General features: G+C 44.2%; 2 protein-coding genes across 8 annotated transcripts; both read right to left on the bottom strand.

The window, feature by feature from the left end:
* Window positions 1-454: 454 nt before the first annotated feature.
* On the bottom strand, window positions 455-20,030 carry LOC121558230 (tsukushi). 6 transcript variants are annotated; one of them, XR_005998502.2, is made up of 4 exons: window positions 19,736-20,030; window positions 11,490-13,016; window positions 5,457-5,850; window positions 455-1,072 (listed from the first exon to the last, which is right to left on the bottom strand). XR_005998502.2 is itself a non-coding variant. In XM_041871709.2 (2 exons), exons 1-2 carry the CDS (start codon window positions 19,742-19,744, stop codon window positions 11,955-11,957), a joined length of 1,071 nt encoding a protein of 356 aa, XP_041727643.1. In that variant the 5' UTR covers window positions 19,745-20,030; the 3' UTR covers window positions 10,792-11,954. The 6 variants fall into 6 exon arrangements, 4 of the variants coding, with proteins under 4 accessions (XP_041727643.1, XP_041727644.1, XP_041727646.1 ...); XR_005998503.2 differs by lacking the exon at window positions 5,457-5,850; XM_041871709.2 differs by lacking the exons at window positions 455-1,072; window positions 5,457-5,850 and having other exon boundaries at window positions 10,792-13,016.
* A 1,186-nt stretch (window positions 20,031-21,216) lies between these two features.
* Window positions 21,217-83,527, bottom strand: LOC121558212 (serine/threonine-protein kinase ULK2). 2 transcript variants are annotated; one of them, XM_041871700.2, is made up of 26 exons: window positions 82,234-83,527; window positions 67,317-67,409; window positions 67,066-67,107; window positions 51,891-51,923; window positions 49,992-50,028; window positions 46,325-46,498; window positions 42,635-42,708; window positions 42,359-42,460; window positions 42,130-42,188; window positions 41,936-42,018; window positions 41,768-41,818; window positions 41,544-41,632; window positions 40,991-41,159; window positions 40,655-40,709; window positions 30,328-30,474; window positions 28,371-28,519; window positions 28,154-28,237; window positions 27,134-27,405; window positions 26,836-27,017; window positions 26,621-26,730; window positions 26,168-26,311; window positions 25,381-25,595; window positions 25,108-25,286; window positions 24,819-24,937; window positions 24,349-24,642; window positions 21,217-23,893 (listed from the first exon to the last, which is right to left on the bottom strand). In XM_041871700.2, the coding sequence occupies exons 1-26, from the start codon at window positions 82,321-82,323 to the stop codon at window positions 23,829-23,831; spliced, it is 3,111 nt and encodes a 1,036-aa protein (XP_041727634.1). In that variant the 5' UTR covers window positions 82,324-83,527; the 3' UTR covers window positions 21,217-23,828. The 2 variants fall into 2 exon arrangements, with proteins under 2 accessions (XP_041727634.1, XP_041727641.1); XM_041871707.2 differs by lacking the exon at window positions 26,168-26,311.
* Between the last annotated feature and the right edge of the window lie 38,369 nt (window positions 83,528-121,896).

Genomic DNA, 121,896 nt, shown 5'->3' with positions numbered 1-121,896 from the left:
TGTTTCTGTCTTCTATGTAATGATGTGTTTTGTATGTACCAATCTGTCACCACACATCAAGTTCCCTATCAGGAAATAAAATAGATTTGAATAAAGCCTGCCGGATTACAAGTACAAACACTTATGCACTCACCACTTTAAGTCGCTCTGGATAAGATCCTCTGCTAGATGACTAAAATGTAAATGTGAATGTAAATTTAATGAGACTATAATCTGCTGTATTCTGCAATACACATATCTGACATGTACTGTATACAATGCCATTCTAAAAAAATATCCTTTCACACAAAGTGAATTCTAATATGATGCTGACAGAGCCAATAGCTCTCTTTTCCATCAGGCCCATCCCAGCCAGCTGGACAGTTCATGCTCCAGTTGGAGGGAAATTCTAACAGCAATTTTAAACACTGTCCCTGAGTAAGACCCATAGAGAAGAGCCAGAAATGAGACATTGTGAGTTGTACATTACATTTATTTCCCAAAAATAGGGCTTTGACTTTTGACTTGAACTGAAGAGGGTATTACAGAGGCCTTAGTCACAGAGGCAAAGTGGATTATCTTAATACATTTACATTAACATTATCAGCTCTGCTTTATCATGCACAAATACATTATTATTTGATCACAGGCAGCAATGAGTCACCTGTGTAACAAACTCATAGGGTCATGAATAACATTTTTATTTGCCACTTTGCCTATGTTCAAAGTCATAACACTACTGACATCGTCATGCAAATAGAACATTCCGGATGATTACTTTTTTCAGAGAGTCAGTTGAGACCATAAAAAGGGTTTTTATAGTTATATTTAGAGAACAGTAGGTCAGAACAGGTTTGTCACCATACCCAAACAGTCTACATTTACGTCATTTAGCAGACGCTCTTATCCAGAGCGACTTACAAATCGACTACATACCAGTCTGTTGTTCATTCCCATTTGAAGGCTAGAGCTTGGTTTAGGCTGCTGATAGTGACTCTGCTTTTGTGTTGATGAAGAAAACCTTCAGTGAAGGGAGAATCGTTGGCCTTGGTTCTTTGCATGTTCGCTGCAGACACATCAATCAGAGATGATCCTGAACAGAAGGTTAACAAAGTGGTGAGTCTCATTGGCTCAGTTTCTCAAATCAGAGGGATCTTCATAGGCTATTGTACAATAGTTATTGTAGCACTTTTACTATAATGGAAAATCGAGTTTAAAATATACAAAGGAAGTCTCTTGCATGGGTATTTGTGGTTGAAATCCCTGTGAACTGCTCTTCGGCAAATTCTCATCTGCATACTCTTATGCAAAACTATGTATAAAGGCCATACAAAAAAAATCAAAGATTGGATTGGAGGTATCTACCAATGTGAGCTGCATTCCAACATGTAGCATTGATCTTGTGGTGGAAATTCTAACCAATAATACTTCAAACAATCATACTTTAATAACGATTAATTATTGCAATAATGGAGCTGGTCAACGACCACCCATAGGTGATCACCGAGAGCCCAATGACACAAGGAATACTAAAGCCTTATATAGCCAAGCTGTCTTATGCAAGCATGTACAAAAAAACACGTGATCTTGGTATGTGTATGTGTGTGGAGGACGAGACGAAACTGGGGTATGGTACAGACTAACTGTGAAAAAGGTCGTCTCATTCTGTAGCAACTGCTGGTTATTCTAGTCTTCTAGTGAGGACAATAGGTGTCAAAGCAACAGGAAATCTCTCCAGACACAGTTCCTCAAAAGTAGATTAACCTCTACGGGATCGGTGTCCCATATACGGGACGGTTGAGCTAACGTGCGCTAATGTGATTAGCATGACTGTCGAAAGTAACAGCAAACTTTCCAGGACAAAGACATGTCTTATATGAGCAGAAAGCTTAAATTATTGTTAATCTAACGGCACTGTCCAATTTATAGTAGCAATTTATAGTACAGTGAAAAGATAACATGCTATTATCACGGCAACTGGTTTGATACATTTCATTTTACATTTACATTTTAGTCATTTAGCAGACGCTCTTATCCAGAGCGACTTACAGGAGCAATTAGGGTTAAGTGCCTTGCTCAAGGGCACAGACAGATTTTTCACCTAGTCGGCTCGGGGATTAGAACCAGAGAACTTTCAGTTACTGGCACAACGCTCTTAACCACTAAGCTACCTGCCGCCCAAATTCACAACATTCACCTCTGAAGGTAAATCATGTACTTACATTTAGTAATCTTGGTCTGATTTGTCATCCTGAGGGTCCCAGAGATAAAATGTAGCATAGTTTTGCTTGATAAAATCTGTTGTCTCTGGCTCCACACCCACCCCGCCATCTAGATGTGTGAAAGTTATTGTATAAGCTAATGATCCATCATGTACAGTGAGGGAAAAAAGTATTTGATCCCCTGCTGATTTTGTACGTTTGCCCACTGACAAAGAAATGATCCGTCTATAATTTTAATGGGAGGTTTATTTGAACAGTGAGAGACAGAATAACAACCAAAAAATCCAGAAAAACGCATGTCAAAAATGTGATAAATTGAGTTGCATTTTAATGAGGGAAATAAGTATTTGACCCCCTCTCAATCAGAAAGATTTCGGGCTCCTAATCTCAGTTTGTTACCTGTATAAAAGACACCTGTCCACAGAAGCAATCAATCAATCAGATTCCAAACTCTCCACCATGGCCAAGACCAAAGAGCACTCCAAGGATGTCAGGGACAATATTGTAGACCTACAGAAGGCTGGAATGGGCTACAAGACCATCGGCAAGCAGCTTGGTGAGAAGGTGACGACAGTTGGTGTGATTATTCGCAAATGGAAGAAACACAAAATAACTGTCAATCTCCCTCGGCCTGGGGCTCCATGCAAGATCTCACCTCGTGGAGTTACAATGATCATGAGAACGGTGAGGAATCAGCCCAGAACTACACGGGAGGATCTTGTCAATGATCTCAAGGCAGCTGGGACCATAGTCACCAAGAAAACAATTGGTAACACACTACGCCATGAAGGACTGAATTCCTGCAGCACCCGCAAGGTCCCCCTGCTCAAGAAAGCACATATACATGCCCGTCTGAAGTTTGCCAATGAACATCTGAATGATTCAGAGGAGAACTGGGTGAAAGTGTTGTGGTCAGATGAGACCAAAATGGAGCTCTTTGGCATCAACTCAACTCGCCGTGTTTGGAGGAGGAGGAATGCTGCCTATGACCCCAAGAACACCATCCCCACCGTCAAACATGGAGGTGGAAATATTATGCTTTTCTGCTAAGTGGACAGGACAACTTCACCGCATCAAAGGGACGATGGACATGTACTGTCAAATCTCAGCCAGGTCATTGAAAATGGGTCGTGGATGGGTATTCCAGCATTACAATGACCCAAAACACACGGCCAAGGCAACAAAGGAGTGGCTCAAGAAGAAGCACATTAAGGTCCTGGAGTGGCCTAGCCAGTGTCCAGACCTTAATCCCATAGAAAATCTGTGGAGGGAGCTGAAGGTTCGAGTTGCCAAACGTCAGCCTCGAAACCTTAATGACTTGGAGAAGATCTGCAAAGAGGAGTGGGAAAAAATCCCTCCTGAGATGTGTGCAAACCTGGTGGCCAACTACAAGAAACGTCTGACCTCTGTGATTGCCAACAAGGGTTTTGCCACCAAGTACTAAGTCATGTTTTGCAGAGGGGTCAAATACCTATTTCCCTCATTAAAATGCAAATCAATTTATAACATTTTTGACATGCGTTTTTCTGGATTTTTTTGTTGTTATTCTGTATCTCACTGTTCAAATAAACCTACCATTAAAATTATAGACTGATAATTTTTTTGTCAGTGGGCAAACGTACAAAATCAGCAGGGGATCAAATACTTTTTTCCCTCACTGTATGACATTCCTGGGAGTGTGTAAACTTACATTTTGTATTACCATATTATTTTTGTATGTTCTCTATAGTTATGTACTTGAAAATATATCAATTGACCAATTCTGCACATTTGGGCAGACTTGATACAAAATAGTCCAGTATTCCAATGATTCACTGGATCAATCTGAAACTTTGCACACACACTGCTCCCATCTAGTGGCCAAAATCTAAATTGCGTCTAAACTGCAATATTACATTGTGGCCTTTCTCTTGCATTTCAAATATGATAAAACAAAAAAAATAGAAAACACGTTTTTTTGTTTGTATTATCTTTTACCATATCTAATGTGTTATATGCTCCTATATTAATTTCACATTTCCACAAACTTCAAAGACTTTCCTTTCTAATGGTATCAAGAATATGCATATCCTTGCTTCAGGTCCTGAGCTACAGGCAGTTAGATTTGCGTAAGTCATTTTAGGCGAAAATTGAAAAAAGGGTCCGATCCTTAAGAGGTTAATGGTTCCCCGAACCGGGCAAGCAAGCGCCTTTCGCTGTCTGCCTAGATGATGTGGGGTTTCACACCGACACACATACAAGCATGAACCTTTCGCCCAGCAACAGGCTCGGGCCAGGACAATAGCTTTATCACTGGTGCGCAGGATACAACACTTTGTTCTATGTCACTATATTAAGAGGAACCAGTTCGTTCCTTTCTGACTATAAGGAACTCACAACTCTGTGCGCCAAGAACATCATGGGACATGCTTCCCTAATTAGGTTCTTATGCTACACACACAAAACAGTTAAAACAGGCGTCCACCAATGCACGCACAATTCCATCTCATATGATTCTAGTTTCTTTAACAATATCAACCTTAATGTCTAAACAGCTAGGCTTAAGGAAATATCTTTTAGTACACAAGCATTAGTAAGGTTTAACAGAAATTGCCCTCTCAAGCTCCAGCCAATTTGAGTTTGGAATAAAATATGATCAACATAATGTACATGTAACGGCAGGTAGACCAGCGGTTAAAAGCAACTGAAAGGTTGCTGGTTCAAATCCCAGAGCCGACTTGGTGAAAAATCTGCCGATGTGCCCTTGAGCAAGGCACCTAACCATGATTACCGCCAGGCAGCAAACAATATCAGGTTGGCCTGTGCTGTCTAAACAAACTTGTAAACAAACCCCAGCTTTTTGAGGAAAGAAATATCCCGAGGCTATACAAATCCTGTAGTTTTCAGAAAACTATGGAGCAATAAGCTATGTGAGCTAAATGAATTAGCTGCTTCAATAACTCTCTGCTCTAGAGGATCTGTCTGTTTTAAGGTCAGATTGCATCTGTCTGATAGCGGGTCAAGCGAGCGTGGAGAAGTTAATAAAGACCCTGGTCTTGCATGCCTGAACTAACTACACACTCCAAAAGCTCCCTCCCTTTGTAGTAAGTACATCTCAGAGCCAAACCACCGTGGCAAAGGAGCCTGTGGAGAACAAAAGTATTACCTCTCTGGCTTATTTCAATCAACCCAAATAACCAATAAGGATAATAACAACCCTGACCCTATAATTAAGTCTTATGGGCAGGTCAGAGGTGGATGAAGTTGTGCACACACCTGCTCGGGTGCTGTATCATTCCCACAGTCCGTGTGAGTGAGAAGAAGGGTTTGCCAATCCTCCTCCCCTCTATTCATCCTTCCCTCCCTCGTTGTAGCTGTATTATTGTGCAAAAGGTGATAAACAATCCTACATGAAATAGGGCAGTGTAGCCAATTTCCCCTCAGGACCTGCTACAGTGGGTCGTTTACTGACTGTTTAGAGTCATGTCTGACGTCTTGAGATGGCTGATTGTGTTTCTGATCGTATCGCTCTAGCTCTCTCACTGGAAACAGAAAACAACCCTTCAGGTCTTCCATGCCCCAATTTTCAACTCCAGCAGAGGTAACCGTAAAAGGGCAAATTTATTCTTGTGGTTTCTTCGCTTCACCTGAGCACAGTGGAAATGCTCTCCTGTAAAACAGAGTAAGATTAAGACTGGGGTTACTTCATGGTTTCATGCAGTGAAAAGCTGTGTTTTTGATGAGGTAAACCTCTTTGTATTATCTCTGTTGACAGAGATTTGAGAATATGAACAAAGTTCCACCACCATACTGTACTGTATGTGTCATTATAGTAGGGCTAAGAGGAGATTAAAAAAGTGGGTCATCAACACATGGGCTAAAGCGGAACAAAGAAGGCACTTCATGTGTGATTATTAATAGGCCAGCTCCTTGGATCTGATCTACCCCTGGGTTTAACATCACATGACATTAGAGACGGAAGAGGAAGCGAGATCTCAATCGCTCCTTTTTTTTCTGGTTTGTATACAGTCAATGAACTAAGCAGACCAGACCCAGCTGCTAATACATTGGTGCCTATGGGAGAGCCACCCCTTAAGCAGACCGGAATTGTGACAAAAAAAATTTCAATGGTAAACGGCCTGAGTTATCCACCATCTTTGTGGAATGCTTCTCTGTCTCTCTTGCTGAGATTCCCTAAAAACACACCACTTCGATACAGCTACCACCAGTATTGACATTTTCGCAGCAGGTTATGAGAATTAGGTTAAGGTTAGGAAAAGGGTTAAGAAAATGCTCTCCTAACCTGCTAGGAAAAGTAACTTCCAGTCGTAGCTGTATCGAAGTGGTATGTTTTTAAGGAGTCCCCTCTCTTGTTGGCAATAGAGGTATAACTTCCTCCTCTCAGGTGACTAGCCAATCAAAATCCTCATCAAGCCAGATCCTGAGGCAAAGGGATTCTGTAGATAACTGGGCTATTGATAAGGGTGCTGCTGTGGTCTTTAAAATATATTTTTGCCAAAACATGACACTAGTTCAGTGCATACAAATGCTGATACGATATATTGTATGTATGCAGATAGCTACTGTACATTAGCTACCACTCTTAGACATCCAGGTTACAGTATGATCATTTTCTGTGAATTCCAGATTATGTTACTCTTTTTGTCAGATGAAGACACATTGTCATAGAAAGTGTAATGAAAATCTTCACATTTACTGGGAAGCATAGACGATTCTCAGCCAGTGAATCCATATTGCATGGAGCAAATGGCCAGCTGTTTGTGTGTGTATCTTATATATTATAATCCATTATGAAGTGGCCTGGGGATGTTGAACATGTCTCCACAGGGTTCAGTAAGCAAATCACTGCTGTATTAAAACACCTCAGGAGAGTTGAGCCTTTGGCTCACTGATCTGTGTTCTACTGGGATACCCTGATCCAGTAGCTCTGAGAGTGTCATGAACCTGAACCTTTTCTATTGCCCTGGAGCGATATCATTCTATTCCAAAACCACAGATAAAGTAACAACCAAGGTACTCAGCAGATTGAGTCACTGGATTACAAACAGGTAAATAAGTAGTAAAGAAAAGTGCAAGACTCCTTTGTGACTCTCTTATGACTCATTGATGTTATTAAGCTGATTAGAATGTATTTGGATTGCAAATGTTTTTTGTAATTTAACACCATTCAGGTTGATCCTGACAGGCTGACCTGAGGGAGGTAGCTGTGATTGACAGCCCTCCAACCTCCCCGCCTCCAAATTCCTACTCTCCAGGAGATGTACAAATGGCCCAGACATCTGGAACTGGTTTACTAATGGGGCTATCTGCAGAGGGCCAAACTCTCCGAAAATCACTTTCGCTCTTCTCTCTCTTTATCGCCCTCGCTCTCCCTCTCTCTCCTTGGTTGGCTAAAATATATCTAAAAGAGTATAAACTGAAGCAAAATAATAGCAAGCTTTTCCTACAAAGCTGTACTTTTCCAGAGCAGGATGTTGTAATATAGGAGATATAATCTGGAGTAAACCTTTTGTGGAGTCAGACTACTTTTGGCTCTGTCTTTGGCACACAGGTCTCTTAGAATATCAAAGAACTGTGCTTTGGCAACCACTGCAAGGGACTATCTGAATGCTCTCTGTGTCTCTGAGGAGGAGCACACAATGGAACACTCTCAGAGCACAGAGATCTGTGGAGTTACAGCCAGCCGCCATTACACAAAGTCAGGCCGCTCTCCTCCTTCTCCCTCGTCCCTTCTCTTTCCCTCTCACAGGCTTCAGACGTCAGTCCACAGTCACATGGTTCCCTGCCTGGAACTAGTGTCTCTGACTGCTTCTGTTTAAGGACCTCTCGAGACCACTAGTGTGTGTCTGTGTGTTTACAGGGAGAGTTTCAAGTAAATAAAGGAAGGATGTTAGGCAGCATGTGAAAGTAAATAAAGTGCTGCGCTAGCCACTGAGGAAGACATAAGTGCTATTGTTACAGGACACACCCTGTGGGTTGGTACAGCAGACAAAATTAAATCACATGAATCCAGCACTATGAAATACATGGAATTCTGTGAAATTGTGAAACCCTGTTGGAGTGACGACAGTGTGGTGTGCGTTGAAACCCAGACAATTTATATATTGTCATATACAGACACACCTAGCAATTGTGGAATGCCACAGGGTGTTGGGGACAGGGTAGTAAACAAAGTTAAAATTAATTTCTGAGAAAGTTAATAAATGTATGTAAAGTACACAGACATTACAAAACCATTTGGACAGCTGTTCAGTGTGAGAATAATCCATGTATTTTACATTTATACGAAGTTATACACTGAGTGTACAAAACATTAAGAACACCTGCGTTTTCCATGACATAGACTGACCAGGTGAATCCAGGTGAAAGCTATTATCCCTTATTGATCTCACTTGCTAAATCCACCTCAATCAGTGTAGATGAAGGTGGGGGAAGTTAGGTTAAAGAAGGATTGAGACATGGATTGTGTACATGTGCCATTTAGAGGGTGATTGGGCAGAACAAAAGATGTAAGTGTCTTTGAACAGGGTATGGTAGTAGGTGCCAGGCGCAACGGCTTGTGTCAAGAACTGCAATGCTGCTGGGTTTTTCACGCTCAACAGTTTCCCGTGTGTATCAAGAATGGTCCACCACCCAAAGGACATCCGGCCAACTTGACACAACTGTGGGAAGCATTGGAGTCATCATGGCCCAGCATGCCTGTGGAACGCTTGACACCTTGTAGAGTCCATGACCCAACGAATTGAGGCTGTTCTCAGGGGTGCAACTGAATATTAGGAAGGTGTTCTTAATGTTTTGTACACTAAGTGTAAACACTATTGATAAAGAAATATAAAACATCTTTACGCAGATGTTTAACATTCAAAACAGCTCATGTGCAGTTATGTCTCTTTCGGTCCATATTATACCACAGGGATAGCAACCAAGGCAGGTGTTTAAACATGCAGTTGTTGTTGCACAGAATATCTGAAGGATTTTGGCCAATGTAGATCCAAAGTTGATGTTGTAGAATAGCTGCGACATTTACAGTTGAAGTCAGAAGTTTACATACATCTTAGCCAAATACATTTAAACTCAGTTTTTCACAATTACTTACATTTAATCCTAGTAACAATTCCCTGTCTTAGGTCAGTTAGGATCACCACTTTATTTTAAGAATGTGAAATGTCAGAATATTAGTAGAGAGAATGATTTATTTCAGCTTTTATTTCTTTCATCACATTCCCAGTGGGTCAGACGTTTACATACACTCAATTAGTATTTGGTAGCATTGCCTTTAAATTGTTTAACTTGGGTCAAACGTTTCGGGTAGCCTTCCACAAGCTTCCCACAATAAGTTGGGTGAATTTTGGCCCATTCCTCCTGACAGAGCTGGTGTAACTGAGTCAGGTTTATAGGCCTCCTTGCTCGCACACGATTTTTCAGTTCTGCCCACACATTTTCTATAGGATTGAGGTCAGGGCTTTGTGATGGCCACTCCAATACCTTGACTTTGTTGTACTTAAGCCATTTTGCCACAACTTTGGAAGTATGCTTGGGGTCATTGTCCATTTGGAAGACCCATTTGCGACCAAGCTTTCACTTCCTGACTGATGTCTTGAGATGTTGCTTCAATATATCCACATAATTTTCCTTCCTCATGATGCCATCTATTTTGTGAAGTGCATCAGTCCCTCCTGCAGCAAAGCACCCCCACAGCATGATGCTGCCAACCCCGTGCTTCACAGTTGGGATGGTGTTCTTCGGCTTGCAAGCAACCCCCTTTTTCCTCCAAACATAACAATGGTCATTATGGCCAAACAGTTCTAATTTTGTTTCATCAGACCAGAAGACATTTCTCCAAAAAGTACGATCTTTGTCCCCATGTACAGTTGCAAACCGTAGTCTGGCTTTTTTATGGTGGTTTTAGAGCAGTGGCTTCTTCCTTGCTGAGCGGCCTTTCAGGTTATGTCGATATAGGACTCGTTTTACTGTGGATATAGATACTTTTGTACCTGTTTCCTCCAGCATCTTCACAAGGTCCTTTGCTGTTGTTCTGGGATTGATTTGCACTTTTCGCACCAAAGTATGTTCATCTCTAGGAGACAGAACGCATCTCCTTCCTGAGCGGTATGATGGCTACGTGGTCCTAAGGTGTTTATACTTACGTACTATTGTTTGAACAGCTGAACGTGGTACCTTCAGGCGTTTGGAAATTGTTCCCAAGGATGAACCAGACTTGTGGAGGTCTACACATTTTTTTCTGAGGTCTTGGCTGATTTCTTTTGATTTTCCCATCATATCAAGCAAAGAGGCACTGCGTTTGAAGGTAGGCCTTGAAATACATCCACAGGTACACCTCCAATTGACTCAAATGATGTGAATTAGCCTATCAGAAGCTTCTAAAGCCATTACATCATTTTCTGGAATTTTCCAAGCTGTTTAAAGGCACAGTCAACTTAGTGTATGTACATTTCTGACCCACTGGAATTGTGATACAGTGAATTAGAGGTGAAATAATCTGTCTGTAAACAATTGTTGGAAAAATTACTTGTGTCATGCACAAAGTCCTAACAGACTATAGTTTTGGCAAGTCGGTTAACAAGACATTTGTGGAGTGGTTGAAAAACAAGTATTAATGACTCCAACCTAAATGTATGTAAACTTCCGACTTCAACTGTATAACGTTTCAAAGTAGGGTGAATAATACAATGCATCAAATTACATGGCGTATAGTGTTTCAGTTAAAACACACACTCACTTCTCTGTCAGAAGAGATGAAAATACAGGACGAAACATGTCTGTGTCTAATACAACTGCAGGAAGCCAATTTTATGTTTAGAAATGGTCACGGTCATGGGAAACTGACTCAATAACGGAGCAGCGAAAAACCCCTGGGTGACATTCAAGAATTTGTTTCTGCATTGATTTGTTCAGATCACATTTCAACCCGTTGTGTAACTGCTCTTTGAAACAGAACAGGCAATGTTGGCTTCCTGGTCTTAGGCCATGTAAACATGACTGAGGAAGATAGCAGGAGAATTTGTCCACAATAATATCTGATTGAAATGATAACTAGACATCAGGAGGAGGCTGGTGGAAGGAGCTATAGGAGGACGGGCTCATTGTAATAGCTGGAATGGTAATAAATGGAACAGTCAAATATGTGGTTTCCATATGTTTGATGTGTTTGATAACGTTCCATATATTAGACTCCAGCCATTACAATGATCCCGTCCTCCTATAGCGCCTCCCACCAGCCTCCTATGCTAGACATACGTAACTCCATACTCTACATAAGATGTTTACCTTTTGGTCTGACATAAGAGTGGTCCTTCCACAGTAATGTGTATACTTCAACGATCTGATGATTGTTATGGAATATAACAATATGTTTCCTAGTGGCTGAGGTATCTTTTTTTAGTTCCAGATCATAAAAACTCCTTCAAAATTGAAAGAGGAAAAGCTAAATGGTTTTAAGATAATATCCATCAATGCTATTGCTAGCTTGTTACTGTAGTTGAAAGACATGCTTTATGCATAGCAAGCATGACGTGATAGTGTATCAACAGTGGGTTAATTTAAATACCTCAGGCCTTTGGAATAAAAGCAAAATACAAAATAATAATTATATTTTTTACAAAATAATCATAGTAATTATCATGTTTAGCGGCAATAACAAAACGTGTTCTTTGCATATAGTGATATAAGGCACAGTTTTAGCACTAATGTGCTAGCTAAATGTCCATACTGAAGGCAACGATCCCAACACAATCACGACATAATGCCTTTAACATCACAGGTTAGCACCTCGTCATGTTTCTGTTCCTGTCCAAGCTGCCTGTGAAACTGCCCATGCTTTTGAGCCCTCCAACAATGGATATTCTGGCCCAGGGTAATACTTTTGATGCTTAGCAAGTGACTTAGCATATTATTTGGAAATGACGTTACTCCAGAGTTGGACAGATTGAGCTCCTGTAGAGACACAAGTCCACTGAACACAGCTGGGTTCAGTGTCTTTAGCTTGGCGTTGTTGGACAGGTCCAAGACCTGAAGGCTCTGTAGGCCACTGAAACTGTAAGGCTGGATGTCAGAGAGCTCAGGAAGCCCACTGAGGGACAGGTGAACCAGGTCCTTGAGGTCCTCAAAGGCCCCCTCCTCAATGCGGGAGATAATGTTCCCATCCAGGCTTAGGTTCCTCAGCGGGATGCCTTTTAGTTTGGGCACGGCCCTCAGCTGGTTGGCTGCTAGAGTCAGGCTCTGGACATGTAGCAAGGGGCTCCTAGAGGAACTCCTGGAGATCACAGTCAGCTGGTTGTGGGACAGATCCACGCTGATTGGCTCTCCGTGACCTTTAGTGAGGAACATGTCCAGGTCAAACTCCCGGAAGTGGTTGTGGCTGAGGTCTACCTTGGCCAGGGGGAGGCCAGAGAAGCAGCCCTCGTCCAGGCCCTCCAGGGAGTTGTGGCTGAGGTCCAGAGACTCCAGGTAGCGCAGCCTGGACAGGGCCTTGGGGCTGACCATGGAGATGTGGTTGTTGCTGAGGTCCAGGCTGACCAAGGTGGTATAGCCAGGCCCAGAGAGCATGGTGTCAGTCAGCAGAGACATGGAGTTGGAGGACAGGTCCAGGTGGGCAGTGTCCAGGGGGATGGGGATGGGGCTGGTGCTGGGGCCCACTCCCCTGCAGTCCACCCTGGTCAGGCTGAAGCTGTCGAACAGGCCAAAGCTCTCCACCTCACAGTGGCAGCTTGGGTGGCAGTTCTTCACAGCTCCAGCCTGGCCATGAACAGCCAGGAGCATCCACAGGCTAACACACAGGAGGAACACCATCATGCTCTGAGGGGACACAAATACAAAACAAATATGTTACTTCAAATGTATGTTTGGGCTATAAACATATTATATATTGTAGTGACTAGCAGATATCAGAGAAAAGGTAAATGGAGAGATACATGGAATACGTGACTAATAACCTAATTTCTTCCCTTTTTTCAAATGAAAAGGAACAGATAATTGGATATCATTCTCAGTGACCCAAAATAAACATATACATTATATGAGCCATTAACAGCAAGCTAAAGGAGCTCCATAGACACTACAGGGAGTAAATAAGCTCTGAGTCACAATGATATGCACTCCATTACAGCGACACATTATGGAGCTATAAATACATACAGCTAGCGTTAAACACATCATGCATAAACATAATCTCTACACACACATTAAATACAAAATAAATATGACAAATGTGGTAATGGCCATAATTGACTTTTTATTAAAAAAATTATTTAGCAGACGCATGTTAGCAGTATTCCTTCCCTCAAGCCAGCCGCCTGCCGCCTATCTGAACAAAGTAACAAAGATTACTCTCAGAACAGAGAGTAAATGTAGTTTTAGAACTCAAATGAAGAGTTTTTCCTTTCAAAATGCCACCTTAGCTGTCTTTGTTACCCTTGTTTCTGGATACACTTCAAGGTTTCCTTGCAACACACACCAACAGCCCTCATTTCTTGATCAAAGAGTTCATTCCCATTTCTTTTTTCTTAGTTTACAACACAAACTATTCATGGTTGTGAGGATGCAAGCGGAGACATCATCACTCAAGGTCCTTACAAAGTGTCTCATCTCTAAAAGTGCTTACACTGGGTAGAAGGAAATGTGCCTTCGGGAGAGTCCTCATCAGTCTCATCCAAGCAGACAGTTCTATATTAAGATGTCTGAGACACCAGTAGCTACTCATTAGAAAGTTCACATTTACACATTAAGTACTGTGTGGCAAATGGCACGCATTGATGACTACCGTATCAAAAATAACAATGGAATGCCATTGACAAAACAGTTAAATGATTTTTTCTTCAATTCATTCAGAAACCTTGAAAACATTTAAATAAGTTTAATAACCAAGCAATAACTAAAAACAGAACATGCACTTCATACCTCTATTTTCTGTTGTTGTCGCTAGTTTCCTGTTCACTGCACAGTGCTAGATATCTGACTGAGAACAAGGCTGGTGGTTCACAGGACTTTTGTTTGCGAACCCATATAACTCGCGTCCTTTGTGGAGGTAAATGATCTGCTCCTAAACCTCTTAGTGCACTTGGCAGCAACACTGTCATAATGAGCAGAGCAGAGTACCCACACACGCAACACATGGAAATTGGGCAAACGTTAAAGGGGCAATCAGCAGTTGATACATCCATTTTTTTTAACTTAGAAATGAATGATATTTACCCATTGAGTACTTAAAAGAATATAACTTAGAAATGCCTCATGAGCTATGTTCAATTGTCGTACCCTATCAGAATCCAAAATATAAGCTTGTTTTACTCCAATGTTTGTAAACAAAGTAAATGTAAATAAACACTGCATTGCCTAAAAACATGGTTAAAACTATCATTTTGATATCATGGATGGTCTGTCCTAGCATCTATAGCTCAGTCTTAGAATTTGAGAGTGGTAACATTTCTCTAGCCCCAGCCCAAAAGCTTTTTACCGAAACAGGGGTGGGGAGTACGCTTTGATATTGTTTAAACTGCTCATTGCTGCTTTAACAATTGTAGTTGTATAACCACTGGATAAACGTTCACCGGTCAGGAGGTGTATACCCAAGCATGACCCAGCAGAAAAGCCATTGAAGGATTGATCATTAATTTGTGCAGTGGGCCAAGTTTAGGTATAGTCTGTGGAAGGTTATCACATCAAGCCTTCTTGCAGTCAAATTACCCTCTAATGGCCTCATGGGTGGAATGTTATTACTATTTTTCATAATTAATAAACATTCTTTAAAAATGCAGGAGGGACTGGTGCACTTCACAAAATAGATGGCATCATGAGGAAGGAAAATTATGTGGATATATTGAAGCAACATCTCAAGACATCAGTCAGGAAGTGAAAGCTTGGTCGCAAATGGGTCTTCCAAATGGACAATGACCCCAAGCATCCTTCCAAAGTTGTGGCAAAATGGCTTAATAATAATATGCCATTTAGCAGACGCTTTTATCCAAAGCGACTTACAGTCATGCGTGCATACATTTTTGTGTATGAGTGGTCCCGGGGATCGAACCCACTACCTTAGCGTTACAAGCGCCGTGCTCTACCAGCTGAGCTACAGAGGACAACAAAGTCAAGGTATTGGAGTGGCCATCACAAAGCCCTGACCTCAATCCTATAGAAAATGTGTGGGCAGAACTGAAAAAGCGTGTGCGAGCAAGGAGGCCTACAAACCTGACTCAGTTACACCAGCTCTGTCAGGAGGAATGGGCCAAAATTCACCCAACATATTGTGGGAAGCTTGTGGAAGGCTACCCGAAACGTTTGACCCAAGTTAAACAATTTAAAGGCAATGCTACAAAATACTAATTGAGTGTTTGTAAACTTTTGACCCACTGGGAATGTGATGAAATAAATAAAAGCTGAAATAAATCATTCTCTCTACTATTATTCTGACATTTCACATTCTTAAAATAAAGTGGTTGATCCTAACTGACCTAAGACAGGTAATTTTTACTAGGATTAAATGTCAGGAATTGTGAAAAACTGAGTTTAAAATGTATTTGGCTAAGGTGCATGTAAACTTCCGACTTCAACTGTATATCTGACATGGTACAGGTGTCTTCTTTTTTTTTTAAGACTATAACCATATGTGTGAGGTGTATACTTTATTTCAAATTAGATATGTTTAAGACTACCAAGAAACACTCTGTGTGACCCTGATTTAGCCCACTGCAGTAAAAGGTTTGAAGAGTTATCAGGTATGTTAATCCTAGATGGCCTGCGAAGGCTACATAATGTTCTTATGTAACAGGGATGTTGCATAAATAAAAAGGAAATCTGGAATACTTGAGATTCAACATGAAGGCTGATTATGTGGCAAGCTGCACATAAACTTATATACTCAGCTGGAGTTGTTGTTCATTTTGTGTGGCAGTTGAGACTGTTTATTCTATTAATCTAAAAGTTTAAAAAAAACATTGTCCAGTAGGACTGGTTCTGATGTTTATTCAGGCATATTTGTACAGAATTTGAGTACTGTAGCAAAATGTTGGTTAAAATGCAAAATATCATTCCCCAAAGATCTATCTTGGATTTGCATATATACTGAACAAAAATAAACGCAAGATGCGATAATTTAAACGATTTTACTGAGTTACAGTTCTTATAAGGAAATCAGTCAATTGAAATGAATTCATTAGGTCCTAATCTATGGATTTCACATGACTGGGCAGGGGTGCAGCCATGGGTGGGCCTGGGAGGGCATAGGCCCACCCACTTGGGAGCCAGGTCCAGCCAATCAGAATGAGTTTATCCCACAAAAAGGGCTTTATTACAGACAGAAATACTCCTCAGTTTCATCAGCTGTCCGGGTGGCTGGTCTCAGACCATTCCGCAGATGAAGAAGCCTGATGTGGAGGTCCTGGGCTGGAGTGGATAAACGTGGTCTGCGGTTGTGAGGCCGGTTGGACGTACTGCCAAATTCTCTAAAATTATGTTGGAGGCGGCTTATGGTAAGGAAATTAACATTCAAATCTCTGGCAACAGCTCTGGTGGTAATTCCTGCAGTCAGCAGGCCAATTGCACGGTCCCCCAAAACTTGAGACATCTGTGGCATTGTGTTGTGTGACAAAACTACACATTTTACAGTGGCATTTTATTGTCCCCAGCACAAGGTGCACCTGTGTAATGATCATGCTGTTTAATCCGTTTCTTGATATGCCACACCTGTCAGGTGGATGGATTGTTTTGACAAAGGAGAAATGCTCACTAACAGGGATGTAAACAAATTTGTGCACAAAATTTGAGAGAAATAAGCTTTTTGTGCTTATGGAACATTTCTTGGATCTTTTATTTCTGCTCATTAAACATGAGACCAACACTTTACATGTTGCGCTTACATTTTTGTTCAGTATAAATAGGTCCCAGTTTCCCTGTCTTCAGTTGGGCCACTCTGTCCTCTGCGTGTGTGTATTTGTGTATTTGTGTGTGTGTGTGTGTGTGTGTGTGTGTGTATGTGTGTGTGTGTGTGAGAAAGAGCTAGAGAATGTGTTTTCTTTGGATTTGTTGACTCAAAGTCTGAGTCCACCCTACCATCCAAGATAGGGCAGATAACCAAAATAAGTAGAAGATATCAAATGACGGTGAATAAATATTTCCCTATTAAACAAGATCAGTAGATTTATTCTACTGCTGCTTCACACAAACCAAGATAAGGTATGTATCTTTCATGAGGTTTTGTTTTCACAATACTGGGTTAACTTTTACTACCCATTTATTTCCATTTTAATAAAAACAATTACTTCAACAGGGAATCATCCTCCGCCATCCTCCCATCCCACGTTTACAAGCCTGCATCCTCCCCAGACACTGACTACACCCTGAGTGACTGGCTTTATTAGAACACAGATCAGGGAGCAGTCTAAAGCCATGCAGTGGGAATCTGTGGCTAAAACTAAGTGCTCATTTAGTTTATAAGTCTAGTCTACTACATTGGCGCTAGCTAGTCTTTCCCTCTCTCTTCATTGTATGTTGTCCATGAATACATCTGCTGCCCTTTTACTGGGGACCGTGAACTTCTCCACACCAGGTGTTCCTCTCATCCTTTCACCAATAAATTACAGCAAACATCAAATTGGCTGTTAGCCAAGACTTACAATCAGCCCACTATAATTACTTGACAACTACGGCTGTCAGCGCTTCAACTCTCAGAGGAAATTGTAGGCCACAAACACATCTCACTTTTAGGATCTTGTCTTTCAACACGCTTATATACACCATATACATTTAATCTGACTTTCCGTATTCTTTAACTCTCAACATGTGAGTAATACAAAGCTAAGCTATGTGGGAACTGGGCATTTTCTGCTCTTTTTCAGTGTAATTTGATGTCCCGGCATCTGAGGATGGTTTGAGTCTCATTAGTATAGGCCTACGTAGGCCTTTGCAATGTAGCTCATACCTGATCTCTGCAGCTCAGACAGCAGGTCTATCACAGTTCAGAAGCATTCTCCATGTGATAGAGCGTACACTCCTAGAGAAAAGGGTTCCAAAAGGGTTATTCAGATTTTTGGTTCCAGGTAGAACCCTTTTTGATTTTAGATAGAACCCTCTGTGGAAAGAGTTCTACCTTGAACCAAAAGGGTTCTACCTGGATTCCTTCAAAGGGTTCTCCTATGGAGACAGCCGAAGAACCCTTTTAGGTTCTAGATAGCACCGTTTATTTCTAAGAGTGTATTTTTCCAACTTAATCCCAAAGTCAAAGCCTACAAACAATTTAATTAGGAGATAGATTGTGCAGGCACGCTAATCCATTTAAGCCAAATTAATGCATGACATTAAGAAGAGCCAGGTTTAATGTGAGCTTGTAGTGCAGAAAACAGTATAGGCTAGGCTCATCAGGACAACAACAAGTAAGTCCTCAGTTGCCATGATTAATAGGGTTGAACTATTACACTGATGGCACAGACTATCTGTCAGTGCTGTCACTGTAGGGTTAAAGTTTACAAAGCCTTTAAAGACTTCAAAAGTGGTCTTATCTCAAGATGAGTTCCACACCATCTGTTGTGAAGATCCAGCTACATGACTCAATCCCAAATGAATGGAAACGATGGGCACTCATTTTATCATTTCAGACACTATTTTCATAATTTCAGATGGTGCCTATCTTTTCCATTCATTTGGTATTGAGGAATACACAGTATTGTGCATAATTGGCATTGGGTGTGTCCCCCGTGGATGGTGGTCTCATAGCCCTCTAGCTATGTCACAATGGGACGCCGGACTATCGCGTCCTAGCATCTGGACTATGATTTAGCTTTAAACATATTCTATAGACATGATGGCATGAGATTATCTCAACATTAAACCTCTTTTGAGGCATGAACATTTAGATTTTTGAGTGAATTCTTTAAAAAGAAAACGTTTCTCATGTTTACCATAATAATTGTAAAGCCATGGCAATGTCTTGCTTGCAATCTTTAAAGTCTGACTCAAAGCCCTTCCATATAGGATGCCTACACGCCCCTTTCAAGAAGAAAAAAAGCTGTATTTAAGCGCAATATGAACTGGCCTCCGTGAGTAATACAAGGCTAGCAAATTGACTTCGTTTGCCGCTAAAGATCACATTTCCTGTAGCCGTGGCATACCTCGCCTTACCTTGCAGCCTACCGACTTTTCTGAGACTGTCAAACTCATCCGTGTGGTACCTGAGAAATTAATCAAATCTCATATCTACCAGACTACTCCCAAGTCCCGCCACCTTCCTCTGTCAGTTGTCACTCTCTCTGAAGCACATCACTCAACCAAGTTTTACGGATTTGGCCTGTGAATAAGTAGTCTTCAGGGTTTTAAAATATAAAGTATATTACTATAATTGTAATTAACTAATAGGTACAATTTGAACCAAATAGCCTATCAGAGGAGGGGCGCAGTTTTTGAGAAATCTGAAATCTGATCTGACCTCCGTCGTTCCGAGGCTTAGAAACCTTGAAATCCAATGAAAACTCTAAAATACCGTTGATAATAAGGACTATTCTAACTTGCTCACACATTTTCAGACATACCTTTACCATCAAATAGGAATTTAGACAGTTGGCTCGCCTGGACAATCCAGTTCACTTCACCACGCCAAGGAATCTTGCATGAGGCGCAACCTCCGCTCCCATTTTTGTAAATCCCATATCATTGTGCGGTTCAGGCAAATTAGAGAGATTTCTTGCGGTTTTATATTAACTGTCAGTGCTGCGACTAGCTATCCTGACTTGAGGTCGAGACGAGACTCCCCCAACTTCTTCGTAGAGTACTGGAGTCCCGACAGGTTTCACCTAGCACCCCTCTCCTTTTTCCAATCGCTTTTGAAGTTGGACACGAACCGTGCGCACTCTAGTGGCGAGACTGTTGCTTCGGGGACGGACATGAAATTATTCCATTGTTACGGATACTGTATGAAGAATGTTATGCAATAGAGCCCCACAGTGGAGGTGTCATAATACCCATAAAACGTAGCGGTCTACCAGGGAAATGGTTCCAATCGTTTTTCCACCATTCATTTTTCCCAAAGGGGATTTTTTAGAAACACTTAAAATAAGGGTGAGAGAGGGATGGGAAGGCCAAGTGGGAGAAATTATTATCAACATCTGCTGCAGCACAATACTGGGCTCCCCACGTCCATCTGTCGGTTCTGGGCTACATTCATTGTTTTCACAATATGATGACAGAGAGTGGGCCCCAACACGCACACACACACCTACAGACAGATGAAGAGGCAGGTATGAAAAACACTGAAGTGGAGAGAGAAAACATAGCAATGTCTATTCAACTGTGGGCTTACCTGCTCCTTTGTTTTGTTGCAGAAGTGGTCCTGTTGTCAGCAGAATTTGGGAACCTGGCCGCATCTCTCCTCTAACTGGACTTGTTCAGGTCTGTAAAAATAAACAGCTGAAGTTGAGATTAGAAAGTTGCCACAAACAGTTTCTATGCAGAATTTGTTTCAAGGAAAAATAATTTGCTGTGTCCTCAGAAAACATACTCAGTAACACAGTCCTAAAATATCCCTCCCTCCCTATCTGTCACTTTCTATTTGGCAGTAAATGGTGAAGTGGCTGGAAGAGTTAGATTAGTTCCATAGAGAACCATTTATTAGGTGATGTTCAGAGAATGAGCCCCTTGTGTAGCTTATTATGTCATCTGTTGTGAAAGTTTTGCTATCAGAATCTGTAGGGATGGGGATGCTTGCTTGTTAGACAGATGATAAAGTTACTCCAGCTGAGGGATGGGGCTGGAGAAATGTAACCACTCTGAAACTGTATGTAACCACCATCATAACTATGGACTGACTGTCCATGAGATTGACATGATGGTTTGAAACATACAGTACTTTGAAGCAGTATTTTGGCTCAATCTAGTGAATGTTAGAATGTTTGAGTAAAAATGACTGCTCATTGGCTCAAATGGGGGTCCCTCGAGGCCCAGCTTTTCTAGTGTTAATAAGGGACCCACAAATGTTATATTAGTATTTTCTATGAAGTAAGACAGACCATGCATGTAGTTTCAACTTTTCTTTTTAATTAACAAAGGCTGCATTTGCAGAGTTCCATAAAGAAAGATGCCCTTTAACTCACATCAAGTAACACATCAACATTTCTCATTGAAAAATAGGTGCGTGGAAATTCAGTTGCATTGTCATGGTCGGTTCAGGAGGGGGAGCTTAACCATCACGAGGGTTGGTATGCATTCAGCTCGAGCTTGAGGTGCAAATGACAGGGAGGGCAAATACATTCACTCTACGGGATATAACATGTGTTTGGTACCAATGGTTTGTCTCTGAAACAGTCCATCATTAGTACTCCATTCTTCATAAACTAATGCTAGTGAGGGAGTGTGGCCTAAAACTACAGCGCTATAAATAGATGCATGGATTTGGTAAGTTCAGACAGTTTCTGACTATTGTTTAAATATTTTTCTCCCTCAACTCAGTGTGCAGAAAAGGCTTTTTGTGGTGCGGAGTGCTCACGAGCAAGGGAGAGAGGGCACAAGTAGAACAAAAACTAAATAAATCACAGAAACTTGGATATGTCTATAAAAAAGGAACATTACATCATAAAAAGAGCTAGTGGCCAACAGTTGCAAGTCTATGCATTTACACACTATTCACACTTGTACAATAGGAAATCAAAGGAGTCTGCCCACTTTTTAAACAGGCTTATGAGGCAGCTCTTCTTCTTCTGTAATGGACTTTCTATGATCACTGGCCTTTTGCATACCTGACGTGTGTAGACTCACTAACACTATTGTATTGCGAGCACAGTGAATGCTTGGGGAGAGAGCGGAGCAGACTTGAATGGATGCTAAGCAGTACCTTTCTTTACTTCCAATACACAGTAGATTTGATCTCTCCACACAGAATCCCCATCCGGTATAGTATATGAACAGTCCTAGTATAAAGAGGAAGTTGTGTGGAGATGTTTGGAGCAGCTGCCTTGTGGTTGGCACATTCCTCTGTGCCAGGGACCTCTAGTGGGGGTAGGATGACTGAACCCGTGGCAGGCGTGGGTAAAAGGACGTATCAAATCTCTATGTACATAAAAATGTTTGTGCTCTTTGATTAATAGGCAGGGCATCCAATGGCGTCGTCTCGCTCACTGACCGCCTCACTCTCACTGTGCTCTCACACACACACTCACTCAGGAAAACAAAATAACATGCACAACATACAAATATTTACACTTTTGCAAACATCAATTTACTTGGAAATTAGCTACAGTTATTCATGTATGAACATAAAAAAGCTTGTTTCTGTATTATTTAGCGAAAATGAAACTTAAGGTAACTACTCAAGTAATTTAACTGTTTTGTCTTGATTCACCCTGGAGAGGGGGCGTTCCCCCTTGGTTAACTGATCAGGAACCCCTCCTCCCCAAATGCCTAGGGGCCTGTGCTGGTCACTGCTAAAAGTTCCAGGGGCAAAGAAAACGTACGTTCTAGTCCGATTCTCTGTCACCCACAGGCTTCTTCTTGCCATAGTATTCTAAAAGCCTACCAGTGGTGTGGAGATGTGTAGAGACTGGACGTTTCTTACGACCCCTCACCCCGTTTCCACAGCAACACTTAAGAGTCAGAGAGCGTGCGAGCAGGTTGCCCAGCAATGAGAGGGAGAGCTGTGGTAGGGCAAGTGGTGTTGTGGGCTGAGGAGGGTAAGAGAGAGAGAACCCCCCCATCCCTTTAACCAACCTGAGCTACCGCTGGCAGCCTTCACATTTCTCTTTCCTAACCTGTCAGGGCAAAGTGTCCCCCCCTACTTTTCACAATAAAGTGCTTCAGCTAACAAATGAACAAAACAAAAAGATCTAATCATAAATCTACAGGTTCCTTTGCTCTTCAGGCTTCCTTCCATTTGTGTAACAACTGTGTGTGTTATTGTATGTACATGCATTGTAAAGTGTGTGTATTTGTTACAGTGTTGGCTAGACTGCCTGCCTTTAAGTTTACTAATCTCATATACTCCTTCCTTACACTTCAATACTAAAGACGATGTCAGTCAGGCATCACAACATCCTCCTTCACAACCTCCTCCTCCTATCCCAAACCAAGAAATAATCACAACAGCAATACTAACACAGAGTAAAAACCTTTACATTATAATAACAACTGTGATTTGCATGGGTGTATAAGTCTCTGGGCCCACAATAGATTGTCATAGTCCTCATGTCAATGTCTTTCTTCTGGTACAAAATAAAAAAATCCTGCAAGTCGGAAACAAAAAGCTGGGTATAGTTTGTTTGACCTGGTGGTGTGTGTCCTCCTCCCACTCTCTTCAAGGAGTCGGTTGACAGACAGCATGCGAGAAGATGCCTGCGTCTTGTTCATGTCCTGTGAATGTCTCAGTTCCAGGATCATTGGATCATCTTTGGTTGTGAAAGTGTGCATCATCTCTCGCGCACTTCAGCGTTCAGTCTGTGATGCCAAAGAAGGTGTAATACTATCTGTCGTGTTGTTGTTTCCTTAAACTCAGAAAAAGATAAAAACGGAAAGGTGCTTGGACTGCTACGTTAGGGAACTTTAGGGTTCCGTGCTTGTCCTCAAGGTTCTATTGTCAGGGTAGATAGTGGTCCCTCTGGGCAGAGAGGTCACAACTGCCCCTGATGTGTGTGTGGTCTGCTACTCGTACAGTGTGACAGTGCAGTAGCAGAGGGCAGAGATTCTCCGGTCCACACTGGCCTTGTCTGTTGAGGAGACAAACACACGGTCAGATCACAGTGACTGGAGCTGCTGTTCTATGTCACAATGCCCTGGCTGCCATGCCACACTCTTTCAGAGAAGCATAGTGCACTCTTAACCTCATCTGATTGAAGCCTCATCTGAAAGCATCTCAGAGCTGGACTAAGTGGTTGAAGTAAGCCTGTGAGTGCTGGTTAAAGATAAGAGGTTAAAAGGGATTTTTCTCAAGAGAAACTAGTTAACATACTTGACTTTCCATATTAATATCCATGTCCACTACACCAGAGTCTCTGATACACTACAATGTGACGAGCTGGTCTGGTCTCTGACAGAGCCTGTTGGGGGGGTCTAGTCTGGTTGTCAGATGGATTTGTGCTTTGGCCATACATGACATAACAGTGGTGTAGCAGAAACAGACTGGTATCCAGTCTACAGTTGAGGACAGCGGGTGGATACTTACACTTGGCCACATTTTCGATGTCTGCAGGGTCCTGGAGGATGTTGGACAGGCCATCTAGCAGCATGGCAGCCTTGTTGTAGCGGTAGGCTATGTCCTCCGTCTGCTGAAACATCTCATCCAGAGCTGCAGACTGCACCGTTTCCACAGCGTGGTTGTAGATGAGTTTCTCTGCGGTCACGCTGTTGATCTCGTCTACGAAGCGCTGCTTGTCTGAGAAGAAGTGGTTCAGCTTGTCTGTGAGCCGCCGACACAGGGAGATGCAATTCTTGTAACGCTCGTTCAGACTCTTCACCACTGAGGAAGGGGGAGAGAAAGTTAGTTATGCTCAAAATAAACTAAAATAATGATAATTATGTTTATGGATAGTATTGATATTTAAAGTGTTTTAAGTTAGTATGCAGATAAAACATTTTCTTCCACAAATACTATAGTGTTTTGCCACTGTGCCGGTCTGGGGTCTTTTGTCTTACCCTGCTTGACGGCGCTGGAGGGATTGAGCTTGGCAGATTTGATCTGGGCCTTGGCCAGGTGGAGCGAGGAGGCCAGGAGCTGGGCAGCCTTCATGTATAGCACCAGCTGCTCTACCTGCCTGTAGAGGACACCACAGCACAGCACAGCACACATTACTAACCTATATGGCTTCCATGGCTTTTCTTTCTTAAAAACGTCAGAATTGTCTTTCACAACAGTCCGAACTAAAACTAGAATACTTTCAGTTAAACTGTGAACCCCATCCCCCATTTTTGGTCTCTCCCTTACCCCCACTCCTTGCTGAGCTGGCTGATCTGGTCCACTACCACACTCTCCTGAGGGGGGTAGAGGGAGGCAGCCGATACGCCCAGGTCTGTCCCTCCTGCTCGCACCGCTGCGATCTCCAGCACACAGTCAGTGAAGGACAGCATCATCCGCAGGTGCATCAGAGTGTCTGTGTGCTCTCGCTGTAGTCACAAACACACGATACAGGTCAGATATCACATAAAGACGTGTGCAAATAGAAATGCCACACACACAAAAAACCAAGGGTCCCCTCACCTCCATGAGTGTCTCCTCAGGCAGCTCTGGGGCCTCGAAGGTGATGAATCCGTCCAGGCTGGGGGGAGAGGTACCGTAGGGGACGTAGCGTAGGCTGCTGGGACCTGCCTCTGCACCCCCTGGGGGAGGGGTCCCGATTGCCATGCCCGGAGGAGAGCCCACGTACACCCGCCCACTGGTGGAGCACAGGGAGCCTGCCGAACTGTTGGAGCCCACTGAGACACAGAGAGAGAGAGAGAGAGAGAGATGGGGAGAGAGAGAGAGAGATGGAGAGAGAGAGAGAGAGAGAGAGAGAGAGAGAGAGAGAGAGAGAGAGAGAGAGAGAGAGAGAGAGAGAGAGAGAGAGAGAGAGAGAGAGAGAGAGAGAGGATAACTTTATTGTTAATGTGTGTCATTATGTAGGCCTATCACTTTGGCATAATTTGATTGCTCCTTTCATTGGTTGAATTTGAATTCTAGAGAATTTACAATAACCGATTTTTGGGGGATTTTCCAGAACAAAGTTCAGTCCATTGAGACACAGACTATTATTGATAGTACCTACTAAGATGAACAGCACAAGGAGAGGGCGAGAGATTGCCCACTAAATAGCAGTTATGTACCTCATGGCATTGGAAGGACTACCACAGAGTCTCTTCACTCCAGGTAGGCAACATTGAGAGGAGTCGTAGTAATTAGCGTTAGCAGGTTAGCTAGGAGGGTGTAGCTTTGGGAAGAGGGGTTTAGCAAGCGGTTAGCCTAGCAGGTTAGCCTAACAGTTAGCCGCTGACGCAGTGAGCGGTCTCACCTGAGGTGGTGCGCGGCCGGGTGCCCAGGTGGCTGCAGGTAGGGGGGGTGCTGCTGTTGGGGGGCGAGCCCACGGTGAAGAGAACGGTCCGGGGACTCGCCGCCCCACCCTGAGGCTGAGCCAGCCCAAATGGTCCTGCCGGGGCTAGGGGTGAGGGAGGGGGCGGTCATTCACACTAAGCCAATCAAGCTCTCTGTTACACAGGAAGGTCCTGTCAGAGCAGCCAATCCAAGCAGTTCATGCAGGGCGAGAAGCCATGAAGCAGAGACTGGTGCGTGTTTGTAATTGTGTTGTTCTTTGTCCAGGTCAGTTTACTAGCTAGGTTATTTCTTACTACGTTCACTTATTTCACAACTCATTTTCTGTCTCCAGTTCTTTTCTAATTAACGGTAAAAACATCTGTACCATTAATTAAACCAGGGAGGACAAAACTAGGTGTGTGTGTTTATTTACCTGTATCCATGGGCCGCTCTGTGTTGAGGCTGTCTGTGCTTCCCTGGTAGGGCTGTCCCCCTAGAGTGATTCTGATTGGCTGTTCAGACAGACGGCCAGTACTGACAGACCTGGGGAGAGAAACACATTGAGAACACATTGAGATGAGCAAGAGAAACATTACCCACACAAAGAGAGAATGAGGAGAGAGCGAAAGACTACAGTGCACCCTTTACCTGCCAAAGGTGGTCCTGCTGGCCTCTGGGGCAGACTGGCGGCCACTGGGGTATGGGGTACAGTGGTGGGCACAGATGTCCCGTGCGTCCGCCAGGGTCTTAGTGGGTGTGGGACTGTCTGCCAGGGCCATCAGGTTACAGGACGCCTGCGTCTTAGGTATCTTGAATGGGGCCGAGATGGGCTGAACAGGGACATAGAGGTCAACAGTTACTGGTTGTGGTAAGTAGGACAAACCGTAGCAAAACAGAATTGGGCTTATGATTAAAATATGCCAAAATGGTTATCAATTTAACCGACCTTGGTGGGGGAGCCAATGATGGTGGGCAGCGGCGACTTCGTCAGCCAATCAGAGGAGCGGGGGGAGGAGCCCAGGTGTTTGGTGGGGGAGGTGCCCAGGTTGCCAGGGCGACCCAGGTGGGGGGAGTGGCTGGGGGGGTAGTTGGAGGTGGAGGGCTGGATGGGGTCTGACAGCTGCTTGTGGAGCTTCTGTCTGGTCTGGTAGACCTCGGTCAGGGTGGGGGCACTCTGCAGGCGAGCCCCCAGTAACTGGGACGACGGCACTGGAGAACCTAAAAGAGACACACAGAGAGTCATTCATACATGTCATTTATTTATCACTTAATGTAAAAGTTGGCTGCTACTGATCGAGAGAAGATTTACAATTCACCACTAGATGGCTCTACAGTCTTGAAATGTGTATTTTTCCACAGTAAACCAAGTCAAAAATAGAAGCAGTGAAGGGCCACTAGGTTCATGTTTTTAATGAGTCTTGTTCATTCACGGTTTTGCTGCTGAGAAGTTCAAAAAGACCCCGGAAACTTATTTAGTAGGTCATCAAGTCTGTGTTGTTAATCTCCAGGTTTTCAAATGGAGACAAAATACTAACTGTATCTGCATTGTTTTGCTCAAGGTAAGTCCCTCCTATGACACTGTGCTTGCCATGGATACTGGCCTCTTGACTCAAACAGTGACACAATTGTGAAAATTGCATGTACGGGTGAGTGAAACGCTTCAACTCCCATACACACAACCTCCCTCCCAGAGGGACCTGACTCATGACTCATGGCTTTTGTCAATCATAAACATCCGCCTCAGGGGAGCAGGGGAGAGAGGGAAGAAAATGTAAACACTTCTGTAGCTGCCTTTGTCTGTGTCTTTAAAAAATGATCCTGGGCTGGGATTCCCAAAAGCATCGTATCACTAAGATCATCTTTCGTCCATTTAGTTTCAATGGAATTATGATGATCTAAGTGCTACAATGCTTTTGGGAAACCCAGTCTTGTTCCATCTGTCTGTAGATCTGTCTACTGAACTCACCTCCCGAGGAGCTGCGGCTGCGGGACTCGTGGCCCTGAGGGTGTCCACAGCAACAGTGACCCAGCTGCTCTGGGATGGTGCCCACTTAAAGAGAAACACACAGACATATTAATGCAGTTTTGCATTATATGTCAACAGAAGGTTTCAATGTAAAATAATTATGATGCCAGGCGTGTTGAATGATATGAGATGGGGGCATGTTGGGGCATGTTCTTACCCAGAGGTGAGGGGGAGTATGGGCGGGAGCTGCCTATAGAGAGACGTCTGCCTGTCATCTGAGGGCTGCAGTCTGCAGAGCTGGGGGACCCAGAGCCAACCTTAGGGAAACCCATGGGACTGGTGTTGGACCGCCTCACTGTACCAGACCTGCATAGACAACAAGCACACACAATAGAGGTTTAGATATCACAAATATACAGTACATACATAACAAAAATGTTACACACATTCATTGTTTGTCCACCAGAACCAACACCACCAACCTTCATCACTTGTCTAACAGTTCATGAACACCCTTTTTATTGCAGCTTACAGCGATGCTCTAGTTTCCAACCACTATCCTTCATGTTTATCATGGAATAACACTTGAATAACCTTTCCGAAACATCTGAAAACATTAACTAACTTTTAATAAAACTTTTGGCAATGAGCTTAGCTAGATTCCATTCCCTCAGCTCAGTGTCTAACTGTTGCCTTTTTCGCTTGGTTCTAATTTCAACTTCCTGAGTTATTCAGCGACCGTCAGTTTGCTGCCAAGACAACCCTGTCACGCTGCAAGCACAGGACTTCAAACACAGCTGTTAGCCTATCCTCGCAAAAAACATTGGTTGAGCAACTGTTGTGCTGATAGCGAGTACTCTTCCACTCTCTCTCTCTTTCTGCCTCACTTCCTCTCTTGAGCTTCATGGAGTAAAAATGAAAAATGGCTGACAGAGAAAGACTAGGCAGCAGGCGGGCACATATAGAAGCCAGTCTTCCCCTGAGATGCCTGCACACTGTCGGTCTGCTAGCCTGCTGTGCTAGCTCTCTGCATTCATCTCTTCTTGATCATAAAGAACCGGCGCTAAGCGCTAACTTGTTAACTAGCTCAGACACGGTCAAGGGACAGGGTAGTCTGTCTGTGACAGAGAGCTTAATCCTCCTTGGAGGACACAGAGTCAGACCCAGGGCCAAGGGAAATGGGGTAGCAGTTGGGGGAGGCTGGCTACTCAGTACCTGCTGCCCAGGCTTTGGGGCCCTGTGGTGAGGGTAAGTAAGTAGAGGGTTAAGGGTTCACTGTGGAGCTAGGCTACTCCAGTGCCACATTTCCATTGAAGATTTACCCCAATGTCTTACACAAAAGGCTCAGACTTTTTTGTTTCCATCTATGCAGGCCGGCACCCATGTCTCACTGGGACATGGCTCCGGCAGACCTGCTCTAACTTGGAGCCAAGGCAAGACCCTAGGTACTTTTCAGCCTGCATTTACATAACACTGGCTAACTTTGAACGTTAACACCTTCTCGCAAAGCAACAGTCTTGATGATGCAGAGGTTGTGTAGGTAGTCTTTAGTGCCACACTACTGATGGAAACACAATAACATTAGAGCACACATTAACATAAAACCCTGGCGGTCTCATTGAAAAAACACCACAGGAACTTTATACTAATCCATGTGGCAATGTTCTTATCTCCTCTCACAACAGTCAATAGAAGCACAACAATACAACTAATTTGCCTCTAAAGGAGATTCGAAACCTCCTCCTATTCGCTCCCTTTCTATGTCTTGAAACACTTCCCCCCCACCACACCACAATACAACACAAGCAATATCCACTGACTGAACTGATGAAACTTAGTGAAACTTAATTGCCTGATGCAATAACTGACAGAGTTGAAGGTGAATTTTCCAAACCCAAAGGTTAGTCATCAGAGATAAAAAAACAAGATAGACTAGTCTCTGAACATGACTGTATGCAGCCACAAAACAAACATCTTCTTAACTATGACAGTTGTACTTCAGGGAATTTTTATTTTTTATTTCACCTTTATTTAACCAGGTAAGCCAGTTGAGAACAAGTTCTCATTTACAACTGCGACCTGGCCAAGATAAAGCATAGTAGTGCGATAAAAACAACAACACAGAGTTACCCCCCAGGACAGTGGCACCTCCCAAACCTTCCCCAATCTCTTACCTGGGGGAGCTGTAGAGCGTGGTGGTGGGGCTGTTGGAGAGGTTCTGCTTGATGCGCTGGTAGTTCCGCACCTGGGTGGGCACAGGGATGGGGGTGGTCTCTGCCCGGGGGGACACCATGGGGGTCTGTCCGGTGGTCTGCGGCTGCCTGGAGGGGTGAAGGGGGAAGAGCAGGCACATTAGCCAGTCTGTCTGCTAGTTCTGCCAAAACTGCACCATCTCTTCAGGAGTGTCAACACCCATAGAACTTAATGTTTAAAAAATACTTTAGTCTATCCGAGATGACATTTGCATAAATAGAACGTGGCGAGCGCAACAGTTGGACTAAATGAAGCACTAGGCTGACTAGAAGTTTCTAGCTAGGCTATGTCTCTGAGTTATATATATATATATTATATATATATATTTTTTTTTACACATATGGCATTTTCAACTGAGGCTGGGTGAGGAAATAAACTTTAGTCCTGCTGGAAGGGGGCTGGCCCAACCCAGAGAGGGCAGGGCCATTGTGTAAATACACGTGTGTCTGCCCAATCAGTGGGGAGCAGTCTGTGCCAAGAGGAGGAGTTATGGGCGGGCCTGAAGAGACTGTGGTTTGTGGGCTCGGCCAATAGCACGTGCTGAGCCCTCCTCCTTTCTATAAGACAGAGGGACAGGAGGAAAAAAAGCCAGACTCATTTGCATTCCTTTGTTATTCGATTGGTACAAAATGTTCCCTGAGAAAAAGTAATACACGGGTCAACCATAGGGGGTTCACTTGGGTTTAGAATGAAAAAGGGAAAGAGAGCGGAAGGGGAGGAGGAATATAAATGTTATAGAACCAGGCAGATTCAGCAGTAGCAGCGTTATGTAATAAGATGATTAGCGAGGGAGGGTCTAGACCAGAGAAAGGGAATAGACTGAGGGATACACGTGAGGCACGCGACCATCCGTCTGTTCTGTACAGCAGCAACACAGACGGCTTTCTTTGTCTGCTTTCCACTCCGAGAAGCAAAGAAACACATTAACACAAGACACACATTGACATAGCTTTCGGTTAGACACAATCGCCCTTCTAGTTCCAACCAAAAGTAAAAGGGCCATAAAGGTTAATCAAAGTGGCATTTAAAAAGGGAAAACAAACCAACTATTCCGGTGGTTTATTCTCTAACCTCAGTGCACTGTATTACCACATGTAGTCATTCAGTTTAACACATTCATTTCTCCCCGAAGCAGGTCGTTAAAAGCTGATGTGTTCTAACAGAAGCTAATGGGGACATTGGAGCTACAAAGGATGCTCCCCCTAACAAAAGGCAGTTTGTAGGTCAAACATGAGTGTCTTCTTTGAGAGGAGAGGGGGAATCTGCAACCCAGTGTTGCTTTACTGTTGACCTGTTTGTCTTTACTGCATCTACCCAGAGGGGAATGGAAACACAGCACTGTCTTTTCCCTCTTTCTCTGTCTAAATACTCTCCCCCTTTTCTATTTTCTTTGTGTCTGCTCGTTGCCCTCATTCATCTTGGGCAGCTGCTCTCTCTCTTTCTCCTTATCTCCCTCCCTCCCTTCTTTTCTCCATATTCTTCCTTAGTAGTGGCTCTGTCTCTCTGCACTCTCCTTCCCTCCCCCTTGCATTCCCTGGCTCAGGAATCGATTAAGGACAGACAGAGCACGGGGAAAACAAGTGACTGTGGGAGGGGAGGGGAGCTGAGAGGAGGTGATGTAATAATATAATATAATATGCCATTTAGCAGACGCTTTTATCCAAAGCGACTTACAGTCATGCGTGCATACATTTTTGTGTATGGGTGGTCCCGGGGATCGAACCCACTACCTTGGCGTTACAAGCGCCGTGCTCTACCAGCTGAGCTACAGAGGACCACATGTGAGGTGAGCTGAGGGGAGCTGAGGTGACTGTGGGAGGGGAGGGGAGCTGAGGTGATGTGAGCCGACTGAGGGGTGGGATCCTGCAGGAATAGAGAATGACTCTCTTGGCACTCATACAGACTAGCTCCTCACCTCACCTCACAGCAGAGAGACCGGTCACAGAGGGGCAGGCTGAGTGTTAACCACCTGGCAGCACAACCAGGGAACCAAGGGAAAGGGTATGAAGAGAGGGGAGGGATGGGGGAAAGGGACAGGCCGAGAGAGAGAGAGTTAAAGATGCAGCAAGGAATAGACAAAGCAAGGAATAGACAAAATGGGGGTGAATCCATGACAGCGAGAGAGAAACAGAGATAGAAGACAGTATTACTGGAGGCTGTTTACAAACAGAGAAACGGAGAGGAACAGGGGGAGTGAAAAGAAAAACAGAGTGATAGATGAGGGTGGAGAGCATTGTCATGCTGCAGGTTATTTACAAACAGAGAGAGAGAGAGAGTGTGGGGTCACAAGAGATGAGGAAGTGACTTTGGGGAGAGGTGGTGTTTGTGCCTCTGCTCTGCATGTATGAGACAGTCATTTGAGGTGCCGCGACAACAACAGTCATGTTTGCCCACAGCGATTTCCTGTGTGTGTAAGAGATCTATTCTTATACCACAGACCTGCCTAGTCTGGTAGTTCAGGATACACAGTAGCCGTTTATCTGAGACGTCTACACAATATAAGCACAAATCAAATAGATTTTGACGTGAACAAAATGCCTTATTTAGCCTTTGACATAGCTTCATGGAAAAGGAAGACTAATATATTGCTTTCAGACACAAATAGCAGATTCTGTGCACACTGACAGACACAGTGACAGACACAGTCAGATGACAGCAGTAGCGTTCTACATAGAAATGTACTTACTCATGCAGAGCTCATTCACAGCTGACGGACACACAGACACACACAAACCCGTTATCTGGGGCTGAAATAGCAGCATGCACATCAGACTGGTTCATATTTCCATCAGCTACTCTGTCTGTTTTTAACCTTGATCCTTGTCAACATCCACCACACATATATATATATGTATATATATATATATATATATATATATATATATAGTGATATGTTTTGTGACAATCATTGTTAGATTTGTATAATGTGATATAAATCTAATTGCTCAAATACATCAAAAATTGTCAGACCGTGGACATTTCCTGAAATATCCCAGTTTAGGGACACAGGTCAAACGGACTGTTTATTAATCCTCTCTGAGCTTAGGTTACATTTCCATGACGCAACAAGTCAACAGCAAAACAATTATAGATTTCCATTGAGCATGGTGCAACACGGTCAAGCCCAGGGGAGTCAGAGAAACTAGGTCATATCATCTAGATATTGTGCTCCAGGGAGTTATTTTGTGTTCTGGTATTTTCTAGTAACTAGAGGAGGTGCAGGGACAGGGTTTATGTTCCTTTCTGAAATGGTGGCTAGCCCAAATCAGAAAACAAAGTGTTGGATAGCTTTAAACACTATTCATTCAAGGGTTTTTCTTTATTTTGACAATTTTCTACATTGTAGAGTAATAGTGAAGACATCACAACTATGAAATAACACATATGGAATCATGTAGTAACCAAAAAAGTGTTAAACAAAATCAAAATACAGTGAGGGAAAAAAGTATTTGATCCCCTGCTGATTTTGTACGTTTGCCCACTGATAAAGAAATGATCAGTCTATAATTTTAATGGTAGGTTTATTTGAACAGTGAGAGACAGAATAACAACAAAAAAATCCAGAAAAATGCATGTCAAAAATGTTATAAATTGATTTGCATTTTAATGAGGGAAATAAGTATTTGACCCCCTCTCAATCAGAAAGATTTCTGGCTCCCAGGTGTCTTTTATACAGGTAACAAACTGAGATTAGGAGCACACTCTTAAAGGGAGTGCTCCTAATCTCAGCTTGTTACCTGTATAAAAGACACCTGTCCACAGAAGCAATTAATCAATCAGATTCCAAACTCTCCACCATAGCCAAGACCAAAGAGCTCTCCAAGGATGTCAGGGACAAGATTGTAGACCTACACAAGGCTGGAATGGGCTACAAGACCATCGCCAAGCAGCTTGGTGAGAAGGTGACAACAGTTAGTGCGATTATTCGCAAATGGAAGTAACACAAAATAACTGTCAATCTTCCTCGGCATGGGGCTCCATGCAAGATCTCACCTCGTGGAGTTGCAATGATCATGAGAACGGTGAGGAATCAGCCCAGAACTACACGGGAGGATCTTGTCAATGATCTCAAGGCAGCTGGGACCATAGTCACCAAGAAAACAATTGGTAACACACTACGCCGTGAAGGACTGAAATCCTGCAGCGCCCGCAAGGTCTCCCTGCTCAAGAAAGCACATATACAGGCCCGTCTGAAGTTTGCCAATGAACATCTGAATGATTCAGAGGAGAACTGGGTGAAAGTGTTGTGGTCAGATGAGACCAAAATCGAGCTCTTTGGCATCAACTCAACTCGCCGTTTTTGGAGGAGGAGGAATGCTGCCTATGACCCCAAGAACACCATCCAAACCGTCAAACATGGAGGTGGAAACATTATGATTTGGGGGTGTTTTTCTGCTAAGGGGACAGGGCAACTTCACCGCATCAAAGGGACGATGGACGAGGCCATGTACCGTCAAATCTTGGGTGAGAACCTCCTTCCCTCAGCCAGGGCATTGAAAATGGGTCGTGGATGGGTATTCCAGCATGACAATGACCCAAAACACACGGCCAAGGGAACAAAGGAGTTGCTCAAGAAGAAGCACATTAAGGTCCTGGAGTGGCCTAGCCAGTCTCTAGACCTTAATCCCATAGAAAATCTGTGGAGGGAGCTGAAGGTTCGAGTTGCCAAACGTCAGCCTCGAAACCTTAATGACTTGGAGAAGATCTGACCTCTGTGATTGCCAACAAGGATTTTGCCACCAAACTAAGTCATGTTTTGCAGAGGGGTCAAATACTTATTTCCCTCATTAAAATGCAAATCAATTTATAACATTTTTGACATGCGTTTTTCTGGATTTTTTTTGTTGTTATTCTGTCTTTCACTGTTCAAAGAAACCTACCATTAAAATTATAGACTGATCATGTCTTTGTCAGTGGGCAAACATACAAAATCAGCAGGGGATCAAATAATTTTTTCCCTCACTGTATAAACTCAGCAAAAAAAGAAACGTCCTCTCACTGTCAACTGCGTTTATTTTCAGCAAACTTAACGTGTAAATATTTGTATGAACATAACAAGATTCAACAACTGAGACATAAAGTGAACAAGTTCCACAGACATGTGACTAACAGAAATTGAATAATGTGTCCCTGAACAAAGGTGGGGGGTCAACATCAAAAGTAACAGTCAGTATCTGGTGTGGCCACCAGCTGCATTAAGTACCGCAGTCCATCTCCTCCTCATGGACTGCACCAGATTTGCCAGTTCTTGCTGTGAGATGTTACCCCACTCTTCCACCAAGGCACCTGCAAGTTCCCGGACATTTCTGGGGGCCCTAGCCCTCACCCTCCGATCCAACATGTCCCAGACGTGCTCAATGGGATTGAGATCCGGGCTTTTCGCTGGCCATGGCAGAATACTGACATTCCTGTCTTGCAGGAAATCTCGCACAGAACGAGCAGTATGGCTGGTGGCATTGTCATGCTGGAGGGTCATGTCAGGATGAGCCTGCAGGAAGGGTACCACATGAGGGAGGAGGATGTCTTCCCTGTAACGCACAGCGTTGAGATTGCCTGCAATGACAACAAGCTCAGTCCGATGATGCTGTGACACACCGCCCCAGACCATGACGGACCCTCCACCTCCAAATCGATCCCGCTCCAGAGTACAGGCCTCGGTGTAACGCTCACCCCTGGTGAGACAAAACCGCGACTCGTCAGTGAAGAGCACTTTTTGCCAGTCCTGTCTGGTCCAACGACGGTGGGTTTGTGCCCATAGGCGACGTTGTTGCCGGTTATGTCTGGTAAGGACCTGCCTTACAAAAGACCTACAAGTCCTCAGTCCAGCCTATCTCAGCCTATTGCGGACAGTCTGAGCACTGATGGAGGGATTGTGCGTTCCTGGTGTAACTCAGGCAGTTGTTGTTGCCACCCTGTACCGCAGGTGTGATGTTCGGATGTACCGATCCTGTGCAGGTGTTGTTACACGTGGTCTGCCACTGCGAGGACGATCAGCTGTCCGTCCTGTCTCCCTGTAGCGCTGTCTTAGGCGTCTCACAGTACGGACATTGCAATTTATTGCCCTGGCCACATCTGCAGTCCTCATGCCTCCTTGCAGCATGCCTAAGGCACGTTCACGCAGATGAGCAGGGACCCTGGGCATCTTTCTTTTGGTGTTTTTCAGAGTCTGTAGAAAGGCCTCTTTAGTGTCCTAAGTTTTCATAACTGTGACCTTAATTGCCTACCGTCTGTAAGCTGTTAGTGTCTTAACAACTGTTCAACAGGTGCATGTTCATTAATTGTTTATGGTTCATTGAACAAGCATGGGAAACAGTGTTTAAACCCTTTACAATTAAGATCTGTGAAGTTATTTTGATTTTTACAAATTATCTTTGAAAAACAGGGTCCAGAAAAAGGGACGTTTCTTTTTTTGCTGAGTTTATTTTATATTTGAGATTCTTCAAATAGCCACCCTTTGCCTTGATGACAGCTTTGCACACTCTTGGCATTCTCTCAACCAGCTTCACCTGTCTTGAAGGAGTTCCCACATATGCTGAGCACTTGTTGGCTGCTTTCCTTCACTCTGCAGTCCGACTTATCCCAAACCATCTCAATTTGGTTGAGGTTGGGGGATTGTGGAGGCCAGGTCATCTGACGCAGCACTCCATCACTCTCCTTCTTGGTAAAATAGCCCTTACACAGGTGTGTTGGGTCATTGTCCTGTTGAAAAACAAATGTTAGTCCCACTAAGCCCAAACCAGATGGGATGGCGCGTCGCTGCAGAATGCTGTGGTAGCCATGCTGGTTAAGTGTGCCTTGAATTCTAAATACATCACAGACAGTGTCACCAGCAAAGTACCCCCACACCATAACACCTCCTCCTCCATGCTTTACGGTGGGAAATACACATGGGGAGATTATCCGTTCACCCACACCGCGTCTCACAAAGACTCTCCAGTTTGGACTCCAGACCAAAGAACACATTTCCACCGGTCTAATGTCCATTGCTCGTGTTTCTTGGCCAAGCAAGTCTCTTCTTCTTATTGGTGTCCTTTAGTAGTGGTTTCTTTGCAGCAATTCAACCATGAAGGCCTGATTCACACAGTCTCCTCTGAACAGTTGATGTTGAGATGTGTCTGTTACTTGAACTCTGTGAAGCATTTATTTGGGCTGCAATTTGAGGATGGTAACTCTAATGAACTTTCCTCTGCAGTAGAGGTAACTCTGAGTCTTCCATTCCTGTGGCGGTCCTCATGAGAGCCAGTTTCATCATAGCGCTTGATGGTTTCTGCGACTGCACTTGAAGTTCTTGAAATGTTCCATATTGACTGACCTTCATGTCTTAAAGTATGATGGACTGTCGTTTCTCTTTGCTTATTTGAGCTGTTCTTGCCATAATATGGACTTGGTCTTTTATCAAATAGGGCAATCTTCTGTATACCCAAACAGATCATCGACCATTTCGAATACCACCGTACCTTCTCCGCTATGCAATCCGGTTTCCGAGCTGGTCACGGGTGCACTTCAGCCACGCTCAAGGTCCTAAACGATATTATAACCGCGATAGATAATAGACAGTACTGTGCAGCCGTCTTCATCGACCTGGCCAAGGCTTTCGACTCTGTCAACCACCGCATTCTTATTGGCAGACTAAATAGCCTTGGTTTCTCAAATGACTGCCTCGCCTGGTTCACCAACTACTTCTCAGACAGAGTTCAGTGTGTCAAATCGGAGGGCCTGTTGTCTGGACCTATGGCAGTCTCTATGGGGGTGCCACAGGGTTCAATTCTTGGGCCGACACTTTTCTCCGTGTATATCAATGATGTCGCTCTTGCTGCTGGTGACTCTCAGATCCACCTCTACGCAGACGACACCATTTTGTATACATCTGGCCCTTCATTGGACACTGTGTTAACAAACCTCCAAACGAGCTTCAATGCCATACAACAATCCTTCAGTAGCCTTCAACTGCTCTTAAACACTAGTAAAACTAAATGCATGCTTTTCAATCGAACGCTGCTAGCACCCGCCCACCCGACTAGAATCACCACTCTCGACGGGTCTGACCTAGAGTATGTGGACAACTACAAATATCTAGGTGTCTGGTTAGACTGTAAACTCAACTTCCAGACTCACATAAAGAATCTCCAATCCAAAGTTAAATCTAGAATCGGCTTCCTATTTCGCAACAAAGCCTCCTTCACTCATGCTGCCAAACATGCCCTCGTAAAACTGACTATCCTACCGATCCTTGACTTCGGCGATGTCATTTACAAAATAGCCTCCAACACTCTACTCAGCAAATTGGATGTAGTCTATCACAGTGCCATCCGTTTTGTCTCCAAAGCCCCATACACTACCCACCACTGTGACCTGTACGCTCTTGTTGGCTGGTCCTCACTACATGTTCGTCGTCAAACCCACTGGCTCCAGGCCATCTATAAATCACTGCTAGGCAAATCCCCGCCTTATCTTAGCTCATTGGTCACCATAGCAGCACCCACCCGTAGTCTGCGCTCCAGCAGGTATATCTCTCTGGTCATTCCCAAAGCCAACACCTCCTTTGGCCGCCATTCCTTCCAGTTCTCTGCTGCCAATGACTGGAACGAATTGCAAAAATCTCTGAAGCTGGAGACTCTTATCTCCCTCAATAACTTTAAGCATCAGTTGTCAGAGCACCTTACCGATCACTGCACCTGTACACAGCCCATCTGAAATTAGCCCACCCAACTACCTCATCCCTATATTGTTATTTATTTTGCTCTTTTGCACCCCAGTATCTCTATTTGCACATAATCTCTTGCACATCTAGCATTCCAGTGTTAATACTATTGTAATTATTCTGCACTATAGCCTATTTATTGCCTTACCTCCATAACTTGCTACATTTGCACACACTGTATATATATTTTCTGTTGTATTTCTGACTTTATGTTTTTTTTTTACCCCATATGTAACTCTGTGTTGTTTTTATTGCACTACTTTGCTTTATCTTGGCCAGGTCGCAGTTGTAAATGAGAACCTGTTCTCAACTGGCTTACCTGGTTAAATAAAGGTGAAATAAAAATAATAATAAAATAAAATACCTTGTCACAACACAACTGATTGGCTCAAACACAATAAGAAGGAAAGACATTTCACAAATTAACTTTTAAGAAGGCACACCTGTTAATTAAAATGCATTCCAGGTGACTACCTCATGAAGCTGGTTGAGCGAATGCCAAGAGTGTGCAAGGCTGTCATCAAGGCAAAGGGTGGCTATTTGAAGAATCTCTAATATAAAATATATTTTCATTTGTTTAACACTTCTTTGGTTACTACATGATTCCATATGTGTTATTTCATAGTTTGATGTCTTCACTATTATTCTACAATGTAGAAAATAGTAAAAATAAAGAAAAACCCTTGAATGAGTAGGTGTTCTAAAACTTTTGACCGGTAGTGTACATATACTAAAGAAAAATATAAATGCAACATGTAAAGTGTTGGTCCCATGTTTCATGAGCTGAAATAAAATATCTCAGAAATGTTCCATATGCACAAAACGCTTATTTCTCTCAAATGTTGTGCACAAATTTGTTTACATCCCTGTTGCTGAGCATTTATCCTTTGCCAAGATAATCCATCCACCTGACAGGTGTGGCATATCAAGAAGCTCATTAAACAGCACGATCATTACACAGGTACACCTTGTGCTGGGGACAATAAAAGGCCACTCTAAAATCTGCAGTTTTGTCACACAACAATGCCACAGATGTCTCAAGTTTTGAGGGAGTGTGAAATTGGCATGCTGACTGCAGGAATGTCCACCAGAGCTGTTGCCAAATAACTGAATGTTGATTTCTCTACCATAAGCTGCATCCAACATCATTTTAGAGAATTTGGCAGTACGTCCAACTAGTCTCACAACCGCAGACCACGTGTAACCACGTCATCCCAGGACCTCTACATCCGGCTTCTTCACCTGCAGGATTGTCTGAGACCAGCCACCCGGACAGCTGATGAAACTGAGGAGTATTTATGTCTGTAATAAAGCCTTTTTGTGGGGAAAAACTCATTCTGATTGGCTGCGCCCCTGCCCAGTCATGTGAAATCCATAGATAAGGCCCTAATGAATTTATTTCAATTGACTGCTTTCCTTATATGAACTGTATCTCGTTGAAATTGTTGCATGTTGCGTTTATATTTTTGTTCAGTATACATACATACATAATAAATACGCACACACAAACATATGTTAAGAGCTGAAGTTGATGACGTTACGCTCACCCTCCACACCACTCTCCGGACGGCCGATGCCCCACTGCTCCCATTGGCTGGTCATCTGAGGAAGAGGGAAGTGAGCCAACCAGACAAGAGTAGAAACCATGGCACATTACTGAATTAACTGACTACCCATACTGCCACTCAAAATGTGTGTCTATTTGGTCAACTGTGTGTGTCAAGTGTGAGTAGGTGCTCAGTGTGTGTGTTTTATAGCAGGTGCTTATTCTAAGAGGAGTGTAAGTAGGTGCTCAATGTATATGTAGTGTTGTCAGTAGTCCTAATTAGTGTAATAAGGAGTAGCAAGTGTTTGTGTGAGTGTGTGCGTTCCTGAAGACTCACAAGACTCTGTGGAAAGGTGTGGCACCAGGACAAAGTCGTCCGTGTCGCTGGAGGAGTTCTTGCTGCTGGTGCTTCCTCCAGACTCCTTAGACAGCTGCAGGTAGTTGGGAGGGCCCAGGGGTGGTGACGACAGACAGTCCTCAGGTAACGTCTGCATGTCTGGGAGAGACTGGAGAAGGGAAGGGGTATGTGTGTGTTGTAGTGAGCAAAAGGTGTGTTTATGTGTGTGTGTGTGTATATGTGTTAGGAGGGTAGGGCAAGAGAAAGAAAGCGAGAGGATTAAATCTCAGTGAGAGAGAGGGCTTGGCTGTACAATTCAATTAGAGCCAGACTGGGCTATGTAGACTGCCAGAATAATTCAATCACAGTGGACAGAGAAAAAAAGTACATCCTTGGGAAACTCAGTTTGTCCGTTTTCCCACTGAGCTACTGTACAAAGTCTGGATTCTTAAGTGCTGAGTGTTGAGGTGTGGTGCTATGCCTTGAGGTACGGATAAACCCACTTGGTGTGGAATGCAACTATGAGGTGTATAGGCAGTCAGGATGAACTTACGGCAGGAGAGTTGTAGCGAACAGAGGGCGAGCTGCCACAGGTGATGTCGGTTACAGCGCTAGGGCAGTTGGGTACTGGAACAGGACATGCTGGAGAAAAAACATACAAATACATGTTTTCACACAAGACCTAAGTGCTCTCAACATCAATGTCATCTCACAATACAGCTCTGATACCACATGTATTTCCCCCTGTTATTGATGAAGGAAGTTCTATCTACTCACATTTTTTGATGGCAGAAGCTGGATCTAAGAAAGGATGGCTGAAAAACGCATCTGAAGCAGAAACAAGACAGAAGTGTTAATGTTAGAGAAGTAACATCCAATTTATGGATAACAAACATTACGTTTTAATCATTTCCTTTCTAAAAGGGAAGTGAAGTCAGAACTGACCGAAGTCCATCCTGTCCTTCTGGTTCCTCTGCAGCAGGCCAAGCAACAGGTTGCCAAGGGGAGGAGACGTCTCCCTCGGGATGCTAAGTAATAGAGGAACAGACATACATTCTAGTTAAAAACATGACTTTTCAGCCCTAAAGGACTCGATCAGATAGCTAGTAATTCCTAAATCCTATCATCTGTTGACCTACATGGGCAGCAGCGACTTGTTCTTCTCATAGAACATCCTCAGGTCCTGCGGACTGTTGGCCTAAAGACAGAGAGAGAGAGAGAGTGAGAGACAGAGAGAACAGAGTGACAGGGGGTTTGTATACTACTTCTATAAACACACACCATGGGTGACATTTTTCTCTTGCAGAGGCATATGGTATTTTTTCCCACACAGTTTAATGCTGCTCTCTCTCTCTCTCTCCATCCTACCTGGAAAGGGGGCTTCCCCACGAGACACTGGTAGACGACCGTCCCAATGCTCCAAAGGTCTGCCTTGGCGTCATAGTTCTGAGACATGATCACTTCCGGGGCCTGGTTAGAGGACAGAGGTTAGAGGTCAAGCTCCGAAAGGACCGTTCCAGTTGCAAGTTGCTGAGTAAGCAGTGCTGTTGTCACAGGAGGACAAGAGACTGCAGACACGACACCCTTACACACACAATGAACACTAACACACACATGCTCACACGCCCACTCGCACCCACTCACCATGTACATGGGGGAGCCACACAGCGTGGCAGCCATCATGTTGCTCTGGAGGTATCGTGCGAAGCCAAAGTCAGCTGAAAGAGAGAAGGCCGTCAGTCTGTCGGTCTGTCTGTGTTATTAATAGCTACTATTGTCTGAGTGTCACAACTCCTATTCCCAAGCCTCTCAGACACTAGACAATTGGGCACTCAACATCAGTCAACACACCTTCCGGGAATAGCACAAGCAGCAAACTAAATATAGCTGTAGGGTTCAAAACAACTAACCATGACCTTAGCTAGCTATCACTGTGGTGCATCGTAACATAACATAACATTTGATATATGACACTTGTGTGACACAATAAGACAAATAATATGATGGCTAACAGTTCATGGATAGGCCATCTCTATATACAGTCGTGGACAAAGGTTTTGAGAATGACACAAATACTAAGTCTGCTGCCTCAGTTTTGATGATGGCTATTTGCACATACAGTGGGGGAAAAAGTATTTAGTCAGCCACCAATTGTGCAAGTTCTCCCACTTAAAAAGATGAGAGAGGCCTGTAATTTTCATCATAGGTACACGTCAACTATGACAGACAAAATGAGAAAAAAAATATCCAGAAAATCACATTGTAGAATTTTTAATGAATTTATTTGCACATTATGGTGGAAAATAAGTATTTGGTCAATAACAAAAGTTTCTCAATACTTTGTTATATACCCTTTGTTGGCAATGACACAGGTCAAACGTTTTCTGTAAGTCTTCACAAGGTTTTCACACACTGTTGCTGGTATTTTGGCCCATTCCTCCATGCAGATCTCCTCTAGAGCAGTGATGTTTTGGGGCTGTCGCTGGGCAACACAGACTTTCAACTCCCTCCAAAGATTTTCTATGAGGTTGAGATCTGGAGACTGGCTAGGCCACTCCAGGACCTTGAAATGCTTCTTACGAAGCCACTCCTTCGTTGCCCGGGCGGTGTGCTTGGGATCATTGTCATGCTGAAAGACCCAGCCACGTTTCATCTACAATGCCCTTGCTGATGGAAGGAGGTGTTCACTCAAAATCTCACGATACATGGCCCCATTCATTCTTTCCTTTACACGGATCAGTCGTCCTGGTCCCTTTGCAGAAAAACAGCACCAAAGCATGATGTTTCCACCCCCATGCTTCACAGTAGGTATGGTGTTCTTTGGATGCAACTCAGCATTCTTTGTCCTCCAAACACAACGAGTTGAGTTTTTACCAAAAAGTTCAATTTTGGTTTCATCTGACCATATGACATTCTCCCAATCCTCTTCTGGATCATCCAAATGCACTCTAGCAAACTTCAGACGGGCCTGGACATGTACTGGCTTAAGCAGGGGGACACGTCTGGCACTGCAGGATTTGAGTCCCTGGCGGCGTAGTATGTTACTGATGGTAGGCTTTGTTACTTTGGTCCCAGCTCTCTGCAGGTCATTCACTAGGTCCCCCCGTGTGGTTCTGGGATTTTTGCTCACCGTTCTTGTGATCATTTTGACCCCACGGGTGAGATCTTGCGTGGAGCCCCAGATCGAGGGAGATTATCAGTGGTCTTGTATGTCTTCCATTTCCTAATAATTGCTCCCACAGTTGATTTCTTCAAACCAAGCTGCTTACCTATTGCAGATTCAGTCTTCCCAGCCTGGTGCAGGTCTACAATTTTGTTTTTGGTGTCCTTTGACAGCTCTTTGGTCTTGGCCATAGTGGAGTTTGGAGTGTGACTGTTTGAGGTTGTGGACAGGTGTCTTTTATACTGATAACAAGTTCAAACAGGTGCCATTAATACAGGTAACGAGTGGAGGACAGAGGAGCCTCTTAAAGAAGAAGTTACAGGTCTGTGAGAGCCAGAAATCTTGCTTGTTTGTAGGTGACCAAATACTTATTTTACACCATCATTTGCAAATAAATTCATTAAAAATCCTACAATGTGATTTTCTGGATTTTTTCTTCTCAATTTGTCTGTCATAGTTGACGTGTACCTATGATAAAAATTACAGGCCTCTCTCATCTTTTTAAGTGGGAGAACTTGCACAATTGGTGGCTGACTAAATACTTTTTTCCCCCCACTGTACTCCAGAATGTCATGAAGAGTGATCAGATGAATTGCAATTAATTGCAAAGTCCCTCTTTGCCATGAAAATGAACTTAATCCCCAAAAAACATTTCCATTGCATTTCAGCCCTGCCACAAAAGGACCAGCTGCCATCATGTCAGTGATTCTCTCGTTAACACAGGTGAGAGTGTTGACGAAGACAAGGCTGGAGATCACTCTGTCATGCTGATTGAGTTAGTATAACAGACTGGAAGCTTTAAAAAGGAGGGTGGTGCTTGAAATCATTGTTCTTCCTCTGTTAACCATGGTTACCTGCATGGAAACACGTGCCGTCTTCATTGCTTTGCACAAAAAGGGCTTCACAGGCAAGGACATTGCTGCTAGTAAGATTGCACCTAAATCAACCATTTATCGGATCATCAAGAACTTCAAGGAGAGAGGTTCAATTGTTGTGAAGAAGGCGTCAGGGCACCCAAGAAAGTCCAGCAAGTCTCCTAAAGTTGATTCAGCTGCGGGATCGGGGCACCACCAGTGCAGTGCTTGCTCAGGAATGGCAGCAGGCAGGTGTGAGTGCATCTGCACGCACAGTGAGGCGAAGACTTTTGGAGGATGGCCTGGTGTCAAGAAGGGCAGCAAAGAATCCACTTCTCTCCAGGAAAAACATCAGGGACAGACTGATATTCTGCAAAAGGTACAGGGATTGGACTGCTGAGGACTGGGGTAAAGTCATTTTCTCTGATGAATCTCCTTTCCGATTGTTTTGGGCATCCGGAAAACACCTTGTCCGGAGAAGACAAGGTGAGCGCTACCATCAGTCCTGTGTCATGCCAACAGTAAAGCATCCTGAGACCATTCATGTGTGGGGTTGCTTCTCAGCCAAGGGAGTGGGCTCACTCACAATTTTGCCTAAGAACACAGCCATGAATAAAGAATGGTACCAACACATCCTCCGAGAGCAACTTCTCCCAACCATCCAAGAACAGTTTGGTGACGACCAATGCCTTTTCCAGCATGATGGAGCACCTTGCCATAAGGAAAAAATTATAACTAAGTGGCTCGGGGAACAAAACATCGACATTTTGGGTCCATGGCCAGGAAACTCCCCAGACCTTAATCCCATTGAGAACTTGTGGTCGATCCTCAAGAGGCAGGTGGACAAACAAAAACCCACAAATTCTGACAAACTCCAAGCATTGATTATGCAAGAATGGGCTGCCATCAGTCAGGATGTGGCCCAGAAGTTAATTGACAGCATGCCAGGGCGGATTGCAGAGGTCTTGAAAAAGAAGGGTCAACACTGCAAATATTGACTCTTTGCATAAACTTAATGTAATTGTCAATAAAAGCCTTTGACACTTATGGAATGATTGTAATTATACTTCAGTATACCATAGTAACATCTGACAAAGATATCTCATAACACTGAAGCAGCGAACTTTGTGAAGACCAATACTTGTGTCATTCTCAAAACTTTTGACCACGACTGTACACAGTATAAACAGTATTTATGTCATAGAAACATTCTGAAGTTGTGAAGAATTAAAGGGATAGTTCTCTTTTAAGTTTTAGCTTAGTTTTAACTGAGTGTGTGTTGTGTTTGAGGGGCTGGGGGCTGGGTTGGTCAGTCACCTATTTTGATGCGGATGCCGTTGATGCTGGATCTCTTGCGGCTCGTGTATGACAGTAGGATGTTCTGTGGTTTCAGGTCTCGGTGGATGATGCCTTTACTGTTGAGGATCCTCATGGCTGCTGCTATCTGCTGGAGGAACACCCTCAGAGTATCTTCTCTCAGTGTCCCCTTGGCTAGGGAGAGCAGAGAAAAACAACTTACCCACAATCCTTCATTATACAGTATAAATGTATTGGCACATAATGTATGATGACCAGGGATTTAGTGGTAAAAGACTACTACACCCACACTGGCGATTAGCATATTTTATCCATACAAAACTACATTACCCATAATGCACTGAAATCTCTATAAAAGACATTACCCACCCACTATGCACTAGTCTAGAGGCCACATAGACAATTCTTTACAACCATTTTACACACTAACGTTTCACCCACACTGATCATTAACATGTATTTACAGTTTTAGATTTAGATTTTAGTCATTTAGCAGACACTCTTATCCAGAGTGACTTACAATAGTGAGTGCATCCATTTTCATACTTTTCCCCCCGTGGGAAACGAAACCCACAACTCTGGCATTGCAAGCGCCATGCTCAACCAACTGAGCCACATGGGATCCATACAAAACATTTGCCAGCAGTTATACACACTCAATACCTCTATATCCCTGATGCTTTGCAATAATTACTGATTGCCTCAGCTTACATTTAAATGATTGAGATGCACTGATATCAATGAGAGAAATGCATTAAAACTTCTACATCAGGATGCATTGGGAGAGCTCTGTCACCACAACTGCACACTGAATCCAAGGGAAAGCAACCCGCACAAAATGCTTATTCTGCAAGTAGTCTATATCTTTTATGCAAGCACAACCGATTAGGCTAGTAATTGTTTGAACATTAGCAGCCTACGTAATAAAAGTATTAACAGTGAAGGTTACTGTAGCTAGGATAAGAGGTCGGCCAGTGGAGTGTGCCTGGTCCCTGCATGTCCTGATTGTAGTGAAACAACAACATTAGCTAATCCAGTGAGCTGCTAGCTAAGAGGATTCCTGGGTCTCTAAAGGGTAAACCAACCCATTATGGTCACAATGGATCTTGTGTCAACCTAACCGTGCTTACACACATTTATCAGGGATTTAAAGTACAACAGAGTAACACTCTCTCTAAAGTACAACAGTGGCAACTTCTTCTAAACGCAGCAAAGTTGTGTAATTAGTGAAATAACATAACATGGTTGTGTGGTGCTATTATACAATTAGGGGAGAGTGCGACAGAAAGGGGGAGAGTGCGACTGTGCTTGCACGCTAGAAGAGAGAGGTACAGACACTGTACCGTGCCCTGAGGTGACGTGAGAGCGTGCACCTGTACAACATAAAAAAAACAGTTCCCCTGATAACAAGTGAATCAGAACACAACATGAGGACCAGAGTCCACAACACTGCTTTCCTCTGTACACCAGTATATACACTAAACCTGGTGCCCTGGGACATTCTGTTCCTCAGTGCCTTTTTAGACTCCGCATTGACCTCTTGTTATGGTGTCCATTTCATGATGACCTCTCTTTCTTTCTCTGTTACTCAACTGTAGCTCTGCTGGGATTAACGCATACAGTGAGGGAAAAAAGTATTTGATCCCCTGCTGATTTTGTACGTTTGCCCACTGACAAAGAAATGATCAGTCTATAATTTTAATGGTAGGTTTATTTGAACAGTGAGAGACAGAATAACAACAAAGAAATCCAGAAAAATGCATGTCAAAAATGTTATAAATTGATTTGCATTTTAATGCGGGAAATAAGTATTTGACCCCATCTCAATCAGAAAGATTTCTGGCTCCCAGGTGTATTTTATACAGGTAACGAGCTGAGATTAGGAGCACACTCTTAAAGGGAGTGCTCCTAATCTCAGCTTGTTACCTGTATAAAAGACACCTGTCCACAGAAGCAATCAATCAATCAGATTCCAAACTCTCCACCATGGCCAAGACCAAAGAGCTCTCCAAGGATGTCAGGGACAAGATTGTAGACCTACAGAAGGCTGGAATGGGCTACAAGACCATCGCCAAGCAGCTTGGTGAGAAGGTGACAACAGTTGGTGCGATTATTCGCAAATGAAAGAAACACAAAATAACTGTCAATCTTCCTCGGCATGGGGCTCCATGCAAGATCTCACCTCGTGGAGTTGCAATGATCATGAGAATGGTAAGGAATCAGCCCAGAACTACACGGGAGGATCTTGTCAATGATCTCAAGGCAGCTGGGACCATAGTCACCAAGAAAAACATTGGTAACACACTACGCCGTGAAGGACTGAAATCCTGCAGCGCCCGCAAGGTCCCCCTGCTCAAGAAAGCACATATACAGGGCCGTCTGTAGTTTGCCAATGAACATCTGAATGATTCAGAGGAGAACTGGGTGAAAGTGTTGTGGTCAGATGAGACCGAAATCGAGCTCTTTGGCATCAACTCAACTCGCCGTGTTTGGAGGAGGAGGAATGCTGCCTATGACCCGAAGAACACCATCCCCACCGTCAAACATGGAGGTGGAAACATTATGCTTTGGGGATGTTTTTCTGCTAAGGGGAGAGGACAACTTCACCGCATCAAAGGGACGATGGACGGGGCCATGTACCGTCAAATCTTGGGTGAGAACCTCCTTCCCTCAGCCAGGACATTGAAAATGGGTCGTGGATTGTTATTCCAGCATGACAATGACCCAAAATACACGGCCAAGGCAACAAAGGAGTGGCTCAAGAAGAAGCACATTAAGGTCCAGGAGTGGCCTAGCCAGTCTCCAGACCTTGCTCCCATAGAAAATCTGGGAGCTGAAGGTTCGAGTTGCCAAACGTCAGCCTCGAAACCTTAATGACTTGGAGAAGATCTGCAAAGAGGAGTGGAACAAAATCCCTCCTGAGATGTGTGCAAACCTGGTGGCCAACTACAAGAAATGTCGGACCTCTGTGATTGCCAACAAGGGTTTTACCACCAAGTACTAAGTCATGTTTTGCAGAGGGGTCAAATACTTATTTCCCTCATTAAAATGCAAATCAATTTATAACATTTTTGACATGCGTTTTTCTGGATTTTGTTGTTGTTATTCTGTCTCTCACTGTTCAAATAAACCTACCATTAAAATTATAGACTGATCATGTCTTTGTCAGTGGGCAAACGTACAAAATCAGCAGGGGATCAAATACTTTTTTCCCTCACTGTAACTACCTGCTGTTGACATTGTCATACATATGCAAATATGATCCATATCAACAGGGATATAGGTGTGTGTGTTATGCAATTCACTGCTATAAACTGCTATACCAATCAAGTTAACGATATACCATGTTGACCTCCACAAGCAGCATCCTATTAAGACATTCAGTGCTTGGTGCTTTCTTGGGAAGCATTATGAGAGACGAGTGACCTTTGAGACTGGCGTGAGAGCTATGCTGACCTTGGTGCTAAAGAAGGAACCCATTGTGTCATATCACTGTGTTGGCTCCTACACACAGCATTCCCTTCCACTGGGAACATACACCACACACACAGACAGAAGGCGGCAGACAGAGACGCACACAAAAGTACCCACACTCCTCTCCACTGCTAGTTACTTTGTTTTGATGAATAATACCCAGTGTGTGTGTTGAGATTAGTGTGATGCTTACCTTGCAGATAGTCAGCCAGATCGCCACCGTTGCAGTACTGTGGGGAGGAACAAGACAAAAAAAAAACATTATATTAGCAGGCTGTGTAAGAACAACACGGATTAACAGTATCAATCTGTGTGTGTGTGTGTACGTGCAACCACAAAGCCCAGATAACGATGGGTCTCATGAATTAAAATCTGATGAATGGCTATGCTGGTATCAGTACTGACAGTCTCTGTTAATCCTGGCATTAGTCAACACAGAGAGTAGGAAGGAGAGAGGGAGAGTACTACAAGAAAGAGAGAGAGAGTTAGGGAGAGAGTTAGAGAAAAGGTGTGACGGAGCAGGGGAGAGAAAGTGGAGGAGAAACAGAGGGGAGCTAAGTGGTAGGCTAATTTATGCTAGCATCTACCCGCTGTCTGTCCACCATTTTCCAGTTCCGTCAGTTGAACCACCAATTACATCCTGTTGGTTACCAGAGCTTCCTCTGACCAAAGCATTTGTTTGATCTGGCCTTAAAAGAGCCTCATCACAGTGACCGGTAGGATCTGACTCCAGTTCAGTTCATTACCACACCATGTTGTTTACCCTTTGTACAGGAAAATCAATTACAGCTCAGATCCTTATATTGACATGAGACACGGGAAGATGGATGCTCTGTGTGTATGTCAACCCTTTTACTGCGAGCAGCAGAGGCATTGAGCAGGGTTTCAATAACACATTGTTAGGGGTCTGCCATACCCACACAGTGCTAGGGTAACATTCATATATTTCACTATTATGGGGGTGCCCACATTGATTGCTGTAAAGTTTGGGATGCCATGATTGGTTAAAGGGCCATCATTCTATTCTAGTGAATCTATCCTACTAATTTTTGTGCGAGGACAATAATTTATGATGTACACTGCACATGAATAATATTCGGTCCAATAAAAAGACTGCTTTGCTTCATACGGAGAGTCAATGTTGCAGCTGAAAGGGCAGTGTTTCCCCTAAAACAGTATCCTTTTTAATGTGTTCCAACCGGTGCCAAAATGCTGGAGCGTGAGCCTTGAGCGCTGACCGCTTAATAAGTGACTGCTTAATAAGTAATAATTCATCTGATCCCTCCTCTAACCTTTGCGTAAGACAAGCCTTTCTTAATAAGCAAAACAAGCAGTCTGGCAAACACCAACTGGATTAGCATCCATGCTAGCCTAGTGTCAATGCTATCTATGCCCATCTCTCTGGTAGTGGTATATCATTGATTAAGCAGCCTGCTAGCTATCAGACCAAGGTTGAACAGTGCTCAGAGGCTTGGAACTGTTTTTCTCAGAGGCTTAAGTCTGTTTCTTCTCCTGTGCCAGGAGACCCTGCCTCCTTAGTGTCAGTGTGGCTCTAAGAACAACAGCTCTGTCTACAACAACAAGCTAGAACACCCCCCAGGCAGGCCAAGGTAACATGTACCAGGGTCCCATGACACCTTGCTCAGCCAGTTACTTTAACAACAGCTAGAATATAAGAATGGCAGAATAAGTTTTGCTCTTGAATAACAGGATTCTTTTCAAATCGGGGTTTGGGTGTACAGGTATATTTTTAGAGGGCTACTTAAGGTGGCGCACAGTTTTTTTTTTCTTCCTTCAGGCGGTTTGTGGAATTTTGTGGTCTTGAGCAATGAGAGGGAGGGGAGAGAGAGAATAAGTAGAAGAGGGAAGGAGAGAGGCGAGGCTGAGTGAGGACAGGAGACACTGGGTTTGCAGCCTCTCATAGGACTGAGGAAATTACCATGGGCACGTGGAGAGAGAGTGAGCGTGGGGGGGTTGGTGGGGGGGTAAGTAAGCAGATAGAAAGAGGGGAGAGGTATCAACACAAAGATAGAGATCCTGGCAGCCTACAGGTCGAAGAGGTTCCATTCTGAGAGTGTGACACTCCACATACCTCCATGACCAGGAACACAGAGTTGGGAGTTTCCTGGAAGAGAGAAGAGAAACAACATGGGTTAGAGTGATTATCTCTCTCAACGCCGGTCACATCCACTACATAGAGGAACAGCTTCGTCAAACAGACTGACATGTGGGTATGGCGCAGACAGATATAGCCTACATACTGTATATATGGATCATATGTGTACAGTACGGAGAATAGGATTTATTTGCCACCCAGCATGAACTGAAGCCCATAGCACAACTGATCTGGATTATATCTGTACAGTAGAGTAGCTGGCTCCAATCTACAGACACATTGATACCCTCATCCTCATCTCACACTGTGGGACTGACACTGGGTTGAGATCAAATTGGCACCCCTCAAGACAAAGTGCCGTCCTTAGTGAACCCCTCACCTCCAAGCTGTGTCGTGCTACCGTCTACATTCTTGAAGGGAGAGTAATGGAGTTCATTACACAGCAGGGCCAAGCGGAGGTTGTTGGGGTGTGTGTGTTCGGCTATTGGGTTCAAGGGAACTGGGAAATGTGACAGATATAGGAGCTACCTTGTCAACATGGTGATGGAGGAGCTAAGAAGATGCTGGACAGGAGCCAAGTAACACAAATCAGGCCTCCAGGTTAAGCAAACAAGCTCACATGTATTTGGGGGAGTGTTTGGGTGTGTGTGGTGTCAGGTTAAGGGTACTGCAGCATATGGCAGATCAAGCAACTTGGCGTGTGCATGAAGTTCTCATCAACAACATCAACCATAAAGAACACAACTGTCGTCACACATTTTCCAATCCCTTCAGCGCCATTCTAAGTAGGCTATCTATGATTAGATCCAGAAGTGTTTCTTGTGACCATGTGACATGACCAGGCAAAACCCATTTCCATGATTGATTCTAGGTGTGAAGGAAATAGCCTGTCACATGAAAGGCTTCTTTCATTTCTAAGGAGCGTATGAGTTCAAAGAAATGTAATGGCATTATTTTCTGTGTACCGTACTAACTAATCATAGTGTCTCAGAAAATACATTATTTGTCTACCAACAGCCATACTCGTCAGTTACTGGACTGCATTAATCTCTGGTTCTAATGGTCTCTCAGCCAAGGTCTCCAGATGGAGAGCAACCACCACTGCCTTCACTCCGCAAACCAGCCACCCATTAATTCCACTTGAGCGCTTTCCTGTCAGCTGACCTGTCAGCCTGCACCAGGCTTATTGGCTGGGCCACCTCCTCCCTGGCCAATCCCATTGGCTTGTGGCTATAGATACTAGGATAATGGGATTCTAGGATGCTGCTGTTGGGTTGTAGCAATGGGGGAGGGGAGACGTAGGGAGGCCCCACCACCACCACCATTATCCGCTCTGGTCGGTGTGTGTGTGTGTGTGTGTGTGTGTGTGTGGTGGTTGGTCTTGGCCTGGGGAAGATTACATAACGAGCTGTTTTCAGCCCCTGCTCTATACTGGTTGATGGGGGAGATGGGGACTGGGAGAGGAAGAATAGGAGGAGAGGAAAGAAGGGACTTGGCCAGGCTGGACACTGTTCTGGAGGGGGAGGGTAAGTGATACGTGAGAGGTACAAATACAGGACAGCCTCACCCCCTTTAACCTCCAGCCCTCAGTAGGTTGACAATGAACTGTCTATGCCACCATAAAATCAATCCTACAATAGCGTCCAAAACCTCTTCAATGGTCCAAATCTAGACTAAGTGACACTCACTATTTTCTAAGGCAGTGGTTGGATATAGCTGTTGTTATTATCGTCAACACGTTTACCACAAGAGAGGAGACACCCAGTGAGTCAGAATGTACTGTCACACAAAACACTATCGGATGGACTTTGGACACAGACACACAAGACCAACTGCCAACTGGGTTATTCTATATAACCCTCAAACCTCAACGGAATACGCCAAAACAAAAACAGCAGCACAAACAATTCTGCTTCCTGCTATCCAACATCAGCAGCCCCTCACAAACACAGGTAGTCATATTCCACTTATAAAAGCATTTCACAATCCTTCTATTCCCATCCACTTGCTAGATGGAAAACCACTGAGTCACCAGGCTTTCCAGCCAGTTATGCCACAAACAAGCTTTGATTGATGCTCTTCTAGGAAACACTAGAAGGAACAGTACTACATCAGCTCTAAGAAATGTTGTTGTCTTGAGGAGGGAAACTCAAACCCTCCCCCAACCATTTTCCACCGCTTCAGCCCTCCACCTCACAGAAATGTTTAGAATGGCAACACAACTCTAGAGCCGGGCCAAAACAACAACGTATTGTCAGTGTCTGTCCTGCTTGTTGCGTCACACGGATGACTATGAGTCCTGGGCTACATAAGGTAACAGAGAGAGAAGAGAGGGGAGGGGAGGGGGCCTGCTGGGCTCAGTTTAAAATTGCTGAGGACTTCAGAGAATAGGGTTCCATATGTGGACTGGAAATCCACCCGGCACGCATCTGTTACGCAAATTCAGAGTAATCCTGAGCATTCTGAGAACCAAGTATCTAGCCTAGTCTAATATTACTGCATGCTAGATACATAGCTGTGTCACACCCTATGACAGACACTGTGGTGATTATATGACGGATGTTATAATGATTATAGGATGCTGTGAGAGCATTGTTCTGTTAATGTGTTTCAGAGACAGGGTGAACCCTTAGGGCAGCAGGGGACATACTGCGTTGTTAGTGGTGGCACGGGACCTGTTGGTGTTTTGATCACACATGTGCACAATACACACACTCACAGTGGTGATCTACTCACAGTGGTGATCTACTCACAGTGGAAGGGCACAAGCTGTCCCTATGGGAGAACCTAATGTCCTGCAAAGGCATCACATCTGAGTCAACCTGGCACTGTTCCTCTATGAGATCACCGTTTAGGTCACGAGTGTCCAGAAATTAGGCCAACTAACAAGAGGTATCCCGCTCCTCTTCCCTCTCCTTAGGCCAAGACAAGACAGAGGAAGCATAGAAAAGGCAGTACTGTACAATAAAGAATGTCAGGAAAATATTGACTCAGACTGTTGTTGTTGTCAGAAAAGCATAATGAAAGTAGATGCCTCTAGCATAAGACTTTCTCCTTGCTTGATGCATATGGAACCCAACATGTTTGTGTGTGTGTGTCATTTTCCCTCCCTTGGGGTGAACAAAGCACACAAACTACTCCCAGCTATTCTAAGACCTACAGTATTAGAATTTACCATACCGTCAACTTTTTTCTACCTTTTCTTTATATTTGAAAGGTATTGCCGATTTCAAAACCTAAAATTATATTTACGCCAAACGACCTATTTGCTGTAAATGAGAATGTGTTCTCAGTCAACTTACCTGATAAAATAAGGCAAAATAAATACATGTAATAATAATAATAATAATTACCCAGTCGTAATGCTGAGGCGGCATTGGGACACACTACCCACTTAAACTCTACGCTCTTAAACTCTTGCTAGGCAGCGCCCTGTTACCATCCTCCTGGCAGTTCTAACCTTTGCAAGGCATGTCACTACGCCCATCTCTTCGCTTAGCCCACCACATGCACTGTTTTCTTAACCACAACTGGATGGATCCATAAATACTTACTGTGGGAATAAATATCACTTAATGATGAACATACTGGAATAAAGTAGCCTAATGCAATTGAAGGCATCAAACTGTTGCTTACTGAAACTCCCAAAGTCATCCAATCCTTGTAATACATTTGAAGCAATAGCCTACCTGCGTGTGGTCAACTAGATTATAATTTCAGCACAGTTTTGATAGGGACAGCGCCATCGCTCTGCTTTGAGACAAGCGTGGGGGCTCATCTTGATAAATCAATCAACGTAAGATCATTGTTTTCACTGAATCTCCATTTGGATATTGGTTAGGCTACAATTAGGCTGTGGAAATGTTAGCTAAGATGAGGTGAGTACTGCTCATGATGATGATGTCTAGTGGGCTCATTTATTAGAACATTTTGCCATGTTATGTATCTTAACAAGTGGATTATTTTGTTCTTTACTCAAAGTCGCCACGGCCTACTCCCGACCAAAAGCCTGCGACTTCACTGGCTTGTCTGATAACCAATCAATGTGATTTTGTTTCACTGAATGTCTATCAGTATAGGCTATTTAGTTAATTGGCTTCTGGCTGAGCAAATATGTGGAGGTGGTATAGAGCTTATCTATTTGTTTGCTCATCTATCACTGATCAGAAACATGTAGCATGCAATAAATGTTGCCTAAATCAAGAGTAGGCCTATTATTTTGCTCAATCACATATAGGTAACTCACATGCTTTTGAAAATTGGATTGCTATTATTTTCTATCGGTATCATGATAAAGACAAGACCCTAATGCCTGCTCCCAAACAAAGTGTAGTGAGGGTAGGAAAGAGATGAAACCTGGATAAAAAAAGCATGGGCTTGGGCTCTGTTTCAAAATATCACTTTTTTAATAGGACAGCGGTTCCACACGTTCCCATGAAACAAGTTGTGTGGGGGAAATATTATATGTATTTTATTCTTTTACATTCCATTATATTCTTCTTACTATAAAATATATGTGTGTTGACTGTGATCGGGTAAGTGTGTCTTTTCGGTTTAAATGAACAAAATAACTATTGATTTCATTTGCATGGCACAGCCATGGCTGCACAGACCCGTAACATTGGCCTAATTAAACTCAAAATATGCTATTCTATTATTTTGAAAATACATTTTATTAGTCTTATGTTTCTTAGGACCTGCCTAAACAAATTAATAATGGTTTCCTTTGATGGTGTATATTCTCAATGGATTTATTAAAAAAGACGCCCATCCACATCTACATACCACTACTACCACTCCTCCCCGGCATGCGCACGAGGCAAGAATGTGGTAAGGGGGTCATATAGACATTGGGCACTCGCTAAATACCGTAAATCCTATGTGAAAGCAGTATGTGTGTGGGGGATTTGAGTGTGCTGGGTGGGAGTTGCTAACTGCTACAGTATGGAGATTCCTCTGGATTTTTGTTCTAACCCGTTTAATGGGGTGTAAAGAAAAGCCAGATGATGGAATACAGGGCAGGCAGTTCGTTTTCTAGGAAAATCGACAGGATTCCTGAAATCTCCCATGTGCGCCAAGAACAAGTTCTACTGCCCAGAGCCCACCCCTTATTTAATCAAGTCAGGCCCTCTCCCCCGCTCTTTACCTCCCCTTCTTTCAACACACACATGCACACACCCTCTCTCTGATGCTAGGACACAGTGTTCTACCAGAGTTCAGAATAAGTTTTGTTTTGAAAGCTTCCACCACGGGACTGCCTCACAGACACATGACTCTTCAACTTCATAAACAAACCCGCCTCCTACTTCCTTTCCTCCCTCTGTCTCTTCTTTCTAGGGATGCAAATTTCGGTCAATTTTGCTGCCGACTAACTGACCCTCTAACCAGTCAACAAACGGTAAAAAAAAAATCTAACCAGTAAAATGACGCGACCAACAGAAAATACTATCAGAGATCTGTATATAATGACGAGATGCTCATGTTTCCGCCCTTACAATGGTAGTCGTCCCAAGACAAGAAGGCAGACGACAAGCTTAGGCCCAAAATAAGCCCATAGATACGCATTGGACTTATTTTCAACTGATTTTGGTGAGAGTGAAATCTCTCACGTCACCTCTTCCTCTCTAAAACTATGCATGCATACAAGGACAGGAGAGCGTAATCAAAACATGCAACAATAGCAAGCCTATCGTAGTACAGTCAAAAGGCTATAGCCAATTATTGAACATGCAACTCCTGTAATAAAGCAGCTAATAAACCGTCATTTTCAAACATTTGCCAAAATGTAATTAGCGGAAAACCCAGTTCTAAACAGCGCACCTAATGCGAGCAGTTCCATATGTGGCAGAGATGAACATCTCCGTTAGAAACTTAGAAAGAGGGGGAATCTAATAGCAACTACTATGATGGGTTGCTAATATGACTAGTATTGTGCCTTTGGCTTCCGGACAACGGAAGAAAGTTAATATGAAAACCATTAGAACAGGAGAGAAATGCTGGTTAATGGCATGAGGAAGTCTTTATAAAATAATTGCCTCCACGTTTCTATGGATGGATTTTCGCAAGGCTACTTTGAAGCAAGGTAAGACATGCCTCATTATTTGAAGTCAAGTAAAACGATCAGGTTTCAAACTATTATAGTGCCTCAAGCTCACATTGCAAAGTGGGGGGTGACGCGCTGATAGTCAACGGTAGGCAGGCTATAGCCTTGCATCCGAAATGGCGAATGGGAGGCGCGCTTTACCAGTTGAGATTGAGAAATAAAAAGAGCTCCTTTTTAAATCGTGGCCACCAAAGTGTTTAACACGTGATTTCATTTACAATTGTTATTTGTTGCACAATGACTGGGCTTCCAAAAGCAGGTTTCACTCCTGTAGCCTACAGGCTTTTTGAGGAGCTACTCTCGTGCTGACTGACAAGTGATAGGATATTCCACTCCTCAAACTAGGCTCTGTATGCTGTGCGCATGTGATAAATACAATTATGCAAATGACCCTATAGACCAATAAGCATGACCGGTCAGCGGCTAACCGATTAACGGTTAACATCCCTACTTCTTTCTATTTTCCTTGTGACGCTTATCGGTCAACCTCTCAGTCTCCAATTTCACGTCTGGTGAATCAGTGTGGGCTGTGTACCAGGCTAGTGTCATTGATGCCAATTCAAGATGGTCTCGAACCCATTTAAATGCCTTATGGAATTCTGGTCTACCCCTTACCAACTCTCTCTCACTCTCTGCAGTGAACCTTTAATGAAATAGCTGGGATGTACCGAGCCATGCTGTACAGTACAGTGTGGGCTGTGTCAGCAAGGAGAGAGAGAAAGAGAGACTCTACCCTGTGATTACTGTTCTCTGCATAAAACTGGTGCCTCCCTCCCGCTTAACGCCAACAGCTCCATAAAGAAGTGCAGTGACAGACGTTGCCTAGCGCCTAGCTAGTGTTGCGCTGGCCTGTTATTATGCTATAAGCCTAATGAGAAGAACACCTCAGGATCTGAATAAGCTCTGTAACCTTCCCGTCACCCAGCCCTACTCCTACACCCATACTGGCTTTATCAACATGACTCCTTACTGAAAACACTCAAATTAATTTGTTTATGGAGTCATTTATCAGACGTTGGTTTCGTTGCAATACGTGCAGAAATCTCACAAACACGTGTTCACAAAGAATATGTGTGAAACTACACAGTGCTTGGTTAGAGGTCCTCTGTAGCTCAGCTGGTAGAGCACGGCGCTTGTAACGCCAAGGTAGTGGGTTCGATCCCCGGGACCACCCATACACAAAAAAAATGTATGCACGCACGACTGTAAGTCGCTTTGGATAAAAGCGTCTGCTAAATGGCATATTATTATTATTATTTAGAGACTACATTCACACTAATATGTCACTGTGGTATTAGCACACAGTGCTGTAGGCCAGAAGAACAGGAATAGCCACAGTGTGATTGTGTGAGAGCACCCGCATGTGTGTACGTGATTGATAGAGTAGTTGTGTGTGTGTGTGTGTGTGTGTGTACTAGTGATTGCTGTGTGTGTGTTGAGCATGACAGATTAATTAGTTTGAGTGTGCATGCTGTGTGTGTATGAGTGGAGGTCTCTATGTATAGCCCTCATAGGGTGTACTGTATACTACACATGAATGATTGATATCACAACGTCTATAGGCTAAGCTTCATGTTTTGCCCACATTGAGATCTAAAAGGAGCCCTCACCGTGCAGCGGGCCTTTCAAGCAGCGTTCTCTAACGAGGCACCACCTCACACTCTTACATACACCCAGCGACAGTTCTCCTACCCTCAGCTAATGACCGTTGACTTGCCACACTTGCTTAATTGGCCTTTCAGTGGTGTGGCATCAATAACCACCAGTAGCCCTCCACCTCAACTGAGATTGAAGAGTAGGAGTAAGGATAGGCTAATATCTAGGCCTATATCTGAATCCAGATGCCAGATCTGGTTTTTGTTATTTTCGTTATTTTACTTTTTGGACAAAAAAAAAAGACTAAAATCACCAGGAATTCAGCAAAAAAAAAATGTAATTTAGGAAATCTGTTTAATGTATTCCCATGAATAAAAAAAGAAACGTGATTGTGTCTCAATGTAATCAAGGTATGAAATGATTGTTATTGTCAAATATAATCTATTTTTGGTCAATTTGCAGTGTACAAATTATTATAATGATGTTCCGGGCCCCCCGACCATTCGCTCCCCTCCAAAAAATCAGCCCGCGGCTGAATCTAGTTGCCTACCCCTGCGCTAGGCCTTGCTTAATGTTAAAGCTACAATATGTAACGTTTTGGGCGACCCGACCAAATTCACATAAAAAGCAAGTCTACGAAGCAGTTAATAAGTTATGTGTGTGCTATTTCTATGTTTCCTATTCTTGAGTTAGATTTTTGCGTCTTTTACTATCGGTTTTGAACACCAGCTTCAAATAGCTGAAAATACATTATTTTTGGTTCTGGAAAAAATATTTAACTGCGGTTTAGATGGTAAAATGATTCTCTATACTCCGAGTGCTTGTTTTGTCACAAACTGAAATTAGGCAAACAATTAGAATTATAGCAACCAGGAAATGGCGGAGTGATTCCTGCATATTGCACCTTTAACTTGGGCACCATAAACATCCACAGGAATGAGGGCAAAGATGCACGAGCACCTGCTATCTTCTATTGGAAAGGGTGGCAGCTGTTTTAGGTATTTGTCTCACAACAGCGACCTAGCCAACCCTAGCCGACAATGGCAACTATTTTCCTTGTCAGTCAGAGGGGAGGGTGCCCCAATGCCCCTGCCAGGACAATTCTGTAACTCTGTCTGGTGGTTGTTGCACAAGCCCTATTATTTACAGCTCTCTGGGTAAACTGAGTGACATGGCGCAAGCCAGAACAGCTGAAGAGGCTCAGCAGAGGCCCACAGAGAGCAGAGTGAGAGACATGGAGATACATAAAAATAAGGGAGATTGAAGAGTGAAAGGGAGAGAGCGATAGAGAGAGAGGTATGGAGAGAGAGAGAGGAGTAAAAGAGGGATAGAGAGAAAAGGGAGGAAGGGAAAGAGAGAGGAGAAAGACAAGGAGAGAGAAACCCTGCAGCCACAAGGCCAGGCCAGAAACCAGCGGTTGCCCACTCTTCTCCATTACGGTCAGGCTGCACATTCAGATGGTCACAGACAGGGGAATAAACAACAACATAACACCAGACAGAAAGGCCAAGACTGTGACTGGGGACTGGAGAGGGAGGGGAGGAAGGAGAGAGGGAGGGAGAGAGGACTAAAGAAACAAAGACCGGGGGAAGAAACAAAGAAGAGAAATGAGAGAGAGTGCAATAGAAAGAGAGAGACAGAGAGTGAAAAGAAAGCCTAGAAAGAGAGAGGGCGCTTGGAGGCCTAACACCCATCAATAACACTGCGACACTATCTTCGTCTCCCTCTAAACGCCAAAGCCGCAGTCTCTCCTCTCTTCCCTTTCAGACGGCATCTCTAAGCCCCACTGCCTGTGTGCCAAAGGCGACAGCTGCAGAGGGGAGAGATGGCCCAGGGAGAGTACTGCCCTGCCAATGGGGGGAGAGGAGAGGGGGTAGAGAGAGAGAGAGACTGACTCTAAGACACGCTATACACAAAGCCCAAACCAGTGTCTTCAGTTATGGTGAGTGTTCTGTGGCAATCCTACTTACTTCCAGGTAGAAGTTACCCCTTCCCCTAACCACATACACTATATATACACAAAAGTATGTGGACACCCCTTCAAATTAGTGGATTTCGCTATTTCAGCCACACGTTGCTGACAGGTGTATAAAATCGAGCACACAGCCATGCAATCTTCATAGACAAACATTGGCAGTAGAATGGCCTTACTGAAGAGCTCTGTGACTTTCAACGTGGCACCGTCATTGAATGCCACCTTTCCAACAAGTCAGTTCATCAGATCTTTGCCCTGCTAGAACTGCCCCAGTCAACTGTAAGTGCTGTTATTGTGAAGTGGAAACATCTAGGAGCAACAACGGCTCAGCCGCAAAATGGTAGGCCACACAAGCTCACAGAACGGGACCGCCGAGTGCTGAAGAACCTAAAAATCATCTGTCGCGGATGCAACACTCACTACCGAGTTCCAAACTGCCTCTGGAAACAACGTCAGCACAAGAACTGTTTGTCGGGAGCTTCATGGAATGGGTTTCCATGGCCGAGCAGCCGCACACAAGCCTAAGATCACTATGCGCATTGCCAAGTGTGGCTGGAGTGGTGTAAAACTCGCCGACATTGGACTCTGGAAACGCATTTTCTGGAGTGATGAATCACGCTTCACCATCTGGCAGTCCGACGGACGAATCTGGGTTTGGCGGACGCCAGGAGAACGCTACCTGCCCGAATGCATAGTGCCAACTGTAAAGTTTGGTGGAGGAGGAATAATGGTCTGGGGCTGTTTTTCATGGTTCGGGCTAGGCCCCTTAGTTCCATTGAAGGGAAACCTTAACACTACAGTATACAATGACATTCTAGACGATTCTGTGCTTCCAACTTTGTGGCAACAGTTTGGGGAAGGCCCTTTCTTGTTTCAGGTTCCAAGATAGCGTAGCAGTGCGGTCTTGTTCTCTTGTGTGTCCATGTAAATAGACAGTTTTTTGTATTTTTTTTTGTATTTTTTGTATTTTACATATACATTTCCCTATCGCAATTTTCATCCCTCTACTAAAAATACTTTCCTGCAACCCGCCTCACTCAATGTGGAACGGATTCTATTATTTACTCACCTTTATCTAGAATCTCCAGTTGAAACTAGCCAGCCAGCTAACTAGCTAACTAGCTACTTGCTATTAGCCACCGTTAGCGTTTTTCACCCAGAACATCAGATTTTCTGCCGGAATAACTGAATCACTGGACCTTAACACCGGATCTAGCTAGCCGCAACCGAATGGATGTCGAATGGATGTTGCTGTAGGCTAATCACCACTGCCCCCGTAGCACCAGTTAGCCTGAGTTAGCCCCGGCTATCTACCTCTCTGTCTACCGGATGGGAGTAGCCAGCTAACCAGCTAAATAGCTACCTGCTATTAGCCACCGTTAGCGGCTTTTCTCCATTGTCCGTGGCCTGCACTACCTACCAGCCAGCTCTAGCCTGGACTATTATCGGCCAGTCTGCACTGTCTGCACAGCGAGTTATCGACCCAGAACCTATCAGATTTTCTGCCGGAATCACTGAATTGCGGGACTGTTCCTTCACACGGTACCCTGTCCTGTTTATTTTGTTTAGCCTCAGCCCAAACTTTATCGCCATTACCAGTTGTTGTCTTAGCTCTCTCTAATAACACCTGTGATTGCTTTATGGCTCTCTCCCATGTCAATATGCCTTGCCTATTGCTGTTCCAGTTAGTTCTTATTATACAATTTCACTGTAGAACCCCAAGTCCCTCTCAAACTGCCTCAAATAGTTCCTTTGTTCCACCCCCCATACACGCCGAGACCGGCTCAATCAGTGCCTCCAGTGATGCTATCTCTTTCATTGTTACCCAACGCTTAGGTTTACCTCCACTGTACTCATATCCTTCCATATCCTTGTCTGTACATAATGCCCTGAATCTTTTCTACAACGCCCGGAAATCTGCCCCATTTATTCTCTGTACCGAACGCACTAGAAGACCAGTTCTTAAAGCCTTTAGCTGTATCCTTATTCTAGTCCTCCTCTGTTCCTCTGGTGATGTAGAGGCTAACCCAGGCCCTGCAGCCCCCAGTATCACTCCTACTCCCCAGGAGCTATCATTTGTTGAGTTCTGTAACCGTAAAAGCCTTGGTTTTCTGCACGTTAACATCAGAAGCCTCCTTCCTAAGTTTGAGTTATTCACTGAGTTAGCACACTCCGCCAACCCTAATGTTCTAGCAGTGTCTGAATCTTGGCTTAGGAAGGCCACCAACAATTCTGAAATGTCCATCCCAAACTACAACATTTTCCGTATCCATATTCCGATGTATCAAATACTTATGTCATGCAATAAAATGCAAATTAATTACTTAAAAATCATACAATGTGATTTTCTGGATTTTTACAGACCTCTACATGCTTTGTAAGTAGGAAAACCTGCAAAATCGGCAGTGTATCAAATACTTGTTCTCCCCACTGTATATCCATCCTGCCCTGCCTTTCGAACGTTTTTGAAAGCCAAGTTAACAAACAGATCACCGACCATTTCGAATCCCACCGTACCTTCTCCGCTATGCAATCCGGTTTCCAAGCTGGTCATGGGTGCACCTCAGCCACGCTCAAGGTCCTAAATGATATTATAACCGCGATCGATAATAGACAGTACTGTGCAGCCGTCTTCATCGACCTGGCCAAGGCTTTCGACTCTGTCAACCACCGCATTCTTATTGTCAGACTAAATAGCCTTGGTTTCTCAAATGACTGCCTCGCCTGGTTCACCAACTACTTCTCAGATAGAGTTCAATGTGTCAAATCGGAGGGCCTGTTGTCTGGACCTATGGCAGTCTCTATGGGGGTGCCACAGGGTTCAATTCTTGGGCCGACTCTTTTCTCTGTGTATATCAATGATGTCGCTCTTGCTGCTGGTGACTCTCAGATCCACCTCTACGCAGACGACACCATTTTGTATACATCTGGCCCTTCATTGGACACTGTGTTAACAAACCTCCAAACAAGCTTCAATGCCATACAACACTCCTTCAGTAGCCTCCAACTGCTCTTAAAACACTAGTAAAACTAAATGCATGCTCTTCAATCGAACACTGCTGGCACCCGGCCACCCGACTAGAATCACTACTCTCGACGGGTCTGACCTAGAGTATGTGGACAAGTACAAATACATAGGTGTCTGGTTAGACTGTAAACTCTCCTTCCAGAATCTCCAATCCAAAGTTAAATCTAGAATCGGCTTCCTATTTCGCAACAAAGCCTCCTTCACTCATGCTGCCAAACATGCCCTCATAAAACTGACTATCCTACCGATCCTTGACTTCGGCGATGTCATTTACAAAATAGCCTCCAACACTCTACTCAGCAAACTGGATGTAGTCTATCACAGTGCCATCCGTTTTGTCACCAAAGCCCCATATACTACCCACCACTGTGACCTATACGCTCTTGTTGACTGGTCCTCACTACATATTCGTCGCCAAACCCACTGGCTCCATGCCATCTATAAATCACTGCTAGGCAAATCCCCGCCTTATCTTAGCTCATTGGTCACCATAGAAACACCCAATCGTAGTATGCGCTCCAGCAGGTATATCTCACTGGTCATCCCAAAAGCCAACACCTCCTTTGGCCGCCATTCCTTCCAGTTCTCTGCTGCCAATGACTGGAACGAATTGCAAAAATCTCTGGAGCTGGAGACTCTTATCTCCCTCACTAACTTTAAGCATCAGTTGTCAGAGCACCTTACCGATCACTGCATCTGTACAAAGCCCATCTGAAATTAGCCCACCCAACTACCTCATCCCCATATTGTTATTTATTTTGCTCATTTGCACCCCAGTATCTATATTTGCACATCATCTCTATCATTCCAGTGTTAATACTATTTGTAATTATTTTGCTCTATAGCTTAATTAGAACGCCGACTGAGAGCCAGGCCTAATCGCCCAACATCAGTGCCCAAACTCACTAATGCTCGTGGCTGTATGGAAGCAAGTCCCTGCAGCAATGTTCCAACATCTAGTGGAAAGCCTTCCCAGAAGAGTAGAGGCTGTTATAGCATCAAAGGGGGGACCAACTCCATATTAATGCCCATGATTTTTTTATGAGATGTTTGACGAGCAGGAGTCCACATACCTTTGGTCAAGTAGTGTATCTAGGATCAGATTCCCAGACCCCCAATCTTAACCTTAATCATAAGTGGTATGAAAAGATATCGGCACCTAGTACCTGAATTAGTGGGTTTACCCTACTTCCAATCCATCCAGTCTGTTCAGCATTGATAAGGGGCTTTTCAAACACATTATACATCACACACTACGTTAGTATAATGGAAAGGTCTGAAATTAAGTGGTGATGACATCAGGGGTGCGGATAGAGGGATGAAGAGAGGAGGGCCGGATGGATAGAGCAGCAGGGTCCCGGTGGGAGGCTTACATAAACACAGGAAGTGCCTCACTGGGTGGGCAGCGCTGCTTGATCATGACTTCAATAGCTCCCTCTCTTTACTGCTCTTTCCATCTCTCCCTATTGGGTGGAACCCAACTGGAAAGGCTTTTTATAGCTAGAGAACGCAGAGCGACTCATAGCGCTATCTGCTAACCATGGAGTGAACAATGAAGCCCATGCACACAGAGAGCTCTTGGACTGAGGAGGGCTGAGCGAAGCTGGATTTTAAAGGCTTTCCTGCTCTTTTATAGAAGGCTCTCAGTGATTTCCATGTTGAACCAAAGCTACAGGTCCAGTAGTCACCATGAAGTACGGTCATGGTGAGAGACTAACACCTGACCTTTGGTGGCGGCCATTTTGTCCCCCACCTTGAAGTGGATGACCCTTCCCCCTGGCCCTGTTACATCACTGAGGACGGTCGGCGGTGCGTGCTGATTTGCGACCAGCGGAGATGATGGGCGACCAGCGGAGATGATGGGCAGTACAATGCATGCTGCTGGTGTAACCATGGCCAGTCATGTGGTGTCATGTGACTGTGAAGATCCACGGCTCCACCAGTCAGTCAGTGGTCACAGCCTTGGTCCACCAGTCAGCGGTCTATCTGAGTTAATGGTTTACACATCATGTCTACTTACATTACACACAGACTTCTGCTCTGGACATCTGCAGCCAGCTCCACATGGACCGGACAAACAGAGAAAAGTTCTACTCAGGAGCTTGGCAACCCATTCTAATGTGTCTGTCTGGCTCACTGGTGAGCTAGTGATTGCAAGTGTTCTGCTTGTATGCAGTTAAACTGCACATGCACTGTCCCATTTGGCTAGTTATAATGAATCAAATAATTGGATTCTAGCCATGTAGGTTTATTGAGCACTGTTGATAAGAATGGCTAGTTGAAACGAAGAGCGGTCAGTTTAAAAAGCACCAGAACTGGAGGCTCAGTCAGCACGCAGCCTCCATGCTTTAGTGACATTAGGCTAACTCAAATGCAGTAGACACACTCAGTCTGCCTACAATCAGCTGAGCTTTACCTTACTTCAATGGAAAACCAGATAAGGACTTACCTGGACATCGTAAAGCGCCACAATGTTCTCATGTTGAAGTTCCTGGGAAAAGTAATGAAGAAAACAAGCACATTGGTGATACATTAGCTACTGTACTGTTGACGTGACGACTGGCTTCTATTTACATTTATAACAAGGAAGTCAAGGCCTTTCAGTCAAACATGCTGACTGATGGAGGATCGATGCCAACTAATTCTTTAAATACGTTTCCAAGATAAATGAGAAGCAATTAAGTTAAGCATACTACTCACCTTGAGGATTTTGATTTCCTTGCCAAGCAGGATCTGGGACTTGGAGAGGTTCTTCTTGTTAATGCTCTTGACAGCCACCTCCCAATCCGTCTTCTGCAGATGGAGGAAGGAGAGAAATAAAGAAGGAACAATTAGTTTAAAATCCCTTTAGACGTGTTCAGTTCCCCCATCACTCACACTAATGCCAAGGGAAGCGTGTGTGTGTGTAAAGCCCAGGTCAGGTGGCCTTTAATTGCTTTGTGTGAACTGTGCATCATTGTTTGTGAGAGAGAGATGCGGGGGAAGAGAGGACATCTTAGACATTAAACCAACACAGGTTTCTTGGGTTTCAATCAGATAGGCCTCTGTGACACTGAATGACACACTGAATGACAAAACAGTCAAAAGAATACTAGAACACAGAGTTATCATGTGAGGTAGCCCACTTCCACTAAAACCTGAGCGAGAGAGACCTATTTTCTACTCAAGTTCAGAGAGACAGTTTCCAGGCTTTCTTTATTCACATGAGCCCTTAGTGCGAGTGAGTAGCCTATAAAAAAAAAGACTATTCAAGCTCACATGACTCAAAAGGCTTGATTTCTTTGCCCTTGAGCTACAGAGAGACACTGAGTTTGGACAATGACCACAACTCCAACTAACATAAAAGGTACTAGCCTAAATTGTGGAATGGATGGTGCATTGTAAGACTTGCCGAGAGGAATTCCATGAATAAAAAGGGCAGCTGCTTTCCAAATGAATCTAGGTTAATAGATGTTTTAATTCCACATTGCAATTTGCTCTGCTGCTAGGCAGGGTTCTACTGGCAGTGGCACAGGGAGGCTGCACTTGACAGCATGCACCAGCCAACTGTGACATATACCGAGGCAGTGCAGCAAACAGAAACCCCATACAATAGAATGACCCCATCGGCCTTTGGTGTAATGCTGAGCAGAGGGTTATTGTTTGCACCAAATCAAGTTAATGACCAGGCTCCTGCTATGATGACACGGACACAGTCAGAGAGAATGAAGGGCAAAGTAAGCACTTTCCATTGGGGGAGGGGCTGTTTGTGCACAATTTATTTTTTAGGCAAGACCAATTTCAGTAACCGAAGTCTATGCCCCTTCATCAGTGATTGGTCAACAGTAGGGATTCTTCAATTAAGTGTTTATTGTCATTCAACGATAGATGACTCGTTTTCATGCACATTTTTTCACCTGCGAAATACTGCACCAAACATCTTAGTTAGATGTAAAATTGCACGACTAAGATGTCCTCTTCAAAAACGTCAAAATAAATGGCCAATTTCTTGAGTTATCTTAGATTATACAGACTATTCTGACATTTTTCAAGCAAAGGTCTTTTAAGGGAGTATGTGAGCACACTTGTTCGGTTCAACTAGCTGAGTTCGGCTAGGCGCCAGCCAAACCAAAGCATGCGGAAGCATTTAGTGACAGCAACATCAATATGTTAGGGATGTGCATCTTTCCCTTTTAAGACGATTCGATACGTATCTAGACACATGGGCTCCGATACGGGAACGATACTTTTTAGTTTGAAATGATTTGGTGCGATTCGGTTTGACTGGAGAATGAATTGATGTGATTCAGTTCGATGCGATACAATGCACTAACATTTGTTGCACAAACATACATTTTCCATTCTAAATTAAAATCTTCTGCTGATGGAGCTCATGAGCTGGGCCTCTCTTAGCTGGATCTGTCTGAGCTGACAAAATCACCATCACCCACTAATTAACTTGTCGTTTTTGCAGATTAAGTGTAATGTATAAATATTTATCGTTTACACAAATTAGCTATGACATTACAGCTATGAAATTATCAACTTTACCTTATATATCTTAAAATTACCATATACACTGATTGTTTAAAGCAAAACTACCAAAACTATTGCTGATGGTGAACCAGAACAATCCAAATAAAACATATTGTAAGCCCCATTCAGCAGGTATAGCCAGATGAGAGTTGTGTCTCTGGTAGCCTACTTTTATTTAGGTAAAACAACAGCGCATAGATAGCAGTAACCTAGCAAATTACATAGGTTGTTACTCAACTAATAAAGCCTAATATCACGCAAGCCCTTTTAGCATTTGAATGCTGAAGGTCACCGCGCAGATGTGCAAGATCAGGAACAGGCCGAAGCCTTAAAACGTAAAGTTGATCGATCCCCGTCGAGGGAGGAGCAGATATTTTGTATATGACAGTAAAACATTCTTATGATGACAATAACATTTGTTGGCACTTTCAATTCTTGCACTTTCTCATAAAAAGTATATTTCAACACTCGACCGCACAGACAAATTTGCCAAACTACGAAACTTGGAACCAATCAGAACTCATGTACATACCCCTCGTGATGCAGGCATCCAATGGCCTGCTTCTATCTATGATAACACAGCCGCTTGTGAAAACGCGAGCTGCTGTCTGATGAAGAGGAACAGATATAGCTAGCTAGCTCCTAGACTGAAATAAGATAAATATCTGTTTTTGAGTGCACTTCAAAACAATTCGTATTGCAGGCTGCATATTTAATCATCTGAAGAGGTAACTCCGTTGACCATTTAGCCAATTTATTGCAAGCTAGCCAATGTTACAGACTAGCCTAGCCAGCTACTGTAAATGTCAACTTCTGTTTCATTACCCATCTCTGTCAGTGAATTCAATTGTCGAATCATGTTTTGGCATGATTATGCCTAATTTCAATTAACTAGCACCAGGCTTAAAGAAACATTCAAACATACACTTTGCATAGAAACCCAAATAAAAGCATGTAGATATAAAGATGTCTGTTATGTTTGCTAGAATGGAGGTTTAAAAAATGACAGCTGCATATGTATATTAGCCAATACATATGGCATAGCCTACACATAGAGCATACAGTGGGGAAAAAAAGTATTTAGTCAGCCACCAATTGTGCAAGTTCTCCCACTTAAAAAGATGAGAGAGGCCTGTAATTTTCATCATAGCTACACGTCAACTATGACAGACAAAATGAGAAAAGAATATCCAGAAAATCACATTGTAGGATTTTTTATGAATTTATTAGCAAATTATGGTGGAAAATAAGTATTTGGTCAATAACAAAAGTTTCTCAATACTTTGTTATATACCCTTTGTTGGCAATGACACAGGTCAAACGTTTTCCGTAAGTCTTCACAAGCTTTTCACACACTGTTGCTGGTATTTTGGCCCATTCCTCCATGCAGATCTCCTCTAGAGCAGTGATGTTTTGGGGCTGTCGCTGGGCAACACAGACTTTCAACTCCCTCCAAAGATGTTCTATGGGGTTGAGATCTGGAGACTGGCTAGGCCACTCCAGGACCTTGAAATGCTTTTTACGAAGCCACTCCTTCGTTGCCCGGGCGGTGTGTTTGGGATCATCGTCATGCTGAAAGACCCAGCCACGTTTCATCTTCAATGCCCTTGCTGATAGAAGGAGGTTTTCACTCAAAATCTCACGATACATGGCCCCATTCATTCTTTCCTTTACACGGATCAGTTGTCCTGGTCCCTTTGCAGAAAAACAGCCCCAAAGCATGATGTTTCCACCCCCATGCTTCACAGTAGGTATGGTGTTCTTTGGATGCAACTCAGCATTCTTTGTCCTCCAAACACAACGAGTTGAGTTTTTACCAAAAAGTTCTATTTTGGTTTCATCTGACCATATGACATTCTCCCAATCCTCTTCTGGATCATCCAAATGCACTCTAGCAAACTTCAGACGGGCCTGGACATGTACTGGCTTAAGCAGGGGGACACGTCTGGCACTGCAGGATTTGAGTCCCTGGCGGCGTAGTGTGTTACTGATGGTAGGCTTTGTTACTTTGGTCCCAGCTCTCTGCAGGTCATTCACTAGGTCCCCCCGTGTGGTTCTGGGATTTTTGCTCACCGTTCTTGTGATCATTTTGACCCCACGGGGTGAGATCTTGCGTGGAGCCCCAGATCGAGGGAGATTATCAGTGGTCTTGTATGTCTTCCATTTCCTAATAATTGCTCCCACAGTTGATTTCTTCAAACCAAGCTGCTTACCTATTGCAGATTCAGTCTTCCCAGCCTGGTGCAGGTCTACAATTTTGTTTCTGGTGTCTTTTGACAGCTCTTTGGTCTTGGCCATAGTGGAGTTTGGAGTGTGACTGTTTGAGGTTGTGGACAGGTGTCTTTTATACTGATAACAAGTTCAAACAGGTGCCATTAATACAGGTAACGAGTGGAGGACAGAGGAGCCTCTTAAAGAAGAAGTTACAGGTCTGTGAGAGCCAGAAATCTTGTTTGTTTGTAGGTGACCAAATACTTATTTTCCACCATGATTTGCAAATAAATTCATTAAAAATCCTACAATGTGATTTTCTGGATTTTTTCTCCTCAATTTGTCTGTCATAGTTGACGTGTACCTATGATGAAAATTACAGGCCTCTCTCATCTTTTTAAGTGGGAGAACTTGCACAATTGGTGGCTGACTAAATACTTTTTTCCCCACTGTACCTTGCAATACAATGTTCTCTAAAAACAGTTGTACAATGTGCTCTGCAATAAGGTAAGTTTGATTTCTAAACAAGATGAGTTCTCAAATAGCAGCTGACCAATACCATGATGGGCATGCACAATGTTGGATGCATTGGAATATAAGGTATGGAGAATGATAAAGAGCCTGTAGGATTTTAGAAAAAACAGTTGGGAAATTCATGTTTGAGTTTCAAATACTAAATGTTCAGTGAATGTGAGTATATTTAGGTGGTTTAATATATTTAACTTTCCTACTAACCTTCAAAAGTTAACAGTGCCAAAATCTTGCCAATCCATTAATTATTCTACCAACCGTGACTGAGTGTGAGACATGTTTTCCATAATATACGTTTAATGCGTAATGTACATTTCACGTTTCATGCATACGAACAAAGAGCAACATCACACAAATAGTCTTTCACCATGAGTACGGAGACAAATAGTCTTTCACCATGAGTACGGAGACAAATAGTCTTTCACCATGAGAACGGAGACAAATAGCAAAGGTGTCTCAGGCAGTATTTGAAGTATCTAAATATAGTGTAACCTACCAATCAATGAATATCAAGTGCCTTGGAGGGCACAATCTTACAATGTTGCAGTCCAGAAATGCCAAAAGCCTGGGCCTCTAATGGCGACTGTAGAACTGTCATCAACACATGCTTCTCTCTAGGAGCATTTGTGTGCCCAGGCCCCATAGGCGTATCGAAAGGATTCCACCCTGGTCACCAATGTAGCTGACCAATGTAGAGAGGGAAATGTACATTACATTTACATTTGAGTCATTTAGCAGATGCTCTTATCCAGAGCGACTTACATGAGGAACTAGGGTTAAGTGCCTTGCTCAAGGGCACCGACAGATCTTTCACTCAGGGATTCGAACCAGTAACTTTTCAGTTACTGGCCCAACACTCTTAACCACTAGGCTACCTGCCGCCCTGACTAGACTGTGTAAGACAAAATCCACAAAGAAAAGACAACTGGCAAATGCATATGAGGTCTCAATAGTGACGGCAGGGCTAGTTCAAACTGCAAGACTTACTGAATAGATCATGGGAGACAAAGTGAGAGACAATAATGAATAAAGATGCTTATACAAGCACGTGTATATGTAGTGAGTGTTCTCCAACTCGAAAGTGCACTAGACTGTGTAAGACAAAATCCAGAACAGGCAAATGCATATGAGGTCCCAATGTGTAAATCAGGGATGGGCAAATGTCAGCCCGTGGGCCGCATGAAGGCCCTCGGATCAATTTCCAATTAAAATTTAGGAACTCATTCGGGGTCTCAACTTACTGTTGCGAGTTAGAATACACAAGATGCAACATCTAAATTTGGTTGTGCATTAGCAGTTTCTCTCTTGTTATGTACGTCACTGACAGTCAGTCATTTAGCCCATGTCAGCTAAAATTGTTTAGATTGCTAATTTAGTTTAACAGCCAGCTATCTACACTTGTTATTATGGTCGAATTAACTGCTGGGGGCCTCCATTTATTTTGTTTGTATGAAAATGTATGCACTCACTAACTAAGTCGCTCTGGATAAGAGTGTCTGCTAAATGACTAAAATGTAAAAATGTTAGTTAGTCTCACTCGGATATAATATTAAAAACTGCTAACATTTCTCTCCTGGCCCCCACCACCATCAAAGTTGCCCATCCCTGGTCTAAATAGTGACGGCAGGGCTAATTCAAACTGCAGTAGGATGCTTAAAAGATGAGGCAATCCATCAGCCCTGTTGCAAGCACCAATAACATCCCAGTCTGTCTGTCCTGCATCTCCTAGCCTAAGTGGAAATAATCCTATTAATAGAAGGCATGCCGATGCAGGGTTATAAATATTTTAACCAGCTCAAGAACGTCACCGAAGGAAGGACATCAAGTCACATACCGGTATACTGATAGTCCACACTCACAGCTTCAAATGTACACTAAATTTAGCTGCTCTGTTCTGAGCACACGCAAACACATAAGGCTAGGTACAGTACAAACATAAGCTACACCCCAGCTCATAGGCTCCTCAATAACAGTGAAATGTACAATACTATGGTGTTACCTTGACAACCCAGCTATGACACTATACTGTAGGTGTCCCTATTATGCATGTGTCAAACATAAGGCCCGCGGGCCAAATCCGACACATTTCTATCCGGCCTGCGCAGTGATTTGGGTTGTCAATTCATTTTGGCCCGCTTCCATACAACCCGCGATGCGCTGCACTACAAGTCCCAGCAAGCACTGCCAACGTGATGCACACCAAACGGCAGTGCATTGCCACACACACACACACAAGCTAGCCAGTGCGCTGTATCATACTGTATCATCACTAATACCACTGACCTAATCTTCTACCAGACCGAAACTTTAAACTGTTGTAGGCTAAATGTCCATGCCAAGTGGCAGTTCTAACAGGTCATTGCTGTAGCCTACAGAAAATGTCATCTTGGTTGTCAAAAATGTACAAGATAAAAGGGAGTCACACGCGGGTATAAATTACTACTAAAGGACAATAGGACATACAGTGAGTATAAATGAGTCAACAGTTGAATCATCTACGTGGTCCTCTGTAGCTCAGCTGGTAGAGCACGGCGCTTGTAACGCCAAGGTAGTGGGTTCGATCCCCGGGACCACCCATACACCAAAATGTATGCACGCACGACTGTAAGTCGCTTTGGATAAAAGCGTCTGCTAAATGGCATATTATATTATTATTATTATATTATTATTTATCTACTTTATGAAATTACAGCCTGATGCGCTCGCATCTGTGAATTCAAAGTCAGTGTGCAGCAGAGGGAAAGTGTACAGAAACGTGCCACAGTCCTAGCTAGGCTACTACACTGAACAAAAATAGAAACGAAACATGCAACAATTTCAAAGATTTTACTGAGTTACATACAGTTCATATAAGTAAATCAGTCAATTGAAATAAATTCATTAGGACCTAATCTATGAATTTCACATGACTGGAAATACAGATATGCATCTGTTGGTCACAGATACCTTTAAAAAAAGGTTGTGCGTGGGATCAGAAAATGGCACGACAATGGGCCTCAGGATCTCGTCACGGCATCTCTGTGCATTCAAATTGCCATCGTTAAAATGCAATTGTGTTCGTTGTCCGTAGCTTATGCCTGCCCATACCATAACCCCACCGCCACCATGGGTCACTCTGTTCACAACATCAGCAAACCGCTTGCCCACATGATGCCATACACGCTGTCTGCAATCTGCCCGGTACAGTTGAAACAGGGATTCATCTGTGAAGAGCACACTTCTCCAGCGTGCCAGAGGCCATCGAAGGTGAGCAATTGCCCACTGAAGTCAGTCACGATGCCGAACTGCAGTCAGGTCAAGACCCTGTTGAGGATGACAAGCACGCAGGTGTGCTTCCCTCAGACGGTTTCTGATAGATTGTGCAGAAATTATTTGGTTGTGCAAACCCACAGCTTCATCAGATGTCCGGGTGGCTGGTCTCAGATGCTCCCGCAGGTGAAAAAGCCGGATGTGGAGGTCCTGGGCTGGCGTGGTTACACGTGGTCTGCGGTTGTGAGGCCTGTTGGAGGTACTGCTAAATTCTCAAAAACAACATGAGGCGGCTTATGGTCGAGAAATTAACATTCAAATCTCTGGCAACAGCTCTGGTGGACATTCCTACAGTCAACATGCCAAATGCACACTCCCTCAAAACTTGAGACATCTGTGGCATTGTGTTGTGTGACAAAACTGCACTTTTGAGTGGCCTTTTATTGTCCCCAGCAAAAGGTGCACCTGTGTAATGATCATGCTGTTTAATCAGCTTCCTGATGAAAAAAAAAAATGTATGCACTCACTAACTGTAAGTCGCTCTGGATAAGAGCATCTACTAAATGACTAAAATGTAAAAATGTTGATATGCCACAGCTGTCAGGTGGATGGATTATCTTGGAAAATGAGAAATGGTTACTAACAAGGATGTAAAAATAATTTATGCACAGAATGAGAGAAATAATATTTTTGTGCATATGGAAAATTTCTGGGGTCTTTTATTTCAGCTCATGAAACATGAAACTTTACATGTTGCGTTTATATATGTTTCAGTGTTAAAGGTTGCAGTCTGGCTTCGGTTTTTAAAGCCCGACAATTAATAACCAAAAAACAAAACCTGCAACAAAACACAATGCAAAAGAGAAACATGTAGGCCTATTACAGCAACATTTGAGCAGTAGCCTAGGCCGGTTACTCAACTACAATACATTTTGAGTGCACCATACAGCATTACTGTGTTCAACTGCACTGGTGATCCATGCAGCGCAAAAAAATGAAAAACATTTTAGTTTAAATGTTACAACAACCTAGCAAAGTTTTTGTTATTTGGAGTTATGAAATACTTTTTGATTAGGGTCGCAGCATATTATGCACATATGCAAGCATAGCAGCAAAGGCTGGACAAATATGATTTATATCTTAATTCGTTTTAATATGTTAAAATGCTATATACAGCATCCTATCTACATAAGTGGACATTATAAAAGGGCCATAAAATAAAAATAAAAATAAAACATTGGCCAGTTTGGGTCGCAGTTGTATGCACGTTTTTTTGTAAAATGTCTGGCCCTTGTTTTATCAATATGGCCCGTGCGCGGATTGAATTTGACACCCCTACTATTGTATCCCTTAACGTTGACATACCTTATAATATAATATATGCCATTTAGCAGACGCTTTTATCCAAAGCGACTTACAGTCATGTGTGCATACATTTTTACGTATGGGTGGTCCCGGGGATCGAACCCACTACCCTGGCGTTACAAGCGCCATGCTCTACCAATTGAGCTACACTCACCATTGGAGTACCTACCTGTTATGAATCTTTGCATACTGATGTTCTGCTCTAGCAGGAGGTAAGCTTCTCATATGGTGTTGAGTAAAGCTTAAACCATGTATTAGATCGTAGGTAGGTAGTTAGTTGTAGTTAGGTATTGTAGGTTAGTATTGTTGTTATTGTAGGTTTCCGTAGGTAATTATTGTAGGTTAGTATCGAAGCACGAGGCTAGCTAGCTAGCGGGTAGCTACTGGTAACGTTTAGCAACGGTGGAGAGCTGTTTCCAATGTTAATGTGCTGCTAGCCAACGTTTAATTTTTGCTGCGTTATGCGTTATGAAAGGAACTAGACACGGACATGAATTATCTGTTTAGTGTGTTAACATACTCTTGGCAGTTTGTTGTAACCAAGTTTTGGTGCTAAACTGTGTGTTAATGGATGCTGGCATGCTAGTTAGCTATGGCGTCATAGCTAGGCATCGTGGGTTGTTGTGGGTAGTTACTGTAGGTTGGCAGTGTCTTCGGCCGTGCCGGCTGTAGCACGAAGCGAGCTAACTAGCCGTTTTTCGAACAGAGTCAGAGTCAACACAGTAGCCATTGTGTGCCGGGTGTAGCACGAAGCTAGCTAGCTAGCCATTCTCCAAACAAAGTCAACACAGTGGCCATTGCTAGCTACCCAACACGATCAGCTAACTGTACTGTAGTAGCTAAATACAATATACTTGTCCTAGCTAGCCAACGTTTAATCATTGCTGCGTCATGAAAGGAACTTGACACAGACACGAATGATCTGTTTAGTGTGTTAACTCACTATTGGTGGTTTGTTGTGACCAAGTGTTGGTGCTAAACTGTGTGTTACTGGATGCTAGCATGCTAGTTAGCTAGTTAACACACTATTGGTGGTTTGTTGTGACCAAGTGTTGGTGCTAAACTGTGTGTTATTGTTATTGGATGCTATCATGCTAGTTAGCTATGGTGTCATAGTTAGCTAGCTGAATAAAGTGGGTTGAGTCTATTCCTTTAAACATTGAACCGCTGTGGTTCACAACAATTCTGATTTCTAAAGGTGGAAGTTGGGAGAGTTTTTGTTCGGGTGGTTCAGTGAAACAATTTTAGTTTCTGAGGTAGAAGTTTTTGGTGAGGGAGGCCCTGCTCTCTCCTCTCCCAGATGCTTAGCTCATTTCATTCCGATCTCCTCTGCATTTTTGTAGCCATTTGCTACAGCCTGTCAACTATGCCTCTGCCTATCCCTGTTCTCTCCCTCTCTGCACAGGCTACACAAACGCACCACACCGCGTGGCTGCTGCCTCTCTAACCTGGTGGTCCCTGCACGCACCCCACACCTGGAGTTCCAGGTCTCAGGCAGCCTCTGGAACTGCCGTTCTGCTGCCAACAAAGCTGACTTCATCCCAGCCTATGCCAACCTCCAGTCCCTCGACTTCCTGGCGCTGACGGAAACATGGATTACCACTGAAAACACTGCTACTCCTACTGCTCTCTCCTCGTCTGACCATGTGTTCTCGCATACCCCGAGAGCATCTGGTCAGAGGGGTGGTGGTACAGGAATCCTCATCTCTCCCAAGTGGACATTCTCAATTGTTCCCCTAACCCATCTGTCTATCTCCTCATTTGAATTCCATGCTGTCACAGTCACTAGCCCATTTAAGCTTAATATCCTTGTCATCTATCGCCCTCCAGGTTCCCTTGGAGAGTTCATCAATGAGCTTGACGCCTTGATAAGTTCCTTTCCTGAGGATGGCTCACCCCTCACAGTTTTGGGGGATTTCAACCTCCCTATGTCCACATTTGACTCATTTCTCTCTGCCTCCTTCTTTCCACTCCTCTCCTCTTTTGACCTCACCCTCTCACCGTCCCCCCTACTCACAAGGCAGGCAATACGCTTGACCTCATCTTCACTAGATGCTGCTCCTCTACTAATCTCACTGCAACTCCCCTCCATGTCTCCGACCACTACTTTGTTTCCTTTTCTCTCTCGCTCTCCTCCCACACTACTCACTCTGCCCCTACACAGATGGTAATGCGCCGCCGCAACCTTCGCTCTCTCTCTCCCACTACTCTCTCCTCTTCCATCCTATCATCTCTTCCCTCTGCTCAATCCTTCTCCCTCCAATCTCCTGATTCTGCCTCCTCAACCCTCCTCTCCTCCCTTTCTGCATCCTTTGACTCTCTGTGTCCCCTATCCTCCCCGGCCGGCTCGGTCCTCCCCTCCAGCTCCGTGGCTTGATGACTCATTGCGAGCTCACAGAACAGAGCTCCGGGCAGCGGAGCGGAAATGGAAGAAAACTAAACTCCCTGCCGACCTGGCATCTTTTCACTCCCTCCTCTCTACATTTTCTTCATCTGTTTCTGCTGCTAAGGCCACCTTCTACCACTCTAAATTCCAAGCATCTGCCTCTAACCCTAGGAAGCTCTTTGCCACATTTTCCTCCCTCCTGAATCCCCCCTCTCTCTGTGGATGACTTCGTCAACCACTTTGAAAAGAAGGTTGACGACATCCGATCCTCGTTTGTTAAGTCTAATGACACTGCTGGTCCTGCTCACACTGCCCTACCCTATGCTTTGACTTCTTTCTCCCCTCTCTCTCCAGATAAAATCCTGCGACTTGTGACTGCAGGCCGCCCAACAACCTGCCCGCTTGACCCCATCCCCTCCTCTCTTCTCCAGACCATCTCCGGTGACCTTCTCCCCTACCTCACCTCGCTGATCAACTCATCCTTGACCGCTGGCCATGTCCCTTCCGTCTTCAAGAGAGCGAGAGTTGCTCCCCTTCTCAAAAAACCAACACTCGACCCCACTGATGTCAACAACTACAGACCAGTATCCCTTCTTTCTTTTCTTTCCAAAACTATTGAGCGTGCCGTCTTTAGCCAACTCTCTTGCTATCTCTCTCAGAATGACCTTCTTGATCCAAACCAATCAGGTTTCAGGACTGGTCATTCAACTGAGACTGCTCTTCTCTGTGTCACGGAGGCTCTCCGCACTGCTAAAGCTAACTCTCTCTCCTCTGCTCTTGTCCTTCTAGACCTGTCTGCTGCCTTTGATACTGTGAACCATCAGATCCTCCTCTCCACCCTCTCCGAGCTGGGCATCTCCGGCGCGGCTCACTCCTGGATTGCGTCCCTACCTGACCGGTCGCTCCTACCAAGTGGCGTGGCGAGAAGCTGTCTCCGCACCACGTGCTCTCACCACTGGTGTCCCCCAGGGCTCAGTTCTAGGCCCTCTCCTTTTCTCCCCTATACACCAAGTCACTTGGCTCTGTCATATCCTCACACGGCCTCTCCTATCATTGCTACGCTGACGATACACAACTAATCTTCTCCTTTCCCCCTTCTGATAACCAGGTGGCGAATCGCATCTCTGCATGTCTGGCAGACATATCAGTATGGATGACGGATCACCACCTCAAGCTGAACCCTGGCAAGACGGAGCTGCTCTTCCTCCCGGGGAAGGACTGCCCGTTCCATGATCTCGCCATCACGGTTGACAACTCCGTTGTGTCCTCCTCCCAGAGTGCGAAGAGCCTTGGCGTGACCCTGGACAACACCCTGTCGTTCTCCGCTAACATCAAGGCGGTGACCCGCTCCTGCAGGTTCATGCTCTACAACATTCGGAGAGTACGACCCTGCCTCACACAGGAAGCGGCACAGGTCCTAATCCAGGCACTTGTCATCTCCCGTCTGGATTACTGCAACTCGCTGTTGGCTGGCCTCCCTGCATGTGCCATTAAACCCCTACAACTCATCCAGAATGCCGCAGCCCGTCTGGTGTTCAACCTTCCCAAGTTCTCTCACGTCACCCCCTCCTCCGCACACTCCACTGGCTTCCAGTTGAAGCTCGCATCCGTTACAAGACCATGGTGCTTGCCTTTGGAGCAGCGAGGGGAACGGCACCTCTGTACCTTCGGGCTCTGATCAGTCCCTACACCCAAACGAGGGCATTGCGTTCATCCACCTCTGGCCTGCTGGCTCCCCTTCCTCTGCGGAAGCATAGTTCCCGCTCAGCCCAGTCAAAACTGTTCGCTGCTCTGGCACCCCAATGGTGGAACAAGCTCCCTCACGACGCCAGGACAGCGGAGTCACTCACCACCTTCCGGAGACATTTGAAACCCCACCTCTTTAAGGAATACCTGGGATAGGATAAAGCAATCCTTCTACCCCCCCACACACACACACAGCGGAGTCGCTCACCACCTTCCGGAGACATTTGAAACCCCACCTCTTTAAGGAATACCTGGGATAGGATAAAGTAATCCTTCTACCCCCCCACAGCGGAGTCACTCACCACCTTCCGGAGACATTTGAAACCCCACCTCTTTAAGGAATACCTGGGATAGGATAAAGTAATCCTTCTACCCCCCCCCCACACACACAGCGGAGTCGCTCACCACCTTCCGGAGACATTTGAAACCCCACCTCTTTAAGGAATACCTGGGATAGGATAAAGTAATCCTTCTACCCCCCCAAAAAATTGTAAAGTGGTTATCCCACTGGCTATAGGGTGAATGCATCAATTTGTGAGTCGCTCTGGTCTAGAGCGTCTGCTAAATGACGTAAATGTGCCCTTGAGCAAGGCACTTAACCCTAATTGCTCCTGTAAGTCGCTCTGGATAAGAGCGTCTGCTAAATGACTTAAATGTAAAAAATTTAATGCTCTCATAGAATATTTCAATATAATACTGTAGGGTAGCATGGTGACATCATCCCTGGATGCATCACACAGTGAGATAGATGTAGAGCAGGCTCAGACATATGTAACATTCTCTCGTCTCTGACCATCCTTCAGCTGCGCCTTGATCACCTGGCCTGGATCAACACAACACTGTTTGGTCCACATCCCCATCATGGACAGTCGCCACAGTCCTGTCAGTCAGTCGGTCGGTCAAGATGCTTTGTTATCACTCTGTGAGTGTGGCCAATCAAGCTAATAGGATGACCGTATCATCACTAGACTATCATCATCTCATTCTATTGTTGATATTTTACAAAATGTTGCAGTCAGGATTGCATTGATGTGTAGACTATTTCTCATATCATGACAAAAGATGGAGAAAGAAGACCTCTTGATGAGGAAAAACAAGCAGACATGCTCCTTTCTCTGCACCTTGTCTAGGCTGGCTGGCTACGTCAGCGAGCTATTCACTGCTGTTTGAGTCATCCGTTTCATGAATGAACGGCTCGCATCTCTCTGCACCCAGTGCCAGACCATAACGCAAGATTGCACAACATCATCACATGATCGAGGCTTATGAAACACAATAACATGCATGATCAAACATGTAAATAACATTGTTACATTTGAATACGGTGAAGCATATCAATGGATATAATTGTATTTAATTGCAATGTTTGCATCACTATCGTAACTAATATTTAGAATGTCTAGTTAGTTGAAGTCAAACTAAACACAATTATGCCAAATGACAGTTTATTTACTGCAGTGTAATGTCACTGACCTAGATTTATGTAAGCGTCACTACTCTCACATAACCTCATAGAGAACAAAAAAAGAGGAGAGGCAAGGAGAGGAGAGGGAGGGTGCAAGCAATGCAATGGGAAAGATGGAGATGCAGACCTTTAATGTTCCTGATAGTTACCTTTCTGTGCCTTCCTTTGAACACCACAGCGAAAGCTCCATGTCCCACCAGGTCCTTTCTGCTGTATTCAAAGTCTCCAACCGTCTCCATTGTCAAAGTAACTGTCCAATTTAGGTCAGGTGTCGAAAGGTTCTTTCTTCAGTGATGCACGTTGAAGGATGCTCTCTTTTGATATCAGAACCCCGGTGCAACAATATATCCACCCAAACGTTGCTTTAGCTGTCAAGCAAACTAGTCATTGTGGCGTTTCCCCGATACAAGTCAGTTTGCATGCATTCCAGTCCACCTTTGATATTGCCTGAGAAACAGCCAGGTGATGATGCAACTGATCACGTTTAAGATGGGATGCAAAACTGGAGCTAGTGTCAAATTCTTCCCTGTCAGTAGCCAGGTACAACATATTCTGTAAGGCTTGACGTTGAACTATTTCCACAATCAGACACTGCAGGCAGCTTTACGCATTGCTGGCCACACTTTCACAAGGTACACAATGTCAGTCCCTACTGCCAGCTGTCATTTTCTGACCCAAATTGCTAGCGTTGCAAACTGGCTAGCTACCTAGTCATATATGTATTTAGTTAGCAAACAAATTAGGTCAAAGCTGCTTTTCTTGACATTCTACATGATGTCAAGTATTCTGGATAAATAGATTGCAAGCTTCAAACACCCACAGACACTTCTACTATATAACCAGAGAGTGACATGCTGTGACAAGCGTCATGTTGCCCATTGTTGCTGGCAAGCAACCATGCTAACAACATCTTATATACAGCAGCTAGTTAGCTTTAACGTTAGCTTCATGCTACCTAAACAGAATATCAATTGAATTGACGGACATACATTTGGAATGATCAGATTATCGCAGAAGAAAAATAAAAAAATACAGGCCCATATATTTGCCTGAAAAGCTATGAAAAGCAACACTACTGAGTTTGAATAGAATTCGTGTCAGTCACAGCTAGCTGTCATAATAGTCCTCTGTGGCGAGATGTTCTTTCCAGAAGACGTCTCTCCTCTTGGAAAACATTGACGTTCGTGCGATTCTCTTCAATGTAATCCAAATGGCATCTATTCAAATTCCCAGATCGTCATCATTGGTCATCAAATCTCAGTCACTGGGCGAAAATACTTGGGTCAGCAAGAACATGGCAACCGATTCAAATTAACCTTTACAGTACGACAAGTAAAACCATTGCATGTATGTCCCTTAATACAGTTAATCTGCTAAATTGTTTTGGTTTCGTCTTTCCCCATCACATTGGCCAGATACAGCGTTATCTACTGACATACGTTACCTATGTCAATACAGAACAAATGGCAAAAAGAGTACCGTGACAAATACTTTATACCATATCCTTCCGCAGACCACGTCAATGCGCAATATGCCCTCCGCCACGAAGGATAGTTCCATGGTGTCGTAATTTAGGTTATCTCGAATAACCCAGAACTAGAATCTGGTTTTGTAGCTTTGATTTCACTTGAATAATAACATATTACATCTTTCATTGTTATTAATGAAATTAAACACGTCATTACTTAGCTCGCTCCAAAAAAACAACAGAGTCACACTCATAAACAATGTGTTATTTTCTTTATTCTCTCTGGTAAATTTTACATACACAAAAACCAACAATTGAAATCTGTCGCCAAATGCAATATGTTTTTACTTGAAATCGAATATTTAATAACATCTCTAGAATGTTATTAAAAAACACATGTATTCTTACAACTCTACCATAGGTTTATACAATTGTAACCCCTGACCTTTTTTCAGTTTATTTTATTGGAGGTACTTTCACTTTAATGAAACTGTTTTTTATTTCTTTATTTTGTTTTTTTTGTTTTATTTTATTTTATTTCATAAGAATAAAATATAATTGTAGCGATGTCCTGTTTATATGTTATTGTATTGTAATTTGAATAATACTAAGAAGAAGAAAAAAACTAAAGTCTCGTGTAATTGGTCAGATGCTCGATGTACGTAGTCTGTCCAAGAGAGAATATAATTTAGGCTACTCATTTTTTGTTGTTAATTTAATTTATGTATCTACCAGTATCGAGGTATGTTTGATAAAAAACTGAAACCATGCAATTGTTTGATTGACACCCATAAAATAAGTGCCGCGTTCATGCTAGTGGGAACTAGGAAACTCGTTGAACGCGGCACTTGTATAACAAAACCAGTTAGAAAGTAGGCATTTTCCGAGTTTCCTAGTTCCGACTGGCATATGAACGCTCGCCAAAAGAAAACGTTTTATTCTTGAAAAATTACATAATAATTTCCAAGTGATTCGGCTACTTCAAATAATTGGGATATATGAATACAAGTATTAGCCTACATCAGGGGTATTCAAATCTTACCTAGGTCCGGAGCCTGCTGGTTTTCTGTTCTACCTGATAATTAATTGCACCCACCTGGTGTCACAGGTCTAAATCAGTCCCTGATTAGAGGGGAACCATGAACAAAAGCAGTGGAACAGGCTTAGAGGACCAGAGTTGAGTTTAAGGGGCCTACACTATCATTAACAGATATAGTCCATCGACTGTCATCCGAATGTGGACAGTAATATGATAGCTCTATCTCACTGTGTTTTGAGATTATATTTCACAGCCCAAAACCGAGGTACCACACTGATGTATAGGTACCCCATTGCATGTTCAGCCCCCTCTAGCGTTGTAGCACCAGAGATATCGATAGGCTACCAAAGATTTACATTATAGTTCAGGCCTCTGTTGTAGCGCCAGACTGGTCCTTCATGCCTTTGCTTTGTATATGTTTCCCCCTACTGGATGTATTCAAGTATGACATATATACCTTGAATGCGTTTGAAAAATAAAAACAAAAAACTCCCTTGTCACTGAGTGTCCTGGATCCTTTATTATTGAATTAGTTCATAAACTAAGTAGGCATATAGTTTATTAGTGTGACTTGCTCTAGATATTCCACTTACATCCTATTAATGTGACTTGCTGTTCTTCATGGAGATTAATTAGCATTTTACACACATTTTTATTATGCTAATTCGATTTCCGCGAGGGAACGAACAGCGACTTAACAGGAAAACGAAGAAAGAAAGGCCATCAATGGGATTCTATTCAATCAATTGGCCAATACATTAGTTGGGTTACTTGCTCTTTGAATGACTTGGATAGGACTTTGGAGATGGCGGATGTTTGTGAGGCTTCTCCTGTTGAAAGGTGGAGGGGAGATCATATGGGTGTCCAGACGTGGCAGCATATGTCACTATGTTGGGTGCTTTTTGAGGGTCTACAGATCCTCAAAAAATTATACAGCTGCACCATCGAGAGCATTCTGACTGGTTGCATCACCACGTAGTATGGCAACTGCTCGGCTTCCGACCGCAAGGCACTACAGAGGGTAGTGAATATGGCCCAGTACATCACTGGGGCCATGCTTCCTGACACCCAGGACCTCTATACCAGGCGGTCAGGGGAATGCCCTAAAAATGGTCAAAGACTCCAGCCACCCTAGTTATAGACTGTTCTCTCTGCTATTGCATGTCAAGTAGTACCGCAGCGCCAAGTCTGGGACCAAAAAGCAACTTAACAGCTTCTACCCCCAAGCCATAAGACTGCTGAACAGTTAATCATATCGCTACCCGGACTATTTGCAATGACCCCCCCTTATTTTATTATTATTTATTATTATTTTTGGCACTGACTCTTGCACAGGCTCGACGTATACTCACTGGACTCTAACCACACACACACACACACACACGGACACACACACCAAACACACACACACATGCATATTGACGCCACACACACACACACACACACACACACACACACACACACACACACACACACACACACACACACACACACACACACACACACACACATACATTTACATTCATTCACACTCTTCACATACTGTATGCTGCTGCTACTCTCTGTTTATTATCTATGCATAGCCACTTTACCCCTACCTACATGTACATATTACCTCAATTACCTTGACTAACCCGTACCCCTGCACATTGACTCGATATCGGTACACTTTGTATATAGCCTTGTTATTGTTATTTTACTGTTGTACTATTTTTCCAATAGTTATTTAGCAAATTTTTCTTACTTACTTTTTAAAAACTATGCATTGTTGATTAAAGGCTTGTAAGTAAGCATTTCACGGTAAGGTGTACTACACATGTTGTATTCAGGCGCATGTGACAAATAAAATACAATTGCTACAGAAAAGAGACAGTTGCCATGGACTTTAGAAATGATGTTGGATGTAGGCTAATATTTAACTACTATTCTCAGTTATAACTCAACATAACTTTTATTAATGGATGAGAAACACCATCTTGAGGTTTGAAAAATATAAATACTTTTATATACTGTAAGACATGACTATCAATATATAATGTAGGCCTAAGGTTCCTTTGCAATATCATTTCTTTGTACACCAATATCGCAAAGAATGTTCCTGCTGTATCAGATGTCGTTCTGATTCAGAGGGGCGGGAATCCTTCTTGGAATCCTTCTTGTTCCCCTTTATGGAAGGCTCAGAGGAATGTCACCACAAGTCAACAACCTCATAATGACAACAACCACATCTACCACTCCAGCACAATATTTCATTTGGAATATGAATATAATGGTAGCATTCACATTGACAATTCCACACCCACAATTGTTACAGTTTTTTCCAACTGCTTACACACAAAATCTTTTCATGTCACACGATTTTTGAAACCTCTCACTCAAAGTGCAAAACTACACACAAAATCTCCAAAACCATAAGCTATTTCTCAGCCTTTGACTCAGTTGTCAATTGCATAAAACACTTTTTTCAAAACACTACACACAATTCTCTACCTAAAACACAAGAAGTGACTTGCTTTCCTTTTCCAAACACAACCAATCAAAATGCTACACTTATTCACCAGGTCAAACACACTCTCCTCACATGTTCAAACACTAATTGCTTAACTGATCACTAACCAATCACTGCTTTACTGTAGTATAGGACTGTTTTGAACAATGGATGCCAACAATGGACAGAGAGCAAGAGGAGTAGGAGGGAGAGGCAGGGAACAACAACGAGGACAAATTCAAAGACGAATAGTTGGAAGAGGAGGAGTAGGAGGTAGAGGAAGAGGAAGAGGAAGAGGAAGAAGAGGACGAGGGCAAAGAAGAGAAGGAAGGAGAGCCATCTCTGATGAGATTAGGGCAACACTTGTTGATCATGTGATCAACCACGGTTTGACCATGAGAGAGGCTGGACTGAGAGTCCAGCCCAACTTGAGTCGATTTACAGTGGCGTCCATAATTCGAACCTTCAGAATTGAGAACAGGTATTCAACTATCTAATTACTATTATAGCATTACAGTAATGTACTGTAAAATACGTGTGACTGCATCATAGGACGCTTGTTTACAGATGTACAAGAGACTGCAATTATAAATATGGTTTTGGCCAACAATGCAATTAGGATTTGAGAGAATAGAGAGCATATCTTTAATAATGACACCATATTTAACAACATCAATGCTGTAAGCCTGTCGACCATACAACACATCCTCCAATGGCACCAAGTGACGATGAAACAACTTTAAAAGGTGCCATTTGAGAGAAACTCTGACAGAGTCAAGAATCTGCGACATGACTTTGTAGAGGTATGTATGCAACACTACTTCCAGTACTTCAGACATACCATATTTACTCATCTGTATATCCTTTTGTCTGTTACAGAGAGTATTGGAGATGGATGCCCATGTACATTTATTTATGTGGATGAGGTTGGCTTCAACCTCACCAAAACCAGGTGCCGCGGAATAAATGTAATAGGACAGAGGGCAATTACCAATGTCCCTGGACAGCGTGGGGGTAATATAACTATGTGTGCTGCCATCACTCAAAACGGGGTCCTCCATCACAATGCCACACTGGGTCCGTACAACACCGGCCATATTCTCACTTTTCTGGATGCAATTTACACAATGCTTGTCCCTGATCCAGATCAGGAGCCTGCTAGATTTGTGGTTATATGGGACAATGTTAGTTTTCACCGGGCTGTTCTGGTCCAAAACTGGTTTGCCACCCATCCACAATTTGTAGTTTTGTACCTACCCCCCATATTCACCTTTTCTAAATCCCATAGAGGAATTCTTCTCAGCCTGGCGCTGAAAGTGTATGATTGCCAACCCTATGCCCGCATGCTGCTTCTCCAGGCAATGGAGGACGCATGTGGGGACATAGAGGTTGCCTCTGTCCAAGGTTGGATACGCCATGCTAGGAGATACTTCCCTCGATGTTTGGCAAGAGAAAACGTATCTTGTGATGTGGACGAAGTATTGTGGCCAGACCCAGCCCGGAGAAGAGATGAAGCGTAGCTTAGCACTGGTGACTGCCCCCCCCTCTACCATTTCCTGGACTGCACCCCCGGGACCCCCCACACACAATTGTGTTCTTTACTGTATTCTAAAGAATATACTTTTGGTTTACATATGTTTATGGTTTTGTTGTATGCTAATGTAAATGGCATTATTATTATTTTTTATTTTTTTAATAGTCCGGATGGCTTATTTAGCCAATGCCAATGGAGCCAATGGCGACAGTTACTCTTACTTGGGTACGACACAAAACAAAAAAGACATTACAGACAAAATACTTTACAATTTACATACATTTAAAACATTAACATGTAGTGTGTGTGTGTGTGTGTGTGTGTGTGTGTGTGTGTGTGTGTGTGTGTGCGTCTATCAGTTACACATACATGTCAGTACATACACACAACAAGTAGGTCACATGGGGGAGAGGTGTTGTGCCGTGAGGTGCTGCTTTATTAGTGTTTTTTAAAACTATTTTTTATTTTATTTATTTTTTCATCACCTCCTGTTATCAGAGGATGGGGCTGAAAGCAAGACATCTTTGACAACATCCGGCCTAGTTGACTTCTGATCACAAACAATGCTCTGAGCTACACCGGAACAACTGGTGGTATCTCTTTCCTCAGCATCTATGTTGGCCTCAAAGCCTCGTGCAGCATTGGAGGTCTCACTTGTTGCCATGCTGATGGCGGGAAAAGATGGCAGAGGGGAGGACTTAACACTCAGTAGACTGCCTATATCAGTTACAGTTCTGGTTGGAGATGACTCTCTGCTTTGTGAATCAGAAACCACAGAGTTCATGACCTGGCTTACCATTACTTTGGTAAACCAACTGACTGTGTCACTAAATGCTGATGTAGAAGACGCCAGGGTAGTGGGTTCGATCCCCGGGACCACCCATATGTAAAAATGTATGCACACATGACTGTAAGTCGCTTTGGATAAAAACGTCTGCTAAATGGCATATTATTATATTATATTATTAAGAAGAGCATAAAATCTTTGTATACGCTAGATGTCACACTGACTCCTTGAGCCCAACTCATTGAAGCTATAGAGGGCACAAGGCTAGGAAGCAGGAGACGCTTCACAGACTCCTCTGCAAACAGCTGAACCAGCTCGTAAGCTGTGGGTTTCCCCACCTTCTTGTCATTCCTCTTCATCTTAGTAAGGATTGTATGGGATGCACTCTTTCCAGCCGCCACTGTCAGAACCAGAGGGGTCAAGTTGCTCTCAGAAATTATGCGGTTGCCCTGGTGAGGTTGCTCTGTTGTTTTCTGTTCTACACAGTCAGTTGAATCACGCACACCAAATACAGAAGATTAGCTATGTTCTGCTATAGGTGATTCAGTCGATGACTGAGCATCTTAAAATGGGCTGAGTAGTACTCGCTGGTAATTCAGAAGGGATGGCAATTCCAGGGAGTGCAAATTCCCACTCTGACTTCTGTGATCTGGCAGATGAGGATGACAACGAGGAAGAAGGCCGCTGTGGTGCTTGATAGACCAGTTCCTCATCACATTCACTGCTTACCTTCTCAACATCGTCCAGGATCATTCCAACCACATTCTCTATTTGTGAAAGTTCTCCTGCAGTCACTGTTTGGTTAGATTTTGACAGCTCTTTCTGAATTGAAACCAGAATATTGCTGAGGGTCTTTTTGGCTTGAGCTTTTGTTGCTTGGCTTGTTTTTGCCATGTGAAATATTTCGTAACTTTGTCTTGACATTGTGGTAAATAGTCTTCGCAGTTGTCCAGATCTTCTTCTCAGATACTTCCACACCAGATTGGGAGCCTTCGGGTGCCGCCTCAGTGTACTCTGAGGTTTTCTCAGCCATAGAGTAGTAGAATACTTTGTGGATGGGAAAAGGCCACCTCTGACCTATACATGGTCACAATCTGGGACCAGACCTCTTTGGTGCAGGGCACCAGGTTGCAATCACAGAGAGACAGTAATGGTTGAAAGTTCTCACTTTCGCATTTACGGAGAGTACCAAGTCTAGTTGAGTTGACCTCTTGTAGTATTATCTCACTATTACTAGTTTCAGGTTGCTCTGGTGTTTTCTCTTCAACAGAGTCAGTTGAATCACGCACACCAAATACAGAAGATGAGCTATGTTCTGCTATAGATGATTCACTCCTACTTGGTGAAGGCGAACTTGAAACAGGTGTGCTCCAGAAGCATAGCACTGGAGTCAGTGTGCTCCGTAAGCACAGCACTGGAGTCAGATTTCTCCAGAAGTTCTTCCCCCTGGACAGAAACTCCACTCATTCTGAGGAACAATTCCTTCAGCTTTGCCTAAGCCTGTCACACATACTACGAGCTAAGTGGAAGCTTTTTGGCTTGGGTGTGCAGTGTCTCACTTGGGGATCTCTCTTGGCACTTGTTTGCTGATCTAATTAAGCTTAGTTCACAATGTCCTTGACATCGTCAACAAATTTATTGATTATTTTTTATGTGGTCTGTATGAGCCCAATGGCCGCTAAATGAAGGACCCTGTCAGATGGGCCAGATGAGTTCATCAAGCTGGGAGTGGCACTAAATGAATGGGAAGGTTGAACCATATACAGTGGGGAAAAAAAGTATTTAGTCAGCCACCAATTGTGCACGTTCTCCCACTTAAAAAGATGAGAGAGGCCTGTAATTTTCATCATAGGTACACGTCAACTATGACAGACAAAATGAGAAAAAAATATCCAGAAAATCACATTGTAGGATTTTTAATGAATTTATTTGCAAATTATGGTGGAAAATAAGTATTTGGTCAATAACAAAAGTTTCTCAATACTTTGTTATATACCCTTTGTTGGCAATGACACAGGTCAAACGTTTTCTGTAAGTCTTCACAAGGTTTTCACACACTGTTTCTGGTATTTTGCCCCCATTCCTCCATGCAGATCTCCTCTAGAGCAGTGATGTTTTGGGGCTGTTGCTGGGCAACACAGACTTTCAACTCCCCTCCAAAGATTTTCTATGGGGTTGAGATCTGGAGACTGGCTAGGCCACTCCAGGACCTTGAAATGCTTCTTACGAAGCCACTCCTTCGTTGCCCGGGTGGTGTGTTTGGGATCATTGTCATGCTGAAGGACCCAGCCACGTTTCATCTTCAATGCCCTTGCTGATGGAAGGAGGTTTTCACTCAAAATCTCACGATACATGGCCCCATTCATTCTTTCCTTTACACGGATCAGTCGTCCTGGTCCCTTTGCCGAAAAACAGCCCCAAAGCATGATGTTTCCACCCCCATTCTTCACAGTAGGTATGGTGTTCTTTGGATGCAACTCAGCATTCTTTGTCCTCCAAACACGACAAGTTGAGTTTTTACCAAAAAGTTCTATTTTGGTTTCATCTGACCATATGACATTCTCCCAATCCTCTTCTGGATCATCCAAATGCACTCTAGCAAACTTCAGACGGGCCTGGACATGTACTGGCTTAAGCAGGGGGACACGTCTGTCACTGCAGGATTTGAGTCCCTGGCGGCGTAGTGTGTTACTGATGGTAGGCTTTGTTACTTTGGTCCCAGCTCTCTGCAGGTCATTCACTAGGGTCCCCCCCGTGTGGTTCTGGGATTTTTGCTCACCGTTCTTGTGATCATTTTGACCCCACGGGGTGAGATCTTGCGTGGAGCCCCAGATCGAGTGAGATTATCAGTGGTCTTGTATGTCTTCTATTTCCTAATAATTGCTCCCACAGTTGATTTCTTCAAACCAAGATGCTTACCTATTGCAGATTCAGTCTTCCCAGCCTGGTGCAGGTCTACAATTTTGTTTCTGGTGTCCTTTGACAGCTCTTTGGTCTTGGCCATAGTGGAGTTTGGAGTGTGACTGTTTGAGGTTGTGGACAGGTGTCTTTTATACTGATAACAAGTTCAAACAGGTGCCATTAATACAGGTAACGAGTGGAGGACAGAGGAGCCTCTTAAAGAAGAAGTTACAGGTCTGTGAGAGCCAGAAATCTTGCTTGTTTGTAGGTGACCAAATACTTATTTTCCACCATCATTTGCAAATAAATTCATAAAAAATCCTACAATGTGATTTTCTGGATTTTATTTCCTCAATTTGTCTGTCATAGTTGACATGTACCTATGATGAAAATTACAGGCCTCTCTCATCTTTTTAAGTGGGAGAACTTGCACAATTGGTGGCTGACTAAATACTTTTTTTCCCCACTGTAAGAGATACTGCTCCTGAACCTTCTCATGAGAATTTCGCTCACTGCCTTTGAGGCTTTGATTTTGAACTTCGCACTAGACAGTGTCAAAATGTTGCCTTGCAAGTAAATATTATGTTCAGCTCCTCTGGAACAGGAGAGTCTTCAGCATCCAGGTGCTCCACTGCAAGGTCACTGCCAGATGCCAACATTTTAACTTTCAGACCCACTTCTCGAAGCAGCTTAGCCGATTCCGGATATTATTTTTCCAATTAATCCACCATGTCTGCAATAAAAGTAATCACCTCTTCAGTTACAGGTGGATGTCAAGGCGTCAGTGTAATGCGGTAGGACAAAGTCAGGCGCAGGACACAGAGCTAATCGGAAAACTTACTTTACTCGTAGGTATCTTAATGAACATACCTCCACGTAGGGAGGAACAAACCCGCTCACATACGACAACCAAAACATGAACAAACACGCACAACACACAGTGTGAGCCAGAAGGTTAAATAGGGAAGACATAATTACAAGATGGGAAACAGGTGAGACCAATACAGACAAAACAAGTAGAACATAGAAACGGATTGGTAGCAGCTAGTACTCCGGTGACGACGAACGCCGAAGCCTGCCCGAGCAAGGAGGAGGGGCAGCCTCGGCTGAATTCGTGACAGTACCCCACCCTTGACGCGCGTACCAGCCGTGCGCCGACCCCGGCGACGGCCAGGAGGACGCGGAGCAGGGCGAGTCGGATGACTACGGTGGAAATCCCTCAACATGGAGGGATCGAGGATGTCCCTCCTAGGGACCCAGCACCGTTCCTCCTGACCGTACCCCTCCCATTCCAAGAGATACTGCAGGCCCCCCACCCGACGCCTCAAATCCAAGATGGAATGGACCAAATACGCCGGTGCCCCCTCGATGTCCAGTCGGGGCGGAGGAACCTCCCGTACCTCAGACTCATGGAGTGGACCAGCTACTACCGGCCTGAGGAGAGACACATGGAACGAGGGGTTAATACGGTAATTAAGAGGAAGCTGTAACCTATAACAAACCTCGTTCAATCTCCTCAGGACTTTAAATGGCCCCACAAACCGCCGACCCAGCTTCCGGCAGGGCAGGCGAAGGGGCAGGCTGCGGTGGCGGTTGGCGCTCGCCGTTTGTCGCCTGATGGCCCACTGCAGGCGTACATGGGCAGCGTTCCAGGTCTCTTCCGAGCGCCGAAACCACTCATCCACCGCAGGAGCCTCGATCTGGGTCTGATGCCAAGGTGCCAGAACCGGCTGATAACCTAACACACTGAAAGGGAGAAAGGTTAGTGGATGAGTGGCGGAGTGAATTTTGGGCCATCTCTGCCAAGGGGATAAAACCCGAACCACTCCCCCACTGTGATGCAGTGGTCTAAGGCACTGCATCACAGTGTTAGCTGTGCCACTAGAGATCCTGGTTCGAATCCAGGCTCTGTTGTAGCCGGCCGTGACCGGGAGACCCATGGGGCGGCGTGCAATTGGCCCAGCATCGTCCAGGGTAGGGGAGGGAATGGCCGGCAGGGATGTAGCTCAGTTGATAGAGCATGGCGTTTGCAACGCCAGGGTTGTGGGTTCGATTCCCACAGGGGGTATGAAAAAAATAAATAATGTATGCACTAACTGTAAGTCGCTCTGGATAAGAGCGTCTGCTAAATGACTAAAATGTAAAATGTAATGTAAAAATGTCCTGGCAATAGGACCGCAGAAATCTACCCACATCCTGGTTAACTCTCTCCACCTGCCCATTACTCTCGGGGTGAAAGCCTGAGGTCAGGCTGATCGAGACCCCCAGACGTTCCATAAACGCCCTCCAGACCCTTGAGGTGAACTGGGGACCCCGATCCAATACAATATCCTCAGGCACCCCGTAGACCGGAAGACGTGTGTAAATAGGGCCTCAGCAGTTTGTAGGGCCGTAGGGAGACCTGGCATAGGAATGCGACGGCAGGACTTAGAAAACCGATCCACAACGACCAGGATCGTGGTGTTCCCTTGTGAGGAGGGAAGGTCCGTAACAAAATCCACCGATAGGTGAGACCACGGCTGTTGTGGAACGGGTAGGGGTTGTAACTTCCCTCTGGGCAGGTGTCTAGGTGCCTTACACTGGGCGCCCACCGAGCAGGAGGAAACATAAACCCTCACGTCCTTGGCTAAAGTGGGCCACCAGTACTTCCCACTAAGACAGTGCACTGTCCGACCGATTCCAGGATGACCAGAGGAGGGTGACGTGTGAGCCCAATAGATCAATTGATCGCGAACCTCGAGCGGCACGTACATACAACCCTCTGGACACTGGGGGGGACTGGGCTCGGTACATAACGCCCGCTCGATGTCAGCGTCAACCTCCCACATCACCGGTGCCACCAGACACGACGCCGGAAGTATGGGAGTGGGCTCAATGGACCTCTCCTCTGCGTCATACAGTCGGGACAGGGCGTCTGCCTTAGCGTTCTGGGAACCTGGTCTGTAAGTAAGAGTAAACACAAAACGAGTGAAGAACATGGCCCACCTTGCCTGGCGAGGGTTCAATCTCCTCGCCACCCAGATGTACTCCAGATTGCGGTGGTCAGTCAAAATGAGAAAAGGGTGTTTAGCCCCCTCAAGCCAATGCCTCCACACTTTCAGAGCTTTAACCACAGCTAACAGCTCTCGGTCCCCCACATCATAGTTGCGCTCCGCCGGACTGAGCTTCTTTGAAAAGAAAGCACAGGGGCGGAGCTTTGGTGGCGTACCCGAGCACTGAGACAGTACAGCTCCTATCCCAGCCTCGGACGTGTCCACCTCAACCTGGAATGCTAAGGAGGGATCCGGATGAGCCAGCACTGGAGCCAAGGTAAACAGGTCCTTCAGATGACCAAAAGCCCTGTCCGCCTCAGCTGACCTCTGCAGTCGCACCGGTCCCCCCTTCAGCAAGGAGGTCATGGGAGCCGCTACCTGATCAAAGCCCCGGATAAACCTCCGGTAGTAGTTGGAAAAACCCAAGAATCACTGTACCTCCTACACCGTGGTTGGAGTCGGCCAATTACGCACGGCCGAAATGCGGTCAATCTCCATCTCCATCACCTGATGCAGACAGGCGGTGCCCTAGGAAGGAGATGGACTCTTGGAAGAACAGACATTTCTCTGCCTTCACATTCAGATCAGGACATGCTTCAACAGTCGTCCAAGTACCTTACGCACCAGGGACACATGCTCGGCCCGTGTAGCGGAGTATATGAGAATGTCATCAATATACACCACTACACCCTGTCCGTGCAGGTCCCTGAAAATCTCATCAACAAAGGATTGGAAGACTGATGGAGCATTCATCAACCCGTATGGCATGACAAGGTACTCATAGTGCCCAGAGGTGGTACTGAATGCTGTCTTCCACTCATCTCCCTCCCGGATATGCACCAGGTTGTACGCGCTCCTGAGATCCAATTTAGTGAAGAAGCGCGCCCCGTGCAATGACTCCGTCATACTAGCAATCAGAGGTAGTGGATAGCTGTACTTCACAGTGATCTGATTAAGACCACGGTAGTCAACGCACGGGCGTAAGCCACCATCCTTCTTCTTCACAAAAAAGAAACTTGAGGAGACAGGGGAAGTGGAAGGCCAAATGTATCCCTGCCTCAGAGATTCGGTGACATATGTTTCCATAGCTGCCGTCTCCTCCTGTGACAGGATACACGTGACTCCGGGGAAGTGCAGCGCCTACCTGGAGGTTTATCGCACAATCCCCCTGTCGATGGGGTGGTAATTGAGTCGCCTTCTTTTTACAGAAGGCGAGAGCCAAATCGGCATATTCAGGCGGAATGTGCATGGTGGAAACCTGGTTTGGACTTTCCACCGTAGTTGCCCCTACGGAAACACCTACACACCTCCCCGAGCACTGACTTGACCATCCCTTGAGAGCCCTCTGTTGCCATGAAATAGTGGGGTCATGAGAGGTTAACCAGGGAAGCCCCAACACCACTGGAAACGCAGGAGAATCAATCAGATAGAGACTACGTTTTTCCTCATGACCCTCTGCGTCTTCATCCAGAGTGGAGCTGTGACCTCCCTAATCAGACCTGACCAGCTGTGACCACTGGACCCAGGTGGTGAAAAGGTGGACCGCGGTGTAGGTGGTGTAATTGGAGGAGGTATAGGAAAACCTCCTCTCTCCCATCGCTCCATAGTATTCACCACGCGTTCCATTGCGGTGCCGAGAGCCTGGATCATGGTCGCTTGTTGTTGGACGCGTTCTTCCATCGATCCGACTGGCATGGCTGTACCTGCTGACTCCATAAATGGTGCGTGTTTCTGTCAAGGCGTCAATGTAATGCGGTACGACGAAGTCAGGCGCAGGACACAGAGCTAATCAGAAAACATACTTTACTCGTAGGTATCTTAATGAACATACCTCCACGCAGGGAGGAACAAACCTGCTCACATACGACAACCAAAACATGAACAAACTCGCACAACACACAGTGTGAGCCAGATGGTTAAATAGGGAAGACATAATTACAAGATGGGAAACAGGTGAGACCAATACAGACAAAACAAGTAGAACATAGAAACATGGATCGGTAGCAGCTAGTACTCCAGTGACGACGAACGCCGAAGCCTGCCCGTGCAAGGAGGAGGGGCAGCCTCGGCTGAATTCGTGACAGTGGAGTGCCGGACTGAACATCTAATTCAGAGGTGGAGCTCTGGTCCTCTGGGGCGGCGTGCTCATCAAAACACTTCTTGACCATGTTGACCATCTGTTCAGCGGACTGAGTACCTGAAGCAATAGTGGAGGACTGTCCTGAAATGGTTCTGCTGACGGTCACAGAGAGGGCCGAGTTAAGCTGTTCGACCACCAACGGTCAGCTCAGATGGGCAGGACGCCAAATCTCATGGTCAGAGAGTTGCTTGTGGACACTTCTGATGATACTGTCCTCTGGCATTCCCAGGTAGACTTTCACTGAGGTCTGGGAACTTTAAAACGAACAAACAAAGCATGATAATTCCTGTCTGAACTTGGCAAATCGATCAAGCATTGTAATTTTAGTATTCTAAATATCTACATATTTACATGTCCTTTCGATCTCTTTTCATGCTCATTAATTCTAATCTGCTCAAAGGTTGATACATTACATTCTGTACTACATTAGATAGCATAAAATGCATTGACTAACAAACTGGGATAGATGTGAATTTTAATGGAAAAATTATTGCTCACCCATTTATGAGGTTAGGGATATCCATATGTGTAAATGTTAAAATCAGAGGAGGCTGGTGGGAGGAGCTATAGAAGGACAGGCTCATTGTAATGGCTAGAATGGGATAAATGGAACGGTATCAAACACATCAAACATATGGAAGCCACGTTTGACTGGTTCCATTCATAACCTTAACAGCTTTAACAACTTTTGTCTCCAGGAGCTCATTTACAGATCCTCTGTCCAGGTGTTTATTCCTGGAGACTAAAGATGTGAGTGCCGTAGAGGAAGTAGAAAGAAAAGTAAAGAAAAATCTGACGTTTTATATTTTAACAATATATGCTCTGATAGAATTGTTTGTATGCTTTTACAATAGGCCTATTTGAATAAAACTATATATGTAACCTTTCTTACTGACTACATTTCGACTACATTCATCCCGTCAAATATTTTCCATACCTGCCAGCTCTAGGCCTACAATCAAATTTGTATCAATTGAATTACAGTAGGAATTACTGCACTGCAAATAATTGCCGCTCTCTGCACTACAGGTCTATGGTCAAAACACAGACATTTAACCCAGTGGTCCTGCCTTTGCCATGTATATACGGCCCTCTTGTGGATTAAATTCAGTACAACATGTATTGTGTATGGTCCAGTTGATTGAACCAGTTAATCTGGGCTTGCCTAGTCATCATAAATCGAGTATAGTGCGAACCCTAAAACTCGGACGTTACACTACATCTGCTGGATTTTTGTGTGTGAATATCGTTCTCTTATTTGATTAATTTAAAACCAGCTTTTCAATCAGCAGCACCCACCGGATCACATGCTATATTGTAGGCTATTGGCATAAACACATTTAACATTTTCAGTCAAAATAATTGTTATCCAGACATGAACAAATAAATTGTCTAGGCTGAACAGTTCATATATCTATTTCTTTTTACCGTTTTTACACAGTGACTTGTCTAGGAGGTTATCCCTATCTTCCTCACATTGAGGTTGGTAATAATTAGGCCTAGGCCTACTCATGGCTTTGATTTATATGTATATATATATATTAATAGCTTTTTGAGTTAATAGTGAGGTGTTTGTTTCCTCGTTGTAAAAACGCTTGCATAAAAGCAACGCTTATTACTTTTGAGAAATTAAAGTAACGCAGAACTATTAAGGTCTCTCATTTAACCACTAGATAGCAGCATGTCTCTACCTGTACCTGATACAGTGTCAGTTAAAGAGAGACATGCTGCTATCTAATACTGTGTGAGGTAGAAAGAGGAAAGCTTTGATTATGTACAGACTCAGTGAACATAGCCTTGCTATTGAGAGAGGCCGCCGTAGGCAGACCTGGCTCTCAAGAGAAGACAGGCTATGTGTACACTGCCCACAAAATGAAGTGGAAACTGAGCTGCACTTTCTAACCTCCTGCCAAATATATGACCATATTAGAGACACATATTTCCCTCAGATTACACATTTCGTGCCTTATCAAAAAATTACTTTGATATCACGGGTAGTGTGAGGCTGCAGTAGCCTTGCATGGGTGCTGTTTAGCAAATGTTAAATTGTGAAAATAAGATGTGTTTACAGTGATGACATACAAACACAGTACACAGACACACACAGACACAGAGACACACACAGACAGACACAGAGACACACACAGACAGACACAGCAAGATCTAAGTGAGCTTGATAGGTTTTTCTTAGTTTTTGTTTGTATTTCATTAAAGAGAGATTATACATTTCTGTGTTATATAACTACATTTAACTTGGTCTGTCCCCACATTCTTTATCTGTGTCATAAAAAAAGTACTTATATTACAGTGAACTTTGATGACCCCATGTCAAGAATTCACAGTAACAATGGCTGATATAATTTTCTAGAGATGTGTGCCACTAGAAGATCATTAATCCAGTATGATGACCATTGCATACTATAAGATGCCCGTATTATTACATTTTAAATGATAGGGGAAATAATTGGTTATTCTATATTACAGTGAACATTGAGGGCATATAACTCAAGTTTTCCACAGACAAAATGACTGGTAAACATATTTTGAGATGTTTGCCACTAGTAGATCATTACTCCAGTGTGATGTCCATATTATGCCAGTTACAACATGGTTTGCATGGTTTGCAATGTTAATGACAATGGATTATTGATCTGTTAGTGGCACACATCACAAAATGTTTACCATCCATAAAAAAAAGAATGATAAAGAATGTGGGGATAGACCAAGTAAAATGTTTTTATTTAACACTTTTGAAAATGTACAATCTCTCTTTAATGAAATACAAAGAAAAACATATCAAGCTCACTTAGATCTTGCTGCGTCTGTGTGTCTGTGTGCGTCTGTGTGTCTGTGTGCGTCTGTGTGTCTGTGTGTGTCTGTGTATTGTGTTTGTATGTCATGACCTTAAACACATCTTGCTTTCACAATTTAACATTTGCTAAACAGCACCCCCGGTAGGCTACTGCAGCCTCTGCAGTCTCACTCTACCCGTGATATCAAAGTAATTTTTTAATAAGGCGCGAAAATGAAATTAACAATTTGGTATCATTTTATTGTGTAAGCTTGAATAAGTGTGCTTCAAACTGCTTGCTTGGAATAATTTGTAGCTATATCGTCTCTATCTGTGCACATCCTTCTCAGTTTCCCTACCAGAAAACACGAGATACGGTAAAGTGTTGTGTAGTCGCGCACCAAAATTCAGGGGGAGACGAGCGCGGATTGCTTGACTGCGTTTTGCGATTGACCGCACCTACTGGTAACAACTACGCAACACAATTTGAAATATGTCGATATAACTTACTTATTTCCATGATAAAGGTAACCTTGTTATCGCATCAGTGTCACGTGGCAAATTAAATGTTACATCATTACCATAGGAGACGCATGGGTTTAAAGTTTGGGAAAGGAAAATCCAGTTTTCACCATAAAAAAGCACCTTTATAATAAAGCATTCCATGCATCATCGTATTTGCAGACCAATGTAAGAGAGCCTACTATTCATAATGTGATGAATAGATTGGATAGTCATAATTTAGGCTAACAATATAACTCAATCACTGCTTGCAAAAAGACCATTCAATGCATGGCTGACTGCTTATAGTTTAGAGTAGACCTACCAGTTACATTTCTTGAACCAGAAAAATGTGCAGGTACGGTTTAATGCAGGGGCAGCCTGGGCCCGTGGGGGGCCCAACAGGCAGCAAAAAAAATAGATACATACTAAAATTATTATAATTATAATAATAATACATATACAGTGAGGGAAAAAAGTATTTGATCCCCTGCTGATTTTGTACGTTTGCCCACTGACAAAGACATGATCAGTCTATAATTTTAATTGTAGGTTTATTTGAACAGTGAGAGACAGAATAACAAAAAAAAAATCGCATGTCAAAAATGTTATAAATTGATTTGCATTTTAATGAGGGAAATAAGTATTTGACCCCTCTGCAGTACTTGGTGGCAAATCCTTGTTGGCAATCACAGAGGTCAGACGTTTCTTGTAGTTGGCCACCAGGTTTGCACACATCTCAGGAGGGATTTTGTTCCACTCCTCTTTGCAGATCTTCTCCAAGTCATTAAGGTTTCGAGGCTGACGTTTGGCAACTCGAACCTTCAGCTCCCTCCACAGATTTTCTATGGGATTAAGGTCTGGAGACTGGCTAGGCCACTCCAGGACCTTAATGTGCTTCTTCTTGAGCCACTCCATTGTTGCCTTGGCCGTGTGTTTTGGGTCATTGTCATGCTGGAATACCCATCCACGACCCATTTTCAATGCCCTGGCTGAGGGAAGGAGATTCTCACCCAGGATTTGACAGTACATGGCCCCGTCCATCGTCCCTTTGATGCAGTGAAGTTGTCCTGTCCCCTTAGCAGAAAAACACCCCCAAAGCATAATGTTTCCACCTCCATGTTTGACGGTGGTGATGGTGTTCTTGGGGTCATAGGCAGCATTCCTCCTCCTCCAAACACGGCGAGTTGAGTTGATGCCAAAGAGCTCGATTTTGGTCTCATCTGACCACAACACTTTCACCCAGTTCTCCTCTGAATCATTCAGATGTTCATTGGCAAACTTCAGACGGCCCTGTATATGTGCTTTCTTGAGCAAGGGGACCTTGTGAGCACTGCAGGATTTCAGTCCTTCACGGCATAGTGTGTTACCAATTGTTTTCTTGGTGACTATGGTCCCAGCTGCCTTGAGATCATTGACAAGATCCTCCCGTGTAGTTCTGGGCTGATTACTCACCGTTCTCATGATCATTGCAACTCCACGAGGTGAGATCTTGCATGGAGCCCCAGGCCGAGGGAGATTGACAGTTATTTTATGTTTCTTCCATTTGCGAATAATCGCACCAACTGTTGTCACCTTCTCACCAAGCTGCTTGGCGATGGTCTTGTAGCCCATTCCAGCCTTGTGTAGGTCTACAATCTTGTCCCTGACATCCTTGGAGAGCTCTTGGTGGAGAGTTTGGAATCTGATTGATTGATTGCTTTGCGGACAGGTGTCTTTTATACAGGTAACAAACTGAGATTAGGAGCACTCCCTTTAAGAGTGTGCTCCTAATCTCAGCTCGTTACCTGTATAAAAGACAGCTGGGAGCCAGAAATCTTTCTGATTGAGAGGGGGTCAAATACTTATTTCCCTCATTAAAATGCAAATCAAATTATAACATTTTTTACATGCGTTTTTCTGGATTTTGTTGTTGTTATTCTGTCTCTCACTGTTCAAATAAACCTACCATTAAAATTATAGACTGATCATTTCTTTGTCAGTGGGCAAACGTACAAAATCAGCAGGGGAAAAAATACTTTTTTCCCTCACTGTATACCGTTTAAGATGAGGAAGGACAATATTTTTTTTTTTCATGAGCATGGATTTATTTATATTACAGCATATTGGATGATTGTCATTCATGTTCCATTTACCCAGTTCAATGTAACAGCGATAGGTTTAGGCTACTACATGATACTCAAATTTTCCCTATACCGATCATGAGGTTGCTACAACCTAGCCTATGAAGGAAAGTTTACAACGTAGGTGCACACAAGTCGAGAGAAACATTTGAGGTGACAGGCAGTGACACATTCAATACCACCTTACACACTCTAGCCAGCATCTAGCTGATATAGGGTGTAATCATTAGTCCAACAGTTGCAAACAAGAGTTTCTATTGGACAAATTCAGGTATATTTATCCCCGTTTTGTTCCGTTTGCTTCCGTTTAAGAAACATTTTTCAACAGAATCGGTGGAATGAATACACCCCTGATCACGCATAAACACAGTTCACTTTCATAGCAGCCACGTTGTATTCCTTCTCGCATCTATGCACTCTCCTCCTCTCACCTTGTCCCTTCGCTTGTGGACTTCAATGCACAACACATCAGCTGTATGTGACCCGGTGAAAAACCTTTCCAAGCCAAACCATATCATAAACGCTACACACAGCCTACATCGTTGTCACCATTAGCTAAAGTAACATCATAGTCAACAAACCTAATAGAACTAATGCGTTAGTAAACCCGCTACAATCATGCAGTAACATTACAGTGTACAGTCAGTAAGCAGTTTAGCACTGGCAGGCCCCGGTGGCAATACATTAGTAAAACCAAAAGCTTACCTTGACTTGGAAGGGTTCCAGTGTTGTGTTGGATAGTCATAGCCAGATAGCCAACATAGCATCCCTTTGTTTGAGCAGGGTGTTTGAGTAGGCTAAACTAGCTAGTTGCATTTGCTAGCTAAGTAAGTGAAACTGAAAAAAATGACAATCTCTCACTCTCCTTTTCTCTTTTGCTTCTCCTTCATTTTGGAAGAAATGTACAGTGGGGAAAAAAAGTATTTAGTCAGCCACCAATTGTGCAAGTTCTCCCACTTAAAAAGATGAGAGAGGCCTGTAATTTTCATCATAGGTACATGTCAACTATGACAGACAAATTGAGGAAATAAAATCCAGAAAATCACATTGTAGGATTTTTTATGAATTTATTTGCAAATGATGGTGGAAAATAAGTATTTGGTCACCTACAAACAAGCAAGATTTCTGGCTCTCACAGACCTGTAACTTCTTCTTTAAGAGGCTCCTCTGTCCTCCACTCGTTACCTGTATTAATGGCACCTGTTTGAACTTGTTATCAGTATAAAAGACACCTGTCCACAACCTCAAACAGTCACACTCCAAACTCCACTATGGCCAAGACCAAAGAGCTGTCAAAGGACACCAGAAACAAAATTGTAGACCTGCACCAGGCTGGGAAGACTGAATCTGCAATAGGTAAGCATCTTGGTTTGAAGAAATCAACTGTGGGAGCAATTATTAGGAAATAGAAGACATACAAGACCACTGATAATCTCACTCGATCTGGGGCTCCACGCAAGATCTCACCCCGTGGGGTCAAAATGATCACAAGAACGGTGAGCAAAAATCCCAGAACCACACGGGGGGACCTAGTGAATGACCTGCAGAGAGCTGGGACCAAAGTAACAAAGCCTACCATCAGTAACACACTACGCCACCAGGGACTCAAATCCTGCAGTGACAGACGTGTCCCCCCTGCTTAAGCCAGTACATGTCCAGGCCCGTCTGAAGTTTGCTAGAGTGCATTTGGATGATCCAGAAGAGGATTGGGGAGAATGTCATATGGTCAGATGAAACCAAAATAGAACTTTTTGGTAAAAACTCAACTTGTCGTGTTTGGAGGACAAAGAATGCTGAGTTGCATCCAAAGAACACCATACCTACTGTGAAGAATGGGGGTGGAAACATCATGCTTTGGGGCTGTTTTTTCGGCAAAGGGACCAGGACGACTGATCCGTGTAAAGGAAAGAATGAATGGGGCCATGTATCGTGAGATTTTGAGTGAAAACCTCCTTCCATCAGCAAGGGCATTGAAGATGAAACGTGGCTGGGTCCTTCAGCATGACAATGATCCCAAACACACCACCCGGGCAATGAAGGAGTGGCTTCGTAAGAAGCATTTCAAGGTCCTGGAGTGGCCTAGCCAGTCTCCAGATCTCAACCCCATAGAAAATCTTTGGAGGGAGTTGAAAGTCCGTGTTGCCCAGCAACAGCCCCAAAACATCACTGCTCTAGAGGAGATCTGCATGGAGGAATGGGGCAAAATACCAGAAACAGTGTGTGAAAACCTTGTGAAGACTTACAGAAAACGTTTGACCTGTGTCATTGCCAACAAAGGGTATATAACAAAGTATTGAGAAACTTTTGTTATTGACCAAATACTTATTTTCCACCATAATTTGCAAATAAATTCATTAAAAATCCTACAATGTGATTTTCTGGATATTTTTTTCTCATTTTGTCTGTCATAGTTGACGTGTACCTATGATGAAAATTACAGGCCTCTCTCATCTTTTTAAGTGGGAGAACGTGCACAATTGGTGGCTGACTAAATACTTTTTTTCCCCACTGTATTTGTTCAAAATTGTTCAACTATTGTCTTTCTCTCTTTTTGAGTGAACTACTCACCACATTTTATGCACTGCAGTGCTAGCTACAGTGGCTTGCGAAAGTATTCACCCCCCTTGGCATTTTTCCTATTTTGTTGCCTTACAACCTGGAATTAAAATTTATTTTTGGGGGGTTTGTATCATTTGATTTACACAACATGCCTACCACTTTGAAGATGCAAAATATTTTTTGGAAGTAAGACAAAAAAACGGAAAACTTGAGCGTGCATAACTATTCACCCCCCCAAAGTCAATACTTTGTAGAGCCACCTTTTGCAGCAATTACAGCTGCAAGTCTCTTGGGGTATGTCTCTATAAGCTTGGCACATCTAGCCACTGGGATTTTTAATCCATAATGACAAAGCAAAAACCTGCTTTTAGAAATTTGTGCAAATGTATATAATAAAAAAACAGAAATATCACATTTACATAAGTATTCAGACCCTTTACTCAGTTCTTTGTTGAAGCACCTTTGGCAGCGATTACAGCCTTGCGTCTTCTTGGGTATGACGCTACAAGCTTGGCACACCTTTATTTGGTGAGTTTCTCCCTTTCTTTTCTGCAGATCCCCTAAAGCTCTGTCAGGTTGGATGGGGAGCTATTTTCAGGTCTCTATAGAGATGCTCAATCGGGTTCAAGTCTGGGCTCTGGCTGGGCCGGTCAAGGACATTCAGAGACTTGTCCCGAAGCCACTCCTGCGTTGTCTTGGCTGTGTGCTTAAGGTCATTGTCCTGTTGGAAGGTGAACCTTCACCCCAGTCTGAGGTCCTGAGCGCTCGGGAGCAGGTTTTCATCAAGGATCTCTCTGTACTTTGCTCCATTCATCTTTCCCTCGATCCTGACTAGTCTCCCAATTCCTGCCGCTGACAAACATCCCCACAGCATGATGCTGCCACCACCACGCTTCACCGTAGGGATGATGCCCAGTTTCCTCCAGACGTGACTCTTTGGCATTCATGCCAAAGAGTTCAATCTTGGTTTCAACAGACTAGAGAATCTTGTTTCTCATGGTCTGAAAGTCCTTTAGGTGCCTTTTGGCAAACTCCAAGACAGATTTCATGTGCCTTTTACTGAGGAGTGGCTTCCGACTGGCCACTTTACCATAAAGGCCTGATTGGTGGAGTGCTGCAGAGATGGTTGTCCTTCTGGAAGATTCTCCCGTCTCCACAGAGGAAGTCTGGAGCTCTGTCAAAGTGACCATTGGGTTCTTGTTCACCTCCCTGACCAAGGCCCTTCTCCCCCGATTGCTCAGTTTGACCGGGCGGCCAGCTCTAGGAAGTCTTGGTGGTTCCAAACTTCTTCCATTTAAGAATGATGGAGGCCACTGTGTTCTTGGGGACCTTCAATGCTGCAGACATTTTTGGGTACCCTTCCCCAGATCTGTGTCTCGACACAATCCTGTCTCGGAGCTCTACGGACAATTCCTTCGACCTCATGGCTTGTTCTTTGCTCTGACATGCACGGTCAACTGTGGGACCTTATGTAGACAGGTGTGTGCCTTTCCAAATCATGTCCAATCAATTGAATTTACCACAGGTGGACTTCAATGAAATTGTAGAAAAATCTCAAGGATGATCAATGGAAACAGGATGCTCCTGAGCTCAATTTCGAGTCTCATAGCAAAGGGTCTGAAAACGTATGTAAATAAGGTATTTCTGTTTTTTATTTTTAATACATTTGCTCAAATTTCTAAAAACCTGTTTTCGCTTTGTCATAATGGGGTATTGTGTGTAGATTGATGAGGACGTTTATTTATTTAATCAATTTTACAGACAGATTATTTCACTTATAATTCACTGTATCACAATTCCAGTGGGTCAGAAGTTTACATACACTAAGTTGACGGTGCCTTTAAACAGCTTGGACGGACACCTTCTCCCGCTGCCAGGGATTCCTCCTGCAACTGGACCTCTACTTCTCCACCATCAGCCCGGCTCCATCGGAGTGGGAGAAGGTGTCCGCCCTCGTCTCCTGCCTCTCGGAGAAAGCCCTGGAGTGGGCCAAGTGGGTCTGGAGTGAAGGAGGCGCTGCATTGGACACCTACGGGGAGTTTGCTCGCCTCTTCCGGGCAGTCTTTGATCACCCGCCCGAAGGGAGAGAGGCGGGCGAGCTGCTGGTCCAACTGTGGCAGGGGACAAGGACCACGCAGGACTTTGCCCTGGAGTTCCGTACACTAGCGGCTGGGTCCGGGTGGAACGAGTGGGCCCTCATCGACCATTTCCGGTGCAGCCTGCGAGAGGACGTCCGAAGGGAGCTAGCCTACCGGGATACCATGTTGACTTTTGACCAGCTTGTGGACATGGCCATCCGGTTGGACAACCTGCTAGCTGCAAGAGGACGTCCTGGAGGGGGCCTGCCCGTTTCACCCCCCTTCAACCTGGATCCAGTTCCGACGGAGCTGGGTGGTGCAGCGATCCGGGAGAACGGAGGACGACAGCTCCAGTGTCACTCTTGTGGCAGGAGAGGACATTCTGCTGCACGCTGTTGTCAGGGTTCTTCCGGGTCTGGAGGCGGCAGGCAGGGCACTCTCGCGTCACCCCAGGTAGCGCAAACCCACACTTGTTCAGAGCCCTCTGCTGCGCATTGCACCATACGCGTAACATTCCCTGATTACACAGTAGTTTCCCAGTGTAAGGCACTGGTCGATTCAGGCGCAGCTGGGAACTTTATGGACAGGTTGTTAGCTCATAGTCTAGGTATTCCATTGGTTCCCCTATCCATTCCACTGCCTATTAAAGCACTTGACAGTCGACCATTAGGGTCAGGGTTCGTTAGGGAAGTTACAGCACCAGTCACTATGGTTACGCAAAAGAGCCATAGAGAGAAAGTCACCATTTTTATTATTGAGTCTCCCGATTTCCCTGTTGTGTTGGGTCTTCCCTGGTTAGCACTACACAACCCCACCTTTTCATGGCCGCAGAGGGTTCTCACGGGGTGGTCGCGAGAGTGTCAGGGTAGGTGTCTAGCTGTTTCCGTTGGTGTAACCACGGTGGAAAGTCCAGACACTACCTCCACCGTGCGCAATCCCCCTGAATCCCTAGATTTGGCGCACACATTTTCCAAAATGCAGGTGACCAAATTACCACCTCATCGGGCGGGGGATTGCGCGATAAACCTCCAGGTAGACGCTGTGCCTCCCAGGAGTATATCCCCTGTGGCAGGCTGAAACGGAGGCGATGGAGACACATCTCCGAGTCCCTGCGCCAGGGGTTCATACGTCCCTCCACTTTGCCCACCTCCTCAAATATCTTTTTTGTAAAGAAGAAAGATGGAGGTCTGCGCTCCTGCATTGATTACCGACCACTGAACAAGTGGACAATATGTTATAGTTATAGTTATTCTCTACCTGTCACGCCCTGGCTCGGGGGACTCTTAAATGTTGAGCCAGGGTGTGGAGTTTCTGTTACATTTTCTATGCTTTTGTTCTAGATCGTTTATATCTATGTTGGCCAGGGTGGTTCCCAATCAGAGACAGCTGTAGCTCGTTGTCTCTGATTGGGGACCATACTTAGGCAGCCTGTTTTCACTAGTTTATGGTGGGATCTTGTTGCGTAGGGTTTTGTGTATAACCTAGGACTGTGTGTACACTAATAAAGAATGTACGCTTATCACGCTGCGCCTTGGTCCGTCTCTTCATCAGTCAACGATCGTGACACTACCACTCATTCCATCTGTAATCGAGTCAAGGCGCTTCTTCACAAAATGATATCTCCGGAATGCGTACAACCTGGTACGTGTCCGAGAGGGGGACGGGTGGAAGACAGCATTCAGCACAACCACAGGGCATTCCGAATACCTGGTGATGCCATACGGTTTGATGAATGCTCCATCCGTCTTCCAGTCCATTGTGAATGAGGTGTTTCGGGACATGCTTGGACGCAGTGTTGTGGTCTACATGGATGACATTCTGGTGTATTCCGCTACGTGCGCCTAGCATATGTCTCTGGTTCGCAAAGTGCTGGGCCGACTGTTGGAACATGACCTTCATGCCAAGGCAGAAAAGTGTCTGTTTTTCCAACAGTCCGTCTCCTTCCTCGGATACCGCATTATCACCTCAGGTGTGGAGATGGAGGGAGATCAGCCGTGCGTAATTGGCCTACTCCAACCACGGTAAAGAAGGTGCAGCACTTTATTGGCTTTATCAACTACTATCAGAGGTTTATCCGGGGCTTTGGCAAGGTCGCATCTCCCATCACCTCTCTGTTAAAGGGTGGGCCGTCCCGGCTCTGCTGGTCTGCTGAGGCTGACAGGGCTTTCAGTAACCTGAGGGCTCTGTTCACCTCAGCCCTAGTACTGGCCCATCCCGATCCATCATTACCGTTCGTAGTGGAGGTGGATGTGTCCAAGGTAGGGACAGGCACTGTCCTATCTCAACGCTCGGGCACGCCCCCCAAGCTCCGCCCCTGTGCCTTCTTCTCCAAGAAGCTCAGCCCGGTGGAGCATAACTACGACATTGGTGATCGGGAGCTGTTGGCTGTTTTCAGAGCCCTGACCGTGTGGAGGCACTGGCTCAAGGGGGTGAAACACCCTTTCCTAGTCTGGACTGACCACCGTAACCTGGAGTACATCCGGGCAGCAAGGAGGCTGAACCCTCTCCAGGCCAGGTGGGCCCTGTTCTTCACCTGGTTTGATTTGACACTGTCCTACATACCGGGTACAAAGAACGTGAAGGCAGACGCACTGTCACGGCTGTACGACACAGAGGAGAGGCCTATAGACAACACCCCCATACTCATGGAATGGAATGTCTGGGGGTCTCGGTCAGCCTGACCTCTGGGTTTCACCCCGAGAGTAATGGTCAGGTGGAACAGGTGAATCAGGAAGTGGGTAGGTTCCTGCGGTCCTACTGCCAGGACCGGCCGGGGGAGTGGTCGGTGTTCTTGCCATGGGCCGAATATGCCCAGAACTCTCTCCGCCACTCCTCCACTAACCTATCGCCATTCCAATGTGTTTTAGGTTATCAGCCGGTTCTGGCACCGTGGCATCAGAGCCAGACTGAAGCTCCTGCAGTGGATGACTGGTTTCGGCGTGCGGAGGAGACGTGGAACGCTGCTCACGTCCACCTCCAGTGCGCCGTGCGTCACCAGAAGGCCAACGCTGACCGCCACTGCAGTGAGGCCCCGGTCTTTGTACCGGGTGATCGGGTCTGGCTGTCGACACGGAATCTGCCCCCCTCCGCCTGCCCTGCCGGAAGCTGAGCCCGCGGTTTGTGTGGCCGTTCAAATTCCTGAGGAGAATAAACGAGGTTACCTATAGGTTACTACTCCCTCCAGATTACCGTATGAACCCCTTGTTCCATGTGTCTCTCCTCAGGCCGGTGGTGGCTGGTCCGCTCCAGGAGTCTGAGGTGCGGGAGGTCCCTCCGCCCCCTCTGGACATCGAGGGGGCCCCGGCGATTCGAGGCGTCGGGTGGGGGGCCTTCAGTGCCTCGTGGAGTGAGAGGGGTACAGTCCAGAGGAGTGGTGCTGGGTCCTGGTGAGGGATATCCTCGATCCCTCCCGGTTGCGGGATTTCCACCGTTGCCATCCAGCTCGCCCTGCTCTGTGTCCTCCTGGCCGTCCCCAAGGCTGGGGTTGGTGCGCTGCTGGAGCTGCACTTCAAGGGGGGGGGATACTGTCACGACTTCCTCCGAAGCTGCCTCGTCTCCTTGTTCGGGCAGGCTTCGGCGTTCGTCGTCACCGGCCTTCTAGCCACTGCTGCTCCTCATCTCATCATTCCATTTGTTTTGTGTTGTTTATTACACAAACCTGGTTCATATCCCCTCATCAGTACCTTTATAAGTGTTCCCTCTGCCCCCTTGTCTTTGTGTGTGATTGTTTATTGTGGAGGTTAGTTTAGCTCGGTGGAGCTCCTTGTAGTTTGTATCGCCGGGATATTTCCCCATGTGCCTTGTTGTTTCCCAGTGCGCCTGATTTACGCACTGGAGTGTTTGACGCATTGCTGAATACCGCTGTGTTTTCGGAATAAACCCTTTTATTCTGTGATTTACCCTACTGTTTCTGACTCCTTCAAAATAACTCACCACAATCTCTTTCACATGAAACCACTCGCATGTGCAGTGCGCTTTTGACAACAGTGTTTTCCCGCGAATTACATTAAGGAACGAACAATCCTGTGTAGCCTACTGCCGTGTGCGCATTGCTGCGCTTATACTGTGAAGAATAATAGTTTATCAACATTTTAAGCTAGATGTTCAGATCTGTTGCATCACCCTCATTGCTTTTTAAAGTTTTTGTTGATGTACTGATTGTATGAATTTGGAACCTATCATTCCACAACTTTCCCAGAGTCTGCATGTTTGGAATAGGTTATTTATTTCTCACACAGAACAACAAGCTGACCAATAGAATAGGAAAAACATTTTTTACAATAGGGGATAGTAGATTAACATAGGCTGTTCAATACTCGTCTTGTTGGCTGAGGAAAAGTAAATGTGGACAGATGTTCTAACAATTTCAAAGTGCGCATCGGAATTCGGTAAGAAGGACACACTGCATCCTGGAGTTGCATATTCTGTTGAGATGAATGACCATCATTTAAATGTGATTTTTGTCATTCTGAGCACCGTGGGTGGATGTCCTGATTAGGTTATGCACCCAGTGCATATGGGTCTGGTAAATTTCTCAAATGTCCTGTAAATTAAAATGCTGCTGGTCAAATGTCCAGCGCCACATTTTCCTAACGGAAACCCTGACACACACACATGCAGTATTCATTGAGGATGGGGAGTGGCTGAGTAACCTGAGTAATGTCACCTTGGTGAATTGAAACTAGATCAGACCAAAGGATCAGACACAGAAACAAGCCCAGCTCTTCAGAGATCTCTCGACACACAGCTACACAAGTCTCCTTTTGTTCTTAAAAAAAACATGATCCAAGGACAGGATTGTGTCAACAACAATACACACACGTGAGTAAATGAAGGAGAGATGATATTTTCTTGCTTTCTCTGCCTATAGTGAGCCTACCGTAATCTCTTAAAGGCCAAGATGAAAATAAAACGTTCATTTATATTTTACTCAAAAACTATTTTTTTGTATTTTGTTCATTAGTCCATTAAATATGATCCCAACATGTTTTCCATGTCAGCAGTCACATTTTGAAGATAGAGCACTCAGTATAGAGCAAAAACTGTGATGATAAGGAAAATTATATACACATGAATACAAATATTTACTCAAAAGTTGTTTTTAAATAAAATATCCCTTTAAACTAAATGCATGCACATATGTATACAGATTATATGGTATTGGCACATACACAATCCTCCTTGACACTTCTCTAAAGCTGTTTGTTTATTTCTACAGTCTTGCTAGCTGCCAGTTACCTTTGGTCTCTGTCTGTCTAGATATGGCTACCTCCAGCAGTCCCCAGTCTGAAGAGCAGTTCTTGTGCTTTATCTCTGGATGTGTTTATTAAGCCAACCGCAACTCCATGTGGACACAACTTCTGCATGGCCTGCATCAGTGGATACTGGCTCAAGGCCTGTAAGCTCAAGTCCTGTAAGTCCTGACTTGTGTGTCTGACCTCTTACTGTGAGACTCACCTGCAGCCTCATCAGATAGCCCCAGCCCTAAAGAGACACACACTGATTGACCCTGTGGACAACCTGGAAGAAGACAGGACGTGTTAGAAGCACAACAAATTCCTGGAGCTGTTCTGTAGGACTGACCAGATATGTGTGTGCCAGTTCTGCACTGAGACAGACCACAAAGATCACCACACTGTCGCTCTATGGGAAGAGTGTGAAGAGAGGAAGGCTGAGCTGGGGAAGACAGATGCAGAAGTGCAGCATCTGATCCAGGAGCGACTGCAGAAGATTCAAGAGATGAAACACTCAGTAGATCTCAGAAACAAATACACAGAGATAGAGAAAGCAAAAACCATGGAACTCTTCACTGATCTGGTGCGGAGCTTTTAGAAAAGCCAGACTTACTACATGGAGGTGGTTGAGGAGGAGAAGAAGGCAGAAGAGAGGTGGGCTGAAAGGCTCATTCCAGAGCTGGAGCAGGAAATCGCAGGGTTACAGAGGAGACACACTGAGCTGGAGAAGCTCTCAAACATGGAAACCACTTCCACCTTCTCCAGAGGTCTGCATCCCTCTGCAGCTTTCCTCCCTCCATGGACTGGTCTCAGATCAGTATTCACACTAAGCTCTGTGTAGGAAACCTGAGGAGAGCTCTGTGTCAGCTGGAGGAGGCTCTGAGAATCATGCCCCAGCTGTTGGATACAGTGAGGACTTTAAATAAGTCATTGTGTGATTCTGAGCAACAGAGGATGCAGCAGTATGCAGTAGATGTGACTCTGGACCCTGATACAGCAAAACTGCAAACTTGTCCTGTCTAAGAATGGGAAACAAGAAAGACTTTGTGATATAGAACAGGATCTTCCTGACAAACCAGCAAGGTTTGATACTACTCTCTGTGTCCTGGGAAAGGAGGGTTTCTCTTCAGGGAGATTCTACTATGAGTTGGAGGTTAAGGGGAAGACTGACTGGTCTATAATAGTGGCCAGAGAGTCCATCAACAGGAAGGGGAAGATTACACTGAGCCCTGAGAATGGATAATGGATTCTGTCACTGAGGAATAGGGATGAGTGCAACGCTGGTGCTTCCCCATTTATCTCCCTCTCCCTTAGAGAGAAGTCGCAGAAGGTGGGAGTATTTGTGGATTATGAAGAGGGTCAGGTCTCCTTCTATGATGTGGAGGCCAGGTCTCCTATCCACTCTTTCATTGACTGCACCTTCACTGAGAAAACTCTATCCATTCTTCTGCCCTGGTAAACATAGTGAATACTCTGCCCCTCTGATCATCTCTACTATCGATGAATCTGGGGATTTTTCAATAAAATGTAAAATAAAGAAAAATGATAAAGATATAAATTATGATGTTTTAAAATTTTAACAGACGCTCTTATCCAGAGCGACTTACAGGAGAAGTTAGGGTTAAGTGCCTTGCTCAAGGGCACATCGACAGATTTTTCACCTAGTCGGTTCGGGGATTTCTCTTACTTGCCCAATGCTCTTAACCACTTGGCTACCTGCCTCGCTAATATGAAAAATAGAATCCCAAAACTGTAAAATATTAACTAAATATAACCTATTAATTTAGTGAATATCGTTGCTGCTTATTATGAAGATTTCAACATGGAAAAACCTTTATATTGTTAAACTTTCTTTATCTTTTATATATCTTTGTTGTAATTTTTTGGGGCCGAACTGGTATCAGTTGTTTGTGTCAATAGTTCAATTGTTGCAGAGTTGCTTTCAAATACCATCCTTGTTGATAAGATGTTTGTTTAATGAATAAGGCTATTTTCTCCTAAACCATATATAGACTATTTACATTTTACTCTGGTTTCATGAGGATCTTTTAGAATGGTTCAAGGGAACACCTTACAGATACAGGCATTGCCCTTCAGAGTCTCTCTGTAGTCTATACGAAACCCTGAGAATCTGTGCACTGACCCTTCTATTTACATTCACCACCACTATCATACTATGCATCTGTTATACAGATGTATGATCTTAATTTGAGCCAGTTTTCTACAGCAGGAAAATAACCCTGCAGCAACAGGACATTTTAATTATTACGTGGATTATAATTAATGGACATTATTGTAGGGGTTGATGCATTTTTCGTAAGGGAAAATCAAATCTGAAATGTCAAAGTGGAAATCACAAACTTCAGAATACTTTTTAAACCTCAAAATCACTACACGTCTCCTGCAACAAGGTGTTCAAATGAAGATCCTACATCTGTAATTGGAGTATTCTCACTGCAGTAATATTTAATAATACTAATGATGGTTATTCTACTGTATACGATTCATGGATATAATGTCATCATAGTGCATGATTTATCCAATGCAACAAAGTTAAAACACATCACATGTTCGATATTTAATATTTGTGGCCCATGTGGGAACTACCACATTTTTGGTTGGTGGAGACAGCATATTCCAAGCATGCCAGACTGAGCGGCCAGATGGTATTTAATAATGAATGGATATCAAATGGATATCTGTCATTGAATGATATCTGACAAATGGATGTCAAATAGATGCCCTCTGCTTTGAAGACAGTAGGTGGTACAACAGTTAATAAGTGACCTAACCAGCCCCCATCCCTTTCTTACATGTACACTATAATGAAGATCACATCCAAGAGTATCATCACTGTCCGTGGTGCTGAATCTCAGATTGCCTCTATTGGCGCTCTGCCTCTATTGGCGCTATTTGTTTGTTTACATTCCTAACGTTAAACACACACACACACACACACACACACACACACACACACACACACACACACACACACACACACACACACACACACACACACACACACACACACACACACACACACACACACACACACACACACACACACACACACCATCCCCTGATTCCTGGTGGCTAAAGAGATGTTGGCTTACAGCGTAGAATTACATATTATAAATCTAATTTAATAGGATCTCGGTGGCCTACAGTGGGTTATCCATCCTGCACCGTGGCCTACAGTGGGTTATCCATCCTGCACCATTGTTTATGCACCTTTGTGTAGGTGACCCATCTTTCCATCTGTCCTCCTCAACTGTTGCCTAGAAACCAGCAGTGGATTAGAGTTGGAACATGTCATCACAATCAGATGCACCCAACCCCCGGGATACAGCCATGACACTTCTCCCCATGGTGTCATGACTTTGCATTATAGGTCACCATCTTGGACTGCTCTTATGTCTCAGTGTCTCAGAAAGCAAGATGTGTCCTGTTACAATTTTGATCGATCCCTTCGTGTTAAGGACAAAGAGCCTTAAGGCCCACATCATTCCCAGTCCGCCACCAGGGCCCAACCCACCTGGTTTGATAATAAAATGCTGCAGGATTAGGTGGAAATGAGACGCCGTTATTATGATGATCCTCACACTCAGTGATGTAATAGCACCTTGAAAATGGGCACGTAATCTGGGGATTAGCCACATTAACATGCTTGAAGTAAAGTAAACCTAATTTCCATAGTGCCACCTGACAACCACTGTTTCAGAGGTGGCACTTAGCCAATGTCTGCTGCTGCTCACATTATGTCATATAAGCCTAAAATGCTGAACAGTGGAGGCTGCTGAGGGGCGATGGCTCATTATAATGGCTGGAATGGAGTCAATGGAATGGTATCAAACACATTAAACACGTAGGTTGATACCATCCCATTGACTCCATTCCAGCCATTATTATGAGTCGTCCTCCCCTCAGCAGCCTCCACCGGTGTGGAGGCATAGGTATTGGTTAGGATGAGCATTGTGTTGCTGTATCACACATATAGTTAGGCGGATTGGTTTTTATTATAGGAGATGGCAACAGTGGAGAAAGATGTGTAGATCTTGGGCTCTATCCCTAACCTGAACTCTCCATGGCCAGCTCCCTCCTCTCCACAGACTACAGACCACAGACCAACCTTACTTTAGAGGCCTTGAGACCAAATGACAGAGCCAAAGCTTATAGCTATGTGTGAAGAAAGTGACTACATTGCCAATATGACATCTCCCACTGGGCACACACTGGTTGAATCAACGTTGTTTCCACGTCATTTCAAGGAAATTACGTTGAACAACGTGGAATAGATGTTGAATTGACGTCTGTTCCCAGTGGGCTGTTTACAATTCAGTAAAACATACTTGGCCACTCCCTCATTCTACATGAGATGGTGTTGTGTAATTACTCTCCATTTGATCTGGGAAATTATTCAAACTCAATGAGACGGAAAGAGTCCCATAATCTATCATAGGCAATCACATTGTTTATTTCCCACTCGCATATCCCTCTATCTCTCTTTGTCTGTGTGTGTGTGTGTATATATGTGTGTGTGTTTGTCACGTTCGTTCATCGACGGGTCAGACCAAGGCGCAGCGTGATATGCATACATGTTTATTAGAACCGAATAAACAACTACAAAACAACAAACGAAACGTGAAGTCCAAGGTACACAAACAACATACCTCAACACGGAACAAGATCCCACAACCCACTAGTGCCAATAGGCTGCCTAAGTATGGTCCCCAATCAGAGACAACGAGCGACAGCTGCCTCTGATTGGGAACCACACCGGCCAACATAGATCTAGACAATCTAGAACTACAACATAGAAATACACAACATAGAAACTTCACACCCTGACTCAACATATACGAGTCCCCTGAGTCAGGGCGTGACAGTGATTGAGTCTCTGTGTGTGTGGCTGTCAGTCTGACTGTAGTTAAAATAGAGGGTTTCTTCAGATTGAAGTTGCTCCTACTATGTACTTGGCAACAGAGTGGTTAGCCCTATTCAACTCAACAGGCCTATGAAGTGACATGTGGAGGATAAATCAATTTGTTGCACTCTAGTATTCGTGTACGTAAGCATGTGTATTCAAAGAAATAAAGAGGTGTATTTTGTAACAGAGTGGATTATACTCAACACTCAAGAGTAGGGAGAGACTTTATTGAAGGCAAAAACACTGTATCACTATGGAGAAAGTAGATTTCCAAGGTAATTAAGTGGTACTTCAACTGAAGTTTTCTCCCTCAGGGCATGCACATTTTTATTGTAGCCCAGTACTAACCCACTTGATTCTACTAACCAAGGGTTGGTGACTGGTTGATTAGCTAGTGAGGTGTGTTATAAGAGGGCTAGCACAAAAATGTGCACTCCATGGTGTCCCCTAGGAATGAATTTAGAAATACTGGTTTATACAGTAATGACACCCTTGTTGGTTTGCAGTTATGCAGTACTTCTATTTGACCACATGATGGAAGTGTGACTCAGCTGCTCACAGTATTGTCACTGCTTTTTTCTATGTTCTCCTGCCAATATTTGTGCTATTCAGTTTTTTCCTATAATGCCTATTAAAGAAAAAAATAACACATCCTGGGGTTAAAAATATACAGCCTTTCACAGTTAATTTAATTGACTTTTTTGGTACATAATCAAGGTAATTCCGTCTAACGCAAACAAGAATAGCACTGCTTGTGCTATTGGTTGCTAAGTAAAGCAAACACTGACTGACAAACTACTGCTTTAGTCCAACAACTGACACCTGTTTTCATGAACATTTGTATAACGTTGTCAGTAGTACATTATTTAACGGTACCATTTACTCTATTTCCTGGTAGGAAATTATGTGGTAACAATGGGTACATTCTGCTACTTATTTAAATATTACATATATAGAACAATATTTCAAAGAAATACAATTGTAACTACCTGGTACAGAACTTGTGCATGTTTTGATGAATTCCAAAGAAACAAAAAAGTCATTAATAAGTTGTTATTATGTAATATATTTTCACCATATGTTTGTGTCTTTTCTTCATGTCGCTACTGTGTTTGGAGTGGTTGGGCAGAGAGGGCAGTTGGAATCGAGGTCATAGCTGGACTTTGGTCCCCTTCTCAAGGTAACTTCTTAATTATCCTGTCCCCACCACTGTCTGGTGTGTGTATGTGTGTGTGTGTGTGTGTGTTTGTGTGCCTGGTCTGTCCAAGGCGCTGCTGTCTTCACCCCCTGCAGGTGTGGTAGGTTACCCCACGCTGACGTGTTTAATTGTGTGCAAGTCCCATGGCTCGCTGGCAACTGTGTGTCCCAGCTGTGCCAAGGAGGACAAGGGCGACACAGGGCCCAGACGTGCTTGGCTGCATATAGTTCTATAGTTTTGATCAATATTACCTTCTCTCTTGTCCTATTAACAAATTAATGAGAACAGGTCCCTCCCACAGCCAAAACAGGCCTATTTTAGGAAACATTCTATCCAACCCCTCACTCCCTCAGCCCAGACCAGCTGAACTGTCTCTCTAGGTGGTGGGGTGGAGTGAAGCTGGCAGGCTATGGCATACCCCTTCTCCTTCCCCTCGTCCTCCATCTCTTCCTCTCTCCCTCCCTCCCTCTCTCTCCCGCTTTCTCTTCTCTTCCTCCCTCTGTCCTCCTCACCCGTCTGGGCTGGTAAATAAGGCCGGGTGTGTGAGAATCTCATTACCGCGACACAAAGCAGCATTTCCTCGGAGGATTCAGTATGTGTGTGTGTATCAGAGTGTGCCGTGTGTGTGTGTCGTGTGTGTGTGTGTCGTCTGTGTGCCGTGTGTGTGCCGTGTATGTGTTAGCCAGGTTCAATCACCACTCCGCTGATGGGGAGGGAGAGAGAGGCAGCTGGGGCCTCCCTTGCCCAGGCCTTCAATTTCCCTCCCAGTCCAGCCACTGGAGTGTGTAATTACTATGGGGGGGCTGGCGTGGAGGTGCGATCACCCCCCACCTGCCACCCCCCACACACACCCCACTGGCCCTCCCTCTACCCTCCATACAGGCACCCCCTGCCACCCCCCAAGTCACACACTGAGCACCCGTGATCTGCAACTGAGACCTCCATGACACACTCATCCATACATGCATACACACACAGTCTTCTGTTCATACACTCTTACCCTTCCTAGTTACAGTGTATTGGTGTGTATTCACTTGTACAGTGTCCTCCACAGTATTCTGGCGCCAAGTCCTTTGTTGGCACCATTTAGCATTTGCACACTGCCGTCTTGCTGTGAACACTTCTCACAGGTTCAGTGTTTACAGGAGATGGGTCTAAAATGTCACTGCATCTATGGTTTGAGGAAACTGGTTGATAGGATACAAACCTATTATATTGACAGGTTATGCTTGTTTGATGTACACTGCTCAAAAAAATAAAGGGAACACTAAAATAACACATCCTAGATCTGAATGAATGAAATAATCTTATTAAATACTTTTTTCTTTACATAGTTGAATGTGCTGACAACAAAATCACACAAAAATTATCAATGGAAATTAAATTTATCAACACATGGAGGTCTGGATTTGGAGTCACCCTCAAAATTAAAGTGGAAAACCACACTACAGGCTGATCCAACTTTGATGTAATGTCCTTAAAACAAGTCAAAATGAGGCTCAGTAGTGTGTGTGGCCTCCACGTGCCTGTATGACCTCCCTACAACGCCTGGGCATGCTCCTGATGAGGTGGCGGATGGTCTCCTGAGGGATCTCCTCCCAGACCTGGACTAAAGCATCCGCCAACTCCTGGACAGTCTGTGGTGCAACGTGGCGTTGGTGGATGGAGCGAGACATGATGTCCCAGATGTGCTCAATTGGATTCAGGTCTGGGGAACGGGCAGGCCAGTCCATAGCATCAATGCCTTCCTCTTGCAGGAACTGCTGACACACTCCAGCCACATGAGGTCTAGCATTGTCTTGCATTAGGAGGAACCCAGGGCCAACCGCACCAGCATATGGTCTCACAAGGGGTCTGAGGATCTCATCTCGGTACCTAATGGCAGTCAGGCTACCTCTGGCGAGCACATGGAGGGCTGTGCGGCCCCCCAAAGAAATGCCACCCCACACCATGACTGACCCACCGACAAACCGGTCATGCTGGAGGATGTTGCAGGCAGCAGAACGTTCTCCACGGCGTCTCCAGACTCTGTCACGTCTGTCACATGTGCTCAGTGTGAACCTGCTTTCATCTGTGAAGAGCACAGGGCGCCAGTGGCGAATTTGCCAATCTTGGTGTTCTCTGGCAAATGCCAAACGTCCTGCACGGTGTTGGGCTGTAAGCACAACCACCACCTGTGGACGTCGGGCCCTCATACCACCCTCATGGAGTCTGTTTCTGACCGTTTGAGCAGACACATGCACATTTGTGGCCTGCTGGAGGTCATTTTGCAGGGCTCTGGCAGTGCTCCTCCTGCTCCTCCTTGCACAAAGGCGGAGGTAGCAGTCCTGCTGCTGGGTTGTTGCCCTCCTATGGCCTCCTCCACGTCTCCTGATGTACTGGCATGTCTCCTGGTAGTGCCTCCATGCTCTGGACACTACGCTGACAGACACAGCAAACCTTCTTGCCACAGCTCGCATTGATGTGCCATCCTGGATGAGCTGCACTACCTGAGCCACTTGTGTGGGTTGTAGACTCCGTCTCATGCTACCACTAGAGTGAAAGCACCGCCAGCATTCAAAAGTGACCAAAACATCAGCCAGGAAGCATAGGAACTGAGAAGTGGTCTGTGGTCACCACCTGCAAAACCGTTCCTTTATTGGGGGTGTCTTGCTAATTGCCTATAATTTCCACCTGTTGTCTATTCCATTTGCACAACAGCATGTCAAATGTATTGTCAATCAGTGTTGCTTCCTAAGTGGACAGTTTGATTTCACAGAAGTGTGATTGACTTGGAGTTACATTGTGTTGTTTAAGTGTTCCCTTTATTTTCTTGAGCAGTGTATATGGCTTTTCCTTTGTAAAAGTCCAACCAAATGCAATGCACCATAAATGGTGTTTTCTGAGATCTATAATAGAGAAGATACAGGAGGCTCGCTGGTGAGTCACTCACAATACACACACAAACATTTGCATATATGTACGTACAAACACTTCTATATATGGACTGCATAGATCTAACCAGCCCTTGTC

The sequence above is a fragment of the Coregonus clupeaformis genome, chromosome 5, assembly GCF_020615455.1.
Source record: "Coregonus clupeaformis isolate EN_2021a chromosome 5, ASM2061545v1, whole genome shotgun sequence".
In the NCBI taxonomy this organism is placed as follows: Eukaryota; Metazoa; Chordata; class Actinopteri; order Salmoniformes; family Salmonidae; genus Coregonus; species Coregonus clupeaformis.
Note: the sequence above shows the minus strand (reverse complement) of the source record. Positions and strands in the feature narration are given on the sequence as shown.

What these genes read in the sequence shown, in the direction of transcription:
- LOC121558212 (XM_041871700.2), bottom strand. Translation starts at nt 82,323, where the DNA reads ATGGAGACGGTTGGAGACTTTGAATACAGCAGAAAGGACCTGGTGGGA. An exon ending in CAGCTCAGCAAGGAGTGGGG is followed by an intron (nt 24,938 to 25,107) that starts GTAAGGGAGAGA and finishes TGTCCTCTACAG; the next exon opens with GCAGGTAGAGCAGCTGGTGC. An exon ending in CTCCAGCGCCGTCAAGCAGG is followed by an intron (nt 24,643 to 24,818) that starts GTAAGACAAAAG and finishes CCCCTTCCTCAG; the next exon opens with TGGTGAAGAGTCTGAACGAG.